The sequence below is a fragment of the Gigantopelta aegis genome, chromosome 8, assembly GCF_016097555.1.
Source record: "Gigantopelta aegis isolate Gae_Host chromosome 8, Gae_host_genome, whole genome shotgun sequence".
Classification (NCBI taxonomy): Eukaryota; Metazoa; Mollusca; class Gastropoda; order Neomphalida; family Peltospiridae; genus Gigantopelta; species Gigantopelta aegis.
In genome coordinates, this window is record NC_054706.1 from 75,685,107 (window position 1) to 75,811,436 (window position 126,330).

At 38.0% G+C, this 126,330-nt stretch overlaps 5 protein-coding genes and 1 non-coding gene across 6 annotated transcripts; 3 read left to right on the forward strand and 3 right to left on the reverse strand.

The window, feature by feature from the left end:
* Window positions 1-19,510: 19,510 nt before the first annotated feature.
* Trnas-cga lies at window positions 19,511-19,592 on the reverse strand. Its single transcript has one exon. It is a non-coding gene; the product is annotated as a tRNA-Ser (tRNA).
* A 1,809-nt stretch (window positions 19,593-21,401) lies between these two features.
* Window positions 21,402-42,834, reverse strand: LOC121378562 (Golgi to ER traffic protein 4 homolog). Its single transcript, XM_041506794.1, has 9 exons — window positions 42,737-42,834; window positions 40,597-40,675; window positions 38,533-38,614; window positions 38,013-38,168; window positions 36,734-36,872; window positions 35,866-36,006; window positions 34,729-34,804; window positions 28,301-28,370; window positions 21,402-27,161 (listed from the first exon to the last, which is right to left on the reverse strand). Exons 1-9 carry the CDS (start codon window positions 42,757-42,759, stop codon window positions 27,034-27,036), a joined length of 894 nt encoding a protein of 297 aa, XP_041362728.1. The 5' UTR covers window positions 42,760-42,834; the 3' UTR covers window positions 21,402-27,033.
* A 318-nt stretch (window positions 42,835-43,152) lies between these two features.
* On the forward strand, window positions 43,153-69,135 carry LOC121379165 (diphthine methyltransferase-like). The gene is made up of 7 exons (XM_041507662.1): window positions 43,153-43,454; window positions 53,609-54,088; window positions 58,980-59,128; window positions 62,126-62,198; window positions 65,988-66,053; window positions 67,044-67,213; window positions 68,675-69,135. The coding sequence occupies exons 2-7, from the start codon at window positions 53,643-53,645 to the stop codon at window positions 69,028-69,030; spliced, it is 1,260 nt and encodes a 419-aa protein (XP_041363596.1). The 5' UTR covers window positions 43,153-43,454; window positions 53,609-53,642; the 3' UTR covers window positions 69,031-69,135.
* LOC121379832 (cyclin-dependent kinase 2-associated protein 1-like) lies at window positions 44,241-44,561 on the forward strand. Its single transcript, XM_041508484.1, has one exon. The coding sequence runs from the start codon at window positions 44,241-44,243 to the stop codon at window positions 44,559-44,561; it is 321 nt and encodes a 106-aa protein (XP_041364418.1).
* Window positions 69,136-70,781: 1,646 nt separating the features above from the next.
* Window positions 70,782-94,730, forward strand: LOC121380142 (serine protease 30-like). The gene is made up of 8 exons (XM_041508927.1): window positions 70,782-70,924; window positions 81,252-81,625; window positions 84,057-84,151; window positions 86,606-86,747; window positions 87,655-87,826; window positions 90,943-91,100; window positions 93,270-93,324; window positions 94,468-94,730. Exons 1-8 carry the CDS (start codon window positions 70,918-70,920, stop codon window positions 94,611-94,613), a joined length of 1,149 nt encoding a protein of 382 aa, XP_041364861.1. The 5' UTR covers window positions 70,782-70,917; the 3' UTR covers window positions 94,614-94,730.
* Window positions 94,731-95,937: 1,207 nt separating this feature from the next.
* LOC121379972 (ERI1 exoribonuclease 2-like) lies at window positions 95,938-119,320 on the reverse strand. Its single transcript, XM_041508677.1, has 9 exons — window positions 119,113-119,320; window positions 114,080-114,156; window positions 110,875-110,955; window positions 103,104-103,231; window positions 102,081-102,228; window positions 100,457-100,557; window positions 99,239-99,320; window positions 98,292-98,380; window positions 95,938-97,458 (listed from the first exon to the last, which is right to left on the reverse strand). The coding sequence occupies exons 1-9, from the start codon at window positions 119,241-119,243 to the stop codon at window positions 96,091-96,093; spliced, it is 2,205 nt and encodes a 734-aa protein (XP_041364611.1). The 5' UTR covers window positions 119,244-119,320; the 3' UTR covers window positions 95,938-96,090.
* Window positions 119,321-126,330: the final 7,010 nt, after the last annotated feature.

Below are 126,330 nucleotides of genomic sequence, written 5' to 3' on the forward strand. Positions count from 1 at the left end.
GGAGAATAGCCGTGGGTCATTATCATCAGCTGATGAAGGAGCTCCGCCTGGATGATCAAGAGTCCTTCTACAACTTCTTGAGAATCACCCCACCCATGTTTGACGAACTTCTTGAACGCATCACCCCCTTCATAGAAAAAGAAGACAGCAACTACAGAAAGGCTCCGGAACCAGGGATGAAGCTTGCCATCACACTGCGTCATCTGGCAACAAGAGATTCCTATGCCACCCTGCAATATGAATTCCGGGTAGCCAGAAACACAATTTGCTTGTTGGTGAAAGAAGTCTGTGATGCCTTGGTGATGGAGCTCAAGAATGAAGTCATTGTATGCCCTGTTGACAGAGACACTTGGGAAGAAGTTGCTGAGGAGTTCCTGATGCGCTGGAATGTCCCATATGCCTGTGGAGCCCTGGATGGGAAATGTGTTGCCATCAGAAAGCCTCCCAAGACTGGAACCATGTACCACAACTACAAAGGCTTCTTGTCAGTCGTCCTAATGGCCGTGGTAGATGCTGATTACAAATTCATGTGGATAGATGTTGGTGGTTTTGGAAGCCAGTCTGATGCCCAGATCTACAACCAGTCAGAACTGAAAGAATGCTTAGAAGATGGCTCCATTGGACTCCCTCCACCTTCCCCCTTGCCAAATGATGTCCAGGACTTTCCCTATTTCCTGCTGGGAGATGAAGCTTTTGGCCTCCGCACATACCTCATGAAACCATATTCAGGCCGTCAACTGACAAGAGAAGAATGATTGCGAACTACAGGATCTCTAGAGCCAGACGTGTGGTCGAAAATGCCTTTGGCATTATGGCCCAGAGATGGAGAGTCCTCTTGTCAACAATGCCAGTGACTGTACAGACCATCGTTGAAGCTTGTGTGCGCCTTCACAACTTCATCCGTCTCCGAAACCCAGCCATTCAGAACATTCAAGTGGATGCTGAAGATGCTGCACACAACCTCATCCCTGGTGCCTGGAGACAAGATGCCAACCTGCTAGACTTGGACGTCCCACAGGGAGGGGCAGGCTCAGGAGGCACAGCAACTTCGGGGGGATCTGCATGGGCTTCAGCGGGGCGTGGGGATCTTGGGGTAGTACTGGCTTCTTTCACACGGCCCGTCTTTCTGGATCCACTCCTCTTTGGAGGCATGATGATCGAAGATGGTCGGAACTGTCGTTGACTTGATGTGTTGATGTGTACAGCTTGAAGCGGCGAACGTGAATAAGGACTGGCAACAACGCGCTGGGTATTTATAGCAGTCGGGCCAGGACGCGATTGCAATTACATTCCGCACGCACTAGGGACGAGATGAGGACGTGGTGAGAACGAGGTGAACTGTCTGGGAACGAGGTGGTCGAGTTAAGAACTAGTTAGAACGGGTTTGGACGTATTGGGAACGAGGTAGAACTAGTTCAGAACGGGTTTAAACTGACTACGGACGGGCTTGGACTGCCTGGAAACGTTGTCCGCATGAGGTGAACGGGCAATTTTACCCGATCTGAACTTGATACCAACGGACTGCGGCCGGGATAAAGACGAGATGGACGTATTGAGGACTATTTATGAACGAACTAGCATCGTATTTTAGACATTATTTGGCCAAAGTTACACGTTCTACCCCGACCACAGCCCGTTTTACTATTTTTTTAGGACGGGGTAGGACGTTTTGAGAACTACTTTGGTGTGACATAAGCATAAGAAGGCTCTGTTCAGTGCTCGCTTGAGGTGCATGCGTCGCAGGATCGAACCACCTCGGTGGATCCATTCAGCTAATTGGTTTTTTTTCTCGTTCCAACCAGTGCATCACAACTAGACAAATGCCGTGGTATGTGTTTTCTTGTCTGTCCCTTGCTGCATTAGAAAAAATGTAACGAGTTTCCTCTGATGACTACGAGTCAGAATTGCCACGTTTGACATCCAATAGCCGATGATTAATTAATGTGCTCCAGTAGTGTCGTTAAACAAAACAAATGTTCTTTCTTCTGTTATTTGAAAACATCCTAACACAGGACAGTCTTTTAAAGACACTTTTTAATTATTAAATGTAATCATACATGTAATAATATTAAGAATGTTGTTTCGATACGATAAAAAATGTGTGTGTGTGCACAGATTTCATCTTCACCAGTCTACAGTTGTCGTCCTATAGGTAGCAGTATGTCAAACAGCATCTAGCCAGTCTACAGTTGTCGTCCTATAGGTAGCAGTATGTCAAACAGCATCTCGCCAGTCTACAGTTGTCGTCCTATAGGTAGCAGTATGTCAAACAGCATCTCGCCAGTCTACAGTTGTCGTCCTATAGGTAGCAGTATGTCAAACAGCATCTCGCCAGTCTACAGTTGTCGTCATATAGGTAGCAGTATGTCAAACAGCATCTCGCCAGTATACAGTTGTCGTCCTATAGGTAGCAGTATGTCAAACAGCATCTTCACCGGGTCATGGGGCGGGACGTAGCCCTGTCGTAAAGCGCTCGCTTGATGCGCAGTCCGTCTAGGATCGATCCCCGTCCGTGGGCCCATTGAGCTATTTCTTGTTCCAGGCAGTGCGGTATATGAAAGGTCGTGGTTTGTGCTATCCTGTCTGTGGGATGGTGCTACTAATAAAAAAAATGTAGCAGGTTTCCTCTCTATGACTGTCAAAATTACCATATGTTTGACATCCAATAATTCATTAATAAATCAATGTGCTCTAATGATGTCGTTAAACAAAACAAACTTTAACTCACCAGGTCAAAGTTCGATGCTCATGTCACAATATACGTGCTTATCATTTACAAAAACAACAAAACAAAAAACCACCACCACCACCACTAGTGTGCTTTAGTGGTGTCGTTAAACAAAATAAACTTTAACTTTTATTTGACATCTACAAACATGAACTTTGCCTTTTTTAAATTTTGTGACTACCCCACACCCTTACAAAATCCTGGAACCGCCCACTGCAAAGGTTTGAATTTTACGACTTTAGTTTTCCTTTTAGATACATTGCTGTCCTTAATTGGTTTGGGAGTATCCCATGCAATGGCGACACGAGTTTCATCTCTAATAATCTTTGAGATCCTTAACCGTATACATGAATATCCGATACCATTTAACTGTATTTAATTAAAAATGTGTTGAGTGTTTCGTTAAATAACACTTTTTTCTTCTTTTAAATTTAATTTGGGATTATACAACGACAGTAGGGGCCTACATTGTTTTCAGTGTCCTACTGTAGGCCGACTGTTAAATGTGTTGTAATGTATGCTGTGTATATGCAGCGTATTATTAAAGTATCAGCTTACTTGGCAAATACCTCCCGTAGTACATGTATAAAGGAGAGAGCGATATATAGGTTTTAAAATATCGGTGGTATGCATTTTGGTACACCTAAACATCAACAACGTTATCGTTTTGGCCCAGTATGATCCGGTTACACATTCAATTGTTCTGCTTTACAAAACTTAAAATTTACTTTTGAAATCTATCTGACAGTACTTAATTAAGCATGAATTAATAGTTTTGAGCATGTGAATTCCTGATACCAGACCACAGAACGAAACTAGAGTGGTTGCAGAAATAAGTAAGGCACACATACTATGAACTTTTCGTAAAATATTTAAAACATTTCAATTTTCTTTTATAAACGAAGTTTAAAAGTTTGTTTTGTTTAATGATACTACTAGAGTACAATGATTTATTAGTAATCTGCTACTTGATGTCAAACGTAGTACTTGTGACACATAGACTTATGAAGAAACCCGCTACATTTCCATTAGTAGCAAGGATAACCACTAACAACCAACCCAGTGTCCCGGACAGACAGCCCAGATAGCTGACAGAGGCAGATCTGGGGGGTTGGCAGGGACCCGGCCTCCCCATAATTTTTCGATAGTTGTAATTTCATTATATATTAATTTTCATTTTTTTACGATCCCCCTCCAAACCTCCCCCAAAGTTCCCTTGGCATTCCACCTCATGTCACGTCCCCCCCCCCCCCCCAAATGGATTTTCTGGATCCGTCACTGGCTGAGGTGTGTGCCCAGGAGAGCGTACTTACACCTTAATTGGTTATAAACACAAAAATGAGTTCAAATGAAATGAAAGTAACAAGGGATCCTTTATAAGCATCCGAAGACAGACATCACATACCACGGCATTTGATATACCAGTCGTGGGACACTGGTTGGGACGGGAAAACACAATGGGTCCTCCGAGGAGATTCTAACTTACGGTCTAAGCACCTCAAACGAGCGTTCTACCGACTGATCTAAACCGGTCCAATTAAATGAATGAACGAACAAACGAAAGAACGAACGAATAACCAACAATTAGTCAATTTGTTCAGGTGTTATAGAAACTATAATTTAAAAAAAAAAAAAAAAACACAAAACAAAAAACTAGAGAGGAAAGAAAATGCTTTTTTGTTATTAAGTGAACGGAAATTGTATGCATTTCACTGATAGATCGATTCTACGACCTGCCAACACACTTTCTCTGTGTCTGTCTGTCTGTCTGTCATTCTGCCCCCCCCCCCCCCCCTCTCTCTCTCTCTCTCTCTCTCTCTCTCTCTCTCTCTCTCTCTCTCTCTCTCTCTCTCTCTCTCTCTCTCTCTCTCTCTCTCTCTTTTCCTCGGTATTTTAGTTCAAATGTAGTATTTAGTATTCCTCAATATATAGATTTTTGGCCAATAAAAGCATGTCTCTGTCTCTCTCTATCTCTCTACCAAATGTCAAAATTGCTATATTTTAAAAACCGAATAGCCGTAGTTTTAAATGTGCCGAGATGTGTTTTCCTTTTAGTCAGCACGACCCATCGCTCCTGGGCTAAGGCTATTTAATGTTGGACCTACGGCCCCGGCGATGTAGTAGATTTATGTTGGTTGAGGGTTTAATGGTGAGGTGAAGTAGTAACTATACGCAACGGCCGATATGTTGACTGACAAATTAGTTCGGTAATAGTGTAATTAGCCTACTCTGTGACTATTACTTGTTTCATTGATAATTCCAGAAGTCTGAGGTATAAAAAGTAGTTTATTTTTACCATCCGATAATCGCGCACCTGTAGTCTGTTGTAATATATACACGTATTACACCTGAATCTTTACTTTCAGAACGATCAATACACGTGGAACTATACCGTCATTAAACGCCTACCAGGTGTGTCTGTTGACCTACTTCACCTCACCTGTGTCGGGTCCCGACGTAATACCACACAGAAGGTCTTTGTTTTATCACTAAAGTGCTTTGATTTTTCAAAATCAAATCTGACAATAAACAGACAGTCTGTCGAATATTCCAGATTGGTGGGTTTTGTTCGGCTGTACATGCGTATTAACTTCCGGTCGGCGACGTTCGTTCCGCACATCTTTCAACAGAATACTCCTTTTGTTTTCTTTTAATGACCCGTATACTTAGGCCTAACAAAACAAATTGTGTTTCAAGGAATGTACCTAAACAAAAATAGGTAGGTAGGTCGGCTTTAAAAACCCTCATGTATTTTTGTTTTACTATTCACCCCTACTGGTCCGAATAAAATATTAAATATTTTGTATGTACTCATATTAATACAAAAATCTTCTTTCTTTTTTTAAAATTAGGATTGGCCTTTTTTTCTAGGTAGGTTATGGTTCCCGGAACATCTGTGCCTTTAATCGTTCCTGGCGTAAAGGGACATTCCTGAGTTTGCTGCAATTTTTAAGATGTTATCGACTAACAGAGACTTTTTAACGATTATAATTACATATCAAATATATTTTTCTGCATAAAATATTAGTGGCTGTATATTGAATGTGTTTCTGGTCGTTCTAATATTTGTACTAGGTTAAATTTCATTTTATTTCCTAAGATATAATTTTTTCATACGTTATTTGAAGACAAAATCCAGTTTGAGCTTCTTACAAATATAAAGACGACCAGAAACACACTGACTATACCGCCACTGATATTCTAAACAAGAACATATTTTTAATATGTAAGTTTAATCGTAGAAATATTTTATTAGTAGGAAACATCTTACATTATCTCGCCTTTATGTAAAAATTCTTTAATCTCATTGGTTGTTTGCCGTTGGACAAATCCCTTATACCCCCTGTGGGCGGAGCCAAATTCTTTTATTCCCCGTCTGTAATTTCCAACAGTTTCCAGCCACCCCAGTTAATGCTAAAGCAATAATTAGATTATAAATAACATTGATAATCAATCAAGTATATTAATATCTGTTTCAGACAATTTCGTATTACAAACATTTGAAGTTAAAAACTCGTTTATCGATGGAACTATTTTTCGTCACTGGCAAGTGGTTTCGTTCGCGTCCGCGTGGTGCCGCTCCGTTAATAAATTGTTCATGCCCAGTCTGGAGCTCCACGTGGTAAGACGTGTTTGTTTCGCGTGTGCACACTGCACGTGCTTTCGTGTGCTCAACTTGGAGGTCCTTCATTTCGTTGTTTTTGTCAGCGAAATGAAGTTTTGTACTGGGATGTATGCGGCCATTGGAACTGATTGAACGCTGGAACGCTTCTCGTTTCGACAGCCTGCACCACCAGGTTGGATTCATTTTTAGCGAGATTCCTTGCCTCCACGTCATTTCTCCGTCTGACTGTTTATTTGGGTTGTTTTTTTCGTGACTCGTATGACGGCCATTCTGCAGAACGCCACGGTTGTTCGCGTTTAGTCTCTACATGTCCGAGCCTGTCCTAGTAGCACTGGAAGATTGACTGCCACTCTAAGAAGAAATAGGAAGCGGGGTCGGCCCCTACTACTCTTTTTCTAGACTTTACCTTGCTTTATGGTGATAGGCCTACCATCTCGTATCCTTCGGAGTCGGGCCCGTTCGCACCACTATACCAAACCATGACGACTGGACTATAATACCCTAGTCTGATACTCTCTCTTGTTCAGACGGATCCGGCTTCTCAAGATCTGTATTTCAGCACAGCACTACACCTTCAACGTCTATCGACTGTCAATCTAGGGGTTTTCTTGACGGGATGCAACCCATCTCGTCTCTTTAAGCTGTGCGCCCAAACGGCCTTAGCGTGGACATATCGATCGGACTTTAAACTTTTAGATCAGCGTTCAAAATGTTATGTCGAAATTACTTCTTTTTTTAAATATTATTAAATAGTCCGATCCTCTCTTCTTTCTCTTTTTTAATTTGGACTGTCCAAATTATATAAATATTCGGCCGAGCAGTCAATTCTTTTTATTTTTGGCTTGTAACCTTTTTTATTTTATTTTATTTATTCTTTTAACTTTTTTACTAATTGCTATTTTCAAAATTCTGCCCATTTTCACCCCCCCCTCCCCCCCCCCCCCCCCCCCCTCTCCATCGCGAGTCAGGTCACCGATCTTATCGGAGGTCGGACTCTGGATGGGCGTGTTCGAAACCCTAGTGGTATATGGGCACGTTAAACTAGTTATCATCATCATCATCAATAAATTGTTAACAATTATTGTCTGGCGTTATTTTGATTATTTGGCTATATGGTTTAACATGTCGGCAAGATAAATTCGTTGTAGAAGCATCTCTCGGGGTATATGGCTCGGGGTAAAAGAACACACAGAGGGTACATAAAAAGCCATATACCCCTCGTGATGCTTCTACAACTTATAATGTAGCAAACTCGGGAATGTCCCTTTAACCGTTTTTCCATTCAGAAATAACTTGTCAGTTATCTTAGTGTTTCTTTTGTATGCCGTCTGCTGATGATGTTTATTGATGGACCGATTGATCGATCGATTGATTGAATGAGTGATATATCGATAGATAGGGTGGTTTATTAATAATGGGCTACCGGGTGGAAAAAAACATTTTGTCATTCTAGCACTTAGTAAAGAAACCCCAATATTTTCCATTAGTAGCAAGAGATATTTTATAAGCATTTGTAACGAAGAAATGAGAAAATCTATAGTTCCACCGATGGAAATTTATATTCATTCATATTTTTATTTTTTAAAGTATAAAGTGCACATCTTTCACTACTTCAGCTATAAGAAAGAAACACGGAAGACGAAAACATGAAGATAAATTTAATTATCTAAAATATACCTGTAGTATAAAAATTTAATAACCATCATCAGCGATGTTCTATATTGGAAAATAGACACAAAATGTCTTCCATAAGAGATATTTAAAATATGATTATGCCAATAACCAATGATTAGCTTACCATGGTATGTCGAGTTTTAAAACAACTGTGATTATAATCCATATAGGCCCTAACTACACATTATTTTCTCCTTCCTCGGTCTTTTTTTTGTTTTTGTTTTTTTTGTTATCATTTGTTGGTTTATGCCTGAAATGTTTAAGAATGACTATCCTTGAAAATAATCAACAATGTTTAGACATAATTATACTCAAAGAAAAAACATCAGGATACGACAATGGCAGCATTATGTTTTAGCATGTAGTATATATAAAATTATAATGAAATCGCCAAATGAATTCCTATCTAATAAAATGATAATAGACTTAATTATTTAATTTTTCCATTCATTTACTCACTGTCATGTCACATGGACCCTTCACAAACTGGCGTGTTTTCTCGCGAGAGTTCGTGGGTGAGATTTCCGACGTGATTTGTCAGTGTTGAGTTTCACCGCGGTGCTGCTAAGCCGCCTGGGTGATTGTTACAATGCTGTTTAGTGTCAGTCCCGGGTTTTACGAGGCACCGTTCGTCTCCCGCGAGTCGGCCTGTAATAATGGATGTATTCACCGTCCATCTGTCCACCTCGTCCACAATCTTTAATTACACTTACTGAACACTACACCAAGAAGTGGTCCCGGTTTTATAGTAGTTAAGCTGGTTGGTGCTGGGTTCGCCTCCCAGTACTGGCTCCCACCCAGAGCGAGTTTAATGAATCAATGGGTAGATGGTACACCAACCGCTCGCTCATTAACCACTAACTGATTGTCCCGTGCAGACAGACAGTCCAAATATTGGAGATGTGCGCCCAGGACAGCGTGCTTGGACACCTTTTTGGATATAAGCACAAAAATAACTAGAAATGAAATGAACTACACCATCAGTCAAGGTATGTGTGCCCCTGTGCACGTTCATACTGTGCATGCATGTTTGACCTCTACATAGTTTACACAAAAGTGACTTTTTAGTCTTGCTCTGTTTGTACAGTAACTTGGTATATTTTAATTTCTCTCAGTAGATAAAAACGTACAATTAAAAGTGTAATGAAACTCATCACCAACGTCAGTACTGCATAAGTGACATATTTTATTTTCCCTCTCAATATTAAACCATCTACCGGTTTCTATAGGAAGTTTGACATTTCCAGTTCTAAATTTACATTATAGTCTAGCATCTTTTGTTGACAATTTCACCAAATAATGTTCTAATTTAAATTCATGCTTGAACATTCTGTAGTTAATTCCTTTAGATGAGTCAAATTTATCACGTCTATTTTTGTACGTATTGATAACATAATATTTGCTTAACAGTATGTTTTAACCACATAACATTCACCCGTGTACATGAATATATGTCGCATAAACCTGTTATACCTTTTATACAAGATAACCAAGGTATAGCATATTTGTTACGGCTATAGAATGCCAATAAGTATAATATGCAAGACCAATCTAATTAAAATTAGCTCCACTATTACATGTGGATCGAGCTCATGTCCACCAATCAAAACATTACTTGCAGAATCATGCCAGTGATTTGAAAATAATTTGAAAACATTCCGAATTATTCTGAGGGTATACGGTATGTTTCATGTGAATTACGAATGCCTTATTTAGACCAGTAGAACTAATTTTAATCAGATTGCTAACAACACTGCGTAGTCTCCAATGACCAGGTAACATTTCGTCTGTAAATAATAATTTAAATATTGACCAATCACACTTCGCCTTTTATAACGTTATTTGGGAGCATACAAATTCTAAAAATATCGGGCGAGTCTATTTTAGTGGCCGCAGTACAGCGAACCATACCAATACGTACGGGATGGGTTATCAGTCTTCAATTTTACTTTAAAAATTATTTATTTATTTATATATATATAAAAAACTAAATCAGTCTTCAGTTTTACATTACAAATTATTTATTTTATAAAATAAAACATGTTTTAAGGCATTCGTAATTCACACGAAACATGTCGTATACCCTCAGGATAATTCGGAATGTTTTCAAATTATTTTTAAATCACTGGCATAATTCTGCAAGTAAGGTTTTGATTGGTGGACATGAGCTCCAATTGACTGCTGTTAGATCCACATGTAATAGTGGAGCTAATTTTAATTAGATTGATGCAAGACAATTTAGATTTTCTACAATTAACAGCAGCTGCCCAAAATGTAATCATTCTTACCTTAACACTAATGGACAATGGATATCTCCCTAACTTACCATAGACCATAAAGCTTGATGTCGACTTGTTAACATACAACGACAATGTACAAGGCAGCCTGTGTAGATGAGTTGCTACCTAGGTCAATTTTAAAAATAAATAACTAAATAACTAAATAAAATAAAAAAATCGATGACTAAACAAATTGGAAATATAAACAAAAACGTAATACATTGTAATGCCCACTAGAATATAATAACAACACAACAGATTTTGAATTAACACTAAATGTAAGGTGTTTTTCTTAATATAAACTAGACAACGTCTAATCTACTTCATACCGTAAGTCATACTGTCAAGAAAGCGATAAATCAGTGGAACCAACTGCCATTTTTACTTAAATCGCCATCGCAATATATTTTAAAATGTCTAAGTAATGTGGCTGATTCTTAATAAGAACAGGCGACAAAAAAGTGCGTGTCTACTTTTCCGACAAACAGGAAATCTCATAACTTCTGATAACAAAGGATAAACCACATCATATTGGCTTGAGGGAAAATGACATAAACATCTAAGTACATCATTCGTTTTATATCTTGAAATAGTTTAAGGTAATAACGACCGAGGACAAAGATAAACTGTTAGATGGTTTAAAGATAGACCAAAGGGGTGGGAGAGGCATAATTTCACAAGATGACAATCTTCGATCAACACAATTTAGTTTTAAGTTGTACAAACAATATTATGGCTGCTACTGATAGTACAGAAATTAATTTACTAAAAATGTTCAAGCACCTGTTGCCATTTCCGAATATGCATGCAACGTGATGATACGATGGACAAATGAACGCGGTCATAAAAATTTTGGAAGTTATAAAACAATTGCTTCTTAAGGTTAGACAAAACCTTTTTAGATCCATTTTTTACATACAGGTAAGCAATTAAATGGAGTTGATTGTGTTAGTGATTAAATGACGAACAGCAATCAATCAATCACTCAGCCACATCAAGACAAAAATGGACCTGCGTCATTTAAATTTCTCGCTGATTTTGTTAGCAGCTTTACGAATTGGGAAAACGAATTTTCTTAATCTGGGTAGCTTTTAACATAAACCTTCCAATTCCCAAGAGGTGCCACTTTTTATCAGATTCCAAGCTTTCTGCTTCCAAAGCGGACTAAAATCCTTGGTTGTTATTTGCTTCCCGTCATTCAAGCGTCACCTAATGAAGATTTCCCTCAGCCGAAATCTTCCCAGAATACTCCTCGACGGCGAGATTAAATCTGGCGACTCTCGCGGGATTTGCATCCCGTGCGAGGCTAAGTTTTCCTCATTGGGCGGGCCAATTTACAATGTAATTTCGGCACATTCAATAAAGCCTTGATTACCGCTATGTTACATATGTCATCTTTTACAGCTCACTTCGATCAAAACACCGAAAAACTCAATTATCTCCCGTGTTCATTGCGTTAACAATATCGCTGATTAATTCAAATTTAATTACTTGAGACATCAATAACAAGCCACTTTCCTGCCGGCCAGCCTTTTACCGAGAAGACTTGATGGGATTCTGCTGAAGCAAAGAGCGCGATCTCTGATACCGTCTTTCTATTTCCATGTAAATTACACGAATTTTCCGGTATTACCCCTGAAACACTGAAGTCATTTCCTATCACGACAAATTCGCCGTTTTCCTGTTACCATCAAAAGCGCACAGCCCTGACTAATATTTACGGGATAGTGTTAGCGGCGTATCAAGATAGCCGCGTCTGATTACAGATGGCGAGAATGGCGGGGAATCAATATACACGTTATGCACTGATACACCAATTTGCAACTATCGTCATAGATTTCTGTTGTAGTATACCGGGGGAATCGATATATACTTTATGCATTGATACACCAATTTGCAAATATCATCATATACTTTATGTACCAATACACCAATTTGCAACTATCGTCATAGATTTCTGTTGTAGTATACCGGGGGAATCGATATATACTTTATGCATTGATACACCAATTTACCGGCCTCGGTGGTGTCGTGGCAGGCCATCGGTCTACGGGCTGGTAGGTACTGGGTTCGGATCCCAGTCGAGGCATGGGATTTTTAATCCAGATACCGACTCCAAACCCTGAGTGAGTGCTCCGCAAGGCTCAATGGGTAGGTGTAAACCACTTGCACCGACCAGTGATCCATAACTGGTTCAACAAAGGCCATGGTTTGTGCTATCCTGCCTGTGGGAAGCGCAAATAAAAGATCCCTTGCTGCCTGTTGTAAAAGAGTAGCCTATGTGGCGACAGCGGGTTTCCTCTAAAAAAACCAGTGTCAGAATGACCATATGTTTGACGTCCAATAGCCGATGATAAGATAAAAAATCAATGTGCTCTAGTGGCGTCGTTAAATAAAACAAACTTTACTTTTTTTTGATACACCAATTTGCAAATATCATCATATACTTTATGTACCAATACACCAATTTGCAACTATCGTCATAGATTTCTGTTGTAGTATACCGGGGGAATCGATATATACTTTATACATTGATACACCAATTTGCAAATAAAATACTTTATCTTACATTTGCAACTATCGTCATTTCTGTTGTAGTATACCGGTGGAATACCGATTGATACATCAGGGAAAATATCGATTTCTGTTCTACTATATAAATCGATATAATAATACTTTATGCACTGATACACCAATTTGCAAATATCGTCATAGATGTCTGTTGTAGTATACCGGTGGAATCGATATATACTTTATGCATTTATACACCAATTTGCAAATATCATCATATACTTTATGTACCAATACACCAATTTGCAAATATCATCATATACTTTATGTACCAATACACCAATTTGCAATTATCGTCATAGATTTCTGTTGTAGTATACCGGGGGAATCGATATATACTTTATGCATTGATACACCAATTTGCAAATATCGTCATATACTTTATGTATCAATACACCAATTTGCAATTATCGCCATGGATTTCTGTTGTAGTATACCGGTGGAATCGATATATACTTTATCCATTGATACATCAGTTTGAAAATATCTTCATAGATTTCTGTTGTACTATACCGAGGGAATCGATATAATAATACTTTATGCACCGATACACCAATTTGCAAATATCGTCATAGATGTCTGTTGTAGTATACCGGGGGAATCGATATATACTTTATCCACTTTATCCATCGATACACCAATTTAAAACTAATGCCATAGATTTCTCTTGTAATATACCGACTAGATCGATATATACTTTCACTGATACACCCATTTGCATCTATCGTCACAGGGTTATGTTGTATTATGCAAAGGGAATCGGTATATATATATATATATATATATATATATATATATATATACTCTTCAAAAGAAGAAACGCAAAACCACATTGTCGTAACATTTGGAGAATTGATTTAATTATTGAATGGTGAGTCCGATAATTACCAAATGTTGCAGGATTGTTCACAATTCACTCTAGTCCATTGTGAGTAAGTGATAGGACACACCACCAAGGTCAAGGTCATCTGGAGTCAATACCGGGTGTGGCCTCCGCGTGTGTTGACAACTGCCTGGCACCGCCTGCCCATTGAAGCAACCAGAGTACGGATGACGTCCCGGGGGATGGTGGCCCACTCGGCCTGCAAGGCTGCTGCCAGCTCGGGCAGGGCCTGGGGCTGTGGTTGTCGCTGTCGGAGGCGTCGGTCCAACTCGTCCCATAGATGCTCAGTTGGGTTCAAATCCGGTGATGTCGATGGCCAAGGAAGGACATTAATGTTGTTGTTCTGTAGGAAAGCCGTTGTGAGACGTGCTGTGTGAGGCCTGACGTTGTCATGTTGGAACACTGCGTTGGCGTTGGCCATAACTGGAACGATGTGTGGCCGGAGGATCTGGTAAATGTAGCCCTGTGCATTCAGGTTGCCCTGCACGTGGACCAGGTCAGTTCTGCCAGTGTGTGAGATGGCTGCCCACACCATGACACTACCCCCGCTGAATCTGTCCACTTCCTGCACGCAGTTTGCCGCATAACGTTCACCACGACGCCTATACACGCGACATCTTCCATCATGACGTCGGAGCAGAAATCGGGACTCGTCACTGAACCACACCTGTCTCCATCGCAGTTGAGGCCATTGTCGATGAATCTGGCACCACTGCAGTCGGAGTCGACGGTGTTGTGGTGTTAAGATGACACCTCGAACTGGACGTCTGGCACGAATTCCTACCTCACGTAGGCGGTTCCGTACGGTCTGGTCGGATATCCTGCGCAAACCTGGTATTGCTGCGGCTGTGGAGGTGGCAGTAGTCAATCGTTCCCGAAGGTGGCGTACCCGGATGTAGCGGTCCTGCCCGGGGGTAGTGACCCGTGGTCGACCGGATCTAGGGAGGTCACGTGTTGATCCATGTTGCTGGTAACGGTCCCACAGTCTGGAGATGGTGCTTGGGGACACATGGAATGCCCTGGCAACGGCCGTTCTGGATTCGCCTGCGTCTAGTCGGCCGATGGCATTGTTTCTCTGCGGTTCACTGAGACGTGGCATGTCCTGGATTGTCAACTGTCGGCCAGATACAGAGGCCAGGCAAGCGAACACCCTGCACTTTTATACTGTCGGTGTTCATGTTGCACGTGCAGACAACGCACGTGCAGTGGTGACATGGTTTGCACGTGGCTGCGTTTTTGCGAATATTCACATTTTGGAACTTTATTGTACAGTAGCTGCGTTTTATCGAATGTAACCGTGGGAATGTGTTTGGGACATGCAATGACCTTATATTCACAAAGCATGAACCGGTAGGAAACATAAAATCGGAGTTATAACCCATTTGTACCCTTTTGCGTTTCTTTTTTTGAAGAGTATATATATATATATATATATATATATATATATATATATATATATATATATATATATATATATACGTATATAAATATCATACACCTTAAGTTATGCACGGATACACCAATTTACAACTATTGTCATATATTTCTACTTTAGAATACAGACTAACATAGCATACACCTTAAGTTATGCACGGATACACCCATTTACAACTATTGTCATATATTTCTGTTTTAGTATACCGAGGGAGTTAATACAAACGTTATGCACCGATAAACCGATTTGTACGGAAGCGTATTAGTGCCATCACAAACAATAAAATAATTATATTTTCCAACATTTAAACTTGACAAATCACGTTTAATCTTGGAAAAATCAACTTTAAACTTGGAAAAATCAAGTTTAATGTTGGAAAAATCAACTTTAAATTTGGAAAAATCAAGTTTAATCTTGGAAAGATCAACATATAATATTGGAAAGATCAACTTTAATTTTGGAAAAATCAACAACCTTTAAAGGGACATTCCTGAGTTTACTCAAATTTTTAAGATGTTATCGACTAACAGAGACTTTTTAACGATTGTCATTACATATCAAATATATTTTTCTGCATAAAATATTAGTGACTGTATATTAAACGTGTTTCTGATCTTTCTAATATTTGTATTAGGTTAAATTTCATTTTATTTTCCTAAAATATGTTTTTTTCGTACGTAAGAAATTATTTGAAGACAAAATCCAGTTTCTGTTTTTTACAAATATTAAGACGACCAGAAACACATTGAATATAGGACAGACACTGATATTCTAAACAAGAAAATATATTTAATATGTAAGTTTAATCGTAGAGATATTATATTAGTGGGAAACATCTTACAATGCAGCAAACTCAGGAATGTCCCTTTAATCTATTGAATAACAATAGCAAGAAATATCACACTATTGTAACAGGGACACATACCTTCAATATATTAATCAACAAACTAAGTTTAGATAGAAATATCACACAATTATAATAGGACCACATGCGTTTAATATATATTAATCAACAAACCAAGTTCCAAAATTAAAGTTGATTTTTCCAAAGTTAAAATGTTGGAAAATATAATTATTTTATTGTGTGTAGTGGCACTAATACGCTTCCGTAAATTTGCAACTGAGGTCATACATTGTTTTTTAGGTCTTGATTACGACGCATAATGTCGATAATACAACAGTAATTGTGGATTGAACGTTGGAAACCCGAATTGAACATTGGAAACCCGAATAGGCTACATTAGGCATTACACATAGGCCTATATATGGGGACATATGATACGGTATATAATAACTGTCCATTTATTTTATAATAATTATATTTTGTTTGCACAGTGCCGATGTAATTGATTCGAAACAACTGATCCGACTACCGGTTAAACCGCCAGGCGGGTGCCGAGCTGGTCCTAATTGATGCCAAACACATCGTGTTGTCGCAATCGGTCGGCGTTAATTAACCCTTGCAACGTGGCTGTTCATCCGAGGTCGTCCTCGGTGTGTGTGCCACAACAAAACACGATCTCGGTCCAACAACATTTGCTGAACAAATTTCACATTTTATGTTATAGTTTTAATTAAAGTGCAGTTATCTGTTCAAACATTTATCATTGATTGTGAAATTTACGTAACGCGATCGTTTGATTTGCGACCACGCGGCCATGTTGTTTTCCAACCCGTCATCGGTAATTGCTCGTCCCTTTGTCACCCTGTTAACACGCTGTAATTGTATTGACTTTACTGTTTTCTCGCACATTTTCAATTAGACAGCCACTGCAGTCAAAGAAAATCATCACAAAACTTGTTTTAATTGCTCCACCAGCCGTGGAAAATGTCACGAACAGCAACAAAAAAACAGACCAGAATAAATATGTTTAAAATTTAAAAAAAAAAAAAAAAAAAAAAAAAACCCAGAGTGATCGGGTCGTTACCAAAGAACACTTTACAGCTTAATCTTTAAACAGGCATTTATAATATTTTCTTTTATGAATCGAAACACGGACCATGACCAGGCACGATTGCGGGGGTGGGTTCGAGGTGTGTTCGGGGTGGGTGGGAGGTTCCGGAGTTGAACCCCTCACTCCATCGCCTTCTGAAAGCGAATTTATTTTTTAATGTATTTTCCAATCAGGGTGATTCAACACCCCCCTCCCCCTTTCGCTAGAACCCTCTCCTGCATACATTCCTGCAGACGCGTCTGCTTGGTAACGTAATTATTACACCATTCACTTGTAAAGTCTGTTTTCATAAACATCTGTAACAGACGCAAATCGAGAGAGACCGACGCCAAAACGGTTGTGTTGTGTAACGACACCACTAGAGACTAAGAGCACAGGCAGTCTAAACAAATTATGGCCGAACCCGAACAAAATAGCAACAGAAATGACTCGAGGAAATGTATACATGGATATCACAAACATATCTACCAAAATCGAACCAGGTGTGACAACCCAAAATATACCCCCGCCAAACTATATCCGGGGTTAAAGTGGGCTAGCCTGTTTTATACCTCTAACCCTAACCCACATTGTTTTATTACTAACCTGTATACAAAATAAATAAATAAATAATAATAATAATAATAAACGCCATGAAGTATCATAACTGGTTTTTGTTTGGCTTCTATAGTCCATTTGCGCCAAAAAGGAAGTTTGTTTTGTTTAACAACACCACTAGCGCACATCGATTAATTAATCATCGGATATTGGATGTCAAACATTTGGTAATTCCAACAACTAGACACGTTAATGCAGCAAGGATCTTTTATATGCACCTTCCCACAGACAGGGTAGTACATACCACGGCCTTTAATATACCAGTTGTGATGCACTGGCAGGAACGAGAAATAGCCCAATGGGCCGACCGATGGGGATCGACCCCAAACCGACCGCGCATCAAGCAAACGCTTTACCACTGGACTACGCGCGCCAAAAAGGAACCACTGGACTGCCATCTAACTCTTATAATGAATAAAGTTAAAACATATTAAAAGATATTGTTGTGTATAACAACTCAAATAACATATATATATTTTTTAAAGTATATGTAAAAAAAAAAAAAAAAAAAGCTTCTTAAATTACAATCAAATTATATAGATTAAATATATTTTTTAATGAAAGGGATGAAGCCAAAATAAAAGAACAGCCATGCAATCGATAATACATTACATGAAGACAAGTCAGTACTGCACGTGCATTACCGTGACTGTTCTATCAGTTGTCTTCATACCTGCATCAAAAATAAGATTTAACCTATGCAAAGAAACCTTTTTCTTTTTTTTTCAAATTACTTATTTTTTCAGTTTTTAAAACATATTTTTGTTTGAGTTGGTATGGGTTTAAAACTTAATCGTACGTTTTTATATGAATTTTAACATTATTCATTAGAGTTATAAGCCAATAAATCGCTTCCCTTTTAACGTAAATGGACTAGACATAATACTAAAACATATTCCAGAAATCACCTACTATTTATACATTGGTTACAATTAAAGTACATTCACTGGGATAACTTTTGTCCTTTCAAAACCTGGTATTTTTAATTGTTATACCCCTCGCATAATCTTTCCGTAATTAACTCTAGAATAATAATTTTAAAAAGTTGATTTCGACTAGTATACGTGTAAAAAATTAAAATAAATATTTTTGGCGGAATCCGCCACCATTACAATTTTGATATGTAGGAATTAAATTTTGTTAAATGGTGTTCCTGATCATATAGACTGGATGTCAAACATTTGATAATTCTGACAGATAGGCCTTTGTTGTACCAATTGTGGGACCGAGAAATGGACTCACCGACGGGGATCGATCCTAAACCGATTGCGTATTCTGACGAGCTATTTACCACTGGGCTAAAAATGGAAGAAATGTTTTATTTAACGACGCACTCAACACATTTTAATTACGGTTATATAGCGTCGGACATATGGTTAAAGACCACAGAGATAATTACAGCGGAAACCGGTCTTGGGCTACTCTTCTTCTTCTTTTTTTGACACTAACGTTTTAGTTGTCGAGCATTGGCTGGAACAAGAAATAGGCCAATGGGCTTACCGACAGGGATCGATCCTAGACGGATCGCGCCTCAAGCAAGCACTTTACCCGTCTCGCCCCTAAAATAAGAGGGGTAAAAGTACATAAAGAAATCTAACAGCGTTAAAACGGCGTGTCAAAATTGTTTGTGGCATATATTTTTTGCAGAGCCACCAATTATTTCATTGAACTTTTAAATATCTATATTTAACACAGTATACTGTTATTTTCGGAAGTTCCAAGATTTGTAACATTCCCTAAAAAATATTCCAATAAAAACATTACGTCGCCGACAGGATTCGAACCTGTGCGGGGAAACCCCAATGGATTTCGAGTCCATCGCCTTAACCACTCGGCCACGACGACCAATGATAAAATGTCTCATTAATATAGTATAGTACAGTAAAGCACATCCTGTTGGCAATCAACTTCTTTTTTTTTTTTTTGTAGGTTATTATTAAATTGTTTTTTAATACAAACGGTGGATGCAATCATTGTCAGCGACAATACACACGTTTGTGATGTTCAACACTTTTTGGGAGAAAATAAACAAATGTCAGTTCGTATTTATACAAATATTCGCAAAAATTAGGTGTATTTTAAAACTGACTGTTTGTGCACGCAAACACGATACATATGATACAATTTATAGGCCTATCATCCTTATTAATATTATGTCATTGTGGACTATTATTCTGTTGCAAATGTACTATAGTATTAAACGAGCTGCAATATTATTTAGATCACCTACGACGTCAACAAACAATAATTAACTCACTGACTCAGCCATTATAGGTATTTTCGTTCTTTACTCTACCGGCTCCCACTCATTTAAATAACCGCAATTAATGACAACTCAGTCGTAACTACGAATGTAAAGGTAAAGTCTGATACAGCATCGGGTGGACCAGGCCCATTGGAACGGTATTCAAAAGGGAGGGGCACGCAAGCCCATTTTGTTTTTGTTACTGGCTCCCCCCCCCCCCCTTTAATTCAAATTTTTTTTTTTTTGGGGGGGAGGTATTTTAAAAGGTGGAGTGACCCCGCTCCCCATCAAGGTTCGTACGAACCATCTTAGAACTCTACATAAATAGGCCTACATGTACTGTAAAAGGTCAAGTTGTTTTAACGACACCAGTAGAGCATATTGATTTATCAATTATTTTACTAAATAAAATATCCAACATTTGTGACGGTCTTCAGAGGAAATGTGCTACATTTCCCTATTATTAATAAGGAATCTTTAATTTATATGCCCTTCCCAGACAGGACAGCACATACCACAACCTTTGATATACCTGTCTCGGGACACTGGTTGGGATGGGAAAACCCAATCAGAGAATGGATCCACGGATGAGATTCGATCCTTCAACCAGATCAAGGACCTTAGGTAAGCACTACAAACTAAACTAAGTCCCACCCTGCCTAGCTATGACACGGTCGCAGGACTCGAAATTGAAATAATTGTACACACTGTACACTTGTCTCTTAAAAATTAACCAGTAATTTGTTTTATGATAGTTTTAGTATGCAGATTTCTATTTCACCTGTTAGGTATAAAACAACTGCTTTTTGATTTTCAAAGCTTGCTATTTCGAGCCGGTTCTCCCACTTTGCCAAGCTATAACACTGAAAGGATTTTTCTTACCCTGTATATACTAATATAGATGTTATCCCATCCTGTCAATAACTTTGACACAGTAGATGATTTTTTTTTAACACTGCCAAACTATCACACTACTTATTTCTCCAACCCTGTATATAACAATATAGATGTTCTCCCATCCTGTCAATAACTTTGACACTGTAGATGGTTCTTCCACACTGCCTAGCTACCAGGCAATTGTCCAATAAATGGATGTATTCCAGTGGTGAAGTGCTCATCCGAGGTGTGGTTGGGGGCATGAGGGTAAATCTAATTCCAGACAGTGCTCCACAACTGGTATAGCAAACGCGGTGCTACTTTACTATCCTGTCTTTGGGATGGTGCATGTAAAAGATCCCTTGTTGGTAATAAAAAAACAGCAGCCCATGACTTGGTGGCTGCGGGTTTCCTCTCATTTACCTGTGTGGTTTTTAACCTGATGTCCAATTCCATACAGCCATAATTAAAAATGTATAGTACATCGTTAAATAAACCATATTCCTTCATTTGTAAAAATGGTGAACATCATAAAGAGAAAACTTCAATTTATTTACAGTAATATTACAATTAATACACACTTAATTAACTGATAAATGAAATATGATATACAATGAGTAAGCTTGCTTAAGAAAAAACACATCAAACAGATTATATAACCTGATTTACACTAACGAGACAAGATCTTCGTAGAATCCTGTCAACTAATATACACAATTCTCAAAACTGAAATGAATATTAATGTGTACATGCACACACTTGTATATATGTAATCCAACTAACAGAAAGAAATGAATGCAAAAATCATAGAATGAAAAAGAAAAGATGAAGAAGAAAAAGGTTAATCTATATAACAAAATGATGACACTGCTATCTATTAAATTCATCAAAATTACCTAAGAAGTAAAGGGACATCTAAGACAGAGCAACAAAATATATTTATCACTGAATACACACACATTCATCACACAAATATCAAATTAATCCAAAGAAAGCTTTTAAGCTTGTTTAGTTTTGACTAGTTTTTACACTTGAATTTAGTCACAAAATGTCAAAACATTTTGAATTGTAACATTACACTTGATGTTGTTTGAGTTGAAAAATTATTATTTTTATTAAACACTACTGTAAAAGGATATGGTTTACAGATTTTCCTATTGCCTAGCTAAGAGAAATTAAAACTCTAGAAAAATCTTTTTCTCCATTATTATTACATGAATGCAGGACATATCAAACACTTTTATTTTGTTTAACACCACCACTAAAGCATACTGATTTATTAATAACCACTATTGCATGTCAAACATTAGGTAATTCTGACATTTTTCCATTAGCAGCAAGGGATATTTTATATGTACTTTTCCACAGACAGGATAGCACATACCACATCCTTTGATATACATGTTGTTATGCACTAGTTGGGATTAGAAAACCCCCACTGAGGGGGTTTGATCCTATGGACAAAGCATCTCAGGCAAGTACTCTAGTGACTTAGCTAGATCTTTCCAACCAGTATATATCAAGTAGATGGAATATGGACATCGATATCAGCTTCAATGTATCATAGAGTTCATGGCACCAATTCAGCCCTCGAAAAACTGTTGCAAAATTGATCAGCAAACACATTTTTATAATTTTCAGGTATTTACTTTGTTATTATTCGTACTAAATTGCCATCGCAATATGATCTGAATTTCAACGGCTGCCAAGCTAGCCATCAGACAAGAGAGCAGATGCTTCTGAGCAATAAAGAGTTATTCTCTACAAACATACACATATATAATATATATATATATATATATATACTGCCAGTAACAAATCCATTACATGGTTCGACTGTAAAATAAAGACATCAAGCTATCTTATGTCCACAATAAAATTACAATAAATGTCACATGCACATGCTGTCAAATAAAATAACTTGATCACAACACACAACCAATGTAGCACACACAAACATCCAAAGCATTGTTGTATTCACAAATCTACAAGAGAACATTTTGATAAACTCATGAACCACTGTCAAAAGACACCAGATGTCTGTTTCAGGAGTACAAGTGATTGTTTGCTAGACTGGGTTTGGCACCTAATGTTAGAAACATGTGATGTGATAGCAGATGATAGTTCCAGTCAACTTGTTCCCGATCACTCAGCCTCCTGAACATACCAGAGGTGACGATTAAAATGACTGCAACCTTGTCTTGTCTTGATTTACCATTTCTCAACACACATTACTTTTCAAAGAGGTATGGCATGGCATTACCACTTTTTTTGTGTGTGTGGGTTATATTTGTTGTATCTGTAAAAAGCTTGTGACAACTGAAAATTATTTCACTCGGGCCATAAACATGATACGAAATGGAAGCTTGTTTAATATCCTATAATTACAAAATGGTATTATGAATTCACTTGCTTCAAAACAGGTTACAATATGTTTTGTAAGAAAGAAAACACAAGTTTATTGAAATTGCAAATGCAGTGTCTAGTAATTCTATTACAAATCGTCAGCCTCTCAGTATAATTCCCCAACTCATTTTTAAAGCTTGTGAGAAAATTAAAAACCTATTCGTAAATTAAAAGATTTCTTTAAAGATTAGAACAAATAGGCCCAAATTTACAAAGCTTGTTTCAGACTTACACATGTGTAACTAAGTACATTTACTATGCTTAAACAACAGCATTAATTTTAAGAAAAACAGGCTTAGTAAATTTGGCCTATATTGTTTTCTTCAAAAAATCTTTGAAGAATTCATTTGTTGTTTTCTTCTTCACCCCACTCTCCCAATAACTCTAAATATGAGTTAGGTAACTACGCTGAGACTGACACAATTTTGTTTCTTTTTTATAACTAGGGATGTACTATACAGATATCATCCTCGAAAAAATATTGAAACACACTGAGTGAGTGAGTGAGTGAGAACTCTCTGTACGTACCCATATACCACACACAGTTCGGCACGTCTTTCCAGTCCGGTCTCTGGGATGGCCAGAGACCCGACCCGGGACATTACACAGCAAACAACACAATGAGAACACCGTGATTGTTCCAGTCTCTTGTATTCTACTGTCAACTACATTTATATACAATTGTTAGATGCATATATCAGATTACATATACTTCTCGGTACGTAATGAAGGTATGATACAATGTAAATAAACACTCTGGATTACAATCAACGCTCAACACCATTCAGCAGAAATAAATAACGAACATAAGATTTGTTCAACATCATAAGCAATAAATAATGTAATATACACATGTTAATCATTAGAAACATACACACAAATAAATGTTTTAAAGTATGAACTTGATTATCAAATGTTTTTTTACAACTTTTTTCACTTTCAGACCATTTGATGTCCGCTACAGTCTTACTAGTAAATCTTACTAGTCCAATCTTAGCCTAAGCATTCTAGTTTTACTCCTTTGCTATGTACTTCATTGTAAAATAACAATGTTGTTGAATAGTAGAATCACAAGTAAGTGTATGCACAGTAAATGACTACACCTACAATGGTCCAACATGAAAACATTTAGTCTATCCGTTTTAATACTGAACTGCCATATAGAATATCTCTGTAAAATATTTACATTTTAGTTTTATACATTAAGTCAATATTTAAATTGTCAATTTATGTGAACCAAGGTCCAATTTGGTAAACATATTCAAATAAATAAATGTGCCAAACAACTAATTGGAAAACTGTTTAAAAGGTATTTGGAAAGAAAACCACGTGTCCAGTTGCCGATGGGATTATTTGTCCGACTGAAACCCTTACTTGTGATGTCCATGTTTGATGGCAGCCCTTTTGATTAATTTGACAAAAACATTAGTTGACTTATCAAAGAGTTAGTTGAGACCACAGTGCTCTCATTAAACTGCAGATGGTTGACTGCTTTACATGTTTTCGAAATTAATCTCAAAGTCTGTTTCAAATGAGGTATGTTTTTGTGATTCACTGCTCTGCTCATATGACTACTGTCAAAATGTACAAGTATTAGTTTAATACAATATTATGGTATTATGAATGGGTGTGGATCCAGTGGTGTGGCAGGTGTGTGTGTGTGCAAGCCACACACTTTTTTTTAAAGCCGTCTAAAAAAAAGAAAAGAAAAAAAAAGAAGCCTGGGCTGAATTCATCCCGACCGAGCAGAAAAACGTCCACTAGACTGGTTTATGCACTTCACGCTAAACCAAATGGCCACATTGGCAACCAGTGAAATGTTCGCAGGCTAAACTTTGGGCTGTTCAAACACATTTTCCCATGTCCGGCACCCATCATCCTAACCCCTCCAAAACCCTTGGATCGGCACCTGATAAAGTAGACATCTAACAACTCCCACACTATTTTGTTGTATATATTTACACGTCACTGCAAGACACGTTTCACTCAAAACTATTCTGTGTTTTCCATGGCTAACATACACTCTTTTTACAAATATTCACTGTATCTAGGTACACACACTTTACAAGTACTCATGTTACACATGTACTCAGTATTATATAGATCTACACCTCATACAGGTACTCACATTATTATATAAGTATTCAAAGTTCACAGGTACTCATCTGAAACAAGTATTTATTTAATACAGGTACTCACATTATTATATAAGTATTCAAAGTTCACAGGTACTCATCTGAAACAAGTATTTATTTAATACAGGTACTCACATTAATATATAAGTATTCAAAGTTCACAGGTACTCATCTTAAACAAGTATTTATTTAATACAAGGACTCATATCAGTATTATATAAAGACACAGATACTCATCTGAAACAAGTATTTGTTTAATACAAGGACTCATATCAGTATTATATAAAGACACAGATACTCGTCTTAAACAAGTGTTTATTTAATACAAGGACTCATATCAGTATTATATAAAGACACTCATACTGAAAATCACATTATACAGATTTAATTAACTCATATTTATATATTGTCCATTAAAAGGTGTTTTTATGTGCCTATTTTTGACAGATCGTATTATGGTATGGTGTGATCCATCTGTCTGTACATCCATCCATTTTTTTTTCTTTTTTTTTCTGGAGCATATCTTTGTAATGAAGCCAATTTTTTTTTCATATCTCCTAAGTTCAAAGGCCATAACTGTAAAAAATGAGCAAATCCCCATTTAAGCCAAACTTCATCTAGCTCATTACATGATAAAGATATAAAAAAAATTCAGCTCAATATTTTGATGCGTTGTGGGGGAAAAAAAAAAATGTCTAGAAAACAATATGTAGGAAAGAAGACAGACAGATGGAGACAAACCTATAGTCCCCATCAGTTGGGCCGGAAAGATACTTCAAATATTTTGTGTCGTCGAATCCTTGAAAATGTCACATTAATCCGTTTATACTAGTGTGTTACTTCCCTTAAGTGCCAATGTTGTTTTTATACTAAACCAGCTTATAGTTTTACTTGATATACAGCAAGCAGTCACAATTCATATCTATATAATAAATTACAACAGAAAAAAGAGAGAGAGCTACATTACACAATTTGTTTACATGTAAAAAGCAGAAGCCATTTTTAAACAAGATTAATATATTTGTTAATAAGAGCACATTTTAAGTTCACTAACGTCCTTACATACACTTTTGTAGAACATACCATACATTTAAAATTATACCATACAACTTCAAAACCAGACAGGTAAGTAGTTTTCTCAATCTCAAATCGTTGCTTTGTATTATGAAATTGCATTTCATAGGCTTAGGCTTAAACTGTATTTACATGCATAAGTCCTTTCAAGTTCGTAACATCCTGGCTAGGGATTTTTGAAGCTAACTTGGAGCTATGAAATAAAAAACCATTGTAAGTTGTGACGTCACCACAGCACACGCCATAGTGACATCACTACAGCACACGCCATAGTGATGTCATAGCTTACAATAGCTTTATGATTTTGTAGGCTAAGACAGCTTCGTAAATATCGGCCCTGCATAATAATGCTGAAACTACAACATAGAACAGCTGTAGGTAGAGTGAGTAATGGAACAAACAAAACATGTCTGATCCCACTTTACCTGCTGAGTAACTGAAAACAACAAAACATAAACAAGTGTTTAGAATAAATAAGTGAAATATGGTGCAGGTGTTAAACATAAACTTTGTTTGTCTTCTTTGTGATGTCATGATGCGCTGACGTTGTCTAGTCCATGTCAAACTGTGTTTCTGTCTTCGTCGGGGTCATGGCAGCCGCTGCCGTGCTGACTGAAGAGTCGTCATCGCTAGGACTCTCATCACCACTGCCTTGAAACAAGCTGTTTAATAAGTTACCTGAAACAACAACAAAATCAATTACATAAATCAAAAAGTCAATTACATGAAGGAAAACCAAAACCAACCGAAGAACATGTACAGGGTTAAAATTTTGTGTGTAAAAAGTACGGGTATATCAGAAATCATTTCATATGTGAAATTTAAAGCAATTTAAATACTCAATACATTATTCTTTACAATAAAAATGATAAACGTGTTATAACAGAAATAAAAATTCCATGGCATTGAATGTCTTACCTACTATAAACTTCAAATGCATGTTAAAAAAATTCCATAGGTGTAACTATACACCAAGTTTGAGTGATCTTGGAAAAATCGGAGCTAAATGAGGAAACACTCCAGCTGGAAATACCTTTATCTCGCCTCAAATTAAACCTCTTCACTAAACACACTAATCCCAACATGGATTAGTGTACAAGATATGACACACATAATTAAGCATGGTAGGCAGTTTATTTTAATTCCATGTACCACATATTATATAGAGAATAACTATATAATGACATAGGATATGGGCTTTATCCTGTGAAGGTAAGAATGGGAAATTACATGAGACTTGCCAAGCGGAATTTCTCATTCAGCGTGAACAGGAAAAAGCCCATATCCTACATCATTAACTAGTTATTATTTTTATCCTGCACTCCATAAACATTAAGGGTAAAAGCTATTATTTCTGCTATTTCAGCTACATTGTATGATGACCTAGAGGTCAAATGATGTCAAAACTCATAATCTGCTACTATATGTTTATGACTTTGCTTTCATCGGTCATCATAATCGGCCAACAGAAACAGTGGTTGCAGGATAAAATTAAAATACCTGTACAGTCTTTATTGTATACTGACAACAACATCTGCTGTGACATCATTTCTATAAAAGCTACAACAAAATGTCCAAGGCGTCATTCCATGAAGCGATCTTAGCGCTACGATCACCTTTAGTGCATTACTACCTTATGCACTTAAGGTGATCTTAGCACTAAGATCGCTTTGTGGAATGGGACCCAGGTCCTGTAAACAGCTTCACTATGCATGGCTGATCTGAGATCCACTTACCCAAATGTACCGCAAACAGTCTAGTCTGTCTTATTTTCAGTAAATTCAAATATCAATAATATAATAGAATAAACCTCTTACCGAAAAAACCTTGTTGAGTGTTCTGAGGTGGTGGCAAACCAAACCATAACTGACCAATTTTATCCAAATACTGAAAAAAACCCAACAACAATAAAAACACATTGGTTATCTATTTGATTAAACAATATATATATTTCTAATGAATGTAACTTCCAACAACCTACAACTGGTTCTGAGTGTATCACCAAGTTTTATAATGGAGAAATTAAATTAATCATTTAGTAACAACAGCTATTAAATTAATCATCAAGTATATCAAGGGTCATAACTTTAAATAAAGCTTTATTTAGTGATCTCAAACAGTTAGCAGTGTGCATGAATGCTTGTTTTAGCTAGAATTTGTAAAAAGAAAAGAAATGTCTATTTAACAACACCTCAGCACATTTCAACCTACATATAATTCAGGGTTCATACACTTAAAGGAAACATGTCACGTAACCCATATTTGCACCAACCATGTACAATTAATTATAAATTGAATCACCTAAAAAAAAAAAAAAAAAATTAAAATTAATTACTTAAAATATCTCCATAAAAAACCCCCAGATACGAGCTGTTAGCGGAAATTGCCGATCTTTAATGAGCAGGGCAATCTCGAGGTCCGTGACGTCAGAGACGCGTCGCTTGATCTGAAGCCTTACACTTAAAAGCATTAGTCCGTACCACTCATAAAGAATCTAAGACTTGCACAGCTTACCAAAACAATGAGTGTTCGTTCGCAAAACGTTTTGCTGTATTAATATGAGCTGTTAGTAAATAAATGTGTGTCAGTGATACTGAAGAAAAAACGGATAGCGAGTCGGAGGGTGGAGAAACCGATGGTGTCAGACCAGACCGGTCGACCAATTTACAGCCCGGAGCCCGAAAGTAACCAGGAGACAAAACCAAAACTCGGATGCTAATGCCGAGGTGTATACTGTTCATATTTAGCATAAAGATACACCTCGATATGATGTATTTAAATATGTAAAAAATATAAATGTAGGACAAAAAAAGTTGTTGTTTTTTTTTTTTTTTTTAGAAAATATCGCATTTTTTATGTTCGGGCTGTACATAATGAAATCTGTATGCACAGTGTAAACAAACACCCTAATTTACGACAAGGCCCTTCACTTTCATTAACCTGACTTGTAAAATAACATAAATGACTTGAGAGTATAATCAACTTTTAAACTAAATATATTTCTATTTGCATCAATAGAACGAAATGGGGTTATAGTATTTTTCTCTCATAAAAAACAGTAGCATATTATTAGGCCTATTGGTAGGGTGCGTTAGAGTAAAAACGACCACTCACGATACCCAAGTGATAATTTTCTTTTCTTTGGTACTACGTAATTGGTCAGTTTTGTAATTTTAGATGGGAAAGTCTACTTAATCAAGGGTTTTACAGCATTATTTACAGTAATGAAGCAGGGCGGCTGATAATGTCCATTAACATTGTACTATAGTCGCGACAGGTTACGCCACAATACCCTGTGATCTTAAAAAAACTGGCACGTATTTTGTACGTATGTCTAGACCGTGGTAATCACTTACCTGGTCGATACCCTGCAATATACACCTGCCAATCAGGAATCACATGTGCAGGCCACGGAAAGAAAGGACCAATTAACCAAAACAACACTCCGATTCTCAAGTCAGCCCGTGGATGAAACATAATAGTTATTTCGACACCCACAGTAGTGGTTTATTTTGTATTGAACTTCGTGTTGCTTTGGGGCTTCGGGCGACGAGGAACGTTTTTGTGACGTATTCCGACCGAAGATTAAAAACATTATTTAAAATTATTATTGTTTTCTACACGTTTTTTTAAAAACATATTTAAATACATCGTACTTAGATGTATCCTCATGCCAAATCCCATGTTTGTATATGCCATATTTAATTACTTATTGACGTTTCCTTCTTCGGACGGTGAATACAGATTTTGTTATGTAGGCCTACAGCCCTAACATGAACAGCCCTAACATGAAAAATCTTCTTTTTTCCAAAAAAATAAATAAATAAAACTTTCTACATTTTTGTTTTAACATATATAAATACATCATGCTGAGGTGTATCTTTGTGCCAAATATGTACAATGTACACCTCGGCATTCCCAACAGAGTACTGTTTTTGTCTCCGGGTAACGTTCGGGCTCCGGGCTGTAAATAGGTTGACACCAAAGTACTATGCGGTGTTGGTGTCCAATCTTTTCTTTTGCGATAAAATACACGCGTCTTTCTTCGGATACAATCCTTTGGAAAACCATAAAAAGACAATCCCGATCGTTTAAACTGTTTATTTTTACACCCAACGGCTGCGCAGTACGGCACGGTTGGACTGAAAAGATCGTAAGCCCCTTACTCCATATTTAAACAGTTAACAACAATGGAAGAGTACAGCGGCTCTGACGTCACTTCCTTTTTTTTCCGAACGCTCACGAAGAAATATGCATAAATCGTACTTTGATACTGATTAGCGTTATTTCTTCATTTTAAGTTAACTACACGTATTTTATTGTTATAAAGTTATTTGTATATTATTTTTATATCATTTTGCTTTTAAAATGAGCTATAATATGGTCTCGTGTCATGTTTCCTTTAAAACATTTTCATTTTCCAGGACTTTTAAGCACCATTTTGGTTCATTTTCCAGGACTTTTTTTAATTTCCCCAGGAGTCTGAATATATTACCTGGAAAATATTTGTTTAACGGCACCCCAGTAAACTGTTTATTCAGTGGTTGTTATGTCTCAAACATAAGCAAAACCTAATCTAAATAAGTTGTAAAAATACATAAATAAAAAAATATTGTAGTGTGCAGATTTTTTTTGACTGTGTGTGCGGGTGTGCATGCATCTGTGTCTCAATGCTGGATCTTACAGCAAAACACTACATAACCATAATACATATCTAACCACATTGTGGAAATGTTTCTGAGGGTTTCAATTATTTTTGGTCTGGATTATTTATTTTTGGTCATGATTCAGAATTATATAACTTTATATAGATGGGACGTTTTGATTGCACCAATGTCAAAGCGTAAGGCCTAAAATTGTGCCAAAATATATATGCCCAAACCAAGCAGGCCTAAATTGAGTATAAACAATGTTATATGCTAACCTCAAAAATATTTGTACCTCAATACCACTAAAATATTAAGCTTAATTTGACTGATATAAATTAAAATGGATTTCAGCAACATCTTTACCAGCTATTAACATTAATATACTAACAAGATCTAAGACTAAGGGTGCTCAGAACACACAAAAACACAGTTTTGCTCAAATTAATGAGATCTAAAACCCTGATAGAATAATAATCCATCAAAGTATTTAAAAAAAAAAAAGACTTTAATTCACTTACAAATAAACAATCAATAAATAATGTACTGAGGTATCGTTATATAAAAATAATTAAATTTTCTTTGCGTCTATACACTTTACAGCAATCTGAATGGTCCAGAAGTGCTTACTTTTTTTCGTTCATATCTTGATGAACTGAAAAATTTTAAGACACACCTACTGCCCCCCCCCCCCCCCCCACTTTTGTGTAACAAGCCGGATTATTCTGGCAATAATATTTAGATATTTTGAAGAAAATACACGTGAAAGCTACAAAAAATGTATACAATAAATTAATGGAAAATGCTATAGCAGAATAGACATGTAGATATATACGTATTGATTTACAAAAAACCCAAACCAACCCTCTTCGCTAATCATGACATGAGACTCGGTCGGTGGCCAAAGAAATCATGTAGGAAACTTCACTTCTGTAACTTACTTGTAAGCAATGTTCTACAGTTGTTGACGAAAATTAAACAGTTCCACCAACAGCATAAATGTTAGATATGTTCCCTTCGTTCACTTTCATAAAATATAAACTAAACATGAATAGGAGTATTAGGACAATTCCTTCCAATATAACTAAATGATCCGTGAAAATGCACAGCAGCTAAAGGAAATGACATCATTTACAAAAAAAATCACCGGATTCAAATAATAGTGAATGAACGTTCGTATTCTTACGCGACATAAGTATCAATGACATTTACACAAACAATACTACAGGCGTATTTAAAGCTAAACAAAATAAATTCAGTTATGTATTGTTAAAGTATGCATATAAATTTAATTATAAGATTTGACCGCAATTATATTTTGGTCCATGCAAGTATGAACCGAAAAAACTATATGCACACTTTTGTATGACCCACTACACGGGATCATACAGTGTGCACATGGTTTTTTCGGTTCATACTTGCATGAACCAAAAAATAATTGCGGTCAATTCTTAAATAAATAAATAAAATTTTATGTTTAATATATATTATCCAGATTTTTAAAATTAAAAAAAAAATCACTCTTCTACCCAAAACTATTAAGAAAAAGAGACAGTAATGTTTAAATACCGGTATTATCCACATCTATTATTTCCAAAAATAAATAAATTAATTAATTAAAAAAAATAAAATAAAAAATAAAAATAATAAAAAAAAAAAATTGCAAGTCACTAAACGTCCAACATTTACGGTATTATGTTTATAGGTCAGTGCTTATAGAGTACATGCATGTACTTTAAATCATTATTTATTTGTGTTTTTAAAAAAGTACCTAATGACAAAATTACATAAATCATATAAATATGTTTTATTTTCATTACTAATTATTTTAAACTCATTAGTGACATCGTGTTTCAAATACGAAATGTCCCGGAATTATACCCGTTTCCGTGAGTAACTAAATGTCAACCACATTTATCATGAATAGCACAAACATAACCTCTTTAAGTGGCCTCTTTGGTACCACCAAATTAGATCACAAACATTCAAAACTAACCCATAAAATTATTGTTTATTTAGTTAACTGGTCGCTTCGTTGACATGCCTTGACACCTGGATACTGTTTTGTTGGGTACTGGGTCGTCTAAGACTTCAATGGAGATCAAAAGAATATGTGTCAACTACAAGTTCTCAACTTTTGCATGAGTCTCGCTGCACAGAAGCATAGCAGACATAAGCCTTAGGAGTATTTGTTTTGTTGGAAGGCGCTGGTTACAGCTATCTACTAAATTATTTATCTTTGACAATAGTTTCAAACTCACAAACCCAGACTGCTTACAGTTACATAATTTATTCAATCAATCACAAGATGTGTTCATTTATGTCCACACCTTCTTACTGTGTATACATTTTAACTGACCAATGGCAGACGACCTCTTATAATTACTGTTGCATGAAGGATATAGTTTGGAACCAGACGTCAAATGCGATCATTTATAAATATAAAAAATAGTAAAATTCCAGGACTTTCCAGGGGGTTAATTATTTTTCCAGGAGTTTTAAGCACTTTCCAGGGTTTTCCAGGATGCATGCAAACCCTGTAATTGGTCTCTAGCATTTACTATAACACACATCATGCTTAAAAAGCATTTAGTCTAGGCTCAACACTAATAGCGTCCGATACTTTTTACGCTATGGTAACATCATACAAGCTGCATGCATATGATATCTTTAGAAAGATAAAAGTAAAAAAAAAATTTATGACACCACTAGAGCATATTGATTTATTAATCATCGGCTATTGGATGTCAAAGTTTGACCAAATCTAAGAGAGGAAACCTGCTATATTTTTCCATTAGTAGCAAGGAATCTTTTATATGCACCATCCCACAGACAGGATAGCACATCCCACAGCATTTGATATACCAGTCGTGGTGCACTGGCTGGAACAAGAAATAGCCCAATAGGCCCACCGAGAGGGATCAATCCTAGACTGACAGCCCATCAGTTTTAGTGATTTCCCTAGAAATTAGGCAAGGCATGGTAGACCAAACACTTCTAGGGCATTCTCACCATTTTCGGGGCACTTGTTTTTCATTAAAAATACACAAAAATTAATTGAAATAAACATTAATGTAATTTATGTGCTTGCTTTAATAAATGAATGGCAAAAGATATAAAAGGCATATTTTATTAATTAATAATACCATTTTGGGTGTTTTATAAATGCAATTTTAGAATTAATTATTGAAAAAGGCTTGTTTAATCTCAGGGCAGCATGGCACTGATTAAGGCAAGATGGTGCTAGACTATTGAGGCATGGTGCTGCACCATGCTAAAACCAGCTAGGGAAAACACTAAGTTTACCATTGGGCTACATCCCACCCACATAATGTTATTAGGAAGGAAGGAAGGAAATGTTTTATTTAACAACACACTCAACACATTTTATTTACGGTTTATGGAATCAGACATATGACTGAATGACAACAAGCTGAGCTGTAGAAAGTCCACTCTTGTTTTAATTTTGTATTTACCTTGTATGAGGTTAAATAAGTAAGCCAGAGTATTTTTCAGAGCCTAAAATGTAACAGGAGATAGTTGAGATCAAAGTCTACTTGAAAATGAAAGTAAAAATAATCACGTTTCTGAACACTCACCTCTCTGTAGCTGGGGTCTCTGTTCAGAGTGGTCTGGTATTTCTCACACAGTATCGTAAACACAGCTAGCTTTCCACTGTAAGATATACAAACGAAAACTTAGTTGAAATTAAAACACCTCAGCATATTAGCTGTTTAATTGTGACATTAAAGTATAATATAAAGAAAAAACCCTCAAGGGGACTGTCCTGAGTTTGCAGCCATTGTAAGATGTTTCCGACTAAGAGTCTTTTAGGTGACTAAATTAATTTTCTTCTTTAGAATATCAGTGTCTGTATATCCAATGTCTTTGCATTTGTATACTAATGTTTGTAGGAGTCATTTTTCATTTTAATTTGTAATATATATTGAGGATACTCCCCGAGTGTCTTGTGATATCATAATTTATCAGCACGAGTTGACAAAAGTATGAAATCCAAGGTTTGCCTAGGATTTTTATACTTTAATCAGAGTGCTGATAAATTATGATATCATAAGACACAAGGGGTATTATTTTTATCATCCATTATCATCATTTTCATTTGCAACAATTGTAAACAATATCAGTATTGTGGGTTGAATGTCACTATATTTGGCAGCAGAACGACAGTGGCGTGACGTCACTTATGATAGGTTAAGTGCCGAAACATACACAGTGATGTAACACAAGAAGCGATATCTCTTAGAAGAAATAGCAAATTGTAATGCCAGCAATATCTCCTACAAAAGCCTTTAATGGATGATAAATATTTTTTATATGTACCAGAAAGTGTATTTAATATGTAATTTTTTGTCATTAAAAAGTCTGTTAGTTGGAAACTTCTTACAATGGAAGCCAACTGAGGACTTTCCCTTTAGGTAGAAACACAACATAAAACAGAGGATCTTTAATTATCTCTTATATCTATTACTTAATGCAATACTTAACTTCATAAACAAATCGCTTCTTCAAACAAAACATGGTAGTCATATCAAAATAGATGCAAACAAAACATAACATTAATTTTCTGTGAAGCAATATTGTAACCAGTAAACAAATAATGACATTAAACACAACCTACCTTGCTAAAGCTATCAGAACAAACTTGATTCAAAGCTTCGCTATAAAATTAAGACTTTAATAGGAAACAATATTTGTCTGTAAAAGTTAAAACTGACCTTTCTAAAGCTATCAATAAGAACCACACGAAGTTCAGCAATGGTTTGACAAAGGGAGGTCCGTTCTGGATAGCCGGGTGGTTCTGGGTGTACGCAGTAAATGCAGCGGATGCTGTGGCTTTGTTCTGAAGGCACAAATATCTACAGACACAAAAATTAGAAATATTACATTTTTTGTGGTTTATATTTTCTTTTCAAAGTAGTAGTATTCAGGGGTAGGAATTGGTGAACTATAAAAAAGAGGAAATCTAGAGGGGCCCGGGGTGGTGAACTGAGAAAAAGAGGAAATCTAGAGGGGTCCGGGTAGTGAACTGTAAAAAAAGAGAAAAAATCTAGAGGGGTCCGGGGTGATGAACTGTAAAAAAAAAAGGAGGAAATCTAGAGGGGTCCGGGGACAAGGACAATTAAAATGCGAGGAAACGCAATGTTCCATGAGAGGAAAACCGCGGATCCGATGAGAATTCCCACCCCTGAGTATTTGATCATAAAATATTACACTTTATAAACCCTAAGACATGTATTGATAATCCAATACCTTTCACTTCGTAAAATTTGTATCAAACTTTATACATGCGATTTCACTGACGAGTAGTTTGGTGCCAAAGTGAAACAATGGACCAAGCATGTATACAATAATTGAACAAGACACAGTCATCACCAACATGTGAGTGGGTTCCAAGTGGCAATAAACAAGTCCATGTTTAAACATCTATTGTGTTTTACTGTTTTTAAAATTGGATAAGGTCCAAACTACTATAACGACTACCAACTTCTGACTACTGTTAACAACTTGGCAATTCAAGCAAAAAGCAGAAGCACCATATCACCAACTATTTCAGCACCAGTCTGAAACATGCAAAGTACGTACTGTAGAACAGCCTGAGCTATAAATAGATCCACCTCTGATGGGTAGCCCTTTGTTATATGATACTCTATCAACATCGAGGCACACAGTTTGCCATCCGTTGAATGGATTAGATGATATCTTGCTTGCACATAGTTCTTTTCTGTAAGAAACAAAGATAAATATGAGACACGTGTAAAAGATTATCACAATTTGTGACTGAATGGTATTCAGATGAACTGGGATTTAACTACAGTGTTTTTGTTTGTTTTTTACAATTTAAATTTTTTTTAATTTAAAATTTGTTTAATACACTGTTTTGTTTCTTTTAATTATAGGCCTTTCGTTATAACGGGTAAAACCGTTAATACATGTATGCACATTTTGTTTTTACAAAAAACATACTTGTATGTATTTAAATGAACACCTTAGACCTATACATAAACCCAGGGTTCATACACCCTTTTCAAGTTGATTTTCCACTATCCAAATAACACAATTCCATGACTATATGATTATCGTTTAAATTTTAGTGATGAACTGTATTAAAACAGTAATATCACTGCTAACTTCATTTTAGGCCCAAAACACACCAAAGCTGGGTCTGGTGTATTTTGACATCTGAAAGAAATCTTTTATTTAACGATGCACTCAACACATTTTATTTACGGTTATATGGCATCAGACATATGGTTAAGGACCACACAGATAGAGAGGAAACCCACTGTCACCACTTCATGGGCTACTCTTTTCGATTAGCAGCAAGGGTTCTTTTATATGCACCATCCCACAGACAGGGTAGTACATACCACAGCCTTTGATATATCTGCAGCTGCCAGTATGAAAATATAGTGCATGTTCTATGTCGTCTGTTGCCAGATCTGTAGTTCACATCAGCATACACGTTGTGAGTTTCATTTTCGTCTGGTACCATACTTGCCAGACTGGCTTCAGTGTGTTTTGGGCCTTAGGTGACAAAGAACAGTTAACTGTTTCTCAGTTGTATGCATAATGATGCATTACATTTCCAACATAATGCTGTAATAGCAAAACAAATACAAGTCAACTGACTAATTCTAACTAGAACCAGTTCAGACAATTGGATTTACAGATTTAAGAATTATACATTTCATTAAACATTTTATCTTTGGGAGTCTTTTTTTTTTCAGATTGAAGGAAGGGGTGGAAGCAATAGTATGACTTTCCACGTTTTCCACGATGTGTGCAAACCCTGCAAACCAAAGATTGAAATAAGCACATATACCATTAAACAAATATTAATTTCCATTTCTTTGCACAATACCTTGCCAGAACAGAGCTCCAAACTGCTGGTGTAGGTCAGGATGGCCACGTTTGTGATTGGAGTCCATCTTTGCCGTCCATTTAATGGCCGACGCCAAATACTGGTGTCTTTCTGGACAATCAAGATCCATCTTACGAAACAGTGACACAACTTTGTCTGCAGGTTAATAATACAGATGTTATAAAATATGAGTCAGGCATAATATGGCTAAATATAAGGAAGATACTATAAATGTACATAACTACACGTCACTAGTACACATGGATCACAACCATCTTAATGGTACAAAAACAGTCACTTTACTTAAACAAGGAATGGTTTAACAAAGTATTTTCTTGTTGAATCATTACATAGCAATTTATACAAAAGTTTAACAACAAAATATTCATTTACTACATAAAAAATAATTAAATGAAGAATTATGCAGTATATCCTTGTAAAAGTAATGAAATTAGGAAATACTTTTTTGTTTCTCTGCATAAAATGTTGATTATGTGGCTGCTGACATGAGATGACGTACCGATATTGTCTGATGTTATCGGTTGTCTGGAATTATTGAGACATTCTACAAGCAGCATGGCCAAATCAGCTCCACTTACTAACTGCAAGATGAAAATCACAACACATGTTATTTAATGATTAATACCTCATTTTATCATCCATTAAAAGCTTTTGTAGGAGATATCACTGGCACTATAATTGCGATATCTCCTGCGATATTCTCCTAGGAGATATCACTTCTTTTTGTTATGTCACTGTGTGTTTCAGCTACATGTATAACGCTACCATTAGTGAAGTCACGCCACTGTCATTCTGCTAGTTAACGAGTCTACAGCTAGTGACATTCAACCAACATTACTGACATTGTTTACAATTGTCACAAATGAAAAGAATGATAATGGATGATAAAAAGAATACCCCCCTCGTGTCTTGTGATATCATAATTTATCAGCATTCATTAATAAAGGTATAAAAATCCTTGGCAAGCCTCGGATTTCATACTTTTGTCAACTCCAGCTCATAAATTATGATATCACAAGACACTCAGGGGGTATTCTCTATGTATACAGATTAAGGATATTGCTTTAGTTCGGAAATGCTCCACAAAATAAGAATACAGTAGAAATGATCCACAAAATAAGGATTCAGCAAGTTGAATCAATCACGGTTGCAATGTATTTTAAGACAGATTCGCATATATTATGTTCTGGATGAACTACATTCTAAGTATTTAAATACATGTAATACAAAATGCCTATGACAACTGTCAGTTCTTATCGACTGAACAGAAATCCAGTAGAGTGAAGACACACCTACAGTACTTGTATCTAAATCCTGGATGACTCTACTAACCAAGAACTATGCATAAAGGAAGCTAGTTGTTATGAAGAGAGACTGTGTGTCAGGCCTTTCAAAAATGAAAATTGGCCCAAACCATTTATGGGTTAAGCAGGTAATCAATTTCTTTTGTGCATAACTCAACATGACTATTTCAAGGATGTCGTAAACTTAATGCTTTACAAAAATAGGTTATTCAAAACTAAACCTGCAGGAGGGATGCTTCAACAAAACAACCTGTCTCTAGTGTTTTCCCTAGAAATTTGGCAAGGCATGGTAGACTAAGACACTTTTGAGGCATTTTCACTATTTTCAGGGCATGTTTTTTTCATTAAAGAAAATAACATTAATTGAAATGAAAAGAAATGTAATTAATGTGCTTGCTTTAATAAATAAATTGCGAAATACATAACAGGAACATTACATCAATTAATCATATATATTTTTTAGTGTTTTATAAAGGCAATTTTAGAATTAATTATTGAAAAAGGCTCGTTTAATCTCAGGGCAGCATGGTGCCGATTAAGGCAAGATGATGCTAGACTACTGAGGCATGGTGCTGCACCATGCTAAAACAAGCTAGGGAAAACACTATAGTTCGCAATGGTCACAGGCCTAGGTGTAGTGGCACACCTTCCCATTAAGTCGTTAAACTCACTGTTGGTGGGAGCCGGTACTGGGATATGAACCAAGTACCTAACAGCCGTAAGACCGATGGTTTAACCATTATGCCACAAAAAGGCACTGAATGTAAATAAGTCATACTACTTTCCATGCACATTTGAATGCAGCATTAGTCTTGTTCAACAAGACTTCAGCATTAGTCTTGTTCAACAAGACTTCTTAAAGTTATTGCATCAGGTCAGATGCTCCAAGATTTTGTTCAGCCACAATATTGTTGCAGCCAAAAATGTATAAACGGAATAGTAACAGGCAGATTTTGCTATTCCATGGTATAGAGCAGCTATATATGACAGAATACTGTAAGATTTCAGGGATACCTCAAAACAATGGCAAATTTATTTTGATTTGTCGAATACATTCCATGTGATAATTGTTATTTTATTAAAAAATAACAGTTTTTGCAATTATTGAAGTTTAAATAGATGATTTGGTGAAATTTCCTGCTCTCCCAGAGCTAGTCCTGGATTTGTTTTACTATTACATTTGTAAAATCACTAATCTCGGAATAGTAAATACTTCCAAATGGCACTACTTTGACCCCTGTTTGATAAATGAATTTCACCTGGTTATGTTCAAGCAAAACAAGAGCCCCTCTGTAGAGCAGATCCAAGGCCTCTGCATATTTCTGTTGTACATTATACCTGAAAATTACATAAAGAGTTTACAAATTACACCAAACCTGCAGGAGTACTTTAATTAATATTTCCTGCTACAGAGACATGTAATGGGGATGACTTATAGCAAATGCTATTTTTAAAAATTCAGACAAGTCTTTAGCAATAATTGTACTACAAATAATATAAAATGTTATATTTCCAAGTAATTCAATGATTCAGACCAAGCTTAGGTGGTTCTTCCATTGACGAATGGGTGCAATAAATCTGTATAACTACACAATCTTTTTAAATCGTAATTCCTGTCAATGAGCAAAATTTCCGTATCGCATCATGTAATGTCACTTATAATTGGCATTTAATAAAACTTCGAAAGTTACTGCATAAACTTACAAGTGGTGTGCATGGTTATTGCACTTTCAGTTTTAATTGATAACACATAGACCCAGGACTTTCCTTTAGCCCTGTCACCTGTGGTAAATCGCCACACTTCAACATATCTGTTCCAAATGCATTAACCACTAAACAACAGACTAACTCAATTGAATTAGTTGATTAACTGTTTTATGGAGAGGCATTTTTGCATTCTCACAGAATAAACCAAATGTTCACAAAATATAACATCTGGAATTTAAAAAATCTGTATTGAATGTATTTGGGTCCAGATTTTGAACTATTTACATATATTTTTTGTAAATGTCCGTAACAAATAGTTATACACCCTTAGCTTCTTAAATCAACATGGCACCCACTTGACACATGATACAGTAGCTCGAGTAGTTCACCAAGGTAAACATCTACTAATTATAGCTAAAAAAAAAAAAAAAAAAAATTAAAACAAAAAGAGTAAAAATTAATAATAAATAAATAAATAAATAAAACCCTTAAAATAACTAATGACCTGCAATGATAATTAAACTAAGATTTTTTTTAAAGAAAAAAAAAGAAGAGAAAAACCTTTGAAACACATGTAAGCAATGGCCTGTAATAATAATATTAAAAAAATAATAATAATAATTTTTAAAAAAGTAAATAAATGAAGGCCTTAAAATAAGTAATGACCTGTACTGACAATCATTATTTTTTTAATAATAATAAAAAAGAATAATACACCCCAAAACTTGAATGTGATATTATTATTAATAATGCATATAATGCAACCCATACAGAGCACATATATAGAAACAAAAATAAAATAAATAATCAATTCCATTCAGTTCAACAATATTTCTTTTTATTGCTTGATATGAATAATTCTCGTTCCGCAATATTTTCATTCCGCATTTTCGATGTGCAAGGATAAAAATAGCTTTCAAATGTTTAAATGTGTCATCTTCAAACATCTAATCCTGGAAAGGTTACCAAAGGTATTGTACTTAATATTTTTGTCTGAAATTTATTAAAATATGTTGTTGTACGTGTTGAGGCTCTTAAATAAAGCACATATGCCTGATTTTATTAAATCGTGATTGCAAATAGAAAATTCAATCCAATGGATAAACGTTACGGCACAGCAATAAATATCACAATAATAAATATAGTGCCGGAGACGTTTATCTTGATGAACTATAGCTCGAGTAACCTCTAGCCCTCCCCTTATTGATATGTTGTAGGGGAGGGCTAGAGGTGACTTGAGCTAAAGAGACATTAACTAATGAAGGTTTTAAAAAACATTAATCCAAATATTAATCAATAAATTACACATTGCTACGTTCGATTCGGACTAAAAATAAATATGTTTGGCCTTAACCGTTACCCTTATTTTGAGTGAAATGCCAAAGCAAAGTCCAGCTTTCAGTTTCATCAAAATCACTCGTTAAATACAATATTATAAAAGCAGAAATATCTGCGTCTAGTGATAGTGCAGGGCGCACATTAAGTCAAAGAACCTCACTTTCTACGTCCCTTCGGACTACGTCTAGCGAATGTCACTGTGCTTAGTGCACAACTTGCCACAAGCATGACAAGTCTTAGCCTTAGCCTAACCCAAAGGAAGGTTCTCGATTTGTACACGTCGTCATCATAAAATGACTTTATAAATATCCACGATTACGTGACTACTGAATGGGAAATACACGAACATCACACCTAAAATAAAGTGTTCTGTACATTTGATGAGCTTCATAAAAATTGCCTGCATCTATGCAAGCTTGGCATTTGGCTACCACCCTGTCAACACCACGAGTCGCCATACTAAATTGAGTACATACAAAAGTGAGGACTAATGAAATCCGAAATAAGTATAATGTTCAAAATAATGCCAAACCGAAACATTTAAATTATTATTATTATTAATAATTAATAATACATAAATATATAATACATAACTCCAATATTAAAATCAATAAATAACAAAACAATATATAATTCTACATATCATAAAAAATTGAAACGTCTATAAAGAATGTGTTTCGAATGAATCTTACATTTATAACATTTTAGGTCTCATGTCATACTTTATTTGAGCGCTCTGCTATATAAACTATTTATTGAACAGTGTTACATTCTTCATGTAAATAATTATGACCTAACAACAAATGTCAAGAATTACATAATAATTAATACGTCCATGTTGTTTTCCACACATCCAATGCGATTATTATCGGAAAATATGTTAGAGGGAGACGATTTGAAAAACAATTAATGGTCCCATCCTAGAGTAGACTGGTTTGAAACTGGTATGAGAAACCAGACAAGGAAACCAGGTATTTCGTAATTTGGTAATTTAAATCTTTAATTTTGGGTATTGTTTTGATTTTATTGTGTTAGTATCAAGCAGGGACCACCGTCTGCTAGTGTGAAATAGGTAAGTAGAACTTGAACTTCACAGTAATCCAAATAGTTGTAGATTTCAGGTGTTTTAAAAACAATATAGGTCTCTGTCCACAGATAATGATACCAATTGAAACCAACAAACACCAAATAAAATGTACAAGAGTGCACCCCCCCCCCCCCCCAACAAATGTGTTTGGGATATTTGTGTATGGTGGAACAGGCGATTTTCTTTTGAATAGACCTAGAAGCATAATAGATGGCTTCATTTGACATGGGAGATACATACATGTAACTTGATAACTACTAAACTAGCATTTCATATTTTGACAATTTAAAGTCCGAACCAAATTGTTGACAACTACAATAAATTACTATCCTACCTTTAATTACAATTACATTTCCCCAAAATTTTGTCCAGACACAAGTTGTGAAAAAAAACATTACAGTGACACTGATTCCACAGATTTGTCTGGACAAAATATGGGCAAAATCTAACGAAAAATAAAGGTAGGAGAGCATTTTATCGTAGTTGTTAACATTTTGGTTCCAATTTTAACTTATAAAGAATTAACCAAGCATGGATTTCTTTAGTTCATTAAGATAAACTTCGAGCAAAGTTTATCTTGATTCTTGATGAAAAAAAGAGTCTTTATTGAATAAGTTTTCAGAGTTCAAACTTCTGGACACTTGCTGAAGCAAAATATATTATGAACTGAGCCTTTTTATGAATTTTTTTCACTTGCAAAACCCTTTAAAACTAGTAATAAACTGTTTGAAAGAATCACTTTGTTGAGTTGTTTATTTTCCTTTTCCAGAAATGGCTGATGAAGAACTAAGTGCTGTTGAAACAAACTCACCATCCACACCAGTTGTCAGCAATCCGGGCACACCAAGATCTGACCAGGTGGAGCCAGTGCAGGCAACACCTCCCCCTCCTACCCCCCACCAGGCACGACCCGTCCAGCACCTCAGCAAATACAACCAGCTACTGGCAGTCATTGAGGACATGGGTAGAGACATCCGACCAACTTACGCTGGAAACAGAACATCGGCCGAGAGACTAAAACGGAGCATTGTCCATGGACGCATTCTTGTGCGCGAATGTCTAATGGAGTGTGAACGGAGTGCAAGAAGTTGATGTTTTACATGATGTCATGTATTGTTGTAGTAGCAGGGCTTCTAGAATTTTTATAAAATCCACTAGCCATGGGATCAGTGATTGAAAATTTTACTAGCCATGATTAAAAATTCACTAGCCCTACTTTACTTAAGTTAATACAAGTTTAAAAACACTAACATTGGGGGTTTGGGGTGGGGGCAGGATATTCATATTTACAAAATAGACTTAACTGCAACATTTGACCAAACATTTTTCACTAGCTGTCGGGCATGGCAATAGTAGCTATTTACTAGCCCAACACTGAATATCACTAGACATGGGAGTGGGACTACCATGATACAGAAGCCCTGGTAGTAGTGTTCTGTGGCAGGATCACCATGACAGAATGTGAAATATGTGCAGCATGCTGCTGGGAATCTTTGATGTAAAGTTTGTTTGAAATTCAAGTCCGGCCAATACTGCCATCAAGTGTTGATGTTCAAGAATCTCATGTTTCTATGATGTACATGTATTGTAGTGTTAATCTGCAGAAGTAGTACTTTACCTTCATACCAGAATTTGAAAGATTTGCATGAGGCTGGCATATTGCTCCGATGCATAGTTTTATGTTGCATCAGTACATGATGTGTGAATGGTGTTGAGGAATCAAATGTTTTTATGATGTAGTGTTAATATGTTTTCTGCAGTACTACCATGACAGAATTTGAAAGATTTGCACAAAGCTCAGCCTGCTGACCATTCTCTGATGTGTCGTTCTAAGTAACATCAACACTGCCATGAGACGTGAGTGGTGTGCAAGAAGCTGATTTTGCTCTGATGTTAATTTGAACCAAGTATACCACCATGAAGTAATCAGACGAATGTGCAAGAAACCTGTGTGTGTCTGTTATAAATTCTTGTCATTTTGTCCATGTCCATCATGTTTTGACATTAATCATGTTACTCTTGTCATCTGTGTATTTATAAAATAAAACGTAATCATCAGCATTTTTGTTTTTATTTTTATTCGGAATTCCCAAACAGGAAATGATGTTTCCCATTAGGTTGGTAGTAAACTTGGTGGGCGAATACAAGCGTACGAGATAGGGTGGGGAAAACTGTCTCCCTAGTGCAGGATCAAATCCTCAAATTCGAGCAAAAACGACAGTGATATTTGGGCAAAATGTGCTAAACTCGGGCCTTTTTATCGTATATTTCCATCATTCTACCAGCAAAATTAATTCATGTAAAAATGCGCAGTGATTCATTTGCAACCCGACATGGGCGTTTGGCAGTAACGCTATTGGAAAAAAAAAAACGTTATCGAAATTTGGGCATTTTCGTTTAATTCGGAAAACTCCTAGCTTGCTCCACCCACAAAACAAGAGCCCGTACGCCCTTGATACAAAGTACCAGTGCAGGGCTCAAATTTAACAACTTGTCGCCCATTTTGAAAGTTTTTTTTACTGAGGCATATACTGGTGTTCGGGCTCCTTGTTGGAGTTTGTATTAGATCGGTGGAGGGGGGGGGGGGGGGGGGGGTGCAGGGTGCCCCCTAAATTTTGCGACAGTTATAATTTTATTATATATTAATTTATTTGTTTTTACCATCCCCTCCAAACCTCCCCCAAAGTGTCATTGGGCCCCCCCCCCCCCCAAATGGATTTTCTAGATCCGCCACTGTAGATGGCATGAGGAAAGTACATGCTGGATGCATTATGGAGAGGGAGTGAATTGCATGAAGTTAAAAAGTGTTTTGTTTAACGACACCACTAGAGCACATTTATTAATCATCGGCTATTGGATGTCAAACATTTGGTTATTTTGACAGTCTTAAAGAGGAAACCCGCTACATTTTTCCATCAGTAGCAAGGGATCTTTTATACATACCATGCCACAGACATGATAGCACATACCACATCCTTTGATACCAGTCGTGGTACACTTATTGGAACGAGATTTAGCCCAATGGGCCCACCGACGGGGTTCGATCCAAGACCGAGTGCGCATTAGGTGACCCCTTTACCACTGGGCTACATCCGACCCCATGAGTTTCATAACGTTTGCTGAACATTAAACGGTTTTAATAGCTCGTCATGGCATATTTTAAAATAAATGGCCGTTTGTCAAACGTCAAAGTGTAGACAATGAATTCACACTGAAGTGCTTTTATAGTCCAGGAGCCAAGTATCAAAAGAGGCCTAAAAAATTAGTTGGTGCAACACCCACTACACAGTTGGTTTGTCATTTCTGGCTGCTTGGGGGATGTCTCTGGGACATTTTCAGCCCTGATGTACAGTTGATTTGTGGCAGCAACAATATGTGGAGGTCTATTTTCTCATGGGGTGCCATGACTTAAGTGGAATTCTGGAAAATTTGGTTTCATTTTCTCGGCTAATACAAACAAAAGTTTTAAGATTTGTTGCTAATAACATGTTCATATGAGATACACCTGTGTATTGCTGTTAAGTAAGTTCAATGTTGATACAATTTTTTTTCAAGATGGCCGCCATTTTTTAGTATGTGGGGCAATAGTTTAGGAGCCATGACCAACTCGAAGTTGTTTAGTCCTACACAGTTGGTTTGTCACTTCAAACTGCTAGGAGGATGACTGTGGAACATTTCCAGCCCAGAGGGAGTGTGATGTACTCTTTTTAGCTTAGTCAGTTGTTGTACGTGTCATGTTATATTAACAGTAACTACATATTTGTATCATTGGCATTCACTAGTTAAATGTTATCTTGATATAATGCTAGATAATGTATTGGATTTTGTCTATCAAAATTAAACTGAAGTTTCCAAAATGTTTTAAGAAGTGTTCTTATCAATTGCCAAAAATTATTAAGAATTATCGAAATGTCACTAATCATAATCAGGATATTCATCATCAAGGTCATCATCGTCATCGTCGTCATCATCATCATCAGAGTCAATTGATGGAACTTTGTTTGGGTTTTTGCATTGTTCACCTCCCATACAAATGCAGGCTTCTGTGCAAGGCATGTCGTTGCGCTTGCATGCACAAGCGTGGCTGTGTTGACATGCAGAAGTCCTACACTTGCATGTGGTCATCTCAACTAGTGCAGCAGGGGCAGGGTCTTTGATCATTAGAGTGGGTTGGAGAATTCCAATCTGGTTGGTCCATCCATTTTCGTCTGGTCCAGGCAGACGTTGGTTGGCAAGCAGTGATGTCTTCCAGATAAAGGACTGGTAGTTAGCTCGATGGATGTGTAACTGGGTGCTGTCAGAAGTTGGTGGGAGGCACTCACTTTTCTGCTTTTTCTGGCAGAACGTCCAATATCTGACTTCATCTGCTGTGTCACCAACTCCATGAGCTGCTGTGTACAAAGAACATATGAACTGTTCACATGTATGGATCGTGGCCTCTGTTGGTGGAATGACATCTTCTAGATGGGCCACTTGTTGTTGCTGGTCTACATCTTTCTGAAGTTTCCTGAAAGCTGCCTTCTTCCCGATGCCACTGAAGGCACTTGTCGAATCACATCCTGTGAGTGCATGCAATGAAGGAAGTGCTTTACATAATTCAGGTCAAATGTCATGTATTGGGATGTAGCGAAGCCTTTGCTTTACTCCAGTACGAAACCAAGGTTTGTGGCACATCATTGTGGTATACATATATATACAAATGACTGCAACAGCTGTGTCAGGAGACTGAATAATCACTTGCTGGTGGTCATATAAAGCATTGTTGGCATGTAGGAAAAGTCTCGTGTCTGCTTCTTCGTGGTCAGACTCCAGTACTTGCAGATCTATAACATGTTCCCTCATGATTAGTTTGCATGTCTTTCCATCCTTGAAGCCTCCGCCGAGGACCATTTGATGACCAGGTTCCAGTTTTTCTGTTCCAATTTCGCACCATCGTTCAGAGAGAAAGGCACAGAGGTTGGATTTGTTGTTCGAATTCTTGATGTATTTGTCCCATTGTCTGGGTAGGGGTGTACTAGTTCCTAATATCTTGATCTCCAGTCCTGAAGATGACCCTCGTCGTTTACGTTCTGCTGCCTTGATTGAATCAGGCTGGTCATAGCGATCAAAGACCATGTCTACCCTGTTACATCCATTTTACCCAAGTGGTGCTGAAATGAGATCAAAGTACTTTTCTGCTAGTTGTCCAAATGTCTTGGTACCACCAGATTTCACCATTTGGATCAAGGCCATTGCATCTAAGACATTGGCAGTAGATGGTGGGTTTTCGGAAAATGGAAGTTTGGGCAATACATCAGCCTTGGTTTCCAACTCAGTTAGCAAGTCGCTTTTCACATTCTTATGCAAACTTCCATCAGAATGCGCCAGTGCATAAGGCACAGATGACAGCTCATGTGAAAGAACTTCCTTCAAGTTAACATCTCGGGCTTTAGCGACAATGAGTAGTCTGCCAAAAATATTTCGATCAGCACTGATAGTAGCTGCTTTGTCTTTGGCTGATTTCACAGTAATCTTCTTTGACATTGATGCAAATGTTCTGATCTTCAAATGTGGGAACTTTTCCAAGAAACCTAGCTCATTTTTGTCGAGGCGTTTAGTTACAAAGTCATTCAGTTGTTCTTGCCCGATGTCTTTAGCTGCCACTAGGCGTGCTGCATCATATTGTGGAAGAATCACCCCAGTTATGATATTAAGGAGAGGTTGACAATCGTCTTCTTCGAGAGAAATGATGTCAAATGGATTTGTTGCAAGACCAAATTTGAATGTAGACATCAGCCTTTGGACATCGGCTTCATCTCTCTTTAGCCTGGTTGCACCAGACTCCTTGTGTGTTCCAATTCGTTCACTGACTTCTATACCACACATCTCTTTTGTGGCAGATGTAACTGCTGCTCGCTCATGACTTGTCAGGAACCATCTGTCTAGGGCCTCTTGTTTCTGGATGATACCCACAATGCCTCCTCTCTTCTTGGAGTCTAGGTTGATGGACTGCTCCAGTGTCATGTCTGTCCAGACACGACTGTATGGCTGGTTTGATCGACAAACAGCATGGTTGCTATTCATGAATTCTTTGTGTATCTCGGGAAACTTCTCTTGAAGTTGATTCATGTCACAGAGGTATACGGGGAGCCATCGTGAGTAATTTGTTCGGTCCATAGAGTAGAAATATGGAGCCATTCTAGCTATAGTATCCAAATGCAACTTCCAACATCCATCTCTTTCAGCACGAATGAATTCAAGCAGTAACTGGACCATCTCGATGTACATATCCCAGAAGGAGAATAAAAGAGATGCTTTCTTCCCGGCTGTTCTAAAAAGTGACATCAAATTCTGAACGTTCGTCATTTCCTTACAAACCATCTGATAACACTCATGCAGATCATCAGACTTCTGTGTTATTGCATTTTTGCATTTTTGAATTTGTGCAGTTAAAGTTTCTTTGTCCAATAGATTATCTTCCTGTCTTTGAGACAACCATTTGCACTGTTCTTTCCACTGCAACCTCACCAGGGCTTCCATGACTAGCTTATGACCTCTGACTCCACGGTTATAGGATTTTCCTTTTAATAGGTTTGTTGCAGTGTTGATTCCATGGGTACCAGATTCAATAAGGAGATCTGCTAGTCCAGACTCTTCAAACAGTTTGCCAATAACAGCCAGGTAGTTGAGTGCGACATGGAACCCACCCATTCTAATCACTGTATCATCAAATTCTTTGGGGTTGCGCCATTGTATTTCCTTAGCCTTCATGTAGATAGCCAAGTCAAACGTAATGACACTGTTTTGTTGTCCAAGGCTTGACATCATCATCTGGACTTGCTTCATCACTGTGTACACAGTACTATACTCAGTTGATGAACCTTTGATCATTGGGCAGTAACCCACTTCAGTGATGGAGGGTAACACACAGGACACCATGGTGTTGAACCCACTCCAGGATGGAACTGTCTGTTGATCAGCTTCCATGGGGCAGAGTTCTACTTCGAACAGCTTTGTGGGCAGCATTCGCAAGAGTGCCCATGCTAGATCCATTTTGCTGGCACTGTCATCGAGGGAACTGCAACTTGCATACCATTTTTGTTTGACTGTGTTACGGAATTGTGTTATTGGTGGTTTCTTTCCATATATATATATATATATATATATAGATACTGAAGCAATGCACACACTGTACTATGCTGCTCAGATTATTATGTCAGATTTGAAAAATTGTTCAGGTATAGATCTTCAACCACTGAGTCTCCACAACCTGAATCTGAGAAGATCCAAGGACATACTACCAGAAAGCCTTTACAACTTCCTGCATTGGATTGTCTGTATCGAGTTGGATCCATCTCCATACACTCACAATAATGAAAATGCCGCAGATCAAAGGCATGTCATCATGCTTGGCCAAGACATATTGCACTGTGCTTCACCCAAGCATATTGGTCTCGCCATATCAGTGCGTCACTTGACTGGATCAAAACAACTTATCAACATACTCAACCGTATGGGTTACTGTTCATTCTATGAAGAAGTTGAAACAATAAATTAAATGTGAATTATTACCATTATGTAAGAAAACATGTAAAATAAAACGTCACGTGCAGCCATATTAAAAAATGGCGGCCATCTTGAAAAAAAATTGTATTATCTTTGAATTTACTTAACAGTTATACACAGGTTTATCTCATATGAACATGTTATTTGGAACAAATCTAAAAAGGTTTGGTTGTATAAGCCGAGAAAAACAAACCAAAATGTCCAGAATTGCACCTAAGCCAAAAGCACCCCCGTTGGAAAATAGACCGCCACATATTGTTTCTGCCACAATTCAACTGTACATCAGGGCTGAAAATGTTCCAGAGACATCCCCCTAGTAGTTTGGGGTGACAAACCAACTGTGTAGTGTGAGTTGCACGAACAAAAACATTCAACCTGATCCTAATTCCTGGACTATTGCCCGCCATACTGAAAAACGGCGGCCATCTTGAAAAAAAAATCACGTCCCCATTGAACTTACTAAACAGCAATCCAACAGCTTATCTCATATGAATATGATATTAGCAACAGATCTTAAAACTTTTTGTTGTAGGAGCTAAGAAAATCAAATCAAATTAACAAGAATTGCACCTAATCTGCACCCCCCCCCCCCCCTATTAAAAAACAGGCTGGCACCTAGTGTTGCTGCCACACATCAACTGTACATCAGGGCTGAAAATGTCGCAGAGACATCCCCCAAGCAGCCAGAAATGACAAACCAACTGTGTAGTGGGTGTTGTGCTCAACCATTTTTAGCTGGTCCTGGCTCCTGGACTATTAAAGAAAATAACTAAAGTAGTGTCGGAAATAGAATAAAACTGATTTTCGTCGATTATGTCTTTCATATTAAACTGACAAGTAAATATTTTGTAAATATCTATTTAATGATACCCTACCTAATTTAGCATTTACCTGTTTGGGTTCTCATTCATGTACAAGGTGGTGTTTACTCTTGGAATTAAAACAAAGATGTCAGTAAACAGCTCATTTGTGCACTTTATTGAAACAGACTATAACAAATTTTGATCGACATATGTCAATTTCATTTAGCCTTAAACAAACTTTTAATTTAAAACTGCAAGTTAACTGAGTATTTTGAATTGCAGCATAAAATATTAATAATGATCAGCATATTTACTGAATATAAATTCAATATAAGTACATTAGAAATTTACACAATCTTGCAACCACTAAAAGGTGCTATATCATAGTTATATGTGAGCATGTTTATGATAAAGATTCTCCAATAAAAATGTATTTTCTACTGGTAGATAAAGTTATATTGTTAGAATAAGTTATGGGCATATAGTTGAAGGTGTAGTCTTTAAATTTTAAAGCAAAATTTAATTTAATTTTTATTTGCAATAGCTGTGATTATGCAACTTGGGAGATAGCACCTTTAATACATGTACATAGCACCTTTAATACTGGTATATTAGATCACACACTCAGAATGGTTCTTGACAGTTTTGCTTAAAAGTTACTTAGCAATGCCTACAAATATTTTGTTTTGGAGAGGGATAGGGGTAAACCGTCATCAGAGAAGGTCCCTCACATATTGCAACAGCAATGAAATTAACACGTTCAGCTATTATTTTTTTTAATAGTCTGTTCCAATAAAGTGCACAAATCACCTGTTTACTGACATCCTTTCTTTTAATTCCAAGAGTAAACACCACCTTGTACATCAATGAGAGCCTAAACAAGTAAATGCTAAATTAAGTAGAGTATCATAAAATAGATATTTACAAAATATTTACTTGTCAGTTTAATATGAAAGACATAATCGATAAAAATCAGTTTTATTATATTTCCGACACTACTTTAATACGGTTATGCACGTGCATTCGTACATGTGTTTTGACACTGGAAAAATGGTTGTCACGGAACATTGGGTTTCGTATTCAGTGTCTTCTGCAAGTTTTTATTAGGCCTACAGATATCTAAATTAACTGGTGAATGGGTGATGTAGGATTGTAAATTACTAGAACCAAAAAGCTTGTACCGACGAAGCGCACCTTGGCATGACAAAAGTCATACATTTGCTCTGTTCAATACAGTAACCAATTTTTAAAAAAGAGTAAAGTTTGTTTTATTTAACGACGCCTCTAGAGCACATTGATTTTTATCTTATTGGACGTCAAACATATTGTCATTCTGACATTTCTTTAGAGGAAACCGGCTGCCGCCACATAGGCTACTCTTTCCGATAAGCAGCAAGGGGTCTTTTATATGCACTTTCCCATAGACAGGATAGCACATACCACGGTATTTGATGAACCAGTTGTGGACCACTGGTTAGAACGAAAAATAGCCCAAACTGAATTTAATCTCGTTGAAAATGAATTTGAATACAATGTTCGCTCCAGCAGACCGAGAGCTACACGGGTAATTTTAAGAAACAAAATCATAGTTGCATTCTGGACATGAGCTTCCTTCCTGTTCACCGGCCCTGGAAATACCTCTAAGTTCCCCCCCCCCCCCCCCCCTCCAGACACACACACCGATATACTCTTCAATACACGAAGTCTTGAATATAAGTTGAAATGTACACCAAAAAGAAGAAAAAAGATCATGTTACTTTGTTTCAACATTTCCCCTTTGTTTTCTTGTAGCGCACTGTTGGGTGATAGGTGATAATTCCCCGGCATGGCAGACCCGTTGAAGGAACCCACGATCCTGCAAATAGTTGACACTAGACTCTGTGCAGACTCTACCGAATGGTGTCCCACGGAGAACAAACAGAACATACTGCTGTGTGGAACATACCAGCTGCAGGAGGATGAACCAGCAGAGGCTGCTGGTGGAGGACAGGTCCGGATCGGGAAGCTTCAGAGATACAGCCTGTCTGGTCTGCTGGATGACCAGCCGCAGCTCACACTGGAGGAGGAGCGAGACATGCACGGGATTCTGGACATCAAGTGGCGCCACACCGTGGATGACGATCATCCAGCGTTCGCTCTGGTGGATGCGGTGGGGCAGCTACAGCTGTGGAGACTCGCAGACGACGACAGTCTAGTGAAGGTGTGTTCCGCACAGCTAGGAGAGTCGTGCCTGGGCTTGTCTTTAGATTGGTCTCGTCAAGAATCCCCATGGTTTGTATTGGTTATAGTTTCATGGTACAGACATATTCAGTAGTGGTCTTTGAGTTAATTCTAGCGTGCTTATCGTAAATACCAATTCAGTAGTAGTCTTTGATATAGTTCTAGCACGCTGATAATCGAGCAGCACAGAAGAAACAGGCCAGCCGCCCACATAACCATCGGAGCATATGATTATTAAACTGTAAAGTTTAGTTCTAACATGTTGGTCTAATTCAGTATAGTAGTATTTGATTTTGTTCTGTCATACTAGTCTGTCGAGCAGAAATGAAGGAAACACGGCAGCTGTCTATAGAACTACCAGAAACCCCGCGTAGTAAACTTTAAAGCTCATACGTAACACTTTAGGGATCGTCTCCATATTTTATATATGCTATTCAGGACCGTAGCTTGCGGGGTGGGGGTGGGGGGGGGGGGGGGGGGGTGTAGGATCCGATGTTTTTTTTTACAAACTTGAAGAAAATTCTCTTCTTAACCGTTTAAGGAGTTTTAGACTATTAACTACTCAGTTGCCCCCCCCCCCCCCCCCCCCCAAACAAAAAGTCCTAGCTACGGCCCTGCTATTAGTATCTGGAACTAAGACTTTATTAAAGTATTAGGTTGTTGGTAAGGTCAAGATTATCCCACTTGTTATTTGTTTTTGCAAAAGATTGTAGCACACGCTCAATAGCACATTCTCTAATTTCCTCTAGATAGGTTAGAATGTAAGTTATATACACGACTTTCCTTTAGATAGGTTAGAATGTAAGTTAAATACACGGATTTCCTTTAGATAGGTTAGAATGTAAGTTAAATACACGGATTTCCTCTAGATAGGTTAGAATGTAAGTTATATACACGGATTTCCTCTAGATAGGTTAGAATGTTAGTTATATACACGGATTTCCTCTAGATAGGTTAGAATGTAAGTTAAATACACGGATTTCCTCTAGATAGGTTAGAATGTAAGTTAAATACACGGATTTCCTCTAGATAGGTTAGAATGTAAGTTAAATACACGGATTTCCTCTAGATAGGTTAGAATGTAAGTTAAATACACGGATTTCCTCTAGATAGGTTAGAATGTAAGTTAAATACACGGATTTCCTCTAGATAGGTTAGAATGTAAGTTATATACACGGTTAAATGCACGGATTTCCTCTAGATAGGTTAGAATGTAAGTTAAATACACGGATTTCCTCTAGATAGGTTAGAATGTAAGTTAAATGCACGGATTTCCTCTAGATAGGTTAGAATGTAAGTTAAATGCACGGATTTCCTCTAGATAGGTTAGAATGTTAGTTAAATACACGGATTTCCTCTAGATAGGTTAGAATGTAAGTTAAATGCACGGATTTCCTCTAGATAGGTTAGAATGTAAGTTAAATGCACGGATTTCCTCTAGATAGGTTAGAATGTTAGTTAAATACACGGATTTCCTCTAGATAGGTTAGAATGTAAGTTAAATACACGGATTTCCTCTAGATAGGTTAGAATGTTAGTTATATACACGGATTTCCTCTAGATAGGTTAGAATGTAGTTAAATACACGGATTAGATAGGTTAGAATATAAGTTAAATATACGAAGTTCCTCTAGATAGGTTAGAATGTTAGTTATATACACGAATTTCCTCTAGATAGGTTAGAATGTAAGTTAAATACACGGATTTCCTTTAGATAGGTTAGAATGTAAGTTAAATACACGGATTTCCTCTAGATAGGTTAGAATGTAAGTTAAATACACGGATTTCCTCTAGATAGGTTAGAATGTAAGTTAAATACACGGATTTCCTCTAGATAGGTTAGAATGTAGTTATATACACGGATTTCCTCTAGATAGGTTAGAATGTAAGTTAAATACACGGATTTCCTCTAGATAGGTTAGAATATAAGTTAAATATACGAAGTTCCTCTAGATAGGTTAGAATGTTAGTTATATACACGGATTTCCTCTAGATAGGTTAGAATGTAAGTTAAATACACGGATTTCCTCTAGATAGGTTAGAATGTAAGTTAAATACACGGATTTCCTCTAGATAGGTTAGAATGTTAGTTATATACACGGATTTCCTCTAGATAGGTTAGAATGTAAGTTAAATACACGGATTTCCTCTAGATAGGTTAGAATGTAAGTTAAATACACGGATTTCCTCTAGATAGGTTAGTTATGTACAGTTAAATGCACGGATTTCCTCTAGATAGGTTAGAATGTAAGTTAAATACACGGATTTCCTCTAGATAGGTTAGAATGTAAGTTAAATGCACGGATTTCCTCTAGATAGGTTAGAATGTAAGTTAAATGCACGGATTTCCTCTAGATAGGTTAGAATGTTAGTTAAATACACGGATTTCCTCTAGATAGGTTAGAATGTAAGTTAATACACGGATTTCCTCTAGATAGGTTAGAATGTAAGTTAAATACACGGATTTCCTCTAGATAGGTTAGAATGTTAGTTAAATACACGGATTTCCTCTAGATAGGTTAGAATGTAAGTTAATACACGGATTTCCTCTAGATAGGTTAGAATGTTAGTTACACGGATTTCCTCTAGATAGGTTAGAATGTAAGTTAAATACACGGATTTCCTCTAGATAGGTTAGAATATAAGTTAAATATACGAAGTTCCTCTAGATAGGTTAGAATGTTAGTTATATACACGAATTTCCTCTAGATAGGTTAGAATGTAAGTTAAATACACGGATTTCCTCTAGATAGGTTAGAATGTAAGTTAAATACACGGATTTCCTCTAGATAGGTTAGAATGTAAGTTAAATACACGGATTTCCTCTAGATAGGTTAGAATGTAAGTTAAATACACGGATTTCCTCTAGATAGGTTAGAATGTAAGTTAAATACACGGATTTCCTCTAGATAGGTTAGAATGTTAGTTATATACACGGATTTCCTCTAGATAGGTTAGAATGTAAGTTAAATACACGGATTTCCTCTAGATAGGTTAGAATATAAGTTAAATACACGAAGTTCCTCTAGATAGGTTAGAATGTTAGTTATATACACGAATTTCCTCTAGATAGGTTAGAATGTAAGTTAAATACACGGATTTCCTTTAGATAGGTTAGAATGTAAGTTAAATACACGGATTTCCTCTAGATAGGTTAGAATGTAAGTTAAATACACGGATTTCCTCTAGATAGGTTAGAATGTTAGTTATATACACGGATTTCCTCTAGATAGGTTAGAATGTAAGTTAAATACACGGATTTCCTTTAGATAGGTTAGAATGTAAGTTAAATACACGGATTTCCTCTAGATAGGTTACAATGTAAGTTAAATACACGGATTTCCTCTAGATAGGTTAGAATGTTAGTTATATACACGGATTTCCTCTAGATAGGTTAGAATGTAAGTTAAATACACGGATTTCCTCTAGATAGGTTAGAATGTAAGTTAAATACACGGATTTCCTCTAGATAGGTTAGAATGTAAGTTATATACACGGTTAAATGCACGGATTTCCTCTAGATAGGTTAGAATGTAAGTTAAATGCACGGATTTCCTCTAGATAGGTTAGAATGTAAGTTAAATGCACGGATTTCCTCTAGATAGGTTAGAATGTTAGTTAAATACACGGATTTCCTCTAGATAGGTTAGAATGTAAGTTAAATACACGGATTTCCTCTAGATAGGTTAGAATGTTAGTTATATACACGGATTTCCTCTAGATAGGTTAGAATATAAGTTAAATACACGAAGTTCCTCTAGATAGGTTAGAATGTTAGTTATATACACGAATTTCCTCTAGATAGGTTAGAATGTAAGTTAAATACACGGATTTCCTTTAGATAGGTTAGAATGTAAGTTAAATACACGGATTTCCTCTAGATAGGTTAGAATGTAAGTTATATACACGACTTTCCTCTAGATAGGTTAGAATGTAAGTTAAATACACGGATTTCCTCTAGATAGGTTAGAATGTAAGTTATATACACGGATTTCCTCTAGATAGGTTAGAATGTAAGTTAAATACACGGATTAAATGAATGTAAGTTAAATGCACGGATTTCCTCTAGATAGGTTAGAATGTAAGTTAAATGCACGGATTTCCTCTAGATAGGTTAGAATGTTAGTTAAATACACGGATTTCCTCTAGATAGGTTAGAATGTAAGTTAAATACACGGATTTCCTCTAGATAGGTTAGAATGTAAGTTATATACACGGTTAAATGCACGGATTTCCTCTAGATAGGTTAGAATGTTAGTTAAATACACGGATTTCCTCTAGATAGGTTAGAATGTAAGTTAAATACACGGATTTCCTCTAGATAGGTTAGAATGTTAGTTATATACACGGATTTCCTCTAGATAGGTTAGAATGTAAGTTAAATACACGGATTTCCTCTAGATAGGTTAGAATATAAGTTAAATATACGAAGTTCCTCTAGATAGGTTAGAATGTTAGTTATATACACGAATTTCCTCTAGATAGGTTAGAATGTTAGTTAAATACACGGATTTCCTGTAGATAGGTTAGAATGTAAGTTAAATACACGGATTTCCTCTAGATAGGTTAGAATGTTAGTTACATACACGGATTTCCTCTAGATAGGTTAGAATGTAAGTTAAATACACGGATTTCCTCTAGATAGGTTAGAATGTAAGTTAAATACACGAATTTCCTCTAGATAGGTTAGAATGTTAGTTATATACACGAATTTCCTCTAGATAGGTTAGAATGTAAGTTATATACACGGATTTCCTCTAGATAGGTTAGAATGTAAGTTATATACATGGATTCCCTTTAGATAGGTCAGAATGTAAGTTAAATACACGAATGTCCTTTAGATAGGTTAGAATGTTAGTTATATACACGAATGTCCTTTAGATATGTTGGAAAGTAAGATATACACAATGTCATGCAATTCACCTGTTACCCCCCTTTACAGTTCAGATATAATTACATCCGACTCCACGGGGTCGCTGACGTTGTTCAAGGTTGGAAGTGACATCGTCGTTGCTGACAGATGGAAAGCACACGACTACGAGGCTTGGATCTGCGCCTTTAACTATTGGGACGGCAACGTCGTTTATTCAGGTGTGTGGTTTACACAATGTTTATGCCGTCGGAAATGTAATTGGTGGACCATTAATAATTTAATTAATGAAGGGGAGGCTTATTTCATTAGTGAACCGCATAGCGTGTTGACGGTGGGCCAGGTGGTCCATCACTGATCAGTGGTACTTTTGACGTAGGTTCTCCGAGATATCACAAGGTGGCATGCATATGTCTATCAGCAGTCTGTTGCTTAAAGCCTAGCTCGGGTCGACCGTGTGATTACACAGCTCAGTGGCAGACTGACTTTTCTGCATCAAACTGAGATTGTACCACGATCGCGATTACAACTTTGATTCGTCGCCGGTTCAGTGTGAACTGTGACCTGAGTGCTCTTGCGATGGTGTTATGACGATCGGAATCGGTCGGCTATCCACAATATCGTCCGTCACAAACAGGCACGGCAGAGCTGAGGGGTGGGGGTGGGGGTAGGGCGGGCTCTAGCCCTCTAATAATTCTGAACCAAAAATATTATTGGTAAAAAATCTTATTATTGGCTGTCCTTATATCGATATACAAATGTTAAACATATTCCTGATAATGTACGCCGATAACCAGAAGGGTTACAAAAAATTATCAATTCTCTGTTTAATTATACCCAAAACTGGGATTTAACTGTCAATACAAATAAAACTAAAATTGTTGTTTTTAGAAACGGAGGTAAATTACGAGATAATGAGAAGTGGTACTTTAATGGATGTAAACTAGAGGTTGTAAATGAATTTATTTATCTTGCCGTTTTATTTTTCTATAATGGTAAATTTGCACGTACACAGAAACGATTTGCAGAACAAGGACGCAAGGCATTATTCTCAATATTGAATGTATGCAGGAACAATTTGTTCGATGCGAAACAATGCTTGCTGTTTTTGATACATATATTAACTCTATCCTTAGTTATGGTGCTGAAGTTTGGGGCTTTCACTCGGGTCATGATGATGTTGTAAAAATGTACATATACAAGTTTGTAAAAGATTATTGGGTGTAAGAAAAGGAACGTGTAACGAATTTGTTTATAGCGAACTGGGACGGTTTCCACTTCAAATAACAAGAAAACTGAGAATTTTTAAATATTGAATAAAATTACGTAACACTACAAATTGTATTCTAAGGGGTATATATGAAGAAATGGCACACTATAACGATAATTGGTTAATTAACATTAGGCACGAATTGTATTCACTTGGATTAAACTATATTTGGAATTTATCGTATGTTGACGACAGTATCTACATTATAATCAAAGAAAGGATATTAGATACTTTTAAGCAATTATGTTACAGCAAAACAATGACAACGTCTAGAGGACTTTTATATCAACATTTATTAAATGAATTTATTTTACAAACATATTTAAGATTGCCAATGAAAACGCGTGATATAAAAGAAATATGCGCTCATACATTAAATGTAGAATCTGGCAGGTATCGAAACATTGAACGATCAGAAAGAATATGTATTCTGTGTAACGCTAATGCCATAGAAGATGAATATCACTTTATAATAGAGTGTCCACAATACAAATATTTGCGTTGTAAATATATAAAAATGTATTATTATAAGCGGCCAAGTGTGTATCGTTTTATACAGTAATTAACTACCGGTAACAATAAGGAATTGAATAACCTAGGCAAATATTTAGTGCAAGCGAATACAATTAGAGATCGGTTAATGCAGGATAATAGTTAATGTAATAAATGTAACTTATATCACTTCATTTGTCCATGATTGTATATAAACCACACCCACCATTGTTTTGCACGTGTGCATTTTGTATAACTATGTTGTATTATTTATGTTATGTATCCAGCTGATGAGTTGTAAAACTCAAAGCAAATAAAGAACTTGAACTTGAACTTGCTTGCTTACGCGGTGCCTGCACAAGCCTTCAACATTTTAAACTTCTGCGATGTGATAAAACAGGTTCTTGACCATCGTAAAGAGATCGCAGTCAGCCCGAGTGTGCTTGCGATTTTCCGTGTGCAAATTTTACACATGGCACAATCGTCATGCTGTTTCCCCAATTTGTGACCTGAGTGTAATTCGTTGTCTAATCCTGACCGTTGGGGTCTATCTGTGTAATAGCAAGGTCGACTTAGCTAGGCTTAATGTGCAACCGTGCATTCCCGTTGGCCATCGACTGTTTAGTGTTGTTATCTGTGTGTGTGTGTGTGTGTGTGTGTGTGTGTATGTATGCCTGTAATAAAACTAGCATAATTGTATTTATTTACTGTTTTTGTATCATGGCACCTTAAAATAGGACTATTGTAAACGGCTATTCCTAAGTGAAGATCGACATTGCATATAGACCGCACTGTTTAGAAAATTACGTTCTATGATGAAGGCAGCGGGATACTGCCAAAACGTTGGATAGAAACCGTATTTAAAATAATAAACTGTTTAGTATGGTCTGAACCAATCCACTGTAAGTGAGATCTGAATGTTTATTTTGATTTTCCGTCACCGTCGGTAGATCCAAAAAATGTCATTGTTGTTGCGTGTCTTGCTGCTGATCTTTAATTTGACCAATTCAAAAAATAAAATATATCGCTGACATAACTGACAATGCCACCTTGTTTAGGTAGACAAAAAAGACACTACTAAGTTTTTCAAAACTGTTTTTGTCTGTTTCTTTGTTTGGTTGTTGTCGTTGTTGGGTGTTTTTTTGGGGGGAGGGGGGTGTTTTCTTTGTTTTGTTTTTTGGAGGAGGGGGGTGTTTTCTTTGTTTTGTTTTTTTGGGGGAGGGGGGTGTTTTCTTTGTTTTGTTTTTTTGGGGGAGGGGGGTGTTTTCTTTGTTTTCTTTGTTAGTTTGTATAACCCTGAAATTACAACTCAGTTAATTCGTATCTTGAGAGAATTCACTCATGCCAAGAAAAATTCGAGTTGTTTACGTACCATATAGACTGTATATGTAAAATGTTGAAAATAAATATGTATACTGGAACGCACAATGATTTCTATATGTATCGTCTTAACCAGGAAGTGACGACTGCACCTTCAAAGGCTGGGACATGAGAAGCAACCAGAGATCACCAGTGTTTACCAACAAAAGGTGATCGTATAATAGGTCATACAAAGGTACTGAGTATGTTGAGGGATATACAAGGTACAAATGCAGCATGGGCTAGAACTGGAGGGGAGGGGTGGGAATGGCTCCATATATGTTATCACCTCAGTATTTAAAGTATAGGAAACCTCAATTTAAAATGTTCCCGAATACTTGCAAGTCTTCTTTGATTATAAAAGGTAGCCGCCATTCGAAGTATCTTATGGCCATTAAATTTAATATTCATCATTATATTTATGAAAAGAAAGTATGCCCTCCATGGCACCTAAATAGATTGCATCTATTCGTTATCACAATAATCAAATGCACATATATTATATATATTTACAGACAGGCACACGTATACAACCATTCATTCGAATGCATGCACAAGCATATATGTATGTATGCATATGCTAATCGCATTTGGACACGCAGAGAGAGAGAGAGAGAGAGAGAGAGAGAGAGAGAGAGAGAGAGAGAGAGAGAGAGAGAGAGAGAGAGAGAGAGAGAGAGAGAGAGAGAGAGAGAGACTACCCTGTTTGTGGGATGGTGCATATACAAGATCCCTTGCTGCTAAACGAAAAGAGTAGCCCATGAAGTGGCGATAGAGGGTTTCCTTTCTCAATACATGTGTGGTCCTTAACAATATGTGAATACCGGCTCCGAGTACACAATTGCACTGCACCCAGGGGAAGCTGGACAAAAGAATACCAGCCTACCCTATCCCACCCCCAATCTACACAATTGCACGTGTCTCCCCTGGGTTGTCATGCCACGACCAGAAGTGGTCAGGCCCTTTTTAAGGGCCCTATGGGCAACCTAGGGAGACACCACAGCACCATAGAGGTCTAATTAACGAGCTACTCTCGATTCACTAATGTCAACCTAGGGAGACACCACAGCATCATAGAGGTCTAATTAATGAGCTACTCTCGATTCACTGATGTCAACCTAGGGAGACACCACAGCATCATAGAGGTCTAATTAACGAGCTACTCTCGATTCACTAATGTCAACCTAGGGAGACACCACAGCATCATAGAGGTCTAATTAACGAGCTACTCTCGATTCACTAATGTCAACCTAGGGAGACACCACAGCATCATAGAGGTCTAATTAATGAGCTACTCTCGATTCACTGATGTCAACCTAGGGAGACACCACAGCATCATAGAGGTCTAATTAACGAGCTACTCTCGATTCACTAATGTCAACCTAGGGAGACACCACAGCATCATAGAGGTCTAATTAATGAGCTACTCTCGATTCACTGATGTCAACCTAGGGAGACACCACAGCATCATAGAGGTCTAATTAACGAGCTACTCTCGATTCACTAATGTCAACCTAGGGAGACACCACAGCATCATAGAGGTCTAATTAATGAGCTACTCTCGATTCACTGATGTCAAAACCTATACTAGCTCTGGAACTTTCTTTTTGACCGACCGTTCAAAATTGCGCCCAATTTCCTCAACCAAATTTGCGCACTTTTTCTCTTTGGCATAATACTTTGCGCCATTCAAAATTCCATAGCACCATCACCCCCACCCCCGCCTGCTACCGACCTTGGTCGGGCTGCTGGTGCTCCCTTGCACCTGCCAGTGCAGGCGGTCCCTCCTCTCCCCCCTACCTTTCCTGTCCTGGACGGAGGAGCCGGCTCTTGCGCCCAGGACAGGCGTGCGCTACAACAGCTTGTTCTGAATGTGCACGTAAAGCCCTATGACCTGACCTGACCTAACCATATGTCTGACGCCGTATAACCGTAAATAAAACGTGTTGAGTGCGTCGTTAAATAAAACATTTCTTTGTTTCTTTTTTGTTTGTTATCATGGCCGTGTCAAACGTTACTCAAACACACGCGACGCGGGCATTGTTTGTTGCTGCAGCTTTGTCAAAATAACTGATTTCTTTGGAACGGTATCACCATTAATTATAATCAGTAACTTCCCCTTTCTGACTTTGATAATCTCTTTGTGATAGTTTCTACCTCTATGCGAGCCTATGAAAGATGTGTTGCTTTTGCAAGTAGAGGGACTAATGCTAGATGAAGACTACCAACTGCCACGACAAAGTTGGCCAACTTTCTGCTCTCAGACTTCTACGACTGTCGAGTTGCTAGTCTGAGCGCTCTTACAACTCCATTTTGTCATATACAACTTCTACAACCGATTAGTTGTTAATCTGAGCGCAACCATCGTAACCACATACCCCATTCTCTCTCTCTCTCTCTCTCTCTCTCTCTCTCTCTCTCTCTCTCTCTCTCTCTCTCTCTCTCTCTCTCTCTCTCTCTCTCTCTCTCTCTCTCTCTCTCTCTCTCTCTCTCTCTCTCTCTCTCTCATTTAATGTAAATAAAATTGTATTTTACTGGTGGCGAGTGTACCGAAAACCTTCCAATCCCCACCCCTATCGAAAACTGCCGTGTAATAACAATTAAACAGAGGTACACTATCTGTAGTCTTTCACTGTGTGGTGTTGGTATTTCGCAGAATGTATGTGTGATAAATGTAAATAGATTACAGTACAAGTAATATATGGGTCACTTGATACTTCGTGTTGCTTGTTATCTAGTTGGGCGTGATGTCAGTAATTTTCATGCTTTCTGTTTCTAAGCCTTTAAGCTTATGTAATGTATTTTAAGGTGTATACTAATCGTAGGCGTGGACATTATTATATTTAAGGAAATGTTTTTGTGTACACAGGCCTAGATGTAACGATCTACGCCTGTACGAGTAACTGGGAATAGTGTGGGCAGACCTGCAATTATTAATACACGGCAGTATAAGGTGTGTGCGCGTGCGCGCTTGCTTGCAGGACCGTGTTTAGGAATTATGTGTGTAGAGAAGACGAGTCCAGAACATCGTGCCGTATGTGTACGAGACGGTGTGTGTGTGTGTGTGTGGGGGGGGGGGGGGGGGGTCACCCCAGTGATAGAGCAAATCTTCGCATTCCAGCAAAAACGATAAAGATATTCGGGCAAAATTAGCTAGCCTGAAAACCTTTCCCCATGGATTTCCATCATTCTATTCAAACTATTAGTTGTAATCCATGCAAAAATGCGTTATGATTCATTTGGAACCATTGCTAACCAGATTCGGGCAAAAATCAGCCTGTCGCCCTCACAAAAAATGGGAAACAGTACACCAACATGAATATGGATCGTGCCCCGACCACATTTCTTAAAGGACATTTAGGGTTATGTTTTACCATATTTAGCAGTGAAGCCGAGTTTATAAGTATTAGACGATTATTGACTAGTATCCCAGATTTCATGGTCAAGCAGAGGATTGAATGAATAAATATTAGAATGTTGCTAAGGTGGAGATTATTTACACCTCTTGTTCATTTCTTGTTGTTTCTTGTAGCTCACAAACGATGGCACTATTCCCAGTTCCTCATGGACAGGTCAGAATGTGGGATATACATGTAATTCACATGTTAACCCCTGAACATATATATGCACCGTGCCCCATATTCTCAAGGCCATTTAGTGTTATATGTTTACCATTTTTCATTCATTTGGTTCCAACCGACATATTGACCTGTACCCCCTAGAAATAATCTTAGTACACCTATAATTGTACACTGTTCATGAAAACGAATGTAGCACTATAGGGTACAGTTCAGGACAAACGTAGATTAGAATTATTTATTCTTTGATGGCCCCCACCACCGCCACCACCCGTCAACATCGCTATACCTACGCAGCGTGACCCACTGAATTTGATTCAATTACAAATAGATTAATTAATGTTTATAAATGTATAATTACAATGTTTGTCTTCACTGTAGAGCTGAAATGGGTGTGTGTAGCATTCAGAGCAACCCCTGGAAGGAACACCTTTTGGCTGTTGGCAGGTATTGACTTACTAGATAACGTTTAACGTTTTCTTACATTCAAACATCACGATTGTTCACTGAAGTAATCAGGAGTTTATAATGCTACATGTTTGCATAGCTTTGTAATCATGAAATGCCCACTGTATTTAAAAAAAAAAAAATTTATTATTATTTTTTGATTGTTGTTGTTGACACAATCATGCTATAACAGAAATCACAACAGGTCATCGCCTGATGAGTGTAATACACCATACTCATCTGGCTCATACATAAATGATTGTAACTTTAAAAAATATTATTTAATATTTTGTTCCCAATATAATGTTTTTACCACATGTACACCAAAGGGGCTGTTCATATACTATGTAACGCTATTTTTGTGTTCAGGGTTAGACACCCTCCTTCCCCTCATGTAACGCTCCTTAACGCTAGACCATACATCACTTAAAATATTATGTGCCGTTTGGAGACACCTCTCCCCAACCCCCAACCCGCCTCCTATTCACAAACAAGTCAATAATATGGATGTAATATAATTTTAACTTGTTTTGCGATTTGAGAAAGCATAGATACGCATTTAAAATCGATTTATAATCATTTTGTCTGTTTACATCTAGCTATAACTACCTAGGTTAAACCTTTTCGCCGTGACAGCGATTATGAAAAACAACAACCCAACAACCCCCCCCCCCCCCCAAAAAAAAAAAAAAAAAAAAAAAAAAAAAAAAAAACCCACAACAAACAAACCAACAAACAAACCCCCCCCCCAAAAAAAACCCCCCAAAAAACAAACAAAAAAAACAAACAAAACCCAAAACAAAACCAAGACAAAACGACACCAACAAATTATTTTAGTGATAAAAAGTGCGTTACGTCATGCTGTTCTGTACACACACACACACACACACACACACACACACACACTGTAACGCTAATCAAGCGTTACGTAATAATTCGCCGTAAACGAAACTAATCTACATTGTGCTGTGTATAAACATCTGCTTGCAGCTATGATGAGCATGTCTACCTTTACGACACACGTTCCATGCGGTCCCCCCTCTCAACCGCCAGTCTCGGCGGGGGCGTGTGGCGGGTCAAGTGGGACCCCTCCTGTGGCGAACACCTCCTCACCGCCACCATGTACAACGGCTTCCATATCGTAGACTGCTCAAATACGGGTAGGGTTCATTCTAGATTTCATGTTCTAGATGGCTCAGGCTTTGGTAGGGGTAAATCTAGATTTCGTGTTTTAATTTCTTGAACTTTAATAGGGTTAATTCTTGATTTTGTGTTCTAATTTCTTAGACTTTAGTTCTGTTAATTCTAGATTTTATGTTCTAGACTACTCATACTTTGGTAGGCTTAATTCTCGATTTTATATTTTAGTTTGGTAGGGTTAAGATCCAGTTATGATAGAGTATTAGGCTAATGAGAAGGTGTTACAGATTTGTCAAATCTGCCTTGCTTATGCATAACATTTCTGAATTTAGTTTTACTAATATGTTTGTAATTAGCTAAGTTATATACATTTATGTCACTGTAGGAATCTTAAGTCTGAAATCAGATCTTGTGCAATCATGAATACTGGTGATGCTTTGGCGCAAATAGCCAGTCCTTTTGTTTAGCTGTACTGCCAGCGGTGATTTCATTGGTCGAATGAAAGGTCACGTGGACAGGCAATACAACTTGTTTGGTTAGATCCACAGAGACCTAAATTCAGAATGGGCCACAGTATCTTATGTTTGTGATTAGGTGTTACGTTGATACGAAGATGATAATATCCGTATTCAAACTATTCCATTGGTTGTTACTTAACATTATCTTATAATTACTAATTTTAGTTAGATTAGAGCTCTGTTGATTTAATATGAAGATGAAAATATCCTTTCTCAAAAGGATCAGTTGATTGTTATTAGTCCCATACCGGTCCATCCGGAGGGGACTGTTGGTTTCATACTCGTCCTTTTGGCTGTCTGTCTGTCCCACATGTAGTTTCCATGGCCCAGTTTTACAAAGCGATCTTAGCGCTAAGATCACCTTAACTTCACAGCTACATAATGCACTTTAGGTGATCTTAGCGCCAAAATCGCTTCGTAAAACGGGGCCCAGGATTGTTTGTTGTTTTGCATAATGCCTTGAGATATTGAGCTATAGAGTTATAGCCCATTAACTTAGAAAATACACTTTTTTTTTTTTGCCGACTTTGATTTTGCAATGCCTTAAGATTAATGAGCTGACATTTTGTGTATAGCTTTATCATGTTCTGTTACAGAACAACTTTGATTTTAATGGCAATTTACCCATTTTCACAGAGATATGGCCCTTGAACTTAGGAGATATGAAACATTTTATTTTTACAATGCCGGAAGATATTGAAATGAAATTTTTATATATAGCTTATCATATACTGTTACAGATCAAGTTTAACTTTCATAGCGATTTACTAATTTTTCAGATTTATGGCCTTTGAATACAGAAGATACAAAAATTAGTTGGACCCGGTAGAGGACATTTATTGATTTAGTTGTACTCGCAGAATGCTTGTTATATCGTATAATGACTTATTTTATTTAAGTTGATATGAAGATAAAAATATCTTTTCTCAAACTGATCCATGGATTTGTTATTTAACATTTCAGACACCGATCCTCTTCCCATACTTGCACATTATATGACTGACATCAGACTGGGGTACGGTGCTGACTGGTGCAGGTTGAGACCGAACTCCGACACGACAGGAAATTCCAAGGATATTTCTGCGGCAAATAAAGCTCTTGTGCATTCAAAGAACGACAGTTCAAAACCCGTTGGCGTCGACACAGAAATTGGTGACAGTAACACGCGTATGGACAGTCATGAAGTAACAACAGAATGTGATGGAGTGGACATATTAACGAAGAAAACTAGTGCTTGTGTCGGGAAACAGAGCGATTCATCGTTTATTGTTGCTACTTGTTCATTCTATGATCACTCATTACAGCTTTGGAGGACTTAGTATGCTCTCCGGTGAAAGTTTGTTTCAGTATATTGAGATATATATGCATTTCGTAATATACGTACATGTATAAAAGATCAGACTGAAATAAATATATCACGATAACTATGTCTGTATTGATTACGGTAAATCCAAGGTTCTCTTTTGTCAATCCATGTGCACATTATATGCCTATAAGGGAATGATACTACAGGCTCGTAGCTGCCGGGTGGGAGGTGGGTGGGGTGGGGTGGGGAGCTGAAGTACATTTTTGTCATACTGTATATAAATAGAGATAAAAATCTGGCTTGTGCCTCCCCTCACTACATATTGTGTGCCCCTAAATAAAGATTGTGCCCCCCTCCCCCAACACCAAATTTCAAATACCGTTCCTGTACCACGCGTTCAGAATGTACGTTTTTAAAGGTATTTACAAAAATAATATTTCTCTTATTAAACAAAGCTATTACTTGATACACAGCAAGTAGTATTAGAAGACTATGGTGGTCGGTAAAACTGTAATAATATTAAGCATGTTTGGACTGGTGAATCGTTTTATTTTACTTTAATTATTGGAAGTTTATTTCAGCAATGGTACTGAAATCAGGGCGACCAACCTAATAGAAATATGTTTCCGGAATTTTCTGGTATTTCCATTTTTAAGCGCGCGAACGCCCCTTTCAAAACAATAGTTTAAAGCACGCCATATTTGACATATTTAAAAAAATCCATAACAACAACCAAAGAGATACATAACAATAATAAAAATTTTTTTATCTATTGGAATGTTATGTATTCAATAATAAAAGTATAAATCAATCCACATAAGTGGCAGAATTTTTCTACTTCCATTTTAAGCATAGCCCTACTTTATGGCTTGTCTAGTTTACAAAACATGATAAATATATTCATCAGTGTAAATAAAATTACTATATCTAGTACAGCAATTAACAGCATTATCACACACACACACACACACACACACACACAAACTAAACATCAAAAATCATCACCCCCCTCACCCCAAAAAAAGAAGAAAAAAGAATTGAATCCCACTTTATTAGCAAATAGTGTAGTACAGTTTCACTCCCACCTACATATTAGTAACAAACTTGGGACCAATGTTATTTTTATGTAGGTACATTGCCACATTTGCATTATTTCATCAGTGGGGTCAACTAATTTGTGGTTAACTAAATCGGGGACGAAACGTCTGGTACCCACATTGACTGGCTATCGTTCTGCATTACGCTAACATTTCGCACTTTTCGCGGCAAAATCTAACAATGGTTTGTAAAAATTTACATTTTTTTATAGTTTAACTTACTTCAATAAAACAAGATCGGTAGGTATATTAATTAATTAATATTAATGTCATGAATGTGTCACAGATTACTGGTAGCCAAATAGTATTTAGTGAAATGTTGCACGTAAAAGCATGATAGTTGATAATACCAAGTTTAGGTTGCATTGGAGAATGCAGAATGATAAACTGTTTAATAAACTCAGGATTTAAAAATATGGAAAATTTTAAATATACATGTATTCAGAAATTGTTGCTTCCCCCAAAAAATAATGATAGCGAATTTGGAAAAAAATCCGGATATTTGTCATTAATTCCGGAATTCCGGATATGGGTTAAAAATTCCGGATATTTCGGAAAATTCCGGAAAGTTGGTCGCCCTGTGAAATCAACATATATGGTAATGAAACAATTTCAATTTTACCGCCATTTTGGACTATAATCACTGTCATATAAAAAGGCTGGAAACAGAATAGTACTTGGTATAATATAAAGATCTAAATTCCTAATCCATCGACATATTTCAAACAAATGTGGCTTGCATTAATAATTGTATTAAAGTAGGCCTATTCAACCGCGCTATTTTAGAACTGACGGCAGCAGAAATGTCTGGTAAGTGGCTGAAAGAGCCTATTAATGCTTGATGCGACCCTTAGTACATACATTTATAAACAAAAGTATCAGTGGGTTATTTCTCGTTCCATCCAATACATACACAACTGGTATATATCAACGGCTGTTATAAACACATTACTCAAAAAGGCACTTGAGATCCTTCGTTTGGGGGGGGGGGGGGGGGGGGGGGGAGAGGTCGACTTTTCTTAGAATTATGTAAATAGTATTGACACATAGTAATACTGAATTTGCTAACAGTTAATAGAACGACATGTTCTAAAACTTACTTGGTCTTACGATTCATAAGGCTACGGGGCGAGAGGGGGTGGGCGCACCGTAGTGATTCGTTTGCAAACCTATATAGCTGTTTGGCAGTAATGCAAATATGAAAAAACAAACCCATATGTTAACCAGATTTGGGCATTTTCATTTAATTCGTGCAAAACCAGCCTATGCACCTACAAAAAAAGGAGCCCGTACGCCTATGTAACGAACGATTAAATTTTATTAAGAGGTTAAAGTATTTGAAAATAAAAGAGATGAACAAATATAGATAACGTTTGTTCATCTTGACACAAATCGCAACATGAAGAGCATAACAAACGGTAACAAAAATGCATGTGAAACATCACAGCTGAAATTTGAAAATATGGATACAAAATTAAGTAACATTTTGTTTCGGAAATATTTTGCACCAAGTACTGTTATATTGTATCTAATTTGTTCTTGGTTTTGTTTCATAAGACTTTGTATTCGTACCTGTGTATATATCTTGAGATAACGTTCGTGGGCTTAAAGGAATATTGTTACAGACCACTGACCTATTACATGGCCTAACAAAATATTACTTAAAAAAAAATATATCTGATTTGTCCCTAAATGTACTTTATTCAAACATCTACGTAACCATCATACTCCACTTATTAATGATATTTTGTAAAAATAATTGAATTATGGCAATGGTCCATAATTCAAAAACTAACATTGCTGAGAGGGTTAACATGGATTTCAATCCATCATGGTGTAGTTACAGTAATGCAATAGCTAGGTTTGGTCTGTAAAAATTAATGTAATTTTGATTTATTATTAAATTTTAGAGAAATATGGTCCTTAAATCTGTGATAGTATGCCTTTAATTGGGGGAGACACGGAGAAAGGTCGGTGACCGTTAAACGTAACCACGTCACTTTCTACCCACCCTCATTCTACGATTAATAATACTATAATTAATAATACTGTGTCATGATAAGCTATTATGATGTCGGGTGGTTTTAGGACTGGTTTTGTTACCAGAGAGTAGGCGTAACTAGGCTTGGAAATAAATACTCCAGATTACGTGTAGCCTACTAACGCACAAAGCACGTTGAAAATTAAAAAAATAAAAATAATTAAGCATTAAAACGGTGCCCTTGTGACATTTTGAACGTTTATTTAGAACGCTCGATACACTTAAAATATAAAAAATCAAAAAGTTAAAGTTTGTTTTGTTTAACGACACCACTAGAGCACATTAATTTATTAATCAATGGCTATTGGATGTCAAACATTTGGTAATTTGACAAATAGTCTTAGAGAGGAAACCCGCTACATGTTTCCATTAGTAGCAAGGGATCTTTTATATGCATCATCCTACAGACAGGATAGCACATATCACGGCATTTTATATACCAGTCGTGGTGCACTGGCTGGAACAAGAAATACCATACCAACTTCTAAAGCACTATTAAAGCTATCCACTGAAGGATTAAAACAATTAGAAAAACGTTAACCAAACTGAGCATATTTTATTAAAAAAAAAAAAGAAAAAGAATTTCAAACATAATAATAATAAAAAAGGGAAAAAAAGAGAAAGAAAAAAATGCAGACAGACGTGTAGACAAGAAGTCAAACAAAAAATGCAAATCTGTTAATAAATATAATACAGATTAAACATGTAGCATATTGATGTCAACGGGTTATTTTACACAGGAACACGGGAAGACGCAGATCTGTGATTATAATAACAGTTTCATGTTAACCTCACTTTAACTGTAAAGACGCAGATCTGTGATCATAATAACAGTTTCATGTTAACCTCGCTTTAATTGTAGTGACGCAGATCTGTGATCGTAATAACAGTTTCATGTTAACCTCGCTTTAACTGTAATGACGCAGATCTGTGATCATAATAACAGTTTCATGTTAACCTCACTTTGACTGTAATGACGTCCAAAAGAAACTTTACATACATAAAATTTCAGTAATGTGATAAATATTGTTTCTAATCGAAAAGAACCAATTTTAAAACCACTTTACAAACACTGCATGTATCACGAAGTGCATTATAACGTTTAGTTGTTGAACTTCGTGATACTTTCATATCCCTCCATACCTTTTGTTGGTTTTCAGTAACACAATTTTAAGCCTTGTAGCATTTCTATTGAACGTCAGTATAGTCACGTGGTCAGATCTGCTCTAGCACCGACACCGCTCAGGTTATAGGGTTTAACAAGCAGTTGTAGCGCACACCTGTCATGGGCGTAGGTGTCGACTACAGCCCGACCTGGGTCGGTAGTGGGCGGAGGTATTTGTGGTGCTATTGAATTTGAAATATCCCGTAGGATCGAGCCCAAAATATATTTTTAAAAAGTTTGCGCAGTTTTCATGAAGTAATTTGGAACGGTTCATCAAAAGTGAATTTAAGGAGCTATTTGAATGATTTTCACTTAGTTGAACGAAATGTAGCTCTTTCTGGGATCTTGCCTATTGGGGACCGTCATGGTTGGTCTCCATTAATTACTGCCTTCAAGTTTTAGGCCGAGAAGTAAAGGCAGGAAAGCTTGTGCCGTTTCTTGGTGTTATCCGTTTTGTTTGTTATGTTGGTCGTCCTCTTCCATCTTTCTCATACATCAATCCGTCTGCTCCTCCAGTAGTTTGACACCCAATAGCCAATGTATATTTCGTACTGAGGTGTCGTTAAACATTCATTCGTTCATTCATTGCTCTTCCAGTCATCCATTTTGCCAAGCGACTCAAATATGCAATTTACTGGCTATCATAATCACATCTCTTTTATATTTACCTGTCGCGACATAACACGTGTAAAAGACAGTGTTGGTGACCCCCCCCCCCCCCCCCCCCCCCCCACATACCTAAATCCTGGCTAAACCAATGGTGTTGGCCAAAGTTACCCCCGCAGGCCTAGCGTTGTAAGAGGACAAAAAGCGATCGCAAACAATTTGACTGGTATCATTGTGTTCTATAATATCACATTCATTTAACATTAGTGGGTTTTTTAAAGGCACCCCACTAGAGCATTTATTAAAAATAATTAATTACGGGCTTTTGAATGCAAATCATTTGGTAATTTTGACTCGTAATCTTCTGAGGAAACCCGCTACATTTTTACATTAGCAGTAAAGGATCTTTTATACGCTCTTTCGAGTCATTTAACGTTACTGAAACAAACAGAAACAACAAAACCAATAACCCCTAAAGCCTGGTTATTGTCTTCATGGGAAATGGGTGAGGGGTTGCCCAGAGCCCACGTGCCCTCGCCAGGGATATTATGCTCATCTATTGATTGAGACGTAGCCCAGTGGTGAAGTGCTCCGTCGGTCTTGGATCGATCTCTGTCGGTGGGCCCTTTGGGCTATTTCTCGTTCCGGGCAGTGTACCAAGACTGGTATATCAAAGGCCGTGGTATGTGCTATCCTGTCTGTGGGATAGTGTATCTAATAGATCCCTAGCCACTACTGGAATTTGTTTTGCGAGTTTCCTCTCTAAGACTATATGTCAAAATTGCCAACTATTTGACATCCAGTAGCCGATGATTAATAAATCAATGTGCGCTTGTGGTGTCGTTGAGAAAACAAACTTTTATTAATTACACATTGATAAAAAGCTAACTTGTGTGAAAGAAAGAAGTGTTTTATTTAACGACGCACTCAACACATTTTATTTACGGTTATATGGCGTCAGACATATGGTTAAGGACCACACAGATTTTGAGAGGAAACCCGCTGTCGCCACTACATGGGCTACTCTTCCGATTGGCAGCAAGGGATCTTTTATTTGCGCTTCCCACATGCAGGATAGCACAAACCATGGCCTTTGTTGAACCAGTTATGGATCACTGGTCGGTGCAAGTGGTTTACACCTACCCATTGAGCCTTGCGGAGCACTCACTCAGGGTTTGGAGTCGGTATCTGGATTAAAAATCCCATGCCTCGACTGGGATCCGAACCCAGTACCTACCAGCCTGTGGACCGATGGCCTGCCACGACGCCACCGAGGCCGGTTAACTTGTGTGAATGTACGTATGACTGTTGTTGATTGTAAGATGTTCACATCTGCAACTGGTGCAAATCTGCAAGTCATCTAGTTCTGTACCCAGTCAACCGGTGCAGGTGGACTTTACTCTCTTGAGATATAATAATTGAGAAACTAATGCGTGTCTTCCGGTGTAATTCCTACAGATATACGAATCACGTTCGTTACTGGCATAATAAATTTGTCAGCAATCTGTGTCAATTATTTTTGTATTTAAAAACTACCTTGTTGTGTATTTTGTTATTATTATTATTATTATTATTATTATTATTATTATTATTTTTAATCTAACTTCAGAAGCAATCTTGATAAATCTATTCGCAGTTAATCCATGTCAAGCCTACATATCGTTACATGCCCGTGGAACTGAGGTGGTAATCCCTTTTGATTAGGGAAACCAATTTAGCATTTCATAACGTGCCACCCTGGCAGTGCAAACATAACTGACACATAGCAGGCATTCCTTCAGATTCATTTCATTGTGGACCAATAGAAATAATCGCCAAGTAGGGATCTGGTCAAATGTTTGGCATATATATAAACCATACCCTATGTTCATGTCTTCACAACAACATAGACCTAACGCGTATACCATTGGTTTTGTTTTCTAAAAGGAAAAAGTCAAACAGCTAAAATAGGAGAGACTCTGATCGATAAAATACATTTAATGTTTATGAAGTTCTGTTTGACCAACTAAAATGAAGACAGCGGGTGTTTACTGTTTAACAGTTTTCCTTACTTGTTTGTCGATAGCTACTGGCACAGGTAAGTTATTTAGTTCATTAATTTGCCAATATTGAATTAGATACTGCACTATCAGATACCCATGAGCACTCTCGACATATCCTCTGTAGGGTGTAACGGTTATTCAGAAGGTCAATGTATAGGTTGCATGGAATTTACGATCTACTATTATTGAAGAATATCTAGATTTTGGCATTAAATCATTGGATCTTTGCGATTGTTCGCAGCTCTTACGCGTGTACAAGAAATTGTGCTGTTGGTATGTATAGATGTTGTGCGTACTGAAGGGTCGTTAGACATTCATCATTTCATTCTACCCAACTCAAAACGAGTTTATTCTTTTGTACAGCTACCACGTTGATCGATGCTATAAATTGAACTTCACAATTAGGCCTACAGACCGAAACCAAATACAGAATCACAATTAACCTACACGGTTTAATTTCTTCATTGTACGATGAACTAAACTCATGCTGTTTATATAAGTTTTGTTTTCTTTTGCTTGTATGACTCCATTCAATACAATGCTAGATCATTCTTTCAGAGACAGGGTGGGACCTAGCTCATGTAATGCTAGATCATTCTTTCAGAGACCGGGTGGGATCTAGCGCATGTAATGCTAGATCATTCTTTCAGAGACAGGGTGGGATCTAGCTCATGCAATGCTAGATCATTCTTTCAGAGACAGGGTGGGATCCAGCTCATGCAATGCTAGATCATTCTTTCAGAGACAGGGTGGGATCTAGCTCATGCAATGTTAGATCATTCTTTCAGAATCAGGGTGGGATCTAGCGCATGAAATGCTAGATCATTCTTTCAGAGACAGGGTGGTGTGTAGCTCATGCAATGCTAGATCATTCTTCCAGAGACAGGGTGGTGTGTAGCTCATGCAATGCTAGATCATTCTTCCAGAGACAGGGTGGTGTGTAGCTCATGCAATGCTAGATCATTCTTCCAGAGACAGGGTGGGATCTAGCTCATGCAATGCTAGATCATTCTTCCAGAGACAGTGTGGGATCTAGCTCATGCAATGCTAGATCATTCTTCCAGAGACAGGGTGGGATCTAGCGCATGCAATGCTAGATCATTCTTCCAGAGACAGGGTGGTGTGTAGCGCATGCAATGCTAGATCATTGTTTCAGAGACAGGGTGGGATCTAGCTCATGCAATGCTAGATCATTGTTTCAGAGACAGGGTGGGATCTAGGTCATGCAATGCTAGATCATTGTTTCAGAGACAGCTTGGGATCTAGGTCATGCAATGCTAGATCATTGTTTCAGAGACAGGGTGGGATCTAGCGCATACAATGCTAGCTCATTGTTTCAGAGACAGGGTGGGATCTAGCGCATACAATGCTAGATCATTCTTTCAGAGACAGGGTGGGATCTAGCGCATGCAATGCTAGATCATTCTTTCAGAGACAGGGTGGGATCTAGCTCATGCAATGCTAGATCATTCTTTCAGAGACAGGGTGGGATCTAGCTCATATAATGCTAGATCATTCTTTCAGAGACAGGGTGGGATCTAGCTCATGCAATGCTAGATCATTCTTTCAGAGACAGGGTGGGATCTAGCTCATACAATTCTAGATCATGCTTTCAGACAGGGTGGGATCTAGCTCATGCAATGTTAGATCATTCTTTCAGAGACAGGGTGGGATCTAGCTCATACAATGCTAGATCATTCTTTCAGAGACGGGGTGGGATCTAGCTCATACAATGCTAGATCATGCTTTCAGACAGGGTGGGATCTAGCTCATGCAATGTTAGATCATTCTTTCAGAGACAGGGTGGGATCTAGCTCATACAATGCTAGATCATTCTTTCAGAGACGGGGTGGGATCTAGCGCATACAATGCTAGATCATTCTTTCAGAGACGGTGGTGTGTAGCGCATATAATGCTAGATCATTCTTTCAGAGACAGGGTGGGATCTAGCTCATACAATGCTAGATCATTCTTTCAGAGACAGGGTGGGATCTAGCTCATGCAATGCTAGATCATTCTTTCAGAGACAGGGTGGGATCTAGCTCATACAATGCTAGATCATTCTTTCAGAGACGGTGGTGTGTAGCGCATATAATGCTAGATCATTCTTTCAGAGACAGGGTGGGATCTAGCTCATACAATGCTAGATCATTCTTTCAGAGACAGGGTGGGATCTAGCTCATGCAATGCTAGATCATTCTTTCAGAGACAGGGTGGGATCTAGCTCATGCAATGCTAGATCATTCTTTCAGAGACAGGGTGGGATCTAGCTCATGCAATGCTAGATCATTCTTTCAGAGACAGGGTGGGATCTAGCTCATACAATGCTAGATCATTCTTTCAGAGACAGGGTGGGATCTAGATTATACAATGCTAGATCATTCTTTCAGAGACAGGGTGGGATCTAGCGCATGCAATGCTAGATCATTCTTTCAGAGACAGGGTGGGATCTAGCTCATGCAATGCTAGATCATTCTTTCAGAGACAGGGTGGGATCTAGCTCATATAATGCTAGATCATTCTTTCAGAGACAGGGTGGGATCTAGCTCATGCAATGCTAGATCATTCTTTCAGAGACAGGGTGGGATCTAGCTCATACAATGCTAGATCATGCTTTCACACAGGGTGGGATCTAGCTCATGCAATGTTAGATCATTCTTTCAGAGACAGGGTGGGATCTAGCTCATACAATGCTAGATCATTCTTTCAGAGACGGGGTGGGATCTAGCTCATACAATGCTAGATCATGCTTTCAGACAGGGTGGGATCTAGCTCATGCAATGTTAGATCATTCTTTCAGAGACAGGGTGGGATCTAGCTCATACAATGCTAGATCATTCTTTCAGAGACGGGGTGGGATCTAGCGCATACAATGCTAGATCATTCTTTCAGAGACGGTGGTGTGTAGCGCATATAATGCTAGATCATTCTTTCAGAGACAGGGTGGGATCTAGCTCATACAATGCTAGATTATTCTTTCAGAGACAGGGTGGGATCTAGCTCATGCAATGCTAGATCATTCTTTCAGAGACAGGGTGGGATCTAGCTCATACAATGCTAGATCATTCTTTCAGAGACGGTGGTGTGTAGCGCATATAATGCTAGATCATTCTTTCAGAGACAGGGTGGGATCTAGCTCATGCAATGCTAGATCATTCTTTCAGAGACAGGGTGGGATCTAGCTCATGCAATGCTAGATCATTCTTTCAGAGACAGGGTGGGATCTAGCTCATGCCATGCTAGATCATTCTTTCAGAGACAGGGTGGGATCTAGCTCATACAATGCTAGATCATGCTTTCACACAGGGTGGGATCTAGCTCATGCAATGCTAGATGATTCTTTCAGAGACAGGGTGGGATCTAGCTCATGCAATGCTAGATCATTCTTTCAGAGACAGGGTGGGATCTAGCTCATGCAATGCTAGATCATTCTTTCAGAGACAGGGTGGGATCTAGCTCATACAATGCTAGATCATTCTTTCAGAGACAGGGTGGGATCTAGCTCATGCAATGCTAGATCATTCTTTCAGAGACAGGGTGGGATCTAGCTCATACAATGCTAGATCATTCTTTCAGAGACGGTGGTGTGTAGCGCATATAATGCTAGATCATTCTTTCAGAGACAGGGTGGGATCTAGCTCATGCAATGCTAGATCATTCTTTCAGAGACAGGGTGGGATCTAGCTCATGCAATGCTAGATCATTCTTTCAGAGACAGGGTGGGATCTAGCTCATGCAATGCTAGATCATTCTTTCATTCTAGCTCATCAATGCTAGATCATTCTTTCAGAGACAGGGTGGGATCTAGGCTAGATCTAGCTCATACAATGCTAGATCATTCTTTCAGAGACAGGGTGGGATCTAGCTCATGCAATGCTAGATCATTCTTTCAGAGACAGGGTGGGATCTAGCTCATGCAATGCTAGATCATTCTTTCAGAGACAGGGTGGGATCTAGCTCATGCTAGCTCATGCAATGCTAGATCATTCTTTCAGAGACAGGGTGGGATCTAGCTCATACAATGCTAGATCATTCTTTCACACAGGGTGGGATCTAGCTCATGCAATGCTAGATCATGTTAGATCATTCTTTCAGAGACAGGGTGGGATCTAGCTCATACAATGCTAGATCATTCTTTCAGAGACGGGGTGGGATCTAGCTCATACAATGCTAGATCATGCTTTCAGACAGGGTGGGATCTAGCTCATGCAATGTTAGATCATTCTTTCAGAGACAGGGTGGGATCTAGCTCATACAATGCTAGATCATTCTTTCAGAGACGGGGTGGGATCTAGCGCATACAATGCTAGATCATTCTTTCAGAGACGGTGGTGTGTAGCGCATATAATGCTAGATCATTCTTTCAGAGACAGGGTGGGATCTAGCTCATACAATGCTAGATCATTCTTTCAGAGACAGGGTGGGATCTAGCTCATGCAATGCTAGATCATTCTTTCAGAGACAGGGTGGGATCTAGCTCATACAATGCTAGATCATTCTTTCAGAGACGGTGGTGTGTAGCGCATATAATGCTAGATCATTCTTTCAGAGACAGGGTGGGATCTAGCTCATACAATGCTAGATCATTCTTTCAGAGACAGGGTGGGATCTAGCTCATGCAATGCTAGATCATTCTTTCAGAGACAGGGTGGGATCTAGCTCATGCAATGCTAGATCATTCTTTCAGAGACAGGGTGGGATCTAGCTCATGCAATGCTAGATCATTCTTTCAGAGACAGGGTGGGATCTAGCTCATGCAATGCTAGATCATTCTTTCAGAGACAGGGTGGGATCTAGATTATACAATGCTAGATCATTCTTTCAGAGACAGGGTGGGATCTAGCTCATGCAATGCTAGATCATTCTTTCAGAGACAGGGTGGGATCTAGCTCATATAATGCTAGATCATTCTTTCACAGACAGGGTGGGATCTAGCTCATATAATGCTAGATCATTCTTTCAGAGACAGGGTGGGATCTAGCGCAGTAGGTAAGCGCTCGGCCCAGGTGCTTCGGTTGCAGGATCGAACTCTCACAGTGGATCCACTGACTGGTATATGAAAGGAGTGTTGTGTGCGTGCTGTTTTCTGTGGGAGAGTGCATATAAAAGATTCTTTACTGCTTACGGAATGTTTTTATTTTTTAGCGGATTTCCTCTCTAAATTTAAATGTCAGAATTACCAAATGTACTAGAGCAGCACGCGAGGTCTAAATTATAGGGCGAAGTCACTTCTCTGTGAGACTAGAGTCGTGTGGTGTCGTTAACCAAAACAAACTATTTCAGAAACAGAAGAAGATTCCAAAGAAGCCGGCGACAGCAGAAGATGGAACCTTCATCGTCTTTACCAATACCGTCCTCACTACAGCCAACAACATTATACGTGGTTACAGCAGTGGCTGCACAACTGGCAACGACACTACGGCGCCGTGGCTCAGCACCATATTCCAATATGGCATCCTGTGGGCACCAGGCCTAGGCCAGTGAGACCGATACCAACTGAAGGACGAGCACGAGAGGAGCCCCTGGATTTCGCCCACTTCATCGCCAAATGGCAGGGCGAGGTGGAGACTTGTGGACAGCAGCAAATCCAGCCGCATCTGAGGGGATTACGGATTGTGGGAGGATTGTCTGCAACTCGCGGTAGTTGGCCGTGGATGGTAAAGTCTGTTGTTAGATATAGGAACCGTAACGTAATTCCATTAGTCTTACATAAGATTGACAAAGATGTGTAAAGCATTGATTATCACTTTTTGAGATGGATCTCTTTTTCGATACCGGTGTTTACCGCCCCTCCCACACTCCACCTCCCAACCCCGCCGTTTCCTGGGTGTAATGAAAAATATAATTAAACTTAAATATAGTTGTTGTTTTAAAGGCATACTGTCACAGATTTAAGGACCTTATTTCTCTAAATAAAAATTACATTAATTGTTGGAAACCAAATCTAGCTATCGCATCACCGTAACTGAACTATGATGGAGTGAAATCCATGCCAACCCTCTCGGCAATTTTAGTTTTTGAATTATGGACCATTGCCATAATTCAATTATTTTTACAAAATATCATTAATAAATGGAGTATGGTGGTTATGAAGATGGTTGAATAAAGTACATTTTTCGATACCGGTGTTTACCGCCCCTCCCGCACTCTGACTCCCCACCCCGCCGTTTCCTGGGTGTAATGAAAAATATAATTAAACTTAAATATAGTATTCGGTCTGAAAATGGTATTCGAATATTCGATGGAAATGACGAACGAATATTCGAATACTAACAAAGAATTGACTCGAGAAACTAACGCATTTAGATTAATATATGTATGTATATGTATTTACTCTCATTTAGAGAGTCATTTCCTCAAAGAAAACGCATTATCCCTCTCATTTAGAGTCATTTCCTCAAAGAAACCGCATCATCCATCTCATTTAGAGTCATTTCCTTAAAAAACCCGCATTATCCCTCTCATTTAGAGTCATTTCCTCAAAGAAAACGCATTATCCATCCCATTTAGAGAGTCATTTCCTCAAAGAAAAAACATTATCCCTCTCATTTAGAGTCATTTCCTCAAAGAAAGCGCTTTATCCCTCTCATTTAGAGTCATTTCCTCAAAGAAACCACATTATCCCTGTCATTTCCTCAAAGAAACCGCTTTATCCATCTCATTTAGAGTCATTTCCTCAAAGAAACCGCATTATCCATCTCATTTAGAGTCATTTCCTTAAAGAAACCGCATTATCCCTCTCATTTAGAGTCATTTCCTCAAAGAAAACGCATTATCCATCCCATTTAGAGAGTCATTTCCTCAAAGAAACCGCATTATCCCTCTCATTTAGAGTCATTTCCTCAAAGAAACCGCTTTATCCATCCCATTTAGAGAGTCATTTCCTCAAAGAAACCGCATTATCCATCTCATTTAGAGAGTCATTTCCTCAAAGAAACCGCATTATCCGTCTCATTTAGAGTCATTTCCTCAAAGAAACCGCATTATCCCTCTCATTTAGAGTCATTTCCTCAAAGAAACCGCTTTATCCCTCTCATTTAGAGTCATTTCCTCAAAGAAACCGCTTTATCCATCTCATTTAGAAAGAAAGAAAGAAAGAAAGAAATGTTTTATTTAACGACGCACTCAACACATTTTATTTACGGTTATATGGCGTCAGACATATGGTTAAGAACCACACAGATTTTGAGAGGAAACCCGCTGTCGCCACTACATGGGCTACTCTTTCCGATTAGCAGCAAGGGATCTTTTATTTGCGCTTCCCACAGGCAGGATAGCACAAACCATGGCCTTTGTTGAACCAGTTATGGATCACTGGTCGGTGCAAATGGTTTACACCTACTCATTGAGCCTTGCGGAGCACTCACTCAGGGTTTGGAGTCGGTATCTGGATTAAAAATCCCATGCCTCGACTGGGATCCGAACCCAGTACCTACCAGCCTGTAGACCGATGGCCTAACCACGACGCCACCGAGGCCGGTCCATCTCATTTAGAGTCATTTCCTCAAAGAAACCGCATTATCCATCTCATTTAGAGTCATGTCCTCAGATGACCTGAACTCCCCCTCCCCCAGTAATTCGAAGACTTGAAAATACTATTCGAATAGCAAATTAACGAGCGAACATTTGAATATTCGGACCGAACACTGCTTAAATTGGAATAAATACTAGTATGTTTCATCGTATGTTGTTGTTTTAAAGGCATACTGTCACAGATTTAAGGACCTTATTTCTCTAAATAAAAATTACATTAATTGTTGGAAACCAAATCTAGCTATCGCATCACCGTAACTGAACTATGATGGAGTGAAATCCATGCCAACCCTCTCGGCAATTTTAGTTTTTGAATTATGGACCATTGCCATAATTCAATTATTTTTACAAAATATCATTAATAAATGGAGTATGGTGGTTATGAAGATGGTTGAATAAAGTACATTTAGGGACAAATCAAATTATTTTTGTTCAGGTAATACTTTGTTAGGCCATTAAATAGATCAGTGATCTGTGACAATATGCCTTTAATAAGCTGTTAGTTTCAAGTATGGTACACACTTCATATGTAATAAGCATGTACTTGTATTTCAGGTATCTCTCAAGTACAAGCCATTTAAACAACACTGGTGTGGAGGTCAACTCATCTCAAACCAGTGGGTACTCACTGCTGCTCACTGCCTCTATGCGTGAGTACCACTGTTTATACATTCACATACTATTTTATACAATGTGAACGACAAAACCGAAATACGTGATAAGGGCCGTATCTCTGCACAGTACAGAGTCGAGTGGGCATCTGGCAAACTAGTGGTTGATTCCATGAATCTAGTGTCTCATCTATAGGACAGCCATTCCCTAGGAGATCCTTTAAAGGAGATTCCATACCTCTGGCACCGCCACAAAGTCTCCCACCCCCAGACTTAGTTTACTAACTGGGAATTAGCACCGGACAGATTTCATTAGAATAAGTACAGCTGTGATAACATGAATCACTGTCATAACAGTGATTATACCAGGTGTTCGCAAAAGGTGAGCATATCCTGCCCGACCGGTGGTACACGTCATGAGTACTGTCACCACAACTGTCAAGTCCACCACGTTGTCTAAAACGATGAAAAAAAAAGTGCAAGTTCACCAGAGATAAAAACGTATGCACAAGTTCAAAATATGGAATAGCATCGACCATTATTCTTGTAAGTGATGCATCGTATTTAATAGGTATAGCCTCCTAATGTTTTGAATGCCCTCAGGGGTCCCTGGACATTATAACCCTGATGGAACAATTAATCTGTAATCTTGCTATTATTGAATGATATATTAATATAACAGAAAGTAAAGTTAAAGCCAGATTCCTTTGTTTCGATTTAACCAGATTGGATAGAAATTATGATTCATATGCTTAGAAAAACAGATCGGCGAGTAGTGGAGCAGTTGGTGCCCATGAAGAGTCCTATTCCCTGTCTTTGTTTCATATCCCCAAATTTCAAATATACGTTGTCAATGAGGAAGTTCAGCGTATCACATACATGTATACTATGTATGGATTCACGCTCTGCCTTTATGGATTGTCCAGATCCGTGCACGATAGTTATACCTTTTCCTTACACACCCGTTGGTGAAAACATCACTGAATATTTTTAACAGTACATACTTGTTTACACATGTCCGTGTGTTAACAATTTCAAGACATACGACTGGCTGCTCCTAGGTGATGACCAGGTCGCCAATGCCATACATCCAATGAAAAAAAAAAACTCAGCACGATCGAAATCGCTTACACTGTGGCGTAAAGTTAACAAGGGCTGTAAATAACTTTTAGTCGAAAAAGATGTTAAAATTTGCTTAAAACATTGTTTTTTTTTTTTTAGGATATGCAAGAAATAAAATAATACATTCGTGTCCGTTAGATACCATTTATCTTACAATTTGTTGTTTAAAAAACATATTAAAGTCGCTTTCGCTCGTTAGATAGATTTTAAAACAACTCGTAAGATAAATGGTATCTAACGGCCACTCATGTATTATTCTCTGTCTTCGCTCACCATATTTTGTAACAAATGCCCCATTGATTAAGGAATGAAGTTTTTCCGTAAGCTTGTCGTAGTGGATTGTTGTGTGTAATATTGAAAAATAAAATGTTTTGATATTAGTGAATTTATTTTGATCTGGAAAAGACTGTCCAGTTGCTAATGTGAGCGCTCTTACAACTCGATTTTCGACGTATACGTCTACGACCGACTAGTTGTTAATCTGAGCGCTCTTACAACTCGATTTTCGTCGTATACGTCTACGACCGACTAGTTGTTAATCTGAGCGCTCTTACAACTCGATTTTCGTCGTATACGTCTACGACCGACTAGTTGTTAATCTGAGCGCTCTTACAACTCGATTTTCGTCGTATACGTCTACGACCGACTAGTTGTTAATCTGAGCGCTCTTACAACTCGATTTTCGTCGTATACGTCTACGACCGACTAGTTGCTAATCTGAGCGCTCTTACAACTCGATTTTCGTCGTATACGTCTACAACCGACTAGTTGCTAATCTAAGAGCACCCATCGTGTCGGAAGTTGGGGAAATTACAACGCAACCGTCAAGTCGGCCAACTTCGTCTAACAGTTAACAGTTGTAGACAAACAGTAGGGCCGTAAATAGGTTTCATTTGGAACAAAGACGTTTAAAATTATTTCAAGCCACTTTTTCTCTTCTTTTTGGGGGGTTTGTTTTAGAATATGTAAGAAATTGAATAGGCTACTACATCCGTGTCAGTTAGATACCTTTTATTTTACAGCTTGTTTGAAAATTTATCACTCACTTTCGCTCGTCAAATACGTTTTGAAACAATTCGTTGTAAGATAAATGGTATCTAACGACCGCTCATGTAGTATTCTATATATCACTCCATCCATTCCAGTGACGATAGAACTATCCGTGTCTAACCATATTTTCCCCAATCATATGCAAATGGACATAACTGCTCGTAGTTTATGCTACATAATATAGAACTTAATAGTATACTACTAGTATGCGGATATGAAGAAAACGCCGTCCAGACCCCGTCCCCCAAGTAAAGTGCCAACACGCATATTTATAGGCCCAATTTTAATGCAATCGAACTGAACTTTTCATTTTTGTTGCAGTGTCCCGCATCCTAAGTTAGATATTGCCAGGGAGTGGACCATAGAACTGGGCAGATACAACATATCAGCACCAACGGAAGCAACAGAACAATCGTTTGACATAGCCAGTATGTATCTTCACTCGGAATTTCAGCTAGAAAAGGTAATAAGCATGTACTTATATTCCAGGTATCTCTCAAATATAAGCCATTTTTTCTTAAGTATAAGCGAAGGAAGGAAGGAAATGTTTTATTTAACGACGCATTCAACACATTTTATTTACGGTCATATGGCGTCAGACATATGGTTAAGGACCAAACATATTGAGAGAGGAAACCCGCTGTCGCCACTTCATGGGCTACTCTTTTCGATAAGCAGCAAGGGATCTTTTATATGCAGAATCCCACAGACAGGGTGGCACATACCACGGCCTTTGATATACCAGTCGTGGTGCACTGGCTGGAACGAGAAATAGCTCAATGGACCCACCGACGGGGATCGACCCCACACCGACCGCGCATCGAGCGAGCGCTGTACCACTGGGCTACGTGCCGCCCCTTTAAGTATAAGCGAGTTTTATTTTTGAAATTTATTTTTGTTTAAAATAAAAGCTGCGAAGTGATACAAAATGTAAAGAGGAATTACACATTCTGTATTAGTTATGTTTAAATACCGTTAATCTAGTACACGGGATTTGTATTTTCCGAATCAAACGTCTATACTACAAGCCCCCCCCCCCCTCCAAACCCCCCCCCCCCAAACAACACCCTCCAAAAACAACAACAACAATAACAACAACCCCCCCCCCCCCCAAAAAAAAAAAAAAAAAAAAAAAAAAAAAAACCCACCTTTATATGTAAGGGAGGGTATATTCAGATTCAACACAAAATACAAAGATGTGATTTTTCAACCTTTTATCTGATTTAGGTTTTTATCAGCAGACAATTTTAGACTACTGGGGGAAAAGGACCATTTTTTACTACATGTATGGTATAGAGTTTTGAGTTTTAAAAGAGCATTTGAACATTTAATTGAGTCTCAGACCGCTAACAATAGGCTATCTGTTATAGCTTTTGAATCCAAAACCCAACGAAGTTCCATCTGACAATGACCTTGCCTTGATCAAACTGGACCGACCCGTAGAACTGAACAAGTGGGTGACGCCCGTGTGTCTACCCACCAACGACATGGAGCCGACAGCTAGGGAGCGATGCGTCATCTTGGGATGGGGAGCCACCTACAGTGAGTAGCCTACACCAGGAGCGAATTCTGCCCCTATTTTTGGTCAAATAATATACTAGTGTACTGACACACAATGAAAACGCAAAAACTACTTTTCATTGCAAATAACGACAAACTATTAATGAATTGATGGATAATGTAATATGACATTAATGACTGGTATTCATGAGATACATTCACATGGAAACATGGCCAGTTATTATCAGTAATCGAGTTGCATTCGTAATCGAAAAGTTCAACAACACACACACACACACACACACACACACACACACACACACACACACACACACACACACACCCATTATCAAGGTCAGTATCTGGTGTGTCCACCATTGGCCCGTGAGCTTGCGTGAAGACGACGGGGAAAGGATTGGCACAAAAATCTCAAATAAGCCACAGGAATGTTCGTCCACTCCTCCTGCAACGCCTGTGCACGCTCAACGACGTTACGCGGTGGTGGCTGGCGGTGACGTACACGACGTCCTAACTCATCCCACATGTGTTCAAATCCGGTGAAACAGCGGGCCAGTTCATAACGGCGATACCGGCTTGTTGCAGGAATGCCTGGGTAATTCTTGCAGTATGTGGACGGGCATTGTCTTGTTGAAACAGAAAGGGACCTCCTGGTCTTCGGTGACAGCGCAAAAGTGGCTGGAGAACTGGTCTTAGAATAACGTCAACATAATGCTGGGCTGTAAGGGCATCGTGCACAATGGATCACAGTTGATTGCCCCCCACACCATCAGACAACCGTCGCCAAACCGATCCCGTTCCCTCACACATCCGTCAGCGTACCGTTCATGGAGTCTCCTGTACACACGTGCTCTTCCATCGGCAAAGGAGACAGAGAAACGGGACTCATCTGAGAAAACAATGCTCCGGTAAAAGGCTGGTGGATGATTACCATTCTGGAGAGCAAACTGTAGTCTCGCAGCACGATGTCGCAGTGTCATGATGTTACCGTTGTACGGGCGTCTGCATCTGAGTCCAGCCGTTCTGAGTCGACGGATGACCGCCGTCGGATGGATATGCCTTCCATGACGTCCTATCGTGTTGCTTGCTGTCATCGTCGCAGTTCTGAACCGGTCACGGAGGTGGTGTCGTTGAATCTGCCAATCTTGGCGTGGGGTCGTAACGGGACGTTAACCAGGTCGAGGTCGATCACGGACAGACCCGGTCTGTTGATGACCTTCAACAAGTTGTCCAATAGTTGATGGATGGACTCTGAAGGTCCTAACAACTTGGCTTTGCGAAGTCCCCTCTTGAACCATGCCCAACGCTCGCTCCCTTTGTTCTTCTCCGAGTCGTGGCATTCTTAATGTGACGAGGAATATGACACCGTTACGTGACTTTTATGTGTCCACATACTGGCATTTCACGTGCATTGCATGCAGCATGATTGAGCATGTAGTGAACGCATTTCACACCATTTTGTGTTTCTATTTTATGTGTAACAAGAACAAAACCAGGATTAAACCCAGACAAAAGTACCAATCAATGGCTTCCTCTCATAAATTGTTATTTCAAGTCCAATAAATACATTTTTCATTAATCACAACAAAATATTGAAAAATATCTGTTTTGCGTTTTCATTGTGTTAGTATATATATTACAAAATATACATTATCTTGTCCACTTGCCAAGGACATTTAAATTCAGTCGTGTTTCATGGTTTTAAACTGATCTGAAAGCACTGACTGCTTTGAATGTGATGTCTTATGAAAGCCATGTCATGCTGCTCTTTTAAATGAAGTATGATACTGGGCTGCTTGTCTGGACGAGTTGAACAAAGTTTCCCTGGTTATGGTGTTGTGTACATGTTTTGTTTTTGTTGTTATTTTGGTGGGGTAGGGGCAATTCATAGAGTGGTTTCAGACTCGTCATCGATCTGAGCGACTTCTACACCAGCAGGTAGGTTTTTTTGGAATGTTTAACAACACCCCACAACGAACAATACGACTACTGGGTGTCATGCAGTCAGTTGATGTGAAACATCATTGTCGTTCAGTAGTATTATGGGAAAAACAACACAGTACATTTAGCTTTTGATATTACGGGAAATATTTTGGGACTGTCCCTATTTATGTCCGCATGCATCACGGATAAAAGTATGTATCAGCTTCAAAGGTTCGTCGTACTGTTTTATGACAGGACAAAGAAAACACGCAGATGGGCCAGGCAAAGAAGGTACTCTGTGCGAAAGTGAGGCAGCTAGATCGAATACCTTGCACAAATGGTGTCCTTACCAAACATACTAAAAGCTAGGGCTGCATACCAAGCAGGTCATATTTGGGTACACAGCTACCAAACTCGTGTGACTGGGAGTAGACCAAAGACTCCAATGACCAATTGATTCCTATCTAGGCAGCACTTCCAGAGGCAGCCAATTCATGTATGGAACTGATTAGGTGTGGTTGCAAGGCGTGGAAATCTCCTTGCACATTTTAAACAGTACTGCTTCCATGTACTGAACGATGTACGTGTGCAGGATGTGTTGCCCTACAGACCGACTATAAATGGGATAATGTAAAACAATCTTGGATTTTCACAATGTTTTCTATCTAATGGGTCCCGTATTTGATTTTCAAGTAAAAAACAAATATTTCTTTTTTATAATATTATATACATATTGTTATTTTCATTGAATTCCTCGAGTGTGAAAACATGGGATTAGCTACTTATCTAGTATTTACATGTACTGGGAGCCACAGTATTGGCAAATGATTTTTGGATGAAATCCGGAATTGTGATCAGATCACTTGTATCCTGCTTTAACACGAAAGAGAAGTGTACCAGTATGCAAATTTCGACTTGTCACATTTTGAATAATTCAAATATATTATGACGTACATGCAAGCTACTAGACTATAATTTCTGATGTATGCAATTTTCATTCCTGTGACCTTTTAATTAATAGCTACTTGTCAATATATTTGCCTCGATTTTAATATTGAATTTGTTCCCAGTGATACCAGCGGATATGACATACACGCATGACAGGTTTCAACTCCCTTCAACATTATCCCCACCCATGGACGTGTGATTTTCTTCTTCTTGTTGTTTTCAAGGTCACTAAGGGATGGTTTTTGGTATTAATTTTAAAAGTTTTTCAGAGGAGAGTCACAAAATGCGACTGCCTGACCTGCTACAGGAGGCGGTTGTGCCGACCTACAGTAACATCAGATGCAGCAGGTTCCCCGGGTACAAACCACTCTTGACCAACAACATGCTTTGTGCCGGCTACCAGAGAGGAAGCGTCGATTCGTGTGCAGTATGTATAATTACATTTTATGTAAAAGTTAATGTTTTTGTTTAACGACACTACTAGAACGCATTGATTTATTAATAATTGACTATTGGATGTCAAACATCTTTACATATAGTCTTAGAGGAAACCCAGCATAGTTTTCCATTAGCAGCAAAGTCTTTTACATGCACTTTCCCACTGACAGAACAGCACATATCACGGCTTTTGATATACCAGCCTTGGGACACTAGTTGATATTTAATGTATATATTACATGGCATTGTACATGCATGGGTGTATATAGGCTATTACAGGCAATGTGATCGTTTGTTCAGCAGCCTGTTTCATTTTGCCAGATGACACTAATGAAATGATGCATCAAAACACTGCTTAAACAGGTGTAATTTAAATGATAGGCAACCTCTTGCGGTAACAAACTGTACGTTATATTATTATCGTTTCTCCCCATAACATATTTAGTATTAATAGTTATGTCAGCATGTTCAGGCATACACCAGAACTAAATACCAGATCTGTTCATTTATATATTTAAATATCACATATTATATACTCTTCAAAAGAAGAAACGCAAAACCACATTGTCGTAACATTTGGAGAATTGATTTAATTATTGAATGGTGAGTCCGATAATTACCAAATGTTGCAGGATTGTTCACAATTCACTCTAGTCCGTTTGAGTAAGTGATAGGACACACCACCAAGGTCAAGGTCATCTGGAGTCAATACCGGGTGTGGCCTCCGCGTGTGTTGACAACTGCCTGGCACCGCCTGCCCATTGAAGCAACCAGAGTACGGATGACGTCCCGGGGGATGGTGGCCCACTCGGCCTGCAAGGCTGCTGCCAGCTCGGGCAGGGTCTGGGGCTGTGGTTGTCGCTGTCGGAGGCGTCGGTCCAACTCGTCCCATAGATGCTCAATTGGGTTGAAATCCGGTGATATCGATGGCCAAGGAAGGACATTAATGTTGTTGTTCTGTAGGAAAGCCGTTGTGAGACGTGCTGTGTGAGGCCTGGCGTTGTCATGTCGGAACACTGCGTTGGCGTTGGCCATAACTGGAACGATGTGTGGCCGGAGGATCTGGTCAATGTAGCCCTGTGCATTCAGGTTGCCCTGCACGTGGACCACGTCAGTTCTGCCAGTGTGTGAGATGGCTGCCCACACCATGACACTATCCCCGCCGAATCTGTCCACTTCCTGCACGCAGTTTGCCGCATAACGTTCACCACGACGCCTATACACGCGACATCTTCCATCATGACGTCGGAGCAGAAATCGGGACTCGTCACTGAACCACACCTGTCTCCATCGCAGTTGAGGCCATTGTCGATGAATCTGGCACCACTGCAGTCGGAGTCGACGGTGTTGTGGTGTTAAGATGACACCTCGAACTGGACGTCTGGCACGAATTCCTACCTCACGTAGGCGGTTCCGTACGGTCTGGTCGGATATCCTGCGCAAACCTGGTATTGCTGCGGCTGTGGAGGTGGCAGTAGTCAATCGTTCCCGAAAGTGGCGTACCCGGGTGTAGCGGTCCTGCCCGGGGGTAGTGACCCGTGGTCGACCGGATCTAGGGAGGTCACGTGTTGATCCATGTTGCTGGTAACGGTCCCCCAGTCTGGAGATGGTGCTTGGGGACACATGGAATGCCCTGGCAACGGCCGTTCTGGATTCGCCTGCGTCTAGTCGGCCGATGGCATTGTTTCTCTGCGGTTCACTGAGACGTGGCATGTCCTGGATTGTCAACTGTCGGCCAGATACAGAGGCCAGGCAAGCGAACACCCTGCACTTTTATACTGTCGGTGTTCATGTTGCACGTGCAGTGGTGACATGGTTTGCACGTGTCTGCGTTTTTACGAATATTCACATTTTGGAACTTTATTGTACAGTAGCTGCGTTTTATCGAATGTAACCGTGGGAATGTGTTTGGGACATGCAATGACCTTATATTCACAAAGCATGAACCGGTAGGAAACATAAAATCGGAGTTATAACCCATTTGTACCCTTTTGCGTTTCTTTTTTTGAAGAGTATATATGTATATGTATGCGTGTGTGTGTGTGCGTGTGCGTGTGTGCGTGTCTGAAAACGTAATGGTTAATAGTTGCCAAAATAATAATTAAAACCTGCTCAAACGTCCTCCTGTGTTAATCGTGTTTGTTGCTTGTTGTTTTAGGGGGACAGCGGCGGCCCTCTACAATGCAAACATGGTGAAAGATGGTTTGCAATAGGTAAGCAATATTTCCACTCATGTATTTTTTGTTTGAAGGACTGTTATGCAGACTGTGGAATTTGAATTATACATGTTTGTTGTATAGAACATTATACAAATGTTCAGAAAATTTCCTTAAAGTTCCTACGTTTCGTTTAAAAGCTGTGAACATCTTCAAGAGGAATGAAATAAAGTGCAATAAAATTAAAAAGTATTGAATAGTCTAACACAACCGATTTTGATGCCAGACACTGATAATGTTTGTTCTCAATGGAATATGTTTATAAGGAACTCCATTTAACTGATTTAAGCTATGTTTCCATATATGTATGCTTTCCCGTGTACGTACTACGTGAAACCGCGAATCCATGTCCGTGTTGATACCTGTACACCCATATGCGAAGACACACACAATAACTTAAATTAATTTGAAAAGAACATGGTAAGTACATTGGTCCGTTTAGACTTCTTGCCCGTGTCGATAATGATCATGCTTTCTTCCGTATGGAGTCATTTCTTGTGGCTTTCTTCCGTATGACGTCATTTCTTGTGGCTTTCTTCCGTATGACATCATTTCTTGTGGCTTTCTTCTGTATGACATAATTTCTTGTGGCTTTTTTCCGTATAACATCATTTCTCGTAGGGGTTTTCCGTATGACATCATTTCTTGTGGATTTCTTCCGTATGTCACCATTTCTTGTGGCTTTCTTCCGTGTGGCGTCATTTCTTGTGGCTTTCTTCCGTATGGCGTCATTTCTTGTGGATTTCTTCCGCATGGCATCATTTCTTGTGACTTTCTTCCATATGACGTCATTTCTTGTGGCTTTCTTCCGTATGGCATCATTTCTTGTGGCTTTTTTCCGTATGGCGTCATTTCTTGTGGGATTCAGTGCTTCCATAATCCGTGAAAGATCGCTCCAAAAGTGATTCCAAATTCACGTACACAGATCACGCATTGGTCTCACATAGCATGGAAATAGACATGGCACACACATTATTTTGATAATTCACGAATTTACCTATACATGGTAAACGGACCGGCAAAAACGTTCATATGGAAACGTAGCTTAAGACAGACAACAATAACATGCTTCGATTATTTCCTGTCGGCAGAATGTACCTGTGGTAACCATGCTTGCTAACTAGGAGTTTGATTTTGCAGGCAGCACGTCGTGGGGTGATGCTGGTAGTAATAACGGCTGTGCCAGGCCAATGAGACCGGGGGTGTACACCAAGGTGGCTAACTACGTGGAGTGGATCCACACCATCCTGTACGAGGACTACATCTCAGGCTTCGACGCAGAGTAACTTCAAACCCACACAGACACGTGTGCAAATACACACACAGACATATATATATATATATATATATATACACACACACACCACAAAAATACACATATGGGGCCGGATTTTAGAAGCCTGTTTTTCTTTAAACGCAGGTGTTTAAGCATTGTAAATGTATGTAGTTACACGCGTGTAAGACATAAATAGGTGTTTAAGCATTGTAAATGTATGTAGTTACACGCGTGTAAGACATAAACAGGTGTTTAAGCATTGTAAATGTGTGTAGTTACACGCGTGTAAGACATAAACAGGTGTTTAAGCATTGTAAATGTGTGTAGTTACACGCATGTAAGACATAAACAGGTGTTTAAGCATTGTAAATGTGTGTAGTTACACGCGTGTAACACAAACAGGCTTTGTAAATTCGGCCCAATGGATTTAAATATTTCACGACCTACCATACTTAAACTTTGAAAAAGTTGTGAAAAATTACTAACAATTGTTTAGGAATTGAAAATATGTTGTGTGAATATTAAGCGAACTAGAACCAGTTCAAGAAGTCTATGAGGGGGAATAGAGACTATATATTGACACAAAATATCAATACATCCAGTATTTTGATATCCGTATCTTACATATTTACCACTATCTGCCCACCTACATGTGTATGTGGAATCTGGCAGAATGTCTGGAAATCAGCATATTTAGTTAGATGAATTTTTTATGTATCGTGATGAACCCATAGATCATGGGGAATGTGGACATTGTTATTGTAATACAGCTAATAAAAACATTTTGAAACTCAAGAGATGTTTTGTTATTCCGGGTTTCACAAATCCACCAGCCCTCGGTCTCAGCTAATGAATTTGTGGTCTGGCCTAGTAGAAATTATCAACTTTATTACTGAGCTTCTGTGAGGGTTTAGGACTTCCTCAAAATATTTGTGAATCAGTTATTAACAAAGGAAAAGAAAGTATACCTTCTTAGTACAGTGCCGGATTTATAAATAGGCAAAGGGAGCAATTGGCCTGGGCCCCCCTGCCAGGGAGGCCCCCAGACTATAAGGACTTCCTTTATAAAAAAAATGTCATAACTATAAAATTAGTAAAAAAAAAATTTATTTCTCATGTAATTTAACCCCGAAACTGAAATGCCCCCCCCCGGTCGAAATCCGGCCCTGTCTTAGTAAATATATACATGCAATAAAACATTTTTTTTCCCACTGGTAAAGTACATAGACCCATTTTGCCAATCACCATCAGATGCATAGCAGGCTGAGCAAATATTTTGACAAGGAATGATCACAGGACTATCCCTGGCTCTTGTCAAATACGCAAATTGCAAATTTTAAAAACAATTAGCAAATTTTATTTTAATTTGTGGAAATAATTTCATGTAATAACTGAAAAGTGTTTTTTTATGAGATAATCTGGCGAAATGTGTTGCTCACTCAGAGCTAGTACTAAATCACCACTGTCCTGCAAAAGACAACAAAATGTCACCGTAAACACTTTGCATTTTGAGAAGAATGAACGCCAAGCTGGCGTTTTGCTAAAACGGGAATGACACCGCTCCACAACTGTCTGTTCATATTTAAAACAGGCGTGTATGGTTTGCCAACTGAATGACCCAGCCTGCTTAGTTGTCTGCCCTTGGGAATGCTCTCCTTCTCCCACTGGAAGAATCCACATCCCGAGTCCCTGTTGCCGAAACCTCGCCCCTGTCCGCATGAGAAGAAGAATCTGCCGATGTTTGGTCCGGGCGACTGCACAAGCCTCCTCTTTGATCTCCTGCCACACTTACACAGCGGAGGCGTCGACTTCATGGTCCATGTCTTGCTTACACTCTGGGGTGTTGGTGTTGTGGTAGTAGATGCCGATTTATTAACTAGTGCTGCAGTCACTGGACTGGGTGTTTTGAATGTACATACAGGCCTTGTGGCCAGTGTGCTTGATGCACTATGTGGTGTAACTGCTGATGATTTTGATTTATAAGTCAATGGAGTAACGATAGGAGTCTGTATTATGCTGGCATTTTTAAGTGTCTGTAGTGGAGTTCGTGAACAAGGGCGAGGTAAAACTATGGGACTGATAAACTCTGATGACTCTGAAGTTGAGATATGTTTCAGCATGTTTTTCATAACAGTGTGTGAAGCTCTGTTCTCATTGTTATGTTTCCCAGTTAAACCACCTGCAGTGTGTAAAACACTTTCAGTGTTGTTATTTCTCATAATTACACCACCAGCAGTGTGTGAAACTTGGTCCACATTGTTATTTCTCATAATTACACCACCAGCAGTGTGTGAAACTTGGTCCACATTGTTATTTCTCATAATTACACCACCAGCAGTGTGTGAAACTTGGTCCACATTGTTATTTCTCATAATTACACCACCAGCAGTGTGTGAAACTTGGTCCACATTGTTATTTCTCATAATTACACCACCAGCAGTGTGTGAAACTCTGTCCAAATTATTTTCCCCAGTTGAACCACCAGCAGTGTGTGAAACACTTTCAGTGTTGTTATTTCTCATAATTCCACCACTGGTGGTGTGCGAAACTTGGTCCACATTGTTATTTCTCATATCAAATTTCTCTACGGAAATCTGGCAAGACTCCACAGCAATGACATTGGGTTTCCGTGGAGATTTGATGCGACACATTTTAGCTTTAGGTGGTTCTGTCCCGTCACAGTGTATATGAAAGGCTTCCGTTCCATGATCGTGTAAACTGTCGTTCACTGTAGTTGGTATCCTATTTAATGATTTGCCGATTTGCACCTCATGATTCTGTCTGACAGATGTTTTAGAAAACACACTCTCTGTCCCTATAGGTGCAGGAACCATTTCTGATCTTCCACATGATGACTGAAAAACAATTAAAATTGCTACAAACAACAACAAAAATCTGAGAAAATAAAATATTTATTATTAAAATGAACAAATAAAATATCACAGATGAGTTGTCAAAAGAAAATGCTAAAAACTAATTTAAAATGTAGCGTATCCAATATAACAATGTTATATGATATTTTTAGATCACATTAATTTGGAATTTGATAACATATAAATTCATTAGGTCACAGGATTATTGATAATTAATTAAACATGCTAGTTAGTCAACAAATAATGGCTGTATAATGTTCTACTGGCGACTCACCAGAAATTACTGATAAATTCAGTCATTAAACTTGTTTTAATGGGCAATTTTAGATAGATAATTATCCAACTTTCTAGGATATACAAAATGATGTCATTCGAATAATGATCTCATTCACATTATATATTCATGTCTGTTGACTAGTGAGTAATGGCAAACTTGAATTATAATTAAGCATACAATTTACAATGTATTAAGCTTGACATAATAAGCTAAGATTATTTGCCTTGTATATATTGTTATTGTCAATATCATATTTGAAATGAAATTATATATTATGGTCATCACAGGCTTGTGTGGTAATCTTAGTTTTAAACACTTGACTACAAGACATGAATAATATTTTTAAACTATGACTATTTAGAGATAAAAATATTAAGTTACATACATTTAAAACATTTATCTTTATGGTACATCAAATATTTTTAAGACCATAAAACCCCCACAAATGCCACTTTTCAATGAAGTGTAGGAATAAAATGTAAATGGACTCGAATATGATCTTGCACAATAACTAGTCCTGTATGTAAGACCGTCATACCAGTTTCATTGTCTTGGTGATAGACATGACACAACCATCTTTGATCATCCTCCACGCCAGACGAGCTGTGTTTCTCGCATCACACAAACCTGAATGGGAAAAACACCCACATTCAACAACCAAATAAACACAGACCACAAAGTGGATTGTGAATTACGAGTTGAAAATTGGGATGCACAAACAACTAAAACATGAGTCTCATTATTTGTTTAGTGAATGATGATGCATTATAAATGTAAATAATCCAACTAAATGGCATACAGATCAATTTATTCAGGTCAAATACAGAACAAGGCAAACCTGCAATCACTGGTTTTACTAACAATGTAACAGAGGGTCGTGTATAACCCCCTCTTCCACTGACTTCCCTGTCATTATTGGATTTTCTCTTTAATTATCGGTTTTGTTTGGCAATAAATATTTGATAAAAATCATTTGTTAAAGAACAAAATAGCAATGACTGGTTATATTGTAAGTAAAAATCAGACAACCATTTAAAAATATTATGTGTCTCTTGACACACACCCTTCCCCAATAACATTGTGTAATGCATCATTTGATACTCCCCCACAATGCATTACATAATTTTTGAATGGCCCCATTTGTAATGTATAAATTTATAAAAAATTATATTAAAAATGAAAGGAATGTACTTTTGTTTATTATCAATATACATGAGATCATCCCTTGTTACCACTAAATCATAATAAAAAATGACTGTGAAGTTCATGGGTGCCCAGGTTTTACAAAATGATCTAGGCTGACCCCAATCTAATAATGTTGTTTCCATCATCAGTAATTACATTAGCTTATAAAACAAACCTTATTGCCAAAAATATTCAAACATTGAACTTTTCTACACATGGGTGATTAAAGTAAATATGTGACCAAGAATGTTTGTTTTTTAAAACTGCAAGTTAGATAAATATTACAAACAACAACTCTACCTGAATGTTCTCTGCCTTCAAATTTGATACCCACATCCTGTAACGCTCCATTAAGACCTTGTGGCTTCCGACTGTAGAATTTCTAACAAACACAAGAATTTATAAAAACTTTACTAATATTAAACATATTAAATATAGACATTAACCGGTTACTGCCTTAAGATACTGGCTTTATCCTGCGGAGATTAGAATGGTGAAGGCCACGCGGCTCTGTCGAGCAACATTCGCCATTTGACCCGAGCAGGATAAAACCAATATCTTAAGGAAGTAACTGGGTTTTTTATTTATCATGCAATTGAAGAGGTATAGTTTGAAAATAATTATTTATTCCAGTTTTTGTATGCAAATCGAGTACCAATCTAAAAAGCAAGGCTTTTGCAGTATAACATCATACAAGATAATTGATGTCATTCTTTTTAAGACACTCATGTGTTACATTCAAACTCCAAGTCATAAATGAATATATAAGTTTTGTATCTTTATTGTGACACATAACCTTATTTACAAGTATATATTGCACTGGAACAAATTATTTAAAAAAGTATGTTTATTGAAAATCTAGTCTAAAATACTCACGTCGAATCAGGGTTATGTCATATGACCAAAAATATAGAAATTTATCTTGTCATCATATCTCGCCAGTGTATATACTGATTGCAGGATAAACATTTATACTTGGTTAACATTACAAATATACCAAATATACACGGTTTGTAAAGAAAAACACAGCTAACCATTTATTTATGTACCTGTTGTCTTGCTTTAAATACTAATCTGACATAAAGCTTAATAGTTGACAATTTTATAGCTTTTTGTTTACATAATGGTCTTTAAATTTATCAGATGGTTCAGTGACGAAATCCTTTGGTTGACAAAATAATTTTAAAACTCATCTTAACACACACACACCACCACCACACACCATCCTCACCACCCAGCAATTATTTTGAGTACATAGTATGGATACCGATTAGGCAGTAAAAATTGTTTGACCTTTATTTTTTAAAACCTGTTGCTCTTCACCCCTATGTGTTTCAGTTTCCATGGTATCTTTGTCCTATATATATATATATATATATACCATTAAGTTATTTACTGATTTACTTTTTCAGTTTCCATGGTATCTTTGTCCTATATATATATATACCATTAAGTTATTTACTGATTTACTTTTTCCTAGTCTTCCTTTATAGATAGCTTTGTTAAAGTGATACTAACACGATAGGTTGCTCGAAGATCTATCCAGCTATTGAAGACTGGTTGTTTTCTGATTTGTTTTCTGCGACATTCATACTGAAGACACACACCCAGATCCCAGTCTGCGAATAGATAACACAAAAACATTAATAATTAGTATTACACGACACAAAAACATAGTACATAATTAGTATTACACCAAAAACCCCAAAAGTATTATACCACACAAAAACATTAATAATTAGTATTATTGCACAATCCAGAAACATAATTAGTATTACTGACTAAAATATTTGTCAGTTTTTTCACTGTTTAACACATACAAATATTAAATGTTTGTCAGGAAAAAACAAAAAAAACAAACAAATTATATAATAAAAGTAATTAAAATATTTGTTGAACAAGCTGGTGTCCTAAAGCCCCAGTCACACCGAATCGTACGATTTCTGGATCGTGCGATTGGTGGCGATTTGGCAGAGATACGACCAATCGGCAATGTTTGTGACGATCTCTATAGCGGTCGCATGCTGCGATTGCTTTTAAGACTGGTGGTAGGTCATCGTACGATTGGTGGCACGCTTGGTCGTGCGATCACCAACAATTGGAGAAGATTGATCACAAGATCAGTCGTAGGTAATCGTGCGACTAGTCGCACGATCAGTCGTGTCTACCTGCGACCACTCGCACGATCAGTCGTGTATACCTACGACCAGTCGCACGACTGATCGCATGCAGTCGCAGCCAGTCGTGCGATTGGTCGCAGGTCATTCAATCAAATATAAAAGGCTCTCAATCGTTCATCAGGATCAGTACCAGGGACGCACCCATTACTGGCGCCGACGTCTCTCTATGCACTGGTTTCTTCGTCGGAGAACTAAGCTGCGGCTACAGCACCCAGCTGTTGTTGCTGTTCCATCTGGAGCCGGACCGACATAAGTTTGCGTCTTCCTGGTGGCATAACGATATTCCCTCTTCGGGCGTCGTAGTGGAGAGTGACCTGAATCCCCAGAAGCGCTCCATATATACTGGTCTCGAGCAGCTAAAGACAGGTGGTACCACCAATCGTAAGGTCGTGCAACCAGTCGTGTCAGGTCGTGACTGGTCGCACTACCGATCGTGAGGTTGTACCACAGGTGGCACCACCAATTGTCAGGTGGCACGACCAGTTGCACGACCAATCGTGCGACTGTGGGACCCGCGATCATCCACGACTGGTGGTGCGAGCATGCACGACTGGTGGTACGACCATGTAAGACCTGTCTGCAACCTCTTACGATTTGGAATCGCAGGTCAGAAGTTTTGAACATGACCATCGACCTTGCTGCGACTGATTTTGCTGTGGCGATCACCCACGACCTCTGCGACCAGTCGCACGCTCTTTGTATGATTTGCCCACGATTGCAACATTTTTCGGTCGCAGCTAGGTCGTAACCTGGTTGCAAGCCCGGTGTGACTGGATATATTTGGTACACGAGCAATAATGCTTCAGTTATTGAGGCATTTTATAAAATACTAATTATTCTGTGCATAAAACTAATGTCTGAAGTAATTACTCCGAGAACATGTCTAAATACTGTTTATTAGGTACCACAAACAAAAGTGATCGACATGGGTTGAAAGTGAAAATGCGTTTTATTACGAGTACCTGACCAGGTGACGATGGTAGTCAAGGCTGCGACTGTCTTGCTGTTGTCCACAGTAAACGTGACACCTTTCTCTTTGTGTAATCTACTGATCCAGTGGTCAAACTTCTTCAGGCACAGAGACAGCGGTATACCTTGCTCGACCTGGTCCTACCACAACAAGACACAACATTACTCATAATGTTAGTCTTAAATCTATTCTCCTGACAAATGGAACGAAATGTTTTATTTAACAACGCACTCAACACATTTTATTTACGGTTATATGGCATCAGATCTCCTGACAATGTCATCATTTGTTTGACAAAACATTGAGATTTTTACCTTGTGATTTTAAACAGAGACATTATTTTTATCATTATATTTATTCAACAAGGTAATATGTGTAAACATTAGTTTTCAATATACTCTAAATTAAAAAAATAAAAATCACAAAAAAAACAATCTTTAAATAAATTGTCTAAAATTCACATTATTATTTTCTTTTTAAATCACAATGGATTAATTCATAACAGGACTCACAAAATTACACAAATGTATCCCACTTTTATGTGTAGCACAGAAAGCTAATGGTTAATTAAAAAATATATATATATTTACTAAAATTCTAACAAAATAGTTTTTAATAGTTTTTATAATTTATTTGTCACTTTTATCTTGTACATTCTATGTGCATTTTACATATAGTAAAAAGGAAACAATATAACATGGTTAAAATAATTATATCTCCGAAAGCCGTTTGAACGACTGCTTTCGAATGAATGATTTGGTACCAATCATGTCTACTGATGTGTATTTGACGTCCAATAGCCAATGATAAGATAAAAAATCAATGTGCTCTAGTGGTGTCGTTAAATAAAACAAACTTTACTTTACTATTGATGTGTATGACAACTACATAAATTAATTGTCTACGTTAGCCAGACTGAGGTTTGTCTTTCTCAGTATTACCCTTACATGACTCATCGTCACTGTATACTGAATGCGATGTATTGACAGACATTTCAAAATGCACTTTGACATACTTGTGTAATTCCAGTAAGCTGCTTACAGAAGTCACTCAGAACGGGGTGCTCACTTGGCTGAACATAGTACTGAAACTCACTCTCTATCTGTCCACTCCATGTGTTGAGCAGAACACATGGAAACTCAACTGAAACACAGGTAATGAGAGCTCATAAACAACAACTTTCAAGTGGCAAATTCAGCTGATGTTAAATACATAGTGTCATCAATTACAGCTACAAGATTCACCATATATATGTAATATCACATCTACAACTTTTTTGAAGACTTAAAGGGACATTCCTGAGTTTGCTGCATTGTAAGATGTTTCCGACTAATAAAATATTTCTACGATTAAACTTATATATTAAATATATTTTCTTGTTTAGAATATCAGTGTCTGTATATTCAATGTGTTTCTGGTCGTCTTAATATTTGTAACAAGCCCAAACTGGATTTTGTTTTCAAATAATTTTGTACGTACAAAAAAATCCTTTTTAGGAAATAAAATGAAATTTAACCTAGTACAAATATTAGAACGATCAGAAACACGTTTAATATACAGCCACTAATATTTAATGCAGAAAAATATATTTGATATGTAATTACAGTCGTTAAAAAGTCTCTGTTAGTCGATAACATCTTAAAAATTGCAGCAAACTCAGGAATGTCCCTTTAAAATTCTACACTAGTATTATTAAGCAGGGCTTTAGATTGCATCAAAGTTGAGGCAATAAATGGTGCGCCCAAACTATATCAGGGTTTCACATGAGGCAGGAATCCTGCGTGTTTGACGCAACATTTACCTAAAATACTCCTAAATGAAATATGTGTGTGTCATGGTTGATATATATTTCCGATGTCAATCGATTTTACATTCATTTTTTTTTAATACATAAAAACCTAACAACTAATTCAATTAAATTTCAGTTCACTTTATTGCACAATACCAAACAAACTGGTGTCAGCAGATAGAAAGAAAAAAAAAAGCATACAACATCAACGAAGTTCAATATGAAAATAGCAGAGTGGAGAAAACTTGGAGTATTTTCTCTTTTATAGATACATTACCTGTCCTCAAACAAGGGCACCTCCCCTCCCCATGCAAGTGGTCTGGTCCGAACATCCCAACAGCCAATGGGATGGCCTAAATTCTTCTACTGCATACTGCTCTCTAGTTCCGGTCACATGACTGTAACTTCCTTCTTTTTCCCTGAGCGCATCGCACGGAGAACAGGAAGCGGGGAGGCCCAGGCAGGATGAAATCTTGAGGACAGGTAATGTATCTATAAAAGAGAAAACACTCCAAGTTTTCTCCATTTCTTTAGACATTACCTGTCCTCAAACAAGGGCAGCATTCAACAGATGGTGGTGGGTGCCGAGATCTGTAGATGCTTGTGATAACTCCCCAAACCGGAAAGAGGCTGACTAGTGGAAGAATGAGGCCAACCCTGGTAAGCCCTCCTCCTAGGGATGCCCATCAAAGACCAATGCAGGTGATGCTAGTAACAACCAGAATGGTGGCATCTGTCAGCAGTGGCAGGTACGGCTCCCAGAACAAAGGACCAGGAGGCGGCTGCAACATCTCATGCTGGTTCTGACAGGGTGGGAAGTCGTAGCCACCAGGGATGCAGGTGTTAGGTAACTCTCACGTATTGAAGTGTTATTTTTGTAATAACAAGCGACAACCTAATGAGGTGCATCCATCAGAACATTGAACAGAACAAGACCCCCGAGTGTTTTCTGTCTAGTACACCAAAGAACTGTTAGTTCAATAACGACAACAAATAACCACATGCAGTGCAGGGTAAAGGTTATCGAGACAAAAGTTCCGGCACCAGTACGTGAACTGTGCAAAAGAACAAAAGTCTAAGCAATCCTCACCTGTCGGTATGCAGCCCAGAATCAGACAGACATCAACGGTGATGAGGATGGCTTGTATTCAACAGAGTCTGTGCAGCAACAACCGACCCAGATGATGGAACCCCTCAACGTCTTCTGTGGAGATATCCCTCAGAACCAGTGATAATGTGCTGAATGGGTGTGTTGCAGTGCAGGGACATCGTGGCAGCCAAGGCACGGAGTTCATGCGGATTAGAAGCAGATGGAGCAGGTAAACCCTCCTTCTGATAGGTGGTCAGGATAGAAGACCAAATCCAGGTGGCCACTGTGTCTTTGGTAATATCCCTCAACCGACTCTGGTTACAGGAAAAGAAAAGTCTTTTGCGATGTTGTCGAAAAGATCTGGTCCTCTCGATGTACTGGTGCAGGGCTCTGACAGGGCACAACACCAAGTCCTCAACGTCCGCTGGACCAACGATAGAGGAGAGGGCCTGCACAACATACGAACGAGGCGCTTGGTCTGATTCTTTGCAACAAAGTTCATGAGTAACCCCAAGTTGACTGCCCGCCGATCTCGGTGAAAACTTATCAAGAGCATGGAGTTCTGAGAGACGGGCAGCCGTGGCAAAACCGAGTAAAAACACTGTCTTCCGCGTCAAGTCTTGCAGGGAAGAGGATTTGATCGGTTCATAAGGTGCGGTCCATAACGCTCGTAACACCAGATTCAGGTCCCATCTTGGTGGCCGAAACCGGTGTACTTGATCATCAAGGCGAAACCCTTTGATCATCTTATGGATCTCAGGAATACCCGATAACTTCGTTCCAGTAGCGACATCACTAACAGTAGCGATGACCGAAACGTACCCAGCGATGGTAGACCCCTTCAATCGTAAAGCGGTCCGCCGAGACAGCAAAAAATCAGCGAGACGAGGTATCTGAATCGTCTGAGGTTTGAGTTTTTGCCGGACACACCATCGGTGAAAGCAAAGCCATCTGACGTTGTAAGCCGCAGTAGTAGATGATCTGTGCGCTTTCAAAATGGCCGCAGTAGACTGTGAAGAAAAACCTTTCTTCCTCAAACTCTTGGAGATAAAGTCCACGCGTGCAGTTGGAACAACTGCGGACGTGGATGGTATAGTCTTGACGTGGGATGCAGCAACAGATGATCCCAGTCTGGCAGCGGTAAAGGATGTTGATCGGCAAGACGTATTAGATCTGGATGGCCACATTGGAGCAATGAGCAACAGGCGACAATGGTACAGCTGAAACCTCTGAAGCACCCTTGGAAGGAGGATTGGTGGAGGAAAAGCGTACCAAGGCGTTGAGATCCAGAGCTTCAGGATCTGGCACCGGAGACACGTAAACCCTCAGCTGATGGTTGAATCGTGTGGCGATGAGATCGATGTTTGGTGTCCAAAGTCTGTCGCACACCCATCGAAACGCTTCGGGATGGAGCATCCATTCTGTCGGCTAGTACCTTGGAACCCCTGGAATATGGCGAGTCCGAAGTTGCAACGGAATCTCGTCGACCAGCTTGTAGAGATGATAAGTCAATTGCAGCAGACTGCTGGAGTGGGTTCCGCCCTGACGGTTGATATAAGCCACCGCGGTGGTACTGTCTGTGGCTACCATGAGAGAGGCGCCTGACAGCATCTCTCGCCAATGAAGGATGACGTAACTACCAACATCTCCAACAGGTTGATGTGTAGATCGGCTTCATATGGAAACCACAGCCACCAACAGGGACTGGACTGCAAGGCAACTGGTAACCGGATCAGCAAATCTGCGTTATTGTACTGAATGCATGGATTCAGAAACAAACTGGATACCGCGACCTCTAAGCGTCAAATGTTGCGCCGACGTCAAAATTACTCTTGCAATGATACTTCATGAAACAGTAATAGAGTGATTCAGGAATCAAGACATCGGAAACAGCGACCCCGTGATACAGGCAAGAGCCAAGACAGCGTAGCAACTTGCTATGCTATATGCCCGATATACGTGGAAGTGAAGCAACGCAAAACAGCAACCGGCTAAAATCCACGGCTGTCACACCACCCGGTGCGAAACAGCAGCAGAGACCATCTAGACAGCATCGGTCACGAACTCTGGCGGTAACAACAGTGAACGTCAGTGAGTTGATAAGCTGCAATGAACCATAGGAAAACGGTGACGGTAAAAAACCCGTACCACGTGATGGCAACTGGATAACTTCCTGAACCAGCGGAAGTAGCGACTGTCTTGCATCGCCACCGGATATAGAGAACGATCTGCCGAATGTCGCTGAACCTACCTCGAACAAGAGAATATCGGTGCATGGGATCTCAACACAAGTGACCGGATCAGTAGACTGTCTTCGTCACCAACCCGAAACGCTTGTAACGTCGAACCCCTTCACGGCAAACAGCCGTATGTAGACCACAGGCCTGCCAAGATTACCGGCTTGTGCTGAAAGTCAAGAATGGATCGCTTCGGGCAAGTCGGTTGATGATAGTGTGCAATCGTAGTGCACATCGACGTCACGGAAGATATAAGGTAGACCAACATCAAAGTTGACGGCTGAACAAGGCATATCCTCTGGCATCCTGCACATGAGGAGTTATGGTCGCCAGGAAAACATCAAATAGGACGTGCCAATCTGTAAGTTCTAGGAAGACGTCTGGTCCCGCCGGAAACAGCGTCATCCAAGGCCGGCGCCACACCGTTGAAGGATAGGTTGAAGACGGGATACGTTCGTTGTGACGAATGGGGAATGGCACAACGAAGTCGACTCAAGTAAACCTCGACATCGGATCAGTCCTCAAACGGAAACCTTCTAGAATGATGCCAGTGGACTGTGCAGTGACGAAAGCATATCATACACCGCAGCGAGACAATCCGTCACAGCCATGTGGGTCACTGCGTCCGGATCTTCTATAACGGAAGGTGCCGACGCATCATCTGGCAAATCGGTCAGTAACCTGGCACAGGCAATTCGATCCAATGTACTGGCTGCAATCAGAAACACGGACCGGGGACGGTCCCGTCAGGAGCCGGTGTAAACCCTGAACGCCGGATCAGCTGCCGACTGGTGTGGACGGTACGATGTACACGGACCGGCAGGAGCCGGTGGAACCCTGGATGCTGTACCACTTTGATCGATCACGGGACGACGGTACCGAACGGTGAGCCGATGATGCAATCTTCCAGTTCATTACAGGGCTCCGTCTGCTTGCTGGAACAAACGATCCGCACGGGCCGGTTACTGGTAGCCGTGTAAACCGATGGGGGCCTGTGGCAGCCAACAATCGAATGCTGACATCTGCCGGTGGAACCTCCGTGGCGATCATCGAAACCGGACCCTTCTTGGCTGAAACCGGAGGATGGGCCAGCGGCGGTAGCATATCATATATGACAGCCAGATAGTCCCTCAGTGACAGGTGGTCCGCCACATCCAGATCTTCCAGCACTGTAAGAACCGATACATCATCAGAAAAGTCACGTAGGACCCGTGAACAGGCCAGTCGCTCTGGTCATGGCCCGATGAAGATACCGGAGAACCGGACCGTGGACGGTCCCGTGTGGATACCATGGAACGGATGACCACATCGTCGTTGGATGTGGCAAGGACGGCAACATGTCGTAGAATTGAATTGAACGTAACACTTCCGCCACGGAGTCAGCAATCGAAGGTGAAGATTCCACCTTCTTGGTCCTCGCTGACACCACTTTCAGGTAAGCCGCGAACTCGACATCAGACAAGCCCGAACAAAGGTCGCATCTTGAAGTGAGGCCACACGGAACACGACAACCTGGACATAAGTCGTGTGGGTCGCCGCCGGCAGTAAACTTCTTGCAGCGTAAACACGCTCGAACTAGTCGCTGAACATTATCAGACATGATAATAGTAATTTTTCAATCTGTGAAAAGAAAGAAAAACCAACCATAACACAAACACAAAGCCGGTAAATAAAGACGCCATTTTGCAAATGGCGTCCGACACGACAACCGGCGATATAACAACATTTCATGTAATTAACACTTGGCAAGTCAAGCGAAATACGCGAAAGACATACGAAAGCTAACGAAAATTAAGGTGAAAAACATTTCACCCAAAAACAAAGCCATTCAACAAAGACGCCATTTTGCAAATGGCGTCCGACACGACAACCGGCAATATAAACAACATTTCATGTAATTAAACACTTGGAAAGTCAAGCGACATACGCGAAAAAACATACGAAAGCTAACGAAAACGAAGGTGAAAAACATTTCACCCAAACACGAATACAAAACCAAAGGTCTTATAAAAATGTTGACCCCAAACAGAGCTAAGCAAAAGGATGTCCAGACCCTTTAGCGAAGAGAAAAAGAAGGAAGTTACAGTCATGTGACTGGAACTAGTATGTATGTAGAGCAGTATGCAGTAGAAGAATTTAGGCCATCCCATTGGCTGTTGGGATGTTCGGACCAGACCACTTGCGTGGGGGGGGGGGGGGGGGGGGGGGGGGGGTGCCCTTGTTTGAGGACAGGTAATGTCTTAAGAAATGGTTTAACTGGTTCCCAACTTTATTAGTACGTTTAACGTAACTTAAGTGTTAAAACCAGTGTGGCTTATGTAGTATGCAAAACCCTTTCTCTAAATTTAGATCATCGCGACAATGCCAATCGCTTTAAGATAATACAAAAATTAATGTTTTAAACACCTAAAAACCTAACGACTACGAAGTTTCAGAACAAATATAGCCTAGCGGTTTAACTGGTTCCCAACCATATCAATAAGTTATGTTAGATAAGTGTTAAAAACAGTGTGGTTGATGTAGTGTGCCAGTTCCTGTCTAAATTTAGTTCATCGTGATAATGTCGAATGCACGGTCTGTATACGGACATATACAATGGCATGTAGATGGTTGAGCAAATCAAATAGGTGTTAGTTATAATTATATTGCGCAGATGCAGCTGTTACAAAGCAGGTTAGCATGCAGCATTGGGTGACTATTTGCCAAAGGGTGCATAGTAAGTCAACACTTTTGTTAATGTGCAAATGTTTTATGTTGTCGTTGGAACAGGGCCATGGCATTATAGAAACGTAAAGAAAATTCTCTTCTGAACCGTTTAAGGAGTTTTAGACTATTAACTTCTCAGTTGCCTCCTCCAACAAAAAATCCTAGCTACACTGTAAACAATGTCACTTTTAAAACTCGGGTAAAACCACTGACAGCTGTATATGGCCCTGTAGAAGATTTATTTTGTTAATAATGACGCAAGTACTTCAGTCGAGATTCAGTGAGTATGGTAATGTATAAATTTTTAGCTTGTATGTCCATTTGTTACACTATCTCGGTTGAGAAACGGTTGAAAAAGGGTGCCACAAGTTTTGAATACCAGCTATATAGAGGATATGTAACAATATTCGGACGTAGAAAGAACCACACTTTCTATGTCCCTTCAGAATACATAAAAAGACAGGAAAAACCCCCCACTAAATTATTTAAAAGAAAAAAAAACAATGGATATACATGTGTATGTATTATACAGATAGAATAGTGGATATAATATATGCATGTAATATTAACGAGACAGTTATTCAGTTAATTATGTGATTTAAGAAATATATATCATAGATGACTCCCATTTTTGAATGGATGACTCCCAAAATAAAACCCTGTGAGTCATGATGACTCCCGTTTTCCCGATGCTAGGTGGAACCCTGTATATATGCCTAAATGAAGTACAAACATGCTGACATCCAAATATTTAACCTCAAAACCACTGAAATGTCAAGTTTAATTACACTAAAATAACTTGAAATACATTTCTGAATGCAGACAACTCTCCAGCAGCTGTTAATCATAATGACAGTACTGAACTAAAACGACTGTGCTCAGACAAGACAAAAGTCAATGTGAGATCTAAAGCCTTGTCAAGGTTTACACACCGAAGAATCATTTACAAAGCAAATGTACTTACTTATTTCTTGTGTTTTATATTTGCAGTCTTTCCAACACGTTGACTCAAAGTCCAGCACAATCAGGTACAAGAACGGTTGACCTAAAAAAAATATATTAAAAATTTACTTTTAACACAAATATAACATAGGGTGAAAGTTGAAACTACTCAGATTTCTCAAACTGCCAAAGGATAAATTCATTGGCTAGGTTGTATCATCCATGCCATTAACATTATACAGACTACATTGAACATTTGAGAAGGGGCTTATCAAAGCCACCTACTTTTAATAAGGAGCTCCCTACTTTCAATAAGGAAACAGTTAAAGTTTGTTTTATTTAACGACACCACTAGAGCACATTGAGCCCATACTTTTACAGTTGGTAAAAGAGTTTGACATTCAATAGCTGATGATCAGCAAAATCATTGTACATTAAAATAAAAAAATAAAAATATATACTCTGTTAAAAAAGAAACACATAGGCTAAATATTCATGGAATTATCTCTTTAATACAAAGTGGCATAATTTCGTTATTTATGATCGTATCACAGTCAAATTTGACGAGTATGTGACAATGTTCTTGCTATGGACTGACGGGAGTGGAGGCGTTTTCGTCACCAAACAGCGTCGCATGAGGGCGCTGAATTCAGTACCTTGTGTGGCTACCAGCAGCAGCAATCACTGCGCGACATCTCCTTGGCATAGACTGAATGAGTCTCTGAATCCGGGCATGTGGAATCCTTGCCCATTCTTCCTGCAGTGCATATGACAGTTGCTGAAGTGTTTGAGGCTCCGGGGAACACTGGCATACACATCTGTCCAGTTTGTCCCATAGATGTTCAATGGGGTTAAGATCTTGATGGCCATGGCAGCACATTAATGTAACGGGGTAAAAATATATAACACTGTATGTATATATGTTTTATTTTATTTGCTACTTATTTTATAATATTTTATTAATGGGTTATTTCGTTTGTTTTTAGGATATTCGTCGTAGAGAATACCCTATTAGACAACGCCCTAACCTTTCTTTCCCGTCAAATTGGAGTTTAGCCAATGATATTTTATTCTGGTGTCATGTGACATTGGTCACGGCTAGTCCGTGCCACATTCACATTGAACAGCAAGCCATCAACACATGACATAATTCTGAACTATTTCTTGATTATTTTTTCATCTTTTCTGCGACGGTTACACAGGTTTGACTAACATGAATTTATATATTTATATAATTATTGTGCACATTATGTTCCATTATGATTTAAGTATTAACTATTGATAGATATAAAATCATAATCTGTATTAACTATTGATAGATATAAAATCATAATCTGTATTAACTATGGATAGATATAAATTGATAATGTAGTTGACACTAGGGAAAGGTAGTGGTTATAAGTATTTAAAAGTATATTTAATGTAATTTTAATGTATTTTTAAATATATATTCTTAATTTACTAACTGTAAAGACAATAATTATTAGGGTAATTATATTGTATACAATAACGATAAATATATATAGGTCTAACCATTATATATTTTCGCTTATATTATGATGTTTGTTTATAGGATGAGGAACTGTCATTAATACCCGGCAACCAGTTCGGTCCATAGCCCACAGCCAAGGTATGTAACTTAACTATTTATAGGTGTTTGTGTGTAGTTTCTAGTAACAACGCACACATTTTTCGTGTGTTGTTGGTTTCACAAGCGTGTTGGCCAGCGCTTGTCATTTTGTAAGCTGGATCGATGAACCAGTAGTGTATTTATGTTGTATCGAATCAGTGGGTTATGTCCACGGATGAGGTTTTGGATGTATATACATGTTTATTCTGATAACGTATAACTGTTAAGTAATCTATAAATTGGTATCCTTGACGATGTGTATTTTGTCAAGTTGTGAGATGTATAACATTTGCATTGTATGATGATGACACAGTGTTTTACCAATTATATTATATTACATATTTTATATACTATTTTCAGGACCTTTATTTGGCGGTTGCCAAATAAACCGAATCCTACCCAGCATTGTTGTTGTCTTTCTGATTAGAGGGATTTAACCCAAATGCTACATTAATGTTCTAATTCTGTAGGAAATCCATTGTTGCACATGCCGTATGCGGCCTGGCATTAACCTGCTGAAAAAGTTCTCTCTGTCGATCCAAAATGGGAAGCATGTGACGGCGAAGAATTTCATCCCGGTAAGCTACAGCTGTCAGGTTGCCTTGTACGAACACAAGTTCACTTCTGCCGGTGTATGAGATGGCTCCCCACATCATGAGACTCCCTCCACCGAATCTGTCAACTTGGACAACGCGGCTATTGGCAAAACGTTCATTGTGGCATCTGTAAACATGTTGTCGTCCATCATGTCGCTGTAGAAGGAAACGTGACTCGTCGCTGAACCATACTCGCCACCACTTTCCCCAAGTTCCACCCCTGTACATTTGTGCACCAGCGAACATGTAAATGTTGATGTTGACGTTGCAGGACGGGGCCAATATACATTCTCCTAGCCCGTAAACCAGCTTCTCGAAATAGGTTCCGAATGGTTTGTGCAGACACCGTTCTCAAACCAGGTATGCTGTGGCAGTTCGGTGACGCAAGTGCAGAACCTGGATGTAGCGATCTTGTGCTGCAGTTGTTATGCAAGGTCTTCCACTTGTGGGCCGGTCTTCAGCTAATTGAACTGTCCCAGAGACGTGAAATGGTGCTCTGATGGACGTTCATGTAGTGTGCGACTGCTGACTGCAATTCACCTAACTGGAGGCGGCCTATTGCAATGTTTCGATTCAGCAGGTTTAGTCTTGGCATCTTGTAACTAGTCTACGTCAAAATGGAAATGAGGCATCATTGTGACCATTACAGCTTTAAATACCCATTACTACCTCAATCTCCCCCCCCCCCCCCGAGTTTCACATGCATTCGCCAAAATCTGACCATTCCACGCTGATTTCCTGCAATTGTCGCACAACGTGCGTTAGATTTGTTTTAGGGTGCATTTGGGCATGCTGTCCCATTCCAGGAACATTAACAAACATGGTCATTCAGCAACATTGTACAAAAAACCCCCGATATTTTGTAAAATCAAACACTTTTCTTCTTTCCCTATCACATATGCATTTCTTTTTTTACAGAGTATAATTTAAAGATCCTATCTAACTGAAAGTTAAAAATGTATATTGCTAATTGGAAAGTTAAGATTCATGTGTATACTGACATGAAGAATTTTGACTTTTTGCTTCGTTTGACAGCAAACTGTTTGAAACGGATCTTTTTCGAAGAAATCCAAGTTCTCTGCAAGAAAAAATAATTAGTTAAACATAGTAAATCTATACAACTACTAGTGAATAAAAGGTATGAAAAAGATAACTGAAAATTCATAATTATATCCATGCATCTACATGAAGAGATGATTTACATACATGTGTGCTACATACAGGAAACCAATTTGTCCGGTGTCTATTAAATGTTTTGTCTCTTTTTTCAAAGTTTTCATTGGAATGTTCTGATAAGTACTTGGCAAAATTATTCTCTAGTCTCTAAAGCAGTTTCCATCAATAAAGTTTGTATTGTTTAACAACACCAGTAGAGCAAACTGATTTATTAATTAATGGCTATTTAATGTCAAATATTTGATATTTGTTTATCACAATCACATATTCCCATTAGCAGCAAGAGACAGCACAACACATACCACGGCCTTTGATGTTCCAGTCGTGGGACATTGGTTGGGACGGGAAAACCCAATCAGAGCATGGGTCCACTGAGGTGGTTCGATCCTATGACGCAAGCACCTATAGTTAACCGCTCTACTGACTGAGCTTGATCCCACCCAGTTTTCATAAATAGACATTATATATATATATAACTAATTTATTCATCGTCCTAGTTTACAAACACTACTGACTACTGATGATTAATTTAGTTGCTAATGTTCACACATGCTGTCTATTGGAAACTCTGTTCTGTTGCAGGAAATATGTTCCTAAACAATTCAAAGAGGAGACAACATGTTCCTGAATATGTTCGCATTATCAGATCCCATACTAGTTTGAATAATGGTGTGAGATGAATGGGTTCTCAGCCATCAGTGAACAGAGTTTCAAATTCATGAATGTGAATGGGAGCTCATTTAACGTGCCCATATACAAACGTGGTTCAGGCATGCCCGTCCCGGATCTGATTTCTGACATTGCCGGGGGCAGTTCTGGGACGGGAGGGCAAATATATGAATGATGTAGGTATTTGTAGACGCGTTTCATTGTTGCATGCGATTTGTTGTAACGACTTGAATTGTGTGTGTGGGAAGACAGGCCTGCGCAAATTAAAAATGTGCATAACCTGAAAAGGGGTTATGCCAAAAGATTTTGCATAACCTATTTTGGCTTGCATAACCTGGTTTTTTCTTGATAATTAAAAAAAATATATATACTTAATTTTGAGAAACAAGAGTGTGACAATGGTAAGTAAAAAGTATATGTATACAAATGTTTAAGAGATTTAATAAATTACCAAAACATAGTGAATGCCAGGCTTGACCTATTATATAAAACACATCATCATGTGTGCATAACTACGTGTGAATAAATAAGAATTCATTGCAAGGCAATCTCTTACCATTAATTTTATATTAGTCTTTTATGTGTATATAATGTCAAGACATTCAGTTGTGAGTGGGAGATTATGTGCCATCTTCCTTATCTGAGGAACAGTGGATAATGATACTGTCATTATCACTGACACTGTCATCATCATCACTGTCACTATCCGATTCGGAATTACAGTTAATAATAGGGTCACTGTGACTCTGGTTTACCTTGGTTGCTCAGGGCATAACATTTATTTTTTCAGACAAACGATATGTCGTTCGTGTGGTTTTAGTGTTTGCACAAACGATTTTCTTCAGCTTTCATGAGCTCAGTTTTAGTGTAACGTACCACCATTTCTTGAAAGTTTTTTCACTAATTGTCCTTTTTGGGTTTTTTTTGCATTAGGTCCTGACATTTTACAACTCTATAACTAAATGCCAGGCTAAGGTGATGTCACGTTTAATAAATACTCATAAAGCGCTTTAATTTCCAAACCGTGTATTGTTTTTCGCACGTAGCGAAATAATCAAAGGGAACGTGCGACTATGTTACTAAATGTTATTGACACTTCTAATGACAGACCGGCCTCGGTGGCGTCATGGTAGGCCATCGGTCTACAGGCTGGTAGGTACTGGGTTCGGATCCCAGTCGAGACATGGGATTTTTAATCCAGACACCAACTCCAAACCCTGAGTGAGTGCTCCGCAAGGCTCAATGGGTAGGTGTAAACCACTTGCACCGACCAGTGATCCATAACTGGTTCAACAAAGGCCATGGTTTGTGCTATCCTGCCTGTGGGAAGCGCAAATAAAAGATCCCTTGCTGCTAATCGGAAGAGTAGCCCATGTAGTGGTGACAGCGGGTTTCCTCTCAAAATCTGTGTGGTCCTTAACCATATGTCTGACGCCATATAACCGTAAATAAAATGTGTTGAGTGCGTCGTTAAATAAAACATTTCTTTCTTTCTTTCTAATGACAGTGCCAACTTTGTAATTGACCGCGATGTCGAGTTCAAATGGATACATTGTTTAATAAATACTCATAAAGCGCTTTAATTTCCAAACCGTGTATTGTTTTTCGCACGTAGCGAAATAATCAAAGGGAACGTGCGACTATGTTACTAAATGTTATTGACACTTCTAATGACAGACCGGCCTTAACCATATGTCTGACGCCATATAACCGTAAATAAAATGTGTTGAGTGCGTCGTTAAATAAAACATTTCTTTCTTTCTTTCTAATGACAGTGCCAACTTTGTAATTGACCGCGATGTCGAGTTCAAATGGATACATTGTTTTTTTCTCACACCTGCAATGCTAGGCCTGTTCTCTTACTATTTTATTCCAAAAATAGTTATATTATCCAAAACACGTCAGTTTACATTTTCTGACGAGCGATTATAGTTTTAGCATGAACGATCCGTCATTTGTGTCAATATTGGTTTTGCATAACTGACAGACGAACGACAAAATCGTTCGTGCCAAATCTTATGCCCTGGTTGCTGATCCAGTTTGAGATTGTAATGACCATCACAATATTGCCATTTTTGATTGGTTAAATTCGGCTATAATGCCTTCTAACAACCAATAGGAATGCACCTACTTTGCATGGTATTTATACAAACTTGACTGGTTATGTAACGCACTACGAAAAAGCACTGCATCAGGAACAAGTCTAATCTTTGTACTCGCGATAAAAATATGTTGGTACATTGCCGGGATTAATCATTCAGTAAACTTTACATAAATGGTAAATCGGTTATGCCAAATAAAATGGCATAACTGATGCATGAACGAAACAGTCGTTTGTGCAATTTTTGCAGGCCTGGAAGACGTTTTGTCATAAGATTTGATGACGTTTAACAAACCTCATCAGTTCAAAAATATTTTGCGGGAAATGTAAATGCCTACAAATTTCCACTGAAATAAAGAAAACATGAACGTAGACAATTTACTGATGGCATTATGTAACAAAACAATTATTTAGCACATCTGGACAATAATAGATTTGATGGACCCATGAAATCCGGACATTTTGACATGCTTATAAGCAAATGAAAAAACAAAACTAAAAGGTTGTACTTTAATGCGATTTGACTGGCTGAGAGCTTACATTTGTTGTAAAAAATAGAACATGTTCTAATCGGTACAAATTCTGATTTAGGTGTTCTCACAGTACTATTCGTTCGCATGCGACAAGTCGGTATGACTAATCGCGTAAGATCAGGTCTGGTCATAGGGCTTTACGTGCACATTCAGACCAAGCTATCGTAGCGCACGCCAATTGCGTAATGAAAACACCCCTTTAAGTAAAATAATAAAACGCACTTAGAGTTGCCGCCCTTTAGTCGCTACTCTTAGCTGGATACAAAACACGAATATAAATTGCAATAACATGTAACGAATCCGGGTCGTTTTGCCCTTATTCCTATTCGCCCCGGAGTCGTTTCGCCCTTATTCCCGTTCGCCCCGAGTCATTTCGCCCTTAGAATGAGTCGTTTTGCCCCTATGTATTGGGGTGGTCCGAAACAAAATGTGGACAACTACAATAAATTTATTTTTTGTTAGATTTTACCCACATTTTGTCCAGACAGAAATCTTGAGAAAAAAAACAATGGCATGGATTCCACATACTAGATGATAACCATGTCACCTGTATCGACTTCGCTGAGATCGCATAGGGCAAAAAGCATGTAATTTTGTGCCGGCTTCCATTTTGACTTTTTATGGAATATTCTACAAGAGGGGTGAAAGGATATGACTTAATCTAACAACCGTTGAATGTAATAACATGTTATGATATAAATGCAAATGTGATGACGTCATATTATTTTATTATTATTAATATTATTTGATTGTTTAAAGATATCACTAGAGATAATTGATTTTATATTAATATTTTAGAGTCTTTCATCCCTCTTGAAGAGTATTCCATAAAAACCCAAAATGGCAGACAGCAGAAAACTGCATGTATTTTGCCCTAAACTGGCTGTAACGAGAACAGACATCGATATGTTGTTAAAACCTGTTTAAAACAGCACAAAACACGCATTATGTTAAAACATTTTAATAACAAAATACGCATTATATATTTTAATAACAAGGACAACAACAATGCCATTTATAGCATACAACAAGCATTTTTTAAATGTAAACTGAAGCAAATGGACCTTTTAATATTGCATCAGCATAGATGTAAACATGACACGTCAATGGATATTACAGAGGCCAATTTCGCAAATTTGCTAAAAAGAGGTCTCCCCCCCCCCCCCACACACACACCAAAGCACTTTATAACTAATATGTCCTATCGACAATATCATTGTGTAGGCTAGTCTTTGTATTTATTAATATAAAATACATCAGGCCCGTAGGAACTGGGATGGTGTGAGGGGACGGGTTCTTTAAAATATTGCACATAATAACATATACATATAAATGGTGTTTATGGTTGATAAAGGGTTACAAATTGATAATCTATATCTGATTTGCAACTAGAGTCACGTAAACAAATTTATTCATCATTCACAAACATAAACATGAGGGCGAAACGACCCTGTGGAGGAGAAACGACACGGGGCGATCGGGAATAAGGGCGAAACGACCTGATACCCATGTAACAGTAGACTACTGGCATTTCCTGTTATGATACCAAACAAACCTAGCAAGTTCTTTTGTTGATTTCATAACTAACACAAAATCAAGAACCAAAACACATTTCGAATCATCCGCCGGATCCACCAATAAGCTCAAACTAGCAGCCCCTAAGAGTTGTGCAAAGTTAGCAGTCATTTCATGCAGACAAAATAGTCTTTGTTAGTGTTCACATTTATCGATTGGTATGTTCTTTTCAGTACTTCCTGTATCTTCTAGCAGCCACTAAGAGATTATTAATACACTTACAGGCTGCAGCATAGGTAAACAAGGGTAGTACTAATGACAATTCACATTTTTATTCGTACATTAATATAGTATTACACATAGAAGATGTATTACAGTTTTGTCTTCAATCTTAGGTGCATTAAATTAGTAAAATTACGGTCTCTACCTTACATTACGGTCTCTACGTTAAAAACTAACACATTTATGTGAATGTTTACCGCCATTTTTTTTACTTTTTAAACTTTATTAATGAATTATGCTAAATTTAGTAGAAACCTCTGGATTTCCTAAGTTCTGGTACGGTATACATACCCATTTCAATATGCCCACTTTTTTAAATATACTTTTCAAATATTAAAATTACGATTTTACAATGCTGAGCAAACAACAGTAATCCCCATGTTAAATGATGTTTCCATCTATAGGGCTACTAAAAGTCGATACAAATCCCTGCTATTGATTTTTAAGTGTAACATTAAGTGTATAACTAAAATATATAAATAAATCCCTGTCAAGCTTCCCAGTTTTTCAAATACAGTTCTCTAACTTAAGCTAAAATTCCTATTTTATTATACGGAGCATACGAAAAGTAACCCCCATGTTTCCATCTCTACTAAAGTCGATGGAAACCACTGCTATTGGTTTCTAAGTATCACACTAAGTGTATAACTGGAATATGTAAACAAATCCCTGTCAACCTTCCCAGTTTTTTAAATATATTTTTTTAACTTGGGCTAAAATTCCGATTTTACAATGCCGAGCATACGAAAAGTCACCCCCATCTTTCCATCTATACTAAAGTCGATGAAAACCACTGCTATTGTTTTCTAAGTATCACACTAAGTGTATAACTGGAATATGTAAACAAATCCCTGTCAACCTTCCCAGTTTTTTAAATATATTTTGTTAACTTGGGCTAAACTTCCAATTTTACAATGCCGAGCATACGAAAAGTCACCCCCATGTTGCCATCTATACTAAAGTCGATGGAAACGACTGCTATTGTTTTCTAAGTATCACACTAAGTGTATAACTAGAATATGTAAACAAATCCCTGTCAACCTTCCCAGTTTTTTAAATATATTTTTTTAACTTAGGCTAAAATTCCGATTTTACAATGCCGAGCATACGAAAAGTCACCCCCATGTTTCCATCTATACTAAAGTCGATGGAAACCACTGCTATTGGTTTCTAAGTATCACACTAAGTGTATAACTAGAATATGTAAACAAATCCCTGTCAACCTTCCCAGTTTTTTAAATATATTTTTTTAACTTGGGCTAAAATTCCGATTTTACAATGCCGAGCATACGAAAAGTCACCCCCATCTTTCCATCTATACTAAAGTCGATGGAAACCACTGCTATTGTTTTCTAAGTATCACACTAAGTGTATAACTAGAATATGTAAACAAATCCCTGTCAACCTTCCCAGTTTTTTAAATATATTTTTTTAACTTGGGCTAAAATTCCAATTTTACAATGCCGAGCATACGAAAAGTCACCCCCATCTTTCCATCTATACTAAAGTCGATGGAAACCACTGCTATTGGTTTCTAAGTATCACACTAAGTGTATAACTAGAATATGTAAACAAATCCCTGTCAACCTTCCCAGTTTTTTAAATATATTTTTTTAACTTGGGCTAAAATTCCAATTTTACAATGCCGAGCATATGAAAAGTCACCCCCATGTTGCCATCTATACTAAAGTCGATGGAAACCACTGCTATTGGTTTCTATGTATCACACTAAGTGTATAACTAGAATATGTAAACAAATCCCTGTCAACCTTCCCAGTTTTTTAAATATATTTTTTTAACTTTGGCTAAAATTCCGATTTTACAATGCCGAGCATACGAAAAGTCACCCCCATGTTGCCATCTATACTAAAGTCGATGGAAACCACTGCTATTGGTTTCTAAGTATCACACTAAGTGTATAACTAGAATATGTAAACAAATCCCTGTCAACCTTCCCAGTTTTTTAAATATATTTTTTTAACTTGGGCTAAAATTCCAATTTTACAATGCCGAGCATACGAAAAGTCACCCCCATCTTTCCATCTATACTAAAGTCGATGGAAACCACTGCTATTGGTTTCTAAGTATCACACTAAGTGTATAACTAGAATATGTAAACAAATCCCTGTCAACCTTCCCAGTTTTTTAAATATATTTTTTTAACTTGGGCTAAAATTCCGATTTTACAATGCCGAGCATACGAAAAGTCACCCCCATCTTGCCATCTATACTAAAGTCGATGGAAACCACTGCTATTGGTTTCTAAGTATCACACTAAGTGTATAACTAGAATATGTAAACAAATCCCTGTCAACCTTCCCAGTTTTTTAAATATATTTTTTTAACTTGGGCTAAAATTCCAATTTTACAATGCCGAGCATACGAAAAGTCACCCCCATCTTTCCATCTATACTAAAGTCGATGGAAACGACTGCTATTGGTTTCTAAGTATCACACTAAGTGTATAACTAGAATATGTAAACAAATCCCTGTCAACCTTCCCAGTTTTTTAAATATATTTTTTTAACTTGGGCTAAAATTCCGATTTTACAATGCCGAGCATACGAAAAGTCACCCCCATCTTTCCATCTATACTAAAGTCGATGAAAACCACTGCTATTGGTTTCTAAGTATCACACTAAGTGTATAACTAGAATATGTAAACAAATCCCTGTCAACCTTCCCAGTTTTTTAAATATATTTTTTTAACTTGGGCTAAAATTCCAATTTTACAATGCCGAGCATACGAAAAGTCACCCCCATCTTTCCATCTATACTAAAGTCGATGGAAACCACTGCTATTGGTTTCTAAGTATCACACTAAGTGTATAACTAGAATATGTAAACAAATCCCTGTCAACCTTCCCAGTTTTTTAAATATATTTTTTTAACTTGGGCTAAAATTCCAATTTTACAATGCCGAGCATACGAAAAGTCACCCCCATCTTTCCATCTATACTAAAGTCGATGGAAACCACTGCTATTGGTTTCTAAGTATCACACTAAGTGTATAACTAGAATATGTAAACAAATCCCTGTCAACCTTCCCAGTTTTTTAAATATATTTTTTTAACTTGGGCTAAAATTCCAATTTTACAATGCCGAGCATACGAAAAGTCACCCCCATCTTTCCATCTATACTAAAGTCGATGGAAACCACTGCTATTGGTTTCTATATATCACACTAAGTGTATAACTAGAATATGTAAACAAATCCCTGTCAACCTTCCCAGTTTTTTAAATATATTTTTTTAACTTGGGCTAAAATTCCGATTTTACAATGCCGAGCATACGAAAAGTCACCCCCATCTTTCCATCTATACTAAAGTCGATGGAAACCACTGCTATTGGTTTCTAAGTATCACACTAAGTGTATAACTAGAATATGTAAACAAATCCCTGTCAACCTTCCCAGTTTTTTAAATATATTTTGTTAACTTGTGGTAAAATTCCAATTTTACAATGCCGAGCATATGAAAAGTCACCCCCATGTTGCCATCTATACTAAAGTCGATGGAAACCACTGCTATTGGTTTCTATGTATCACACTAAGTGTATAACTAGAATATGTAAACAAATCCCTGTCAACCTTCCCATTTTTTTAAATATATTTTTTTAACTTGGGCTAAAATTCCGATTTTACAATGCCGAGCATACGAAAAGTCACCCCCATCTTTCCATCTATACTAAAGTCGATGGAAACCACTGCTATTGGTTTCTAAGTATCACACTAAGTGTATAACTAGAATATGTAAACAAATCCCTGTCAACCTTCCCAGTTTTTTAAATATATTTTTTTAACTTGGGCTAAAATTCCGATTTTACAATGCCGAGCATACGAAAAGTCACCCCCATCTTTCCATCTATACTAAAGTCGATGGAAACCACTGCTATTGGTTTCTAAGTATCACACTAAGTGTATAACTAGAATATGTAAACAAATCCCTGTCAACCTTCCCAGTTTTTTATATATATTTTTTTAACTTGGGCTAAAATTCCGATTTTACAATGCCGAGCATACGAAAAGTCACCCCCATCTTTCCATCTATACTAAAGTCGATGGAAACCACTGCTATTGGTTTCTAAGTATCACACTAAGTGTATAACTAGAATATGTAAACAAATCCCTGTCAACCTTCCCAGTTTTTTAAATATATTTTGTTAACTTGTGGTAAAATTCCAATTTTACAATGCCGAGCATATGAAAAGTAACCCCCATATTGCCATCTATACTAAAGTCGATGGAAACCACTGCTATTGCTTTCTAAGTATCACACTAAGTGTATAACTAGAATATGTAAACAAATCCCTGTCAACCTTCCCAGTTTTTTATATATATTTTTTTAACTTGGGCTAAAATTCCGATTTTACAATGCCGAGCATACGAAAAGTCACCCCCATCTTTCCATCTATACTAAAGTCGATGGAAACCACTGCTATTGGTTTCTAAGTATCACACTAAGTGTATAACTGGAATATGTAAACAAATCCCTGTCAACCTTCCCAGTTTTTTAAATATATTTTGTTAACTTGGGCTAAAATTCCGATTTTACAATGCCGAGCATACGAAAAGTCACCCCCATCTTTCCATCTATACTAAAGTCGATGGAAACCACTGCTATTGGTTTCTAAGTATCACACTAAGTGTATAACTAGAATATGTAAACAAATCCCTGTCAACCTTCCCAGTTTTTTAAATATATTTTTTTAACTTGGGCTAAAATTCCGATTTTACAATGCCGAGCATACGAAAAGTCACCCCCATCTTTCCATCTATACTAAAGTCGATGGAAACCACTGCTATTGGTTTCTAAGTATCACACTAAGTGTATAACTAGAATATGTAAACAAATCCCTGTCAACCTTCCCAGTTTTTTAAATATATTTTTTTAACTTGGGCTAAAATTCCAATTTTACAATGCCGAGCATATGAAAAGTTCACCCCCATGTTTGCCATCTATACTAAAGTCGATGGAAACCACTGCTATTGGTTTCTAAGTATCACACTAAGTGTATAACTAGAATATGTAAACAAATCCCTGTCAACCTTCCCAGTTTTTTAAATATATTTTTTTAACTTGGGCTAAAATTCCAATTTTACAATGCCGAGCATACGAAAAAGTCACCCCCATCTTTCCATCTATACTAAAGTCGATGGAAACGACTGCTATTGGTTTCTAAGTATCACACTAAGTGTATAACTAGAATATGTAAACAAATCCCTGTCAACCTTCCCAGTTTTTTAAATATATTTTTTTAACTTGGGTAAAATTCCAATTTTACAATGCCGAGCATACGAAAAGTCACCCCCATGTTGCCATCTATACTAAAGTCGATGGAAACCACTGCTATTGGTTTCTATATATCACACTAAGTGTATAACTAGAATATGTAAACAAATCCCTGTCAACCTTCCCAGTTTTTTAAATATATTTTTTTAACTTGGGCTAAAATTCCGATTTTACAATGCCGAGCATACAAAAAGTCACCCCCATCTTTCCATCTATACTAAAGTCGATGGAAACCACTGCTATTGGTTTCTAAGTATCACACTAAGTGTATAACTAGAAGATATGTAAACAAATCCCTGTCAACCTTCCCAGTTTTTTAAATATATTTTTTAACTTGGGCTAAAATTCCAATTTTACAATGCCGAGCATACAAAAAGTCACCCCCATCTTTCCATCTATACTAAAGTCGATGGAAACCACTGCTATTGGTTTCTAAGTATCACACTAAGTGTATAACTAGAATATGTAAACAAATCCCTGTCAACCTTCCCAGTTTTTTAAATATATTTTGTTAACTTTGGCTAAAATTCCGATTTTACAATGCCGAGCATACGAAAAGTCACCCCCATGTTGCCATCTATACTAAAGTCGATGGAAACGACTACTATTGTTTTCTAAGTATCACACTAAGTGTATAACTAGAATATGTAAACAAATCCCTGTCAACCTTCCCAGTTTTTTAAATATATTTTTTTAACTTGGGCTAAAATTCCAATTTTACAATGCCGAGCATACGAAAAGTCACCCCCATCTTTCCATCTATACTAAAGTCGATGGAAACCACTGCTATTGGTTTCTAAGTATCACACTAAGTGTATAACTAGAATATGTAAACAAATCCCTGTCAACCTTCCCAGTTTTTTAAATATATTTTTTTAACTTGTGGTAAAATTCCAATTTTACAATGCCGAGCATATGAAAAGTCACCCCCATGTTGCCATCTATACTAAAGTCGATGGAAACCACTGCTATTGCTTTCTATGTATCACACTAAGTGTATAACTAGAATATGTAAACAAATCCCTGTCAACCTTCCCAGTTTTTTAAATATATTTTTTTAACTTGGGTTAAAATTCCAATTTTACAATGCCGAGCATACAAAAAGTCACCCCCATCTTTCCATCTATACTAAAGTCGATGGAAACCACTGCTATTGGTTTCTAAGTATCACACTAAGTGTATAACTAGAATATGTAAACAAATCCCTGTCAACCTTCCCAGTTTTTTAAATATATTTTTTTAACTTGGGCTAAAATTCCAATTTTACAATGCCGAGCATACGAAAAGTCACCCCCATCTTTCCATCTATACTAAAGTCGATGGAAACCACTGCTATTGGTTTCTAAGTATCACACTAAGTGTATAACTGGAATATGTAAACAAATCCCTGTCAACCTTCCCAGTTTTTTAAATATATTTTGTTAACTTGGGCTAAACTTCCGATTTTACAATGCCGAGCATACGAAAAGTCACCCCCATGTTGCCATCTATACTAAAGTCGATGGAAACGACTACTATTGTTTTCTAAGTATCACACTAAGTGTATAACTAGAATATGTAAACAAATCCCTGTCAACCTTCCCAGTTTTTTAAATATATTTTGTTAACTTGTGGTAAAATTCCAATTTTACAATGCCGAGCATATGAAAAGTCACCCCCATGTTGCCATCTATACTAAAGTCGAT

Bases quoted from the DNA above. Each gene is read 5' to 3' on its own strand.
- LOC121378562 (XM_041506794.1), bottom strand. From the start codon at position 42,759: ATGTACAGAACACTTTATTTTAG. The intron at 38,169-38,532 runs GTACGTCATCTC...ATTAACCTGCAG, and splicing joins GATAACATCAGACAATATCG to ACAAAGTTGTGTCACTGTTT. The intron at 27,162-28,300 runs GTAAGAGGTTTA...TTGTTGTTTCAG, and splicing joins CACTCAACAAGGTTTTTTCG to GTAACTTATTAAACAGCTTG.
- LOC121379832 (XM_041508484.1), top strand. From the start codon at position 44,241: ATGGCTGATGAAGAACTAAGTGCTGTTGAAACAAACTCACCATCCACA.
- LOC121379165 (XM_041507662.1), top strand. From the start codon at position 53,643: ATGGCAGACCCGTTGAAGGAACCCACGATCCTGCAAATAGTTGACACT. The intron at 54,089-58,979 runs GTTTGTATTGGT...CCCCCTTTACAG, and splicing joins TCTCGTCAAGAATCCCCATG to TTCAGATATAATTACATCCG. The intron at 59,129-62,125 runs GTGTGTGGTTTA...CGTCTTAACCAG, and splicing joins CGGCAACGTCGTTTATTCAG to GAAGTGACGACTGCACCTTC.
- LOC121380142 (XM_041508927.1), top strand. The intron at 87,827-90,942 runs GTGAGTAGCCTA...AAAGTTTTTCAG, and splicing joins GGGATGGGGAGCCACCTACA to AGGAGAGTCACAAAATGCGA. The intron at 93,325-94,467 runs GTAAGCAATATT...TTGATTTTGCAG, and splicing joins TGAAAGATGGTTTGCAATAG to GCAGCACGTCGTGGGGTGAT.
- LOC121379972 (XM_041508677.1), bottom strand. From the start codon at position 119,243: ATGACTGCTAACTTTGCACAACTCTTAGGGGCTGCTAGTTTGAGCTTA. The intron at 110,956-114,079 runs GTCAGTATACAC...TATTTTTTTTAG, and splicing joins AAAAAGTCAAAATTCTTCAT to GTCAACCGTTCTTGTACCTG. The intron at 100,558-102,080 runs GTACTCGTAATA...ATCTATTCGCAG, and splicing joins TACCATCGTCACCTGGTCAG to ACTGGGATCTGGGTGTGTGT.